This window comes from Centruroides vittatus, unplaced genomic scaffold (genome assembly GCF_030686945.1).
Source record: "Centruroides vittatus isolate TY-2023 unplaced genomic scaffold, ASM3068694v2 contig_3313, whole genome shotgun sequence".
Lineage (NCBI taxonomy): Eukaryota > Metazoa > Arthropoda > Arachnida > Scorpiones > Buthidae > Centruroides > Centruroides vittatus.
The window spans coordinates 426-144,604 of record NW_027122127.1 but is presented as its reverse complement, the minus strand read 5'-3'; the positions used below and the strand labels follow the sequence as shown (position 1 = coordinate 144,604).

At 31.1% G+C, this 144,179-nt stretch overlaps 2 protein-coding genes and 1 pseudogene across 6 annotated transcripts; all 3 read left to right on the top strand.

The window, feature by feature from the left end:
* The first annotated feature begins 9,079 nt into the window (after positions 1-9,079).
* LOC136973931 (nucleosome assembly protein 1-like 1) lies at positions 9,080-10,270 on the top strand. Its single transcript, XM_067268699.1, has one exon. The coding sequence runs from the start codon at positions 9,196-9,198 to the stop codon at positions 10,162-10,164; it is 969 nt and encodes a 322-aa protein (XP_067124800.1). The 5' UTR covers positions 9,080-9,195; the 3' UTR covers positions 10,165-10,270.
* A 42,707-nt stretch (positions 10,271-52,977) lies between these two features.
* On the top strand, positions 52,978-111,839 carry LOC136973928 (uncharacterized). 5 transcript variants are annotated; one of them, XM_067268694.1, is made up of 22 exons: positions 52,979-53,318; positions 68,842-69,223; positions 78,776-78,850; positions 81,311-81,465; positions 81,550-81,706; positions 84,845-84,935; positions 85,020-85,231; positions 85,346-85,472; positions 87,411-87,572; positions 89,892-90,416; positions 92,572-92,948; positions 94,945-95,124; positions 98,117-98,225; positions 98,386-98,598; positions 100,088-100,218; positions 100,781-100,951; positions 101,614-101,764; positions 101,845-102,027; positions 102,122-102,246; positions 105,621-106,083; positions 108,009-108,173; positions 110,807-111,839. In XM_067268694.1, exons 2-22 carry the CDS (start codon positions 68,894-68,896, stop codon positions 110,830-110,832), a joined length of 4,128 nt encoding a protein of 1,375 aa, XP_067124795.1. In that variant the 5' UTR covers positions 52,979-53,318; positions 68,842-68,893; the 3' UTR covers positions 110,833-111,839. The 5 variants fall into 5 exon arrangements, with proteins under 5 accessions (XP_067124796.1, XP_067124795.1, XP_067124794.1 ...); XM_067268693.1 differs by having other exon boundaries at positions 89,892-90,427; positions 92,577-92,948; XM_067268692.1 differs by having other exon boundaries at positions 89,892-90,433; positions 92,577-92,948.
* A 13,553-nt stretch (positions 111,840-125,392) lies between these two features.
* On the top strand, positions 125,393-126,946 carry LOC136973930 (neuronal-specific septin-3 pseudogene; annotated as a pseudogene).
* The last annotated feature ends 17,233 nt before the right edge of the window (positions 126,947-144,179 follow it).

Sequence of the window (144,179 nt, the reverse complement as noted above, 5' to 3'; positions counted from 1 at the left end):
TATTCTGTGAAGAAGTATATTCTCTTCCATAATAGATTATTAGGTAAATCCAATGCTTAGAAAAATTTGACTTTAACAATTTCATGTAATTCTTAAACTGAAATTTTGATTGCACTTCTGCAAGTTACTTGTGCAATTTATGAATTTGTTGATCATTTATCGGTACATATCTCTTTGTGACTAATAGCTTATTCACCTGTACAACGTTTTATATTATGTTTTACAGCAGTATTAGCAAATTTGATCTTATTGTAAATTATCATAATATGATTAAGTACAATAGACAAAATTTCAAATTGATGCGTCGTGATTATTTTGTTATTTCAGTGTATTTGACGAGCTCTAAAATAAATTATAAAAATATCCATAATTCTGCTTGAATCTTGGATGTTTTACATGCGTCTCCAAAACTTAAGGATGGACATTTGTGCTGTACATGAATAGAGAGAAGTGTAGATGAATGCAGACAAATGTGACAAGAATTTGATGCCAAACACAGGGTAATACACAACAACTTGTAGGATTTTAAAAATCAAAGCAATAAAAATAAGTCTTCGGTGAGAAAGATAAATACAGAAGTTGGAGAAAGATGGAGAATTGATGGAAAGATAGACCTGTTGGTATGAAATATATTCACCTCAAACTGTGGTGCAGCACACAGCATCATGGCAGGCTCGTCACTGACTGGCTAGTGACTTTTTCTATCTATTGTCACCAACAATTGTGTTTGTCCTTAAATTTTGGACATGTTTGTATTTGGATAGTAAATTTAAAAATGAAATTTATCCTAAAGAAAATGAAATAAGAGCTTCTGTTTATATTTGAATTTTTATCGTTATAATAAAAATATTTCGTTATGTATATTACCTGATATTTAAAATCTCAGAATAATATGATCTACCTTCTGAACTTTATTATTGTTGGTTTATTCGAAAATTCCATATTTATTAAGATAAATATAAAGTAGCTTCTTGTAAAATCCATCTGTTGTTTTAATTATATTGGAATGAAGGATTGAATTTTTTTGGGTGTGTTCTCATTACGAAAATGTTGTTAAGGATGGATATTTTGGAAATAATTTATTCTTTGATGATTTCTGTTTCATTTTTATATAAATAAGTAAAACTATTTATAAACAAATCAGTATTAATTTATTATATTACTATTTATTAATAGAAAAAAAATAATTTTCAATTCCTACATTTTTTTTCTTGAAGCTTTCTATCATTTATTTTTCATTAATCTATTTTCAAAGATTTTATTTATAGATATAACTTTATTTTTTTTTCTATCACTGATCACTTTATATTTGAAAACTCTTGATAATGTTATTCTTGTATAGTTTCTAATAATAAAGTGCCTTTCCAGAGAGAAATTATTAATCGAATTGGTAGTCATCCAGTATAATCTTAGTAAATTTTTCTTTACCATAATTATTAAAATATATAATTAACCTCAATAAATATAAAATAAATTATGCCCTTTGTTGGTATATTTGAAGATATATGGTGTCCCATTAGTAGTCCTGGATTTAATTGTGGAATTAAACACATCATTTATTGAACAACTGTGAATGTTTTTATTTCAATATAAAGTAAAATTACAACCCATTTCAGTGGTAAGTCATTTTTGTGTGTGGAAGATAGTGTCCGCCAAATGTTTCCACAACTCTGGTGGCACGCACTCTTTGCACAAAATTGCTTATGTGACACTGCCACATAATTGTCACCTAATTCCGCCAATAATGCATTGAATCTTCGTCTTGAGGTCAGGAATTGTTTGCGAGTTGTTAGATACTGCATAACATTTTGAAGGTTGCCATTCACACAGAATGCCAATGGCATGCAATTTACATCCAGCATTATTAATGGGGCACCATTTGTTTTGCAGATGTCCACATAACTTTGCTACAATTTATTTTGAGAAGAAACTACAATAAAGTTAAAATGTGTATTGTTTGTGAACGGACCACACTGTTTATTTGTTAATAAGATTCACGTTGTTGTGATTTATTTGGAAAACATTTGAGTAAGCCATATTGTTATCTATTAATATATATATCTTAAAATATGTTAGTGCAATTACTTTTGGATAAAAAGTGATTATTATATAACTAATAAAAATCTCAGATATGAGTACAAATGTTATTTTGTAAACTGATGTATAAAATGAGTAGATTAATTTTATAAATGTATTAAACTTTCACCATGTTATATTTGTATATTTGATGCTAGATATTTTCCAGATAATGGGAAAGAGTTATATCATTTCAAATATTCTAATTATATTCTATAATAAAAGAAATTCTTTTGATGAAGAATATTATTTTTGTGATGCATTCATCATATCTCAAATTTCAAAGATGGTTATTTAAAAATAACTTTTACATTTAAAAAGTATACAATGCAGCCAATTGTTGCATTATCGTAAACCTTAAAAGAATCCTGTTCCAGTTTATATTTTTCATTTTGTAAATTTGTAATGCTTTACATATATTTAATAGGTGTTAATAGTTATAAATACTTCCATTTGATTTTTAAAGAAAATAAATGTAAGTTGTTATTGATATTGAAACGACTGCAGTATTTTGTTTTATAAATTTACAAATAAAAATTATATACAAAATAGCATAGATATTTTATTTATTTTATGTATAATTTTTAATTTAATTTAATTTTATTCCACTAAGTGAGATACAAGGGGAAGTTAGTAAATAGGTTACAAACAGACACTTAACTGAAAAAATAGAAATCAAAAATTTCTAACATAGAACATTCATGTTTTTAGTTAAATTTCCATGAATATTTAGGCATTTGTGTCAATGCTCTGCCAGCTTCTGTAAGTGTGCTGCATGAATGTTTGTTGATTACTACCTGAGTTAATGCATTATATGTCTCTGAATCTTTTCAAGATTTAAAAAATGCGCACTGCCTGGAATTTTTTCCTTTTTAAAAGCCTTGAAATGCAGTAATCAGTTAATGCCAAATCTGATCTATATAATCTCTTTGGACTTCTAAAGGAACATTTTAGTGGTGAAATTTTAAGTGAGAGAGAGCTTTGGAAAAATATATTGCAACCATTCAGATTTGTACGGCATGATTTTAGAAGCTAGTAGAACATTGAGACAAATGCCCAAAGGTTTATAAGAGTTTAACTGAAGAATAAATGTCGTGTGTTAAAAGAAATTTTCTTGTCTGACTGTAATCTAATTAAATTTAAACCTTAAAAGTATTTGATGAATTTTGATGATTTCTAACTTATTTACACAAGTTATTTAATTTTTCATATTATATAATTACACATGAAGGTTTTTGTAACATTTATTTTATAACATAACATAATTAGAATTCAATTGTTTATTTCTATAATTATAGAAACGAATAATTAAATCCTTATTAAAATGTAAATTAACAATTTAAATTATTAGATATATAATTTTAAAAAATCATTTCAGATTAAGACAATGATTAAAAAGAAACTTTCGTACAAGAAATAAGGTGATTAATGGTGACTGTATTGCTTTGACAATTTAAAGAACTGAAATTTATTGATTTTTAGCTACAAGACATTGCATTATCAGGTATAAAAAATCTCATGATATTCAAATTTTAATTTTTTTTTAATATATAAAAATCTAAATTGAAGTTATTTTTATAACAGTATTTCGACAAGTAATCTCATGTTGGCTGAAAAAAATAGTTATGTTCTTACCATTTAAAATAATGTAAAAGTATTTCAAGTTGTTATAAACTTGCAATGCTTTTACATTATTTTATGTTGAAGGTAATATAACCTTCAATAACAAGAAATACTAAAGCACTCTATATTTGATGTCAGTATTTTTTCTACCTTTGAAATGCTAATTTCAAAAATTTTCATAATTTATTTAATGTTAAATGTTTGATCTGTTGTAAGGTGAGATTATATCATCAGTATACATTGAGATTTGCAAATAAAATAATGACAATGAAATTTGGTTTAAAATTTATATTTTTAATGGTACTCAAGGTAACTTGATGTTTTTACACTTTAAATGTACAATATAATGTAGAAGAAACATTGTTAATAGCTATTATATACACTATCAGGCTATTTATCTGGCCAACGTAAATTATCAGACTAAGCCAATCTTGAATTAATACCAAACGATCTGTTATATTATTGGACTAATTTAATAATTCCGGAAGCAAAGATCAGACAGAGGTCCAGGTAACATTATTGACAATGATCTACACCAATGGTATTCAAACATTTTAACAGTGCGACACATAGATTGAATACCACTGATCTACACAATAGCAGAAGTTGTGGGTTCTAATCCAGCTTCAGACAGATTTTCTTCTACAACATTATAAATTAATTTATATATAATTATTGAAATTATCATGAGATGGTTGCTCTTTAATATGATAGATATCTACAGATATCTATCATATTAAAGAGTCTAGTGTATTATGAATAAAGCGTTTGGCTTATCCTTACAACCTTTCCTCCCCACATTACCATGACATGATCAGTTGCCGTTGCCTCGCAGTGAAGCTTTTATTAATGAGAATCTGGAAATAGTACGAGAGCTGTTTCTGAGTATTGTGGGAAAGAGACCTTTCTTGCAGTGTCAAAAACATTTTGTGACCGACTGTGTAAACAATTCAGATCGGCGTACGTTGACAATTTTCAAAAGTGACCAGATATGAGTAAAACCCACGATTTTATTCACTCTGTTTGAAGCATTTTGTCGAAAATTTATGAAATTTTGCAGGGAGGTTTGTGTATTAGGAGGATTGGTGCTATTAAATTTTTTGGTGATTAAAGGTCGAGGGAGTGAGGAGATAAAGGGGTCCTGTCATATCTACAGTAGGGTCGGACTTAATATTTTCCTCGTTATTAGCATTTACGATTTTTTTTATAAAACCCATCCCCACCCTCAAAATTAAGCTTTTTTCCATTTTATAATAATTAAAAATATAAAAACATTTCAAAAATAAAGTATCATAACAGATGGAGCCACACGTAGTTTTAAATGATGCCAGGAAAATTAAGCAACTCGTTGCTGGATTTTTTTTTTTCGTTGGAAAACTCAAGACTCCATACGACGTTTCAAGCAGGCGATCCAGAATATATCATGGAAATCGATAATTGTCTTCACTCTACTGTGACGATTCATCTAGATCAGCTGCTATCATTCACAGATTCAAACTGCGTTATGTTTCGTTGTATGGGACCTGCTTCTCCTAACGAGATCCTTCCGTGTTGAATTCAAAGCTTTCTAATCACATATACCGTCTTTAAAGTAGATTCACACTTTAGATGAAAGCTTAAGTGTTTCATAATAATAAAAATATAAGAATTCCTAATGCAATGTTGCTTTCAATAAGCACAGGGAGCTAAAAATCTCTTATTACAGAACCTCTTGGACCCGCACAAAACATTGTAATCAGTATGACACGTCTGCAAGCTACCATCAACTAAAGAAGCCCTGAGAGGTGTTCAGATTGGCTCATGGAAGAGTTGAACTCAGCGTAAAGGAGGGAGGTCTGATGGGAAAAATACACGAAAAAGAAATATTTTTCAAGTGTAAGGTTTCAAATACACGCGTATTAAAAATAATATTTAGACTGTACTTCAAAAGGAATTTAGGGAATTAGCTTAGTCCCCCTAACCCATTCTCGATACGCCACTGATTCAGATGGCATTGTGATGGCTTTTTTCCGTGACGTCATACCTACGATGCTCGTAAAATAGCAAATCGCTCGCGGTGGGTAATCCGTTGCTAGAAAATATTTTCTGAACATATCCTTAATGAAAAGAAGAAATGAGCATTCTCCGATTGTTTTTACATCTCGGATTTAATTTTTTGTTCTTCAGATTCGATATAGATTCTGTTAGGATTCTGGTAATGTGTATAAGTAATTTCGGTAGGAGGAAGTCATTTCTTGCACTTCTCTCCTAATGTCGATTTCATATTTCGAATAAAATTCAATCCCACCAGTGGTCCAGTAGATAAAAACCACTGAACAGTGGTAGTTGGTCATGGCATCGCTCCTCGCCAGCTGGAAGTATTCCGGATTTTCTTTACATTTGTAACACGTACCGTAAACAGGGTCCAGTTTCCCATAAAAGACTTCCCGATAGTCACCCTCTCGGCAAATCGCCCACGTGTCACGTTGTCGTAACCAAATAAACCGAATCAAACCAACAAATTCAAAAAACAGTTTTCAAAATTCGTCATCGATTAAACCGCCTAGTTGACGTCAACAATATATTTTGCTAACAATAATTAGAGCAATCAACAATATCAATAATTTATTCTTAACGTCAGTTGTTAGAAGTTTCGAACAATTGACCTGGCGGTTTGTCAGCCAGGATTATATCGAAATTTCACAAAGTTGAGCTGGAAATTCGAAATCAAATTTTGGATGAAGATCAATAAAAGTCATTTTGGAGCAAGATTCAGATGGTAAAAAATATATTATTATAATATATTGATACTTATTTCTCGCGAAACGAAATTAATTTTCTCTGTATTATCTACGCACGGTGAATCAAGAAATCTTAAGATCATATACCAAAATAAGTCGTTCACCATTGACTGAGTGGATACAACTACTGAACATTGATCGTGGGTTTGCACCAACGGTTACGTAGCGTTTTCCGTGTTAACTTCACGTTTATAATATATAAATAGGGTTAGTTTCCCACGGAAAATCATCCCGGGAGACACCCCTTGGCTTATCGCCCACGTGTTGCTTTGTCTATACAAGCAAATCAAAACAATTCAAATGAACAACTGATAAATGATCTTACGCTGTAGTTGAAACTAGTATTAAAATTTTATTAATAGTATTTAAGTATATACGTAGTAAGAACCAAAGTACACTATAATTTAATACTAATATAAATGGACTTGCTCTATTTAAATTTATGATTAATGTATGTTATGAAAATCAAATTATTATTCAACTAATAAGTGCAGTTAACTATTATTCTTCATTTTAATGTAGTGCTTCCAAAAATACTGCTCCATGCCAAATCCAGTAAAAATTCACATTAATCAGGCTGGCGATTATATTTGACACATTACTTATAAATGATAGGAACAGGCCTACTTATAGTGTGTATGGAGTATATAAAATATTTGTGGCCCGCCTATCGAAAAGCTAGGACGCCACTACTTTAACCTCTAAAACAGTGTTTTTCAACCTTTTTCATTCAGTGGCACCCCTGATTGAAAAATAAAAAATCGTGGCACCCTTGACCGGCGGCGGATCTAGAATCTGAAAAGGGGGGCTAATGGGGGGATAGAAGAATTTTTTGCGAAACGAATATTATGCGCAATGCTGGGGAGGGGACTCCCTTCCCGGAAAGAAAAATTTTAAAAATTGAGTTTTAAGTAGCATTTTAATGCAAAAATAGTGTTTCTATGTGTTCAAAATCAAAATTTAAGTCATTGAATTTTGTCGAAATACTCACAATGAATTATCTTAAACTACACTTTAGGCATTTTCTTGGAAATTTACTTAAGGTCTTAAACTTTGCGCACCCCGGTTGAAAAACACTACTCTAAACAGAAACATCGGTCTTAAAGACCGTTGACGATTCGTTATGCTACAATGTGACACAACTAATAGAGTTATGTCTTTTATAGTACCTTATTATCAACCACTCGCTTACACTATGGATGTATTACAGTTCAGTTTGCGACTGTTTGTTTCAAGATATAGCTCTATAAAAACGTGAAGGTCTTACTGACCGGGTGTTTTGTATTATGTATTGAATGCGAAGGTATGAAAAATTGGATGTTTCATATTTGTACTTTATATAGTTTTTAATAGCTACGTTCGTTGCTTCACGATAAGCTTTTTCTTAATTTTTGAGCACTATTATGGATATTCCATTAACAAGTACTGGTAAATCAAGAGCTTGTTTGTGCAATTGTGAAAATTCGGTCATCAAAAAATTCCACAGAACCCACGATGGATTTGATTAAAAGGTTCTCATAGTGCCCTTAGGCGGAAAGAGTAAGAGAAAGCAGCAATACGAATTTCTTTATTTTCCCGGCTGTAACGTAGACTACACATAATAAGAGAAAGTATTGGAATCGTGTAAAATCTGACCCTCCGAGTTTTTTGCAAATTACGTTTTGAGACCCTCTGAATCCAAAAATTCAAAAAAAGGGAAAATTCCATAGATTTGTGTGTATTGGCATCTATTTCGTTTAATATCTCATGATGGGATAAACATTAAGATACAAAATTTGGCATGGTAGCTTGGGTATAAGGGGCATTGATGCTATTAAATTTTGGTTGTTAAAGGTCGTGGTGGGGAGATAGATGGATTTGTGTGTCGTATATCGAGAGGGCTCGGACTTAATGAAGATTTTACTTGTTATTAACATATACATTATTGTATAAAACTCATCTCTATCCTCAAAATTAAGCTTTTTGCCATTTTATAATAGTAATATAAAAACTTTTTCGTAACAAAATCTGATAACAGATGGCACTACACGCAAATTTATTTGTTATGATTAATAATATAAACGTCATTTTAAAATGAAATCTCACAGCAGCTGGGAAAGTTATTCAATTCGTTGCTAGAGTTTTTGTTGTGGATTTTGCGCATAATGGAAATATCGTCCAAGACACAACTGCGATTTAAGCCCTGTCTCCAAGGGCATCAATGGCCGAATAGATAACAGTATTAAAATTGGTATCTGGTCTTAGCATGACCATTCGCACCTGACCAAGAGGCTGGTCGCGTGCAGTTTTTCGGCTTTTCTTCATCTAAGGCCGTAATTATTTTTAATCATGTGACCATGATATTTGACACCGGAACATGGCGAAAAACGAAAGTAGAGCGAGTCGAGCATTGTTTAAAACGGTACCATCAACCAGTCGGAAGTCAGTTAACTTCTACGTCGTCATGGCATGATGACGTAGAAATAATTACGGCAAGGATTTTACTCTAGTGGAGTCTTGGCCTAAACCCGTTTCCCATAGAAAATCCTCCATGCGGTACCCTTTGGCAGATCGTCCAAGCGAATAAAATCCAATTCTTTTTTCTAAGAAAAAAATAAATTCCAACATTTTAATATACAGATGGCGTGATTTTAGAAAATTATAAACTGGTATTCGATTAAAAGAATTAAAATTATTCGAAAGCTTTTGTAAAGAAGTGAGAATTTCCGATTTAAAGATGGGAGATTGGGAATCTGATATAAAAATTGGAGAGACAGGCAAAGGCTCAGAACCTGTAGAAATCTACGATGAAGAAAGAGTTAAAGAGGAGGAAGCAATTGGCAATAATATTGCTGTCTTGAAAATTTTTGAAAAATTCGATCCTGACATCAGAATGAAAGTTGAAGCTCTTCGCAAATTACAGGTGGATTATCTCATCCGAGAGGCTAAATTCTACGAAGAAGCTTGTAACCTGCAAATTAAATATGCTTCTGTGTACGAAGAATTATATAAAGAAAGATTCAGAATCGTAAAGGGAGAAACAACAGAAACTGGTAAATCTAAACAAGAAAATGGAATACCCGATTTCTGGTTGGGTGCATTTTTGAATTCAAATGTTTTGTATCAATTAATCGATGATGACGACGAAGCCGTCCTTAAGCATCTGAAAGATGTCAGATTAAAATACGAGCAAGAAAATCCATTAAAATTTCGACTCGAATTTCATTTTGAACCTAACAAATATTTTTATAATTCGATCCTGACTAAGGATTACGAAATGGAATGTAAGGTTGATTGTAAAGAACCTTGCTCCTTCGCAGGACCAGAGATTGTTAGATGCAAAGGATGCAAAATCGATTGGAAAGAAGGGATGAATATTCTTCTAACCACCATTAAGAAAAGAGTAACGAATGAATTCAAATCGATTCCATTTTATATAACTAAACTCATTCGAAAAGAATCTTTCTTTAATTTTTTCAATCCTCCTCTGTCTGCAACACCGGAAACCAATGAACAGTTACTAAAGGATTTCGAGATTGGACAGTATTTTAAAGAGAAACTTATACCAAACGCAATTCTTTATTACACAGGAGAAGTTGAGGATAGCAGCGATGAGGATGAGGATGAAAATGATGATTCTTCAGAGGAAAGCCATGATGAAAATTATAGAAATCATCAACCAAGATCTCGTAATAGAAAAAACTGATGTACTTTCAAAATTATTTTTGAATGTTTATAATAATCAAATTTTTGTTTCGTGTTTAGTAATTCATAAAATTCAGTAAATAAAATTTATTTTCAACATTCCATGTGTGTCTGAGCTTATAAAATAAACAGACATAAACTTTAACGAAGGTCGGAAAACGAAGAATGTAAAGGCACCAGCCATTTTTCCGGGTGGCTTGGAGTCTAGAAATTTTCGTGGATATGTTAAATCCAGATACTATCATCTTCACCCGGCTTCCTCCATTATGAGCCAGACCACCTGTGCGGCACGTAATGGAGCTTCAGCCATTATGTGCCGAATGGATCAAGCCACTAAACGATGTTACCTGTTTGAGGGTTCATGCTCCATCACAAGCTAGCCACATGAAGTTTTTCCACGTGTCTAACACTAGGGGACAGTCAGATAGAAAATCCTTCTGGGAGGGACCCACTTGACAACTTGCCCAAGAGTTACATTGTCTTTTAACATCAGTCCATTGTGAGCTTGACCAAATTCGTAATGATCATTTGAGGACTTTTACTATTCACAGGGCGGAAAGAAAAAGATTTTTTTAAGATTGGCATACGAATTTGTTTTTATAAACCTTTTTTTTTTCTTGTAACTCTCCACCCAGTGGGCACTAAGAGGGCTTCTTATAGCAAGCCCGTTATGGGTTCGGCTAGGCTCACAATGCGGCCGGGTGGTGAAGGACGGGGACCAATATATCCGGACGGACCACCCACCCCCCGAAAAATTCCTGGAGATTTTTCGACCCGTCCGGATTCGATCCCGGATCCCCCAGCGGCGGCAGGCTGCTAACCTTGACCGCTCGGCCATCCGTCCGCTTTATAAGCCTATTTACTAATCATGTAAATAAATTGTCTAAAAACTTCGGCAAATATTTTCTAAGTTTATTTTTCAATGTCAGGTTGCATGAACTTTCGTACACTGATTAAAAGAGCGTTTATTTCGTTTAATACCTCAGAATGGGATTAGGTAGATTAAGTAACGAAGTTTGGCACGATAGCTTGTATATAAGGAGAATTGATGCTATTAAATTTCAGTGGTGAAAGGTCGAGGGGGTAGATATAGAGGGTGGTCACGCGTTATATCTCGAGTGTGATCGGACTTAATAAAAAATATTTCTTGTTGTTAGCATTTGGCTTTTTTAAATATAAAACTCATCTCTACCCCCAAAATTAAGCCTTTTGCCATTTTATAATAATTAAAAATATAAAAGCCTTTTATAACAAAACTCATAACAGATGGAGCCACACACAATTTTATTTTATATTTCATATTTTTAAAATAAAATGACATAACAGTCGGGAAAGTTACGCAGTTCGTTGCTAGATTCTTTTTATACGATTATCTTTGCGAAACTCTTAAAACAAGCGACTCGAAGTGACTGCTTACCTAAAATCTCTGATATAAAGTAGGCAAAATCCTATAACATTGATTAAATATTGCAAGAAAAGTAGTATATTATGTCAGATAATTTTCCTCACATCCTCAATTGTTCTTTGTAATCGAACATAAAACAAAAATTGCCCACTTCCGACATTTTTTCCATATTTTTCTATACTGTTAATGCGATTTCCTTCTTAGCGTTACTAGTATAGAGGAGAGAGAAACTGATCTCCTCAATAAATCATTTAAAATTGTTTTATCTCTTCGCTTATCTAATTTAAATAATATAAATTAAGAATTTTTAAAGAAATTCGCCGAAATTAAAGAGAAGAAAACACAAAAGAACGTAATTTCGCTCTCCTTTAGAAACACAGATGTATAATTTATATTTGAGGTCATCATAAATGTGAAGCCCCCAAAAACGTTGGTTACAAATTATTTATTTTGCTGTGCTTTTTGTGTATTAGGAAAACTATTTTCAATATATACTGGGGTCTTGGCTGCTCTTGACAAATTAATTGAGTTAATTCAGAAATTATTTTGTCTGTTTGTTTACAGATGGCACTACGGTAACATATGCCATATTGTTCCTGTATCTATAATAATCTGCTTTTATTGTAATGAAATTTGACTATAAATTTTTTTCTACTAAAAAAAATTTTTAATTTTTAAACTCTGGTTTTGATAAATTAAGGAGCAAAATTAATTTATTTTTATATTCTTTTAACAGTAAACTTAATTAATAGCATTAATATTTTACTTTCTAATATGTTATGTATTTTAATAAATTACTATAAACAGGCCGCATTAACGCAAGCGCATATCTGACTACGGCTTGGCCTCACTTTCTTAGACGCCTCATCTCGCGCTTACTACTAATAATTTTACGTCTTACAGATATTTGTAATGCCTGTAAAGGTATTAAGCAGGAACCTCCTGACTACACTTAGGAACGGGCCTCTGAAATATCGCCATAGGCTTCTAATTAACTTTTTGAGGCCCTCAGCTTACCAGAACAAAAGAAATATCATATTGTGTTTTATTATAAATGTTAAAATCTGACAAAAACAAAAGGTTCTTAATATAAAAGATATGCATTGAAATTACTAATTTTTTGAGGTGCCGTAAATAAAAGGCTCTATAGACTCTATCATAGAGACTGTTTACTGTTTAGGAATATTGAATAGAGCCATTTAATTAGCTAGACACAAAAAGGCCCAAAAATTTAGTATTTTACATTTAAAAAAAGAAAACGATTTTTTGAATGACTTGTGTGTGTTATTATCGCTTACGGAGAGGGTAGGCCCACTTGTAACTGGTTCGGGCCCCTTCTCATATGCCAGTACCCGAGAGAATGCGTCATAGAACGCGAAATTGAATTGTATTATGTAAATATTGTTACATTTCGATCCTTAGAGAAAAGGGCACTCTACTAAATTAATTTCTGGCTACACCATTGGACGTTTCGCTCATTTTAAACAATGTATAAAAAATTTTTCCATCAGAAATTTTCACAAAATTTGATAGTTTACATGCGAAACAAAAGGACAGACACACGTACGTACGCCTCATTAATGTCTCAGTAACGATAATGAAAGGGGAACGTGGTGAAAAAAACGTAATTAATATGTAACCAGTTTGCATCTTTTTTAAGCCACACTTATTTAAGATTTTATTGTCTTTTGTTTATATTTTTAGACACAGAAAATAAGAATAAGAGCTTTAAAAATAGGTTTTAAAACAATATTTTACAATAAAACGAGGGATTAAAATTAATCTAGAGCTTAATTTCTTTCTGTATTTTTCACAAACATTAATTTCTAAATTGAGTTTTATGAAGGAGTAATTAAATAAATGATTAAATTTTATAGTTCCCCCCGTAATTAACAGTTTTGAGCGTATTTAATGAAGAAAATGCAGTTAACTCGAATGTCTATCCGTCGAATGACTCAGTATTATGTAACTTTTGTTGTAATGTCAATTTGATTTGTGTACCGCAGTGTTTGCCAATTACAAATGGCTTTAAAAAGCACGTTTAGTTTATAAATTGTTGGAAAACTGTCGACATTTTACTGTCATTTCTTCCATGTAGGTCATACCATTACATCTGTATATACTGTAATTATCCAGTTCTATAATATGACAGTAATGTGAAGAATCTATAAACAATCGCCATTGTTTCTGAATTAAATTATATATTCTTTAATAAATACATTTTATTAAAAATCTAATAAAATCGTGGTATAATTAAGTAATTATATTTTACAGTAATTTATATTCGTGGAACGTACGTTTCATTTTATCTGGCGCCATGTTTGTTTGGACGAGATAGGCGCATAGTCGCGTCGCGTGCTTTATATAGACACAATTCTGCCTTTCTGACGATTTATTCTTTTATTTTTTCCTCATAAAAATCATCAAAATATTTTAGAAACCTGATTAAATGAAGAGAATATAAATAAATAAATAAATGCTTGTGATTAAGTAGGCTGCATTCTACACGCCGTTCGCTTGCGCTAGATAACAGGCTAATCTTGTTTCGTGAATGCTAATTATTACAGAATTTATCTAAATAAATTCGCATGTAAATTTGAAGCGTTTAAAATTTAATTTTTAAACAAAAATAAAAGAGGTAAATAATTTTTACTCCGATTTATAGGGGGATATATTATAGTTAGAGCGACGCGACGGCGCGCCAACGCATCGCTTGCGAATATCTATCTCATCACAATCGTAATTACTTAATATATATAATTTATAACATTTAAATGATAAATATAATACGATAAGTTAGCCAATTAATTAGAAAATGTGCTCAAATTTCTTCTATAGTGCTCAGGTTTCTCTCATTTCCATAATTAACATCTTTTAGGCAGCGTACGACTGGTCAAACATGGCTGAAACTTTAGAATATGATGTATATTAAGTAAAATTCCTTATTATATTTAATGAAATTTAATTAAATCTGTGTAAAATATTATTATTTATAACTTACACTAACTTTTTCCTCATTTATTTCCTCATTACTGAATTTACTCTTTCTTCAAATGAAAACTGCCATTAAGGTAATAGGAGAAAAACTATATTTTCCCTTTATCCCTTTATAAAACAGTTAATTAACCTTTTTACTTGAATAATTCAATTTATAATTATGTTTAAATGAGGTTATAAGCGTTAGAATACAAATACAGTCAAGCCTGTAAACGATGGCCACGTGGAAGATAAAAAATAGCCGTTGTTTGAAGGTATTTTGTATGAAAAGTTGGTAAAAAATTGCCGTTGTTGGGAACTTTATTGGGTCCTATAATTTCAAACTCTTGACCGCTGATTTGAATTTCAAATAAGAAACGTGACGTTGAATTTATTTTTAAAAATAAAGTTTATGATAAAAATCTAATACTATAGATATATTGTGTTCATATTCATATTAAATCACATTAATATCTACACAATATCTATTTACAACACAAGTTAGAATGTGTTTTATATTTAAATGCATTTCTGTTGCATGCAATGGTTCTATTCCGTGTGAAACGGACACGAACGATTCGACTTAGCTTGTAATTTTTTTAAATTAAAAAATAAATCGTAAAATCTGGGCATTTTAAAATGTATTTAACATTTTTTTTTATTGAAATGATTCTAAAATATTCAGGTATTTTTACTATTAGTATTCATGAGTCTAATGTGGAAGCAACGTGTAACGTAAGGATCTATCAATGGGATAAGGCAACACAACACTGCTAGGGAGAGATGCTTCTCAGGAGGACTTTCTGTCCCTATTTAAGTGTTACACACGTGAAGAAAGCTCCGAATACTCCACCTGATTACTCTGTTGGTCAGGCGCACCCCACGACTAACTATCAGTTTAGTGTTCACGGCCTACTGGAGGTCATAATACAGTATATACAAAATTTTTGGGCATTTTAAAGATAATTAGAAAAATTTTTAGTGTAAAATATTTAAAATAAATTCATAATTTTAAAAACAAAACTATGTACTGTACATTTCTGTCGCGTGCGATGGTTTATATCGTGTGAAATGACACGACACGATCTAATTTGGTTTCCATTACTAAATTTGCATTTTTGGAAGCTTAGTTTTCGGTTTTTTTCAAAAAAGTTATAAATTTTAAGCATATAAAAATTATTTAACAATAAAATTTATTTAAAAATTTTAAAAAATTGCATACTTTATTAGATATTTATCTAATAAAGTATGCAATTTAAAATTTAATTTAGTTAAATTATTTATGCAAAAATATAAAAAAATTGAATTAAATTAGTTTATTCCGTGTTTAAAAAACTATTTGATAAATTTTAATTATTTAATTATCATTTTTTTTTCAAATTAACTAAAGAAATTACCTCACTTCTCTTTAGCAATTTGATACGCCGAAGTGTCTTTTATTTATTTATTTATTTATTGTGCACTAGAAAAGAAAAATAAATTAGTAAAAATAATTCTTTAAGGTTTTCCAAGAAAACTTTTTCGGGTCGAAAAACATTCTTTTCCTTCTTGTCCCATTCACCCTCAGTTACCCAAGTCCCAAAATACCCATTCCCCGTTGGGTGCAACTGAGAACATCCATTCCAGAGTGACTGCTGGAGAGAAATACTATCACACCTTTGTCTCACTAGATGCTAGGTTAGCGTCCTCTCTTGTCCTTATCGGATGTCACGTGCAATTTATCCTCCCCTTTCATCTCCAAACGTTGCTAGACGTCGTGCCGATACTTGACCGTTTGCTCTTCTTCTATACTTAATTTTTTTTTCTTTTTTTAATATACAGATTTACTTATTCGGAATTATAATTGACAGGACCCAAAATGGATCAACGTGTAGAAAATATTGCTGCGATAAATCTGCCAGATTAAACATGAAGTCCAACGATAAACTAAATGTATTTTCCACTTTTTTTTTCTTTCTTTTCTTAACAGGAGGAGGCTCGACATTAAAACCATTTTTTTTAAAGGCCCTTTAATTAATCTATGGCACTTATTTTTTCGATAGTGGATGGAGTCTTTCGGCGAAACAAAGCATTCTTCTACACATTAACCAATTTATACACAAAACTAAAGCATTTTTCGGTAACTAAATGAATTTATAAGATATTTGCGTGGAGATATATCTTCTGAGAAACCGTGAATGAAGCCGAAAGGTAAAAATACAATAGGATCGTAAATTTGAGGTAAATGCCGAATTCTCCTCTCATCTCGGACGTTGCCAACAAATTATACAGCAAATGCAGTAATGATTGAGTAGTTTTAAACACGAGTAATTCTTCCAAACATAATATTTATCTGTTGGCAAGACCGTGAAGACTATTAATATGTCTCCCTGATCGTTCGATGTTAAACAAACAAGCCAGTTGATAGGGAACCAACGTGTCATTTTCTCTTTTCTTTCATCAAACTTACAAATTCAACAAACACTAAATATGTATCTAATCATCGATGAGTCATTACAATGCGGGGGGTCTTCCAAATCTTACCTTTGACCTACTGTTTTCTAACGAGATACTATATATATCCCGTTCGATAGTTATCTGTTAAAACAAGGGCATTGTTCAGACTTATGTGCTCTTAAAATATGCCCTTCTCCATCAAATATTAAATTTTTTTTTTTTTCGATGGTAGCGGGAGGTCTTAGCTGTAACTCGAGACCTAAACTACAGCTTCTTTAGCTTAGTCTGATAGTTAGCTGTTAAAACAGAGTCTAGTAACTTGTTACGCGTCAAAACTATAACACACAAACCTTTTTTTTCCTACAAAATAATAATTTTTAAAGGTTTCAGATTTAGCACAAGGTCCTAAACTGCTTCAAACTAGAAGTAGCTCTAGATGTGTCTATTAAAATCAAGGCCCTAATAACGCTGTTGCGCCTCATAAGCTGTAATATATAAGCTCTTCTTTTCCACAAAACAACAATTTGAAAGGCCTTAGACGTAGCTCAAGGCCCTAAACACTATATATATATATATAAATTTTTCCCCAGTTAAAACAGTATTAATTCTTAAAACTATTTTACTCAATTGTTTAGCGACAAAGATGTAGTCGCCCTATAAAAAGCTTTAAGTACGTAATAAAACTGCGCTTTAAAATCTGTTTTCCAACTAAAAATATAACGGTGAATGGAAGAATGACATTTTTATGAAAACTAACAAAGGATACGGTGACACGGTGCCAAAGTAGAGAGATGACATGCCCGATAATGGACAGGGGACGATTTATGTTCAAGTGGATCCAATACAATCAGCTACCAAGGTGTCTGAACTTTCCAGGTTCGAAAAACACTAGATAAATCCAGATAAACTTTAATTTTAGACAGTTTTATTTATTCGAAAGGCTATTTTTAGCCGGGTTAAATAGCCTACTTCTTTATTGTACCTTTTTTGTTTTCTTTCCTATCTCCATTCAGTTGTATATTATAGAGCAATTTATCTATCGACTTGTTTAGAATAATTTTGGGAATAGAAACAGAACGAAAGTCACAATGAAATTAAATAGTGCATCTTTTAATTTATTAAGAATTAAATTAAAATGTAATCTTAATTAATATTATTTATGCCCCGTTTTTAATTATTATTTCAATCGTAATGAACGTCACCATTAATAATGACGTTCATTCGAAATTTTAATAAGTACCATCGTTAATAATTATGTTCAGCTGCTTAATTGTGTTCTGCTGCTTAACCATGTTTAACTATTCACACTTAACTGAATGGCCATTCAATTAAATTTCAAATTAATGAGTAAAATAGTATTTAATTTTAATAAAATAATTTTTAAATGGTTTTTATGACGATCCCTCATACAAGCACCATTGAAATTCGCCTCTAAATCTTTACAAATAATTAATTTTTAACGTATAGTTCTATAACAAACTGTACGAAACGTCCAGAATTAGCACGTCTTAATCATTATTTTTAGTGTATTTAAGATATTCTAAACGTGTTTTTTCTTTCTTTTCAGTATCAGCAGAATGTAAGTATGAAGTAGAGATAAAGTAGGCATGTTAGGGGTTGAAGTACGAAGCATTAAATCGTCCTTGATAGTGGGTTACAAAATACAGACACCTTACATAGCTATTATCAATGTCATTATCCAACTCTCACTATCATAACGGCGTTGGCAGAGTATCAAAGTTCCATAATCGACAATTCTGACGAATTCCCCTCCACGTTTTTTAATATACAAGCACGAAATACTTAATTAAAACACTTAAAATAATCGAATTCTCTAACTCCAAACAATGGAATTTCACGCGCAAGTTGTTAATTAAGCTGTTAGTTTTTGATTTCCTACGAAAACTGTTAGAAATTCATAAATAAACAAACTAATTAGACCGTATCTAATGTTTAGGAGACTCCAATTCTTGATTGGAATTTCTGACTAATATATTCAAACTATTTTTAGTGGTGCATCTTTGTGGAGACAACTTTAAGTGGATCAGTGCTTAGCAATGTTGTGTTTGGCAGGGCGACAATACGGCCTCAGTACTTTGTTCTTTTGGGTCTTCGGACAAATAAACGCCACAACGTGTCAAGTGAGTGGCAACAAACCCGAATGCAAAAACGTTTAAACGAAAACTGTCGATCTTGGACGTGTTCAACGTCTTGTTTCTCTAATTGAAAATTTGAGGGACTAAATGGGTGTTCCCGGTGATGAATTAACACAGCTGAACAACCTGAGAGTTAACTGAGTTATAAATCCTTTATATAGAGAGAGAGCCTACAATTAGGCCTATTTCTGTTGGTGCGCCATAAGTTTGGGCATATTCTCGAGGAGGATCGAAACTCTTCAGGTTTATAAATTGATATCTCAAATTAAATGTTTACTTAGAAGTATTGTGGAGGGGTTTTGCAGTGTTTTTTCTGTATTTTTTAAAAAGATTCAAAGCAAACAAACACTCGTTTGAAGGCCATAAAGTTGGGAGGGATCCTTATACAGACTTTGCTTCGAGCATCATTTTCACGTTTCAGGTCCTTAAATTTTTATCCCAAATTAAATGTTTACTGATGAACCTTGTTTAGGGGATTCAGAATGTTATTTTCATTCCAAATGTTCTTTATTTTGTAAAAGATTTGAAGCAAACATTCACTTGAAGGCCATACAGTTGGGATCCTTATGCTTTTAAGGTCCCAACTTTACAAATAAAGGATTCAAAGCATTGTTTTTCTGTATTCTGTAAAGGATTCAAAGCATTGTTTTTTTCTAACTAAAAATGACTTCATCCCCTCTTTTAATGGTTATAATAAAATAAATAAAAATAACTTCTTGACATATCATTTGTAGATATTTAAGAATTTTTTTTTTCTGTTTAGCTGATCACGATAAGAAACAAATGGCATTCTCGAGAGATATTTTTCTAAAACTAAAGGTGTATGATCTATTGTTACAAAAGCGCGCGCACGACAATAACCGGATATTGTTTTTCTCTACTGCCAACAATGCTTTGAAGGTAAACAAATATAAATTGTTGACAAAGACAATAAGAGGTCCTTTTTTTGCTTAAATTTTTCTATGAATTTTAGAATAATATCGCTTATCGGAACTCGTTTAATTCTCTAAGATACTTCAAATGTCTTATGTACAGACAGTGCCGTAACTAGGATTTTGGACGCCTATGGCCAGGAATAAAAATGGCGCCTTTTTAAATTTTTGTTATTAAATAAAAATAAAAATGGTGGTTTATTTTTGAAATATATGTTCGCAGAAATTACAGATCATAAATACTATATAAATATAAATATAAAAGTTTTTTTGTGTTATTAATTTTAAATACATATTATTCCGAAACCTTCTCGGCGCCTATGGCGGGGCCACGTTGGCCATACCCTAGTTACGGCTCTGTGTACAGACAAACTTCTAAACAACGGCTATTGACAGGAAGATAAAAAATGGTTGTTCGGAATTTGGAGGTTATATTCGAGGTTGTATGAATTTCAAAAAGAAACGTTTCTGAAAAAAATTGCCGACGTTTAGAAGTGTCCGTTGTTAGAAGGTAGGTTCGCACCTCACCAACACGGGCTTCTACGGGAAAATTTCCGGGTTTTGTCACGTGTTTAACACCCAAATTGGGGACAGTTTCCCCACGAAAAAGGCAGACAGCCCACGTGTTGCCCATTACACCAAGTCAAACCAATTTACATACGAAGAAGAATGGACTTAGAAAATTTTACGCCCATTAACTTTTAATTTTCGAAGCTTTCAAAGGACTTCCAATACAATTTTAAGTGCCTAGAAAGCCATAATAAAAACTTATCATAACATAAATTAGATAAGATCAGTTAATGTATATCGAAAGATTACTTTTATAGGAAATTTCTTTGTATCGTTATAAAAATAATAATAATGTATTTATCAGTTGTAACTCACAAAACATTTAAGATAATTACAAGTAAATTCTTTTAATGATAATTTTGATAATGAAAGTGATATAATGAATATACTTGTACATGCAAAGCATTGTTTATTTTCGGTTACGATATTTAAGGAACTAAAACTCACGTGAAAAATTTCGAATTCTACGAGGTACACGTTGATTGAAGACACGATGTGACTCGAGAACGTGATCACAAATCCAGAAGTGAAACGTGATGACGATAATAAAAAACAAAATAAAATTGTTTCCAAAGGAATATATTTAAACAAGGCTTAAAGCAGAGGGAAGAGGACCCTGGACATTCACGAATATAGGATGGGCCCATGGCCCCTATTTTACTTCAAAACTGCTGATCCGTTTTCACTGCGTATGTCATTTCGTAAATGGATTATTTACAAATGGCACCCCTTTTATCTAGTCTTATTATTAACATATTTTTAAAAATAAATAAATAAATTTTACCATTTTTCAACACGTTTTCTGCTGATATTTTATGAAATTTAACCTTAAAAGATTGGAAAATGATGTAACATCAGGAAGAGGAAAATGGTGCTTACAGCAAAGAAATTCTTAAATGTTTTTATTATTTTAAAATAAAATTGCATATATTAATGTTTTTAAATATAAATTAGTCCTATTTAAAATCATAATTTATATTTTCCTAGATGCGTGCCATAAGATATATTTGAAAAAAATAGGTAATTCTTATGCAGATCGGCTCGTTGACCATCGAAACGTTTCAAAGGTGAAATCGTAAAAATCTTAATGTGAAGTATATAATAAATAATTTTCAGTAATGTTCTAGATTCCTACATGAAATATTTCCGCTAAATTTTATTTCGTTGACCTCCTAAAAAGGAGAAAAAAAAAGGAAAAGTCAAAATTTGTTATTCCTAATGGAGGATTTTATTCTAAATCTTTTTGTCCTTCAGTCAATAAGAGGTTCTTTAATATTCCTGTCATGGATGCCATGCCGTGTAGGAAAGCCATCACTAAAGGCCTCATTGGCAGGTCCTTCGAGAGAAAATGGGGGCTGGGGATTTTTTTCCAGTCCCCCTTCCCTCTCGACGGAGACCCCTATAAATTGATGCTATTATTACTGATAAAAAGTAAAATGTTTACGATTGACCTTATTTGTTCAAAAAGAAAAAATCTGGAAAAAGAGGCCCGCTAAGACGAAGATGGCCTGCTCTGTAGCTCTCGGTAGTCTTGCCCATTGGAAGCCTTGTTAGAACAATTTACATTAGATATAAGGCCTCATTGCAGGCTTCATTAGCACCATTGGTGCAATCTGTTTACATGGTCCTTGCCCATCATGGGTTATGCCTACAATGGGAATGACTTGGTAGTGAGGGAAGGGGCCTGAAATATCTAGATCAACCCATTCTACTCCGACTTAAATACGAATTTGGATCCTCCACAGTGATAGTTTGATGACTTTACCATCTGGTATTCGGGAATTAAAATGATTCAAATCTATCATTTTACGCTCAGTTCGCTTGGTTAAAAGTAATAATAATTCAACTGTACTAAGGGTATAAACATTTTAAAGCCAAAGAGGAGGTAAAGGGGCCTTTTCCGTGCGACCGGGCCCACAACGGGTGGCCATATAGTGTGAACAGTGCCCCACCAATCCGGGTCAAACCACCCACGAAACTTTTGTAATTCCGACCTGAACTCGAACCCGTCTTCTACATAAACATATTTACTTCGTTATTCTATTACTTTTTTTAAAGAGAGAAGTGGACTTAACTGCAATCAGGTATGAAATTCTTCAACTCTAATTGAATATAAAACAGATAAATTCGATACACCGCTCATTTTTCTTCTTAATTACTCTGGCATCAATCGTTACAATCGAAGAATCGAACTTAATTAGACGTTACAATATAATATTTGTAACTCGCTTGTGTCATTGACCTACTCTACGTTATCGCCGCTATCGTTATAACGAGGAAGATCTCATAATTGCTCATCGTCTAACAGAACTTCGTTATCAGGATCCTTTATTGCTCATTAATTTTTCATTGTCTGATTTATCTAGAATGGATACATATCAAAACGCTTATGGGCACATTTTTCTCCCCTTTTTAAAGCACAATTCTCGACTATTTTAGAAAAAAAAAAACAAACCGGCAAAACGTTTCCCGGAATACTTTGTTTTCATTCTTAATAATTGCTACCAGTACCTTTAAGTCTTCAAATTGAGGGAGATATTAACGGGGTGAGACAATATCTCCCGAATCAATAGTACGATTTTCCTGAAAATTTCTAAAAACATTTCACTCTAACACACAAACTTCCCTGTAAAAATTCAGAAACTTTCGACAAGAGGTGTAGGAGTTATTAAGCTTCAAAATCGTGCTCCTCCACACAATAACACCCATAAGTATAGAGGGAACCCTCAAAGTTTTTTTTTATATATGTATATATTTTTCGACATTTGAAGGTCCCCTAGTCCGAAAAATGTAAAAATTTTGAGCGGAGGGTCAATTTTAGACAGATAACCATACTTTCTCTCTATTATATAACAGCAAAAAGATGTAATATTCACGAGATGCCATTCTTGAAGGACCTCAGAAACCGAATATTTAAATTAAGTTTTTTAATAGGAATATTAAAAAGAAAAAGTTTCCTTAACAAGGTATAATGTGTAGAAAATTTAACAATTTGCTTGCGGCTAGTGTCTTTACAACTATTATAAATCTCAAAGAACGTTTTTTTTTAAAAAAAACTCCCCTCTTGTGCCAACAACAGGTGGCCCAAAGCGAACGTTGACTTCTACCAGATAAATTAGCATATTGTAGATAATTCTAAACATCGATTTATTTTAATATTTTTAAAGAATTTCTCTAGAATAAAATATATATATATACTCGTGACCTTTTGAGTGGGACCAAGTTAGGTTCAGGAAACGAATTCGTCTTCTAGATTTTTTCTGTGTACTTCTTTTTTTCTTATTCTCGTCGTATCTCGCTTACTCACCACCCTGTTCGGGAGCTATGCTCTAATTTACTATGGCTAAATATAGGATGGAAATTTGGCAAGTGGATAGGAGATTCGAGATATCATGCGAAAAATAGTCAAAATTCTTCAGAAATGATGCATTTATCGACTTTTTATTCAATGTTCGTGATTGCTCCTTCATACACCACCAAGACTTAGAGGAGGGCTTTCCAGTAGCTAAATTCGCAAGAATGTCGGAAAAAATTAGTAGAATTTTTAAGATTACCTTTTTAATTAGTCCTTTTACTTTTATAAAAAGTATTTTGTGTCTTGTAAGATTAATTAATTAATTTTTTTTTAAATTTTTTTGCGAGTCATGTTGCTTTGGATAATCAATCACTCGCTCTAGAAAGAAGAGGGAAATGGTGTCAAATTTTACAAATTACGTATTTTATGATTTAAATAACTTGTTAATAACTTAACTGTTTAAATATTTACGAATTTAGAAGTATTTTTATACCCTTTTCTCCGAAAATAATTTATTTTTAGTATTTTTATTAACAGATTTTTTTGCTGTTAATGTGCTAAATTCGTCGAAAGAATACATTATAATGTGTTAAAATAAACCGTTTAAATTGTTTTAACGTTTGAATTTTATATGTTTATCGTGTAAAATGTCTAATTAAATAATAATTTTTAAAAAATTAACAGTAAAATTTATGTAAATCTGTATACAGAAGTATGCACAAACAGAAACTTGTGCTTCTATAGTGTTTTTCTATAGAAATTTGAATTATTCATACAATTATAAGGACATGCCTCATATTTGAATTAGTAGTAAAATATTTTTACTATTTGTAAAGTTCCGTCTTTTACAAATAGTTCAGAAATTCACTTGTAAAGTATTTTTAATGCTAACTCCCTTTTCTTTCTTGCTTTCTCCTCCCCTCTCTTCCGGTTGGTTACTGCCCATCCGCTACAGCATCTTTCCCAATTCCTCTCCTATTTTAATAATGTTTCTGTACATAATCTATGCAAATCCACATACAAAGAGGTCATTGAGACCATTTGGCAGGGCCCTCGACACAAGAGAACCCCAAAATTCAGTCTTACATGCGAAAACATGACACCCAAATCGATATAAATTAGAGTTTCGTCTCTTGTTTCCGTAGTGTTTCTGTGTATAATTTAGGCAGACGTAGATAGAGACCGTTAAGGAACCCCGTACACAGAAAGGCCCCAAAATATAGATTTTTATGCAGAGAAACTATACCCAAGTTAATTTCTTCTGATAAACGGTAAAAAATTGGTTTTTTTTAATACATTTTAATGGCTTTCAGGGGGCCACACGTCCCTAAAAGGGCCCCGTTTTAAATCTTTTACATAAAAGAGAATGTCAGAAAGTAATTTCATCAATTTAAAATTGCCTTCTGAATTTATTATTTATAAATAATGTTCTTTCGTTTAGATTTTTATAAATTTATTAAATAACTTCGAAAGTCATAAAATTACTAAAATTGATATTAATTTTTTGAAAAAAAATCGAAAAGAAATTAGAATAGAATTAATTTATAGAATTTTGACAAATTCTGGTATAAATAAAAATTTTTTAAAGTTTCTAGAAAAATTCCAGAAACGAAAATTTGAAATTCTTTTAGAAAAATTCTAAAAAAAACTAGAAATTTTAAAGAGAAATTCTAGAAAAAAAAAATCAGTAAATTTTGTAAGAAAAGTTGTTAAAAAAGTTCTAGAAAAGATCTGAAATTTTTATAAAAATTCTAGAAATAACAATTTGTAAATTTTGAAAAAAAAAAAAAATCCTAGAAAATAATTGGAAAAATCTAGAAACTTGTTAGGAAAGTTCTAGAAAAAATCTGGAATTTTTTTCCAAAAAAACATCTATCTTTTAAGAAAAATTCTAGAAGAAATGACAGATTTTTTAGAAGAATTCTAGAATATGTATTGTTATATATATATATATATATAACAATTTTTGATAAATTCACTTAAATTAAAAATAGTTTAGAACAGTTTTTTATATTAAATCGAGCGAATTTATCAGGGAACAACTAGAAAACGAAAGGCAGAAAAACAAATAAAAAAGAAAAGAATGCGACCAACGCGAAAGTTCATCGATTTGTATCAAAAGTAAAATTTATTTTTGGTAGGAGATAAACCCGACGTCACGCTCTTAACTCGCACACCTTGGCAATACCCAAATTCATCTTTCATTTTTTTCATCATTCGATCATCCCTCAACCAATATGTTTTCTATATTTTTTTAAAATAATGAAGTAGGGTAATTAATAAAAATATTATTTTATAAAATATATTTAAAGATGCATTTGTTTTTTTAATATGAAAATCTTTCAAAATCCTATTAAATCTTAATTTTAATGAAAATTGTATAAAAATATAAATTACATTCAATTAATTTTTTAAGCTTTAAAGTAAAAAAATTCAAAAAATATTTTTGAAAATTATTAATTAAAAACACGTGAATAATTTAGGCCTAATTATATTTTACACCACGTTTCATAAAAAAATTTATAATTTCTACAAGTTTTAATCGAATTTTTAAACATTTTTACATCAAAATTTTTTAAATATTTATTTAATTTATTGTTTACTTTAATTATTTTTTTAAATATTAAATTATGAAAAAAATTCTAAGTTTTTTTTCTACTGAAATTTCCGATTTTTTCTACTGAAATTTTTGAATTTTTCTACTGAAATTTCCGATCTTTTCTACTGAAATTTCCGATCTTTTCTACTGAAATTTTTGACTTTTTTCTACTGAAATTTCCGATCTTTTCTACTGAAATTTCCGATCTTTTCTACTGAAATTTTTGACTTTTTTCTACTGAAATTTCCGATCTTTTCTACTGAAATTTCCGATCTTTTCTACTGAAATTTTTGACTTTTTTCTACTGAAATTTCCGATCTTTTCTACTGAAATTTCCGATCTTTTCTACTGAAATTTTTGACTTTTCTGCTGAAATTTCCGATTTTTTCTACTGAAATTTTTGACTTTTTTCTACTGAAATTTCCGATCTTTTCTACTAAAATTTCCGATCTTTTCTACTGAAATTTTTGACTTTTTTCTACTGAAATTTCCGATTTTATACTGGAATTTTCCTATTTTCTAAAATATTCTTAAAATGAATGAGTAAAATATTAAATATTCAGTTTTATTCATAAAATATTGAAATTATTGAATGAATAAAATAAAATTTTCAATTTAAAAAGCTGATTTTTGTGAATATTTCGTTAAAAATGCTTTAATACAAATATTTTATTCGAAAGTATTTAAGTTTAGTCATCTTTATTTCAATCAAAATCTCACACTCTGGCAGCCTATCAATTTTCCTAAAATATTTCTGACCGCATTCAAAAGAATTTGGAGAGGGTGGACGACTAATGTAATGCAATTTCAAAAAGTATTTCGACTGTAAATCTTTGAAAACAACTGACGAATGATACATCTTCCATTTGAACTGGTTTAAAGCCAAGATGGCCTTCCACGCCATCTCCTACCACCGAAAAAACACAGGCAAAAACACTACAAAAATACTTAATGAATGTCCCAAAAAAAATGATTTCTAAGGAGTAAAATTAGAGGATAATGAAATAATTTTTAAAATATCAATCAAATTTAAATGTCTTTTTATGGTAATTTATTTAATTGAAATTTACTTTTGAAAAGTGTTATTCAGGTGCAAAGTAAGACGACCAGGAACTAAATTGGATGATAAAACACAAATTTAAGATGAAAAGATGATAAATTTAAGGAAAAGTCGATGCTATATCTTGTATTTTAAGTCGTTCATACGTCTTAACATCGCAATAATGCTGATTTTAAAAAGAATCCCTACTTTTAAAAAGAGAGATTCCGGGAGCAAAGTAAGATGATTAGGGACTAAACCTGATGATGAAGCATAAATTTAAGATGATAAGATAATAAATTTAAGAAAAAATCGATGATAAACGTAGAATTTTAAGTCTTACGTACGTCTTAATATGGAAGCAACGACGAGTTTTCGAAGGAGAGGAGAAAGAGAGAGAAATGTTTAAAATGTGAGAAACGATTTGACTTCACACACAAAAAAAGCATCCATTGTTTCCTCTACACTTTCACTCTGATTAGCGGTTTATCATGTCGTGATTTACGTGGCAACAACGGAGAAATTTTAAACGTAAAACAATCACGCTAACCAAACGAGATCATTCACCCCCTGACAATAAATTACTCCCAGAATATTTTAATACCTCGCTTGACTTACGAACTACTCATTAATATATTTATTATTTATTTATCGAGAGGTTCTATTTTTAATCAAAATAAAGAAGAATTTATTAAAGAAATTCTGACGTCACGTTCGAGGGGGGAGAGTAAAAAAACCTCAGTAAAGTGTACTTTTATCAGAGGTCAACTTCTGTCTTTGCAATCTTGTTTTGATTTGTAAGAATAATAGTTGGTTCTTGTTTCATGCGGAAATATATTTCGAAGGCGGAGATTTATTTTTATTTTATTACTCTTTTTTCTTGAGGAAATTAGCGATAATTATTCGTTTCTTATAAACCTTTCTTTTTTTTTATGCGGGGTGGTCCGAAAGTTTGCTAACCGCGCGTTATTTTCTGTGTTCTTGTTAACTGCGTTTTTTCTTTCACAAAATCGGGTGGAAACTTGGCCAAAAAAAAATATTATTAAGTGCCTATGTTAACCGACTTTCGGGCCACCCTTTACCTTCGCGCCGGCTATATTTACCTTATAATTTGATACGATACTGTCAATAACGTCTAGAAATGTCCGACCACCCAAGTTTAGATTAATTATTTTAGGTGATACGAGATCAATGTATGGCTTCTGTAGTGCTTCATAAATTAAACATATTCCGCGTGTAATAAGATCTTTATTTTCGAAGATGGTTATCGCATGTTAAATATAAAAAAAAAAAATGTGATGTGTTGGATAAATCTTATCAAATTCCTCTGCTTCAACCTTCGATCAATTTACTTTGGATAAATGCGACTTCGTAGAGGTATTCCTGATAATATTCTTATCTGTGACATTGAATATCATCCTTTTATTTCGAATAAATTAATTCCCTATTTTTTTCCTTATTTTTGTCTTTTAACTCGTGTTTTCCGCCTTCCCCTATAATATTATGCCGATGAATAGTAATTGGAGACGTGTTTATGTATGGTAAATTCAATTTTAATATGGTATTTACGTGTATAAATATTCACGAGACGTTCGTATGCGTAAGAACATAGTTACGCACATAATGTACACACAACAGATTAATTATACACGCAATTATATACATAATCATAAACATAAGTCTATATAGTAGCCTATATGTGTAGGCGTAACATAGATTTTGTATAGTATACAAAGTCATGTATATTTAACGGATAAGCGTAATTTTCTGGGGCCTCCATCGACAGGGGTCCCAAACCAATCTTTACAAGAAAATATCCCAAAGCGAAATGTCTGAAGTCGACACTGTACGTGAGGCCCTAATTCAAAATTTGGACCCCACGCAGCTATAACACTCCACTGATAAAAAGGGGTTTCGACACCATCCCTTCATGAAATACGCGTAAACAAATTAACGTTTTCAAAATGGAAATTCCCAAATATTATGACATCATTTTTAATCTTGAATAATACTCTACAACGTTACGTGTAGAAACAACACTAGGCAACACCCAAAACAGATGACACACGCTAACACACGTACAATACCGATATAAACCAACCGAAACGTGTTTTTAAAGTGGGCAAATCGATATTTTAACCCTTCTCATTTAGTTATAACAAGAAACTAAAGGGTTAATAGAAAGAAAAAACAAGAAACAATTCAAGGAAATCACGTTAGAAAATATTTTGTTTTCTCATATTTTGGAAATGATCCAAAATAACCCTCTTTCATTAACTAGTTTACATATTTAAAAGCGTTAAAGAAGAAGAAGGAAACGAAGACAACACCGTTAAGTTTAACTGTAGATTTTTAAAACTAGAAACGTAAATATTATTCAAGATAGAAACAAAATCTGGAAATCGTGAAGAAGGCTTTTTGTAACACGTCACACGGAAGGTCTAGTGTTGTGTGTGTGCGCGCGTGTTTTTTTTTCTTGGCAGAGGTGTTGGCTCTTAGGGCTTTGCCTTGTGAGGAGTGAAGTTGACTCACCTTCGTCGGCGCCGAAAATCTTCGTCATAAACAAACCGAAAAACTGAATAAGTAGGTCGTTGAGGAAAGTGGATGAGTTTCCTTTCTGCTAAGATAAACAATCTTTCTTGATTTATATTTATCGATTCGTTTTATTTTTTGTTTTCGTCCATGATGATGATTTTTTTCTTGTTTGTTATCATTTCTGTTATTTATAGTAATGACGATGAGAGCGTAACAATATTTAACTTCTATACTAAGCTTTTTAAATAACTCAATTCGTATTGTGGGTGTTTATTCGATTTTAAACAAAGTATCCTGATCTACCCGACTGTGGTAGCTTGTCGGGTAGATCAGGATTACAATGCAGATATTAAGAGGGTCTTTGTTAGGCGTCGCAGGTTATTCGGGGTGGTGAAAAATGGGGCTCCATATATTCTTGTCCATCCGGTTGAAGATATCTGATCCCATCCGAATTCGAACTTTTTAAAACTCTTTCAGACCTATGAGCATCGAGGGGCCTTTTTAACGTCAGCCATGCGTTTCCCAGAGAAGAAAAGTGAAAGGGTGGGCCCTATATATCCGGATCAACTCAATCGTGAAAATTTCTGAACTGATCTAAACCCGAACCTCCCTCCAGAAAGACTAGACTTGTTTCTTTATTATCTCATTCCTCCATTAGAATCTATAATCCTATTCCTCATCTCATCCCTCCAAGCTCGTTCCTCATTTCTTCAATAGAATTTATGATTCCATTTCTTATCTCATTCCTCATTTTTCCAATAGGATCTATGATCCAATTCCTCACCTCATTACTCTGATTTCGTTTTTCATTCCTCCAATACAATCTATGATTTTGATTGGAGGAAAGAGATTTGAATTGTCCAATTACGTGAAATCACATTATAGAAAAGTGGGCGTAAAAAAAGAATTTAGAAGCGGATATATTCGTGCTGATTTTTTGTATTATGACATCATATTTAATCATGAATAATATGCAAAAATACCACGTGTTGTTGCACCGGTAGCGACGGGTCGAAAGTGACCTTTTAAATAGTTGTCAATGGCACATAACTAAAAGAAAAAAAAGAAAAGAAATACCTCGGAGAAATGAATTTCTCTTCCAAGTCTCATTGTGCCTTTCTCGATTCCGATGTGAATAGATATACATTCAAAAGATAGACACACAGACGGATAAATGACATAGAGATAAACAAGTAGACAGATATAAAAAGAAACAGAAACCCGATACGTGCAGAAACAAAATACATAGAGAGAGAAACAGAAATAACTTATCAAAAAAGGCGTACAGATAGACAGACAAATAAACAGATAAATAGACAGAATTAAATAAACAGAGGAGTTTCACGTATAAAACTAGCTGGAATAGAATTACGGAAGCAGAAATAGATGGATTATTATTTTCTATGAAAGATTTGTGTATAATTGGAGCCTAAGATGAGATGAAGTGGGGCCTCAACCTTCTCCTAATCCCGTAAAAATACGAATGAAATGCATAATTTCATTTTCGTATTATGTTTTTACATTAAAAACTATATTTTGGGACCTTCTCCGCAGTATCATTTTCTTTTTTGAGGCCTCCGGTTTATAAAAATCAAGTAAAACAGCGTTAAAAATTGTTTTGTGTTATTTATTAAGTAATAAAATTCGACAAAAATAGTGTATGAATGAATGTAACAAATGTTTATGAGGCCGTAGTAAGTGTGAAACAGGTATGAAATGATCCCCCCCCTTACACAGAGAGGCGTAGGAGGGTTTTCCGGTAATGCAGACAGGCAAGTTTGATCTCAGAGGATTTCAGGGAATCGAACGGAGCGATTTTTAAACCTGTTACAGGTATAAAAATCCCTGTATTTGAAGGTCCTGCTGACCTCTTCTACTGGACAAGTGCCTAATTAAATACCCCAATATGGAATTAGAATTAAAAAATCGATAAAATTATTAATAAAAATACAAAAATTCAAACAAGTATTACATTGTTAAAAACACAAGAATATTTGTCATTTCTCGATGAGTTCATACAGCACAATTGCATTCAGTGGTATTATTTACACGTAACAAAGGATCCATCTTAGTCTAACCAAAGGCCTTCGTTTGTCACATGGTTTGTATTTTGACACAAGGACAGTCGGTGCCTAGCACACCTTGAAATGACAAGATATTCTTTTTATCTAGCTTTTTAAATCTATAATAGCTGACCTTGAATCCGATTTATATAAACTAGTTAAAGGAAGAACACGTTGCAAAATAAATAATTAAAATGAGCTATTTTTGTGTCATTGTGTAAGGGATTTTTAAATCTATTCTATACACAATGAGATTAATATAAATTATAAGATATATTTGATAATTTGGCTAACGGTGCCTGTAATAATGTTATTGTGTAAAGAATAAAGCACGACAATATATACTGTGTAATAAAATCTGTGTACGATTTGTGGGTAGATTTTTGAGCTTTTTCCCCTACATAAATCCCCTTTTCTAGTTGTGAAAGTGGCTAAGAAATTTGTAAGGATTATGTATAGCTTACAAAGGGTCTAAGGAAGTAATTTCTTAAATTCTTTGTAGCCTTTATGCAAGTCTTTTGAACTTATTAGCCCTCTTATTACCTCAACGTAAACCTTATGAATTTCTTAGGCTCTTTGTAAGCTCAATGCAAGCCTTATGACTTTCTTAGGCTATTTAACAAACCCTATAATTTAAGCCTTTCACAAGAGTTAAAAAAAGAGTTTAAAATTTTCTTAGACTGGAGTGAGACTTAAGCCTTTTAAAAAAGGCTTAATTCTCATATAACTTAGGCTCTATAATGGTTCTGTAGTAAATTTAATATAAGGTCAACAATTAGACTTATTAATTGCTTTACATTGGATTCAGCATTGATTAGGATATATTTTAGCTTCACATTCTTCATTTTTGTACTTACTGAGTTAAAAAAAATAACAGCAACGAGTTGCGTAACTTTCCCGGCAAAAACATTTAAAATTACTCGTAGCGCCATCTGTTACGAGATTTTATTTTTAAAACTTTTAAAATTATTAATTATTATAAAATGGCAAAAGGATTAATTTTGAAGGTAGAATGAGTTTTATAAAAATCTCTAAATGCTAATAACGAGTAAAATCATTAAATCCGAACCCATTCGAGATACGACACGTGACCTCCCTCTATCTCCCCAACCTCTCAACCTTTAACCACCAAAATTTAACAGCATCAAGCTCCCTGGGATATAAACTTCCCTGCGAAATTTCAGAAATTTTCGGCGAAAGACACAGTAGTTATTAAGCTTTACAGTGTTTCCCCCACACACTAACAACCAATACAGAATTTAAAAAAAACAACCCAAATTTTTGTGCTTTTCTCGATGTTTCAAGGTGTCCAGAGCCCAAAAATGTAAAAATATGAAAGATCATACACATCAGGGAAGTAACAAAGATTTAGTTAACTTCTGTACTTTATAATTAGAAAGTTATAAGGTCTAAAAATATGTGTACTAGTTCAAATAATTTGAATCATATGGTTACGTTAACATGTCTCTGCGTAAACAAAAAATGATTCAAAAATAATAATAGTCATTATATTTTTAGTAACACTAAATACGAATGAATGATAGGTTGACCTCTTAAGTATAGGTCACCAGGACGTCCTCATAATTTCCGTTTCCTCGAATTCTAGCAACGGAAGCGCGCATGGATGAGGAATATTTTAAGAAAGAAAACGTAAACATTCTCTCGGAAAGATTTACAAATGCGATTAATAAATAATGTCTTTTAGTAAAGTCCTTCGAAATAAGAAAAAGATAATTCTTTATAAGCGGACTGGTTCTTGAAAACCGGATTTAAGGAATTTTAAGAGTTTTTATTACATCGCTTCTGTATTGTTGACAATACTATATATGCAATCATCCCAGTCGTAAACTTAAGTGAATAATTACGATGCTGTTTGTTTACTCGATTTAGTGACACCTCTGACACTAAATCGAGGCAGTGGCGCACTTGAGGGGTTGCATTTTCACCGGCTTTATGGTACGCTTGATTTCTTTTTATTGTGATTGAACTTTTTACATCATCCTTCCAGATCATCCCCCAGTTAAGATGCTAAATCGAGGTGTGACTTTGTATAGAAATACGACCCCCGAATTGCGTAAATACTCGGTAAAAATCATATCTCGGTTTAGTGCCACCTCTGAAATACGTTTTCCATAAATACTGTAAGCACTATAAACGAAATAGGCCTATTGTCATCACCGAACACGTATATTTCAAGCTCTTATATTCGAACTTACGTGCATACCTTATTACTATAAATAGCGCTAATCGTTCAAAGTCTCCACACTCAATTTAATGTCAATTCCAGACGCACTAAATCGAAGTTTGACTATGCTAACGAGGTCCATACATGAGTTTGAGTTCAAGATTGAGTCATATGATTTAGTGATAAATTCACAGTATATGGAAAAGATCCGTACACCGTGTACTGATTTAACGCTTTAAGAGAGGGTGCTATATAGGGGGTCTCTACATCGAGTTTCGAAAACCACATGGTTTAGTAATAAACTCAGATTCTGAAGGGATTTTGCAATACACGAATACTGATTAACACATTATTGGCTTCGAACTCGATGTAGAGACCAGGAGGTCTCTACATCGAGTATTTAAAATCCATTCCACTCCACTTATTTTTATTTAACTGTACTTTAAAGCCTATCATTTTACATACCGTACTATAAAATAACAGTAAAAAAAGACAATCCCATTCTACAATGGGGGTAGCGTGTTTGGACTAGATAAAAGTTGAATTGTTTTCTAACTTATCAAAGATGGGATCGGGTTTAGAATTCTCAAACAACGTCATACTACAGAAACCTACAAAACGATACACGTAAACTTAGAACTTAATTAGATACACATAGATAACAATATCTAGAGTATCGATAATGGTTATAGAGAAATGTAGGTCTATATATACACAGTATATGAAACAATAATATCATACGGCCTAAAATAATTGCCCAATATCGTCTACAGAACAATAGATCCTTATTTAAACAATTGAAGGAAGTCCTTAGACAAGGAATATTTCTATTTTAAGCCAAGTGTTTTATACTATAAGGGACTAAATTAACGTTTTCTATGCTTCTAATTGTGGGGGTGCTGTAATTGATTTACTTTTTTTTTTGTCTTTATCCTCCGCCATGTTTTAATTTCATGCTTTATAAGCTTTAGACTTAGTTAGGTTTAATTATTTCGGGTTGTAAATGGCCACGTGGTTCCCCCTTTTTTCTTGTAACGCAGGATGTGTATGAATGTAGTGTACTTGGCACACCTAGAAATCCTACCTAGAAATGGGTTTGGCCGAAATATGAGAAGATAATTAGAAAAGGAGTGAACGTGTCTTCATTAAGCAACTTTGAAGGATAACAATGCTTGGATTTTTATTATCTCTTCTGGATTTATGACGTATAATTATCTCATTTGCATATAATTTGTTTCTCTTTTCTTCTTTTAAACGTCAGAAATTGGTTAAATTTGCATATTGTTCATTGGTTTTATTTTTTTTAATCTTGTGTGATCGAGGTAGATCTTGAAGACGGCTCGAGAGGGTGACTAGAAATTTTAGTGTAAAATTACTCTAAAATGTAGTGTTATGTAGGTTACGTAATGATGAGATCAGACTTGATGCGGATTTTAGTTTGTGATAAGGATAAATTACCTGGAAAATAGTATTGTATTCTATCTCATTTGTTTCATAAAATCCTTAATAGTAGTCAGACCATTGTAAGCGGTTTTAAAGGCCCTAAGAAGGCGAGGCAATTTTTTTTAAAGGGGACACAGATATATTAGTAATGAGTGTAGAAACGATGGAAACCCCCACTCGTAGGTATGCCCTTGCGATAATGGGACTCTGTTAGTAGTTCTTAACCTTTCTGAGCTAGTGGCACACTAAGTAACGTGTGTGACACGAAAACGCTCTTATGTATAAAAGAATAGTGACGTTGAAGACACTATAAAAATATACAAATACAGTAGAGCGTCGTTTATCCGAAAGCCGGTGTCGGTTAACCGAAAGCTTTCCAGTCGGACTGTGTCGTGCTGAATCGAACGTTTTTGATACTAGATTAACTTCTAAAGTATAATTTTTTATGTTTTTATATTTTTCAATATATTTATTTTGTTTGTACAAAATAAAGAAATAATTTTTAACAATAGAATAGCCTCGATTATTATTATAAAAATTTTCGTTAGGCTTAAAATCGACGAAAATTCAACACGAAGCGACACGCAACGGAGAAAAATTTCAACATCGGATAGGTTATATTTTTTCGTGCATAATCGGTATCCGAGTCAGTTATCCGAACGACCCCAGTTTCCAATTGATTCGGATAAACGATGCTTTACTGTAATATTAAATTAGCACGCTTTAAATTAATCTTGTGGCACCTCCGTGAGTAGTTCGAGGCTCACCTGTTGAGAGCCACTGCTTTAGCTTGATACGAACATCCCTCAAAGAGAATCTTTTCAAAAATTTGTATGGGAGATCCATGGATTCACAAATAAACTTCGTAGCATAGATCTCTCACAAGTGATTTTTATTTTATTTTAATATTTTTAATTTGTGGCTTTTGTATCGTATTATATATTTAAAACACTAAATTTTGGATCTCTCTGCATGTGGGATTCAAGCTAAAGGCCATACTGGCCCCCTACTATGAGAATTTCCTTATACAGTATATAATAAGTACTGTACATATACACTGTTCTTGACATTATAAGAAATTATAAATTTTAGAGACCCTTTGTATGGGGGGCCCTAAACAAATGGACTTGTTGGCCCCCTCTGTGTCTGGAGTTATTATATATTAATACACACGTATAACACGTGCTGTTTTTAATGTTATAACTCTTAAAAACATAAGAAAATTATTTTATTAATTTATAAAAGTTAAATTTAGCAGAAAATATATTGTATACGAATTTAATTTTTATATTTTTAAAAATAAATGACCATTTGTTTTAAAAATAAATGACTACTCACCGAATCACTTCATCTCACGTGATGCGTGAATTGCTTAAGATAATAGGCAAAAATAAATAAATAAATAAATAAAATTCAGTTTTTTAAAATGAAGTAAGAAGTACAAAAAGTATATTTTAAATTATATTTATATTTCTCTTTATACACTAGAAGATGGGCATGTACTGTGATGAGGCATACCCCGCATGAAAATAGGGTATGTACTGTACAGTACTGTACTTAATAAAGACTCTAAAAATGTGTGTAAATTATATGTATATGTGAACTCAGATAAAGAGGTGCCACCAGAGGCATGTGGCATGGGTCTCAGACACAGAAGAGTTCCAAAATTTAGTTTTTTATGCAGAAAAATATGATATGAAAGTCACTTATATTATTACTTTTCCGGCTGTTATATAGTATATAACAGGGAAATAATATGGCCATCGGTCAAAAAGAAATGACTCCCTCCCCAAATTTTTACATTTTTGAACTCAGGGCACCTTGAAACGTATAGAAATGCAAAAAAATTGGGGATTTTTTTCTGTGGGAGTCACGAATTTGTTCACCCACTTTCAAGCTTAATAATCACTGTCTTTTGCCGAAATTTTCTGAAATTTTGCAGGGAAGTTTACGTATTAGGGGCATTGATGTTGTTAAATTTCGGTGGTTAAAGGTCAAGGGGATGGGGAGATGGAGGTGGAACGTGTGTCGTATCTCGAGTGAGGTCGGACTTAATGAAGATTTTACTCTTCGTTAGCATTTCTAAATTTTTATAAAACTCATCTCTACCCTCAGAATTAAACATTTTTGCCATTTTATAATAATTGATAATATAAAAAGTTTTATAAGTTATTATAATATAAAAATATGCATTAAATTTCATTTATAGCCTGTTTAAAAATACAATAAATGCGTCATTTTACTTATAAATTTGCTCTGTAACGTGCACTTCAGTACAATTCAGAACATAAATCAATGGTGTAGAATCCGAGCTCATTGAAGCCGGATTTTCTCTTTGTGAACTGTTTATTTAAATAGAACCTTTAGACAAACTAAGCTTATTATAAGAGAAGAAGCCTTTATTCGTACGTAAATAATGGCAGATAATAGTCTTTTTCTTTCTCTACTGACTGCTAGAAATCCCTGTGTCGTGTGCATTCTTAGGATTTTTTTTTTTTTTTTTTCTTATTCTAGGGATGTTAGAAATTTTCCAAATTTTTCTTAGCAAAGTGGCATTCTTTCTAGGTATGCAGTTAAATGGTAATAGTTTCCCCAAGCTCTTTTCAGAAATTTTCCGAGCCAATAACTTTCGATACTGGTCTTAGCATCGCTTCACCTTTACAGCGCCGAGAGGCTTCTCCCTCCCCCCCAGTTTTGTGGAAGAAAAATTGATTCTTGTGGAATAATCTATAACGATTTGGAAAATAATATTTATATTTTAATTTCTGTTAAAAATTATTGTAAAATTGAAGCTTTTTTTCACAGTAATTGTGTGCTCTTGATTCATCGAAACAAGATAATTTGTATTTCTTTGGTGTAAGAAATTGTATAATTTTGTGGAATAAAATAAATACTGTGGTGGTCCCTACACCCCAACCACCCCTAAAAGCCACCCCTCTTAACTTAAACCCGAGCAATTTTTTTATGTCTTGCAGTTTCATTCTTCTAAATACTTGGGTCAATAAATGTACATTTTAGTTATTGAGACTTGTTTTTAACATCCCCACTCAACCTCACCAATCTCCACATTCCCTTTAAAAACCCAAACAACGCAGGGCACACGCAGCTAGTATATATGTTAAAACATGTATATTTTTATATATAGAAATGTACATTTATATGTTTATATACGCTTATACATAATCAGTGTCCAGACGTAATTACGTCTTCGAGTCAAAGTTATGCTTATATAAGCATAATTAGGTTATGTCTGGACTCCGGTTATGTCTGGTAAGACGTGTTAAAAATAAAAGACTGATGACCTCCAAAACTTCTATTAAATTGACACAAATAAAAGACAAGAAAGGGGAGAAGATTAAGAACTTGGTGCAATATATTTATAGAAGACTCTGAAGAGAGGACCAGGAGAAAGATGAATACATTAATAGGAGAAGTGGAGGAGTAGGAAAAAGCACAATGCATTTATAGGAAAACTGGAAGAGTAGGAGAAAGCACAATGCATTTAAAGGAGAGCTGGAAGAGTAGGAGAAGCCCAAGAGAAAGTTCAATACAATTAAAGAAGACCCGAGACTCTCAATATTGATTGAAAAAAACAACATTCAATTCTCAATACTAAAAACATTGATATTTTATACCCATTCTATTTTTCCAGATAAGGTAAATATTATAATTCTTTGAAATTATTTTATAAAAACTACTATTAAGATAAAATATGAGCAAATTATTAATATTTGATTTGAATTCGTACCAAAATTGATAGCATTTAAACATAAATTCGTGACGGGAAATGGTTATCAAGTTAACAAATGTATCAAACTCAATCATACTATTACAATGCGATACGCATCTATCATGTTGTAAATTCTTTAATTATAATAGAAAACGTTGGGGGTAATAATTTCAATGAGAAAACACGTGACGGGAATTCAGGAATGTCACATTGTCAGACGTCAATTGATTAAAGCAATGTCACGTTGGTCAATTTTCTGCATGCTTGTATAACGTAACAACAATCGGAGAGGGTCAGTGCCCTTAACAAAGTGCTATACTCACTCCCCACAAATAATTCAGGAGTATTTAACAAAATATCAAATGTAAAAATTAACAATAGTTTCGGCAGACATCAAAATTGACGTCAACAAGAAAACCTGAAGGAAGAAAAGAAACTAGATCAGTTTTTATTTATTTTATTTTTTATTTATTGCTAAGCTTCTCGGTCGAAGTAACTTGAAGAGAAAAGAATTGATTGATTTTTGCCCCGTGTTGACTTTCGTTTTTACAAAAACGTTGGCGACATTCGCTCTTCAAATACCACAGACACCAACATTCCAGGGTTTGTCCTTCAAGGTCGTTTCAAGGCCGTCTTGGGTAGAGAAAACTAAAAGTATTGTCTGTAATCCACGCCTCAATTCCTGAGGTCGGTTCCGCTACCCAAATGCCAAGAATTGTCCGGCATTACTAACAGCAAAGCTATTGTTACGTAAACAGCTGTCCTTGCCATTCTACTGTCAAAATAACGCTACCGAAGATCTCTATAACACTACAGTATTATATCACCCGTTACTATCGATCATCTAACGAGATATGTCTTTTTTTTCCCCCTTTCTTCTTCTTCTTCCAGGGTCGAGTTTCGTGAACCGGAAATGAATAAATAAATAAATAAATATTATGATTATTATATTAAGTAGGTTGCTTCGAGATAATTAATCGGTCATTAGGACAAACCTGGAGTGCTTTTATTTTTACAAATACCACAGAATGAAAGAAAATATTCGTGATGGTTCTCTCTCCCTTTTACATTAGTTTATTCGTTAATTTATACTTGATACAGTGGCGTACATATTTGATGAAATCGTCTCTATATTGGGAATAAGGGGCGAATTTCTCTTTATTAACTCTTTTCTGGGGAATTCGGATAGGGTATAATTCGGCACTGATCGGACATCACTTTATCATTATTTATACTCTAATAATAAGTGCCTCGTTATAACGGCTTTCGTAATAACGAATAACGAACGTTATTACGAGAGCAAGTAGTAGTATTAATTACTTTATTCATTTTTATAACTTACTAGCTGCGTTTGCCTGACCCCACTCGAAAGGTTGAGAGAAGGTGATAAAAACAATGGTCTTAGTAACTGAAATGTACGTTTACTTTATTGATCCAAGTATTGACAATAATGAAGTTACAAAACATAAAAAATTACATAGCGAAATTGCTCTTATTTAAGTTAAGAGGGGTGAGCTTTAGGGGTGTTCGGGGTAGGTACACCCCCACAATATTTTTCTAGGGCTGTCAAAGAATATTCATGACAAATTTGGTGAGGATGTATTGAACAGTATACATTTTTTTTTTTTTTCACCTAACAAATGTACTGTATACATAAGTTAAGAGGGGTGGTCTTTAGGGGTGGTTGGGATGGGGACTTTCTACAATATTTTTCTAGGTTATCAAGGAATATTCATGACAAATTTGATGAGGATACGTTTAACAGTATAAATCCTTTTGTCTAACAAACAAACATACATACATACATATGTATACTATACATATTTTGACTTTTAAATATGTAGATAGAGATCAATCAAGTGGATCACTCAGAATTAAGAAAAATAAGATTATAAAAGTTAATATATATATATAAAACAAGACTAGACTTTCTATAAATTTAAATTTCTTTCTTTCTTTTTGTTGAGGCAAAAAGATTTTAATTTTTAATTCTTTTGAAGATCATCGGACCGTTAATCATTCACGTCTGAAATAATAAATAACAACAAAAGAGAACATTACAATAAAAAGAAAAAGCACTTTGAATACAAATGCACAAGAGAAAAAAATTAGTTTTCTTTTGTTTTTTTTGTATTTTTTTCAGGCCTCGGGGCATCAGGGATTTGGAAATGATTTTTATTTATAGAAGCGTGAAGACCGACAGAGAATAATTGCGAGTTTTAATTAAATGAGGGCTATATAACGATAGAAATCTTTATATATATAATTCAACCCCCAACGTCTAAAACGTGTAATTGGTGTTAACTGTTGCTTGACATCGTTTCAAACGAGATTTTTGCCTGGCAAAAATGAAAGAGGTTTATATACAAAATGAATGAATGACATTTAAAAATACATATTTTTATTTATTTATTTTTAATGCATATTAAATAACTGTACTAATTCTTTAAAATAAAGAATTTTAATAGAACATATCGTATTTTTAAATAGGTCTAGATAGAGTGGCGCCAAGACTTGTGTCACCCCAAGGCATAATAACATTAAGAGGCCTTTTCCTCTCCGCTAAAATGAATTTTAAAGCGTGAAGGAGGCCCTAATTTGTTACGTCTTACGTTACCAGCTTAGTTTGCCATCTTGCCCTATTGGGCATCTCACCCTCACTTGCCAAAATGTTATTATTCGCACCTTTATTACAATAAAGGCTGGGATATTATGGCAAAAATAGGGCCATTTTAAACTTTTTTATCTATTGATTTATTATATTTTGTGGCCTCGCCCAATCGAGAAATTAACAAGGCCTTGAATTCATGAAATGGTAAAAGAATTGGGGAAACTTTATTAGAAATATCAGGGGGGGATGCAAGTAAAAGCAACAAATGTAGTGTATTATCTATGTGTGTCGCTCGGGCAAGGTCAACAAAATAAAAGAAAATAAAAATTAATAATTTTTCTGATTTCTCCGCTTTTGTTTTCTTAAATGATTTTTAGTGCAAGGATTTGTTAATGGCTCATTGTCTTCAATTGTTTCATAAACTTTTAAAAATTTCTAAAATTATTATTAATTCTAGGGATTTTTTTTCTTTAATTTTTTCTTTTAATTATCCTTCCAGATAATTTAATTATCGTAATAGATAATGTATCGTTTAAATGATTAATTACAGTTAAAAACATGTTCATAATTAAATTTACATACAATTAAACACTGTAAAAAAAAGGAAAAAAAGTATATATTTTTCGTTTTCAGTTAAATATGTATTAATCTGCATAGAAAATGAGTTAAAAATTGATTTTCTGTATGAATTAATTGAAATCGTGAGAGTGAGGAAAAGATGCCAAATGGGGGCAAGATGACCTCTCACTGTAATACTGTAATACTCGAAAGTATAAGCATAAAATTGTTTATTTTTTGAAAAAATAATGGTTTTAAATTGTTATTTATAAAATATTTATAGATTAAACTCAAATATTAGGCACCTTTCCCGACGTATGCATCTCACCCAAGTATCCTGTAAATATAATAATGTAAATTAATCCTGTGAATTAACTCACCCTGACCTTTTATACTAAAAGTTAGTGTTGGACTTAGACTTGTGATCTAAAGCTATTAGATAAAATAGGTCCTTTCCCTCTACCAAATAATGACATATAAGAATATGAGGCCCTAAGCTGCAGCTTGTTTACTTTATGTACAAATCCCTTCACACAGGACAATTTTAAATTTAGAATTTTAATATTTAAGTTTATATTAATAGAGGATAAAATATTCCAATTTTTTTCATTAAATATAATTAAAATTAAAGATGTTTATCCTAAAAATAAACCCGTTTAAAGGATATATTCCACGCTTATTTGTGTATGGATCCTATTTAATATTCATACCCAAAATAATCCAAATTAAGGGATGATGGCATTAAGGACCCATAATTGAACTCTGAGACAAAAATGCATTCAAAAATTAGGCTCGATTGATATCCCGGGTCAATATTCTCCAAGGTACTGGGCATCGGAGTATATCGACCTCGTTATAACGGCGGGCATCGTTATAAAGAGGGGGGTCAACTGGATGTGTCGATTTATTTTCAAATAATCATTCAGCTCTGTAAAGATTAATCGTGTTTATAAGAGTTACGCTAAATAGTTAATTATATAATTAGGCACATCAACCATATAAATGTGGCCAACAAATTAGACCTAATAAACGCTCGCGTGGCCTAAATCGGGATTCAGATTATGCTCAAGTAGGTTAAACTGTGCAAGAAATATGAAAATGACGAGAATTATGGCATTTTAATTGGATTAATTTGCCATATAATCTACAATAAATCATTAAAATTTTATTTTAAATTATCCGCTTTTTTTAATTATGAATATTTATTTGATTTTTAAACGCGTTTTAATTTAATAAGGGGGAGGGAGAAATTATGTAAATGGGTCTTTGCTTGCTGTTGTATATTTTTTCTATAGTTCCTTTTATAGAGAATTTCCTTTTTAAACAGGTTCATGTTCTGTATTCTAAGCGGTAGTCAGACAAAACCTGACAGTTCTAGTCTCCGGGTGGTCGTGGGAGGAAACAACGCCATCTGGAAGAGGGCCTGCAATTCGGTCAAGGGTAACCTCTAACCACAGTTACAGTACACATCAATGTATTTTGTACTTTAACTGTCCATCTTTACTTCCGCTATTTTTAATGTTTGTCGTATTTAAAAATAAACTAAAAACCTGATATATATATATATATTTCTTCTCCCCTTTATTTAATTCTTATCATTTTGGAAAAGTTAATATAAGTTCAAGGAGCTTTGAGATGTTATTTATTTATTTTTTAATGTCTTCTTGTGCTTCAGTGAACATCCAGGTCTGGTCAGTTTCTTAAAAGTTGAATAAATCTTTTATGATTAATAGTCAAATATAGAAGAAGTAGAAGAAGGAGAAGAAAAAACAATGTTCTATTTTAGTAACAGAAAAAAAAGATGGCTGAAATGAAAATTGACGAGTGCTAAAAACTAGAAAAGGAGATTTTTATGTCATTTATTTAAAATTTTCTGTAAATAAAACATTGTAACTAGGTTTTTTAAAAGTTTATTTGTAATTTTGACATGCCAGAATGTATATTTTGCTACGTAAATGTTGCTGTATACTTGGTATCTAGATACTGTACAGTACGTCATTGAAGCTAATTGGATACATTATTATGCTATATTATGATATTTATAATATCTCACTAATATATGCTATATTTATGATACGTAAATTCGTCACCGAATCCATACTTGATACCTAGTTACGTCACAATGCATCTATACACACCAGCTTCACGGTATATCTAGGTTTTATAGTATGAGTCGTGGACGAAATCTGTTTTTATGTATAGGGCTGAAAGACATTTGTATATTTTTTAATTTTAAAGTGAAGGAGAAACATATTCTCTTCTGCCCCTCCCAGAATACGCCTCCGAGTAGCCTGGTATTCTAAAATTCTTCTACGTAATTTATTTGAGACTATGAATAGGAAAGGAATTCTCATAAGTAGTTTCATTCCAAATGAAATTAGTTTCGAGAATTCCATTCTGATTCACTACTTAAGTCTTCACTCTGCTAAAACACGACTAAATTACCACTTAAACGTTATATTATTCGTTAATTAATTGTCTTAAGTACTTTTTATCAAGAAAAAAATTATATAATTTTTTAATCTCCGTTCGTTTGTTGGTCTGTACGGAAGTTATCTCATTGAGAATTTCATTGAATTTGAAATGATGCCAATATTACATATTGTTATGACCTTTCACACAAAATGATCTCTAGTACATTCAGGGCCTCAGAAACATAGTATAGGGCCCATTTCTCTTCTGAAAAACAATAAATAAAATAAAACAGTGTCTTATCATACTTTACATCACTTTGTAATTGTATTTTTTAATATAAAAGACTAAGTTATGGGGCCTTCTGTGCTTAAGGCCTTACTCAAATGATTCTGCAGACCTCTCACCATCTGAGCCTGCTTGATTTTATTAATTTCATAAAGTAATATGGAAATACAAATATTAAACATATCTTTTATTAATAAATAATTTTTTTAAAATGGTAAAATATAAAATGAAAAAAGGCCTTACTTATCTTAACAGAGATTAATTATATCTTTAAGAAGATAGAATATATTTTAATATATTCTTAAAGAAATAATTATTTTCTTTAGTCTATTCCATGAAATAATTATTCTATTATTTATTTTGATAGTACAATACTGTACAGGCCATTAAGCAGTTTTTCTATACAAATATAATACAATATTTTCTACAGAAAAAGTTTTATGTGAAATTAATTGCATTCTTTTTCTAGAAAATTCAATTTTTTCTCTAATTGTACCTGTACAATTCATGCATAAGAACAAAACTCATCAGTCATTGTAAAGCTTGTTCTGCCTTAAATATGTAATACTTTATTTTTAAAAAAATTATTCTAGATAATGTATAGTTTATTATAAGATTAATAGTCTATTTTCTTTTTTAAAAAGACTTAAGAAATGAATTCTAAAGTAATTCTGCATTTAAAAGACTACAGAACTCAAGCCAAAAACATCATTTAATTATATTGTTTGAAAGGTTCTTAGTACTAATTATTATTGTATTATTTATTTAAATTTATATTATTATTATTCTGTAATAAAAAATATAATTTAATTGTGTTAGAAGGTATTTAATAATAATAAAAATGATTTAATTGACAATAAATTATGCTTTTGTCTTCATTTTTTTTTTAAATCTGTAACTTTGATTTGTTACAAAAGCATAAATTGACTCCTCTATGAAGTATTGACTCCCCCAAAATATAAATGACTCTTTAATAAAGTAATGTATTGGCTCTCTCTCTCTCTCTCTCTCTCTCTCTCTTTAATATTTGTCTCATGTCTCAGTATATTAGAGAGTCTCTGGGATAAAGTCTCCCTCTCTTTGGGAGTCTTTTATATACATGAGACATGAGACTGAGATAATGTATGAGAGAGTGAGTCAATATATAGGGAAGTCAATATATAAAAGAGAGAGTCAATATATGAGGGAGGCAGTATATAGGGGAGTCAGTATATCATTTTTGTTTTACTTATTTCTTTTTTAATTAAAAAAATGTATAGTTGATATTATCTTTATTTTTTCTAAAGTTAATTTTTGTAATTAAACGCTATTCGTTTCCGTGAAGTGTTGATAATTTGATATTATTTTCTCGACCAGTAAATATCAATTAAAGGGGAATAAATGGAGCAAACGAATAAACATCTTGAAACAAAAAAAGTCAGTTTCTAATTGCTTAGTTGCACGTGTTAACGGATAAATTTGCTCCTTAAATAAAATGTTGGCTAGGCCCAGGCGATATTAGGCAATTGGGAGATGGACCATAGGCAAATATAGGCTTACGAGGTCCCTTGATATTGTACAAGGTCTCGGATCCTAGTTAATACTGGATTCCAAGTACTGGACCCCTAAAGCGAGAGGCCCTAGGCAAAAACCTAGATTCCCTGTACCTAAAATCGCTACTGTTTATAAAATTAACTTTTTATTAGTTTTTATTCTGTTTAAATTAATTTATTGTTCGATTTTATACTAGATATTTAATATGGTTTTAATCTATAAATTAGCCTTATGTCGACTATGGTCTAGGCCCTAGTCAAACCATAGATAATCTTTTTATATTTGACTAGGGCCTCTCCACCATACTCAATATTGTATAGGATGAAAACTACGGTATTGGGGCCTCAAACAAGTACAAATGTATGTGTTTTTTGCATTTTAAGGCCCTGAAAACTGCTTAACTTTTAAAAATTATCTACTTCGTATAAAGTTAACTTAATGACATTTAAATTGAATAAATATAATGTTTTAAAGGAATAATTTATTGTTCTCTCTAATATTGTATCCACTATTAAAAACTTGCTTTTATTCATAATTATAAGCTTTAAAACTATAATAATGGCTTGTATTATAGTAGCTGCAGTTATGTTTTTTAAAAATTTATTATACCTTATTTGCTATTTATAATTGCAGAATTGTCTGAAGTATTTGCTGTTAATTTAAACGTGTCTTATAAACTTGTCTTGTTTACCTTGAATGAAGTGCAAAATATAATCTATACTACAGAAGGAGATGATGAAGATATTCATTTAGACATGAATATAAGATTAACTATAGAACAAGTTTATTAAAATATTTAGACATAACCTTTTATAGAATCGATGATGTTAGTACGCGCTTAACTGGATTTAAATTTATGATAATTAAGTGAAATTTCGAAATTCAAATTAAGGAATTTATAAAATTAATCGAATACATTTTATTTTACACGTTTTATGCTAAATAATTTGAATTTTTATTCATTTTATTTTTTTATTTTTTTTTTTGGCAGCTGGGTGCTGTAAAAGGGGTAAAGGTGTCCAGATCTTCGGATTAGTAATGTGATCTAACTTAGGGAACTTGAGGAAATTTTTAGGGTAACTAACACTCCTGAAACCTTCTCACCTTGATATGATAGAGGTTTCATATGTTGACCTTGTCCTCACGTCTGGTCTTTCCGTTATGAAGCTGGTTGAAACTTGTAAAAAGACCTTCAATCCAATATGGTACTGGCTGAAGCTTGTAAAAAGCCTTTAACCCATTATGATGCTGACTGAAAGCTCATAAAAGGACTTCTTTAATCCCACTCAAGAAAGAGCGTTAAAAAAATTAATTAAAAAAATGAAGCATTTAAATCTACTTTTTTATACGAGTTCCTCCCCCATTGTGGGTTAAACAAACTTAAGATGGGCTTGCAAAAAACTTCCTTTAATGCCTACAAGGAGTTAAGAGGGAAAAGAAATTAATTTTAAAAAGTGAAGCGAGTAAATCCACTTTTGTATATGATAAGATTTTTTAAAAAATGATGTAGTTTGACTATTTTATTATTCAATACTTTTTAAGTAGGTGATAAGTGTCATTTCTCTCTTTATCGCTTAAAAACTTGCATTTAAAATTTTAAATTTCAAGGAAGCAAATTGATTTTTATGTATTATAAAATTAAAAAAATATATTTAAATATGATTCAATAGATTGTCAAATTAATTATTAATTATTGCAAGGTTATTCGATCGCAATTAGGAACTTAAGAGAAATGAAAGCAGCCCGAATCATTCGCAAATTTGGGTCCTACTGCCCTCCGAAAGTCATTAAATATGTGTAAGATCAACGAAACAATTCTAGTTCAGTTTTTTTTTTTTTTATATATATAAAATAATCTAAACTTTGAAGGCCCTCTGTGTCCAAAGACCGAATCAAGTAGGCCTACTCGCTCCTATCATGTGATTACTTAGCTTCTACCCTTCACTTTTGAAAGATGTGAAGATAAAATTTATTGATTATTTATTTATATAAATTAAACAAATCCTTCAAAAGTTAATGACGTTTTTAATTAGGTTAAATACAAATTAATTATATTTAACACGTTTAAGACAATCAAGATGGATGTGTGTTTTTCCCCCCTCAGTAACTCAACTTTAAATGGGTTCGACATCAAGGTAAACAGGAGAAATGAATAAATAATTTATGAGAGAATGAAGTAAATAATGTTTTTGGATAACATTTACAAGTATTAAACAATAATGAGAATTATAATGATTCGTACACGAATATGTTGCACGGTGATTTATAATAGATCTAACAAGAAGGACGTACGACCCACAGTTTAATTTTCCTCCCTTTTTTTATGCCTTTAAATGACATTTTAAAATATTATAAAATAATTTCTCAGAAAATAAAGGTTAAAAGCTTAAAATTTAAATATTTTTACGGTAATTGACTTAAAAATTCTTGACCGATTGGCCTTTGAAATCGTTAATGTATTGAGCCAGAGGTGTTTTGATATTATAAGCTCGATGCAGAATTAGGGTCAGTGGTACAAGTTTAGAGAATCTGACACCCCCTTTAAGGCAGTAACATAACTAGAAACGATATTAGGAGAGGGGGGTCCGGGTCAGAACGTGCAAATCTATATTTACCCCCGTACCAATGTGGATGCAAGATAGTAGCAAATAAACTCTTAGGTATTGTATATACAAGTGTATAAGCGTGCTTCTCACGTTCAGATTTTGTTTCCTGTACTTATTAAGTGGGGCCCGGGCCCTCTTTCCTCCCTGATTAAGCTACAGACTTGTGATTTAGATGCTTAATTAAAATCAATTAAGGAAGGGTACAATCTCTTGTTAAGAACCGGAAGTGGAGGATTATGAATTGTCCAGTGTGAAAGAGATTTCGTAATCTGACGTCATAATAGATAAAGAATGACCCGTAGTTTATTGTGTTTACTATTATGTCGCAATATAAAAATGTAATAGGTGACGAAACAAAACAGATGCCAGTAGTGTAGAGAGGGTAGGGGAGTTATTTTCTGTATTTGGAATGCTGACAAAATATTTCTTCCTTTATGTCGACCTAATTTAGGTAAAATATAAGAGCGAATGGTCGACCCTTCGTCGATGTCCTCTTGCTTACATTTGTGATTTATCATGTAACATAGACGTGTTTTGTCACGGGTGACGTTTCCTGTTACGTAAAAAAATTTACTTTTTTTTCTTGTTTCTTGAAATTTATTGAAACTGGATTCTCTTTCTTGAATCTATAATAGCCTACGAGTAAATCGCAACCCACATTTGAATTAATGCATCAAAATAACACGGAATTTGAATTAATTTAATCATCGATCCTCGATCGCGCCGCATCGCGCGCGCGACTTTCTTGACGCGATGCGATTGATATAACTCCTTCAAGTATTTATATTATGTCTTAAAAGGTGCTTTAGATTATCGTGAAAATTACGAACATAATTACAAGAAAAAAATAGCATATTTTTTTAAAAGTAATTTCAGTTAGATGATGACGTTTAGGGATGTATTTTTACCTTTTTGTTTAAGATGTATTTAACATAATTTTATGTTACATTACTTCATTAAGTAGGTTTACATAATCTATAACATAGGAAAAATATTTACGACTTGTTTAAATAGCGTTAAGGTGAGAAACAAGGATGAAAGACAAGCAAGACTATTCAATTAGCGAGATTTGTTGGCTTGATGTTGTCCAATTTCTTTTTAATTTTTGGATTAGATTTCTAAATTCAGAATTGGCAGTTCCGTTTCAAATGTAAAATACAATAAACTTATTCTAATTAATTAAGTAGGAATCTTTACTAAGAAAACAATGTGGCAATCGATGCGACTTTAGAGTAAATATTCTTCTATTAAATGTCACAAAATAAAATCTTCTAAGTTTATGATTAATAAATTAAATTATTTTTTTTTAGCGTAAAATTCTATTAAATATAAATTATTAGTGCGATTTCTGTGTGAAAACAGCGCTGTTATGCTTTATATATTTCTTGCGCGCATCGCGGTTGGTTGCGACGCGAACAACCGCGATGCGCGCAAGAAATATAGAAAAACACCACTTAAAATAAAAAAAAACTCCAATTAAAGGTGATAAATATTGAAAATTTTAAAGTATATTTCATGATTTTATGTAATGTTAATAATTTGTATCTTTTCAATTAAAAAAAAAATTGTTATTAATACAGCGTTATAATGTTGGCGCGCGTAATACGACGCGACGCGAAACTATAAAAATTTCAAAGATTTATATTACATAACGTATAAAAGTAACCACGACTATTAAATATAGGCCTATTTATGCAGAATATCATTTATTTTTTCTTGATATTATAAACTAGAAATTAAACAAGGAAAATAATTTAACCTATGTCATATTCATATAAACTACGTCGCGACGCGTTGACGCGCGCCGACATTATAAAAAAAAAAACAATTACACTTACGCAATATATATATATATATATTAAAATATCGATAATAAAATCGAACGAGATATTTAATTTTGAGGAATTGCATTTAAAAGTAAGGTTGTTAAATATAGTGGACAACCTTGACCTAATTATTATGGAAATAATAATCAGAAATTCATCGAACTGGATTCGAAAATGATAAATAATATTTCGTGATATAACAGATCAAATTATAGTTAGATAATTCGTTGCTAAACGAGTAATTGTTCTAACAATTAATCTTTCAATCCGGTTATCCGTTTAATTAATTTTATGCGCGCTTTCTCTCAAATTAACTAGAAACAATCGAGCTCCAAAAAGTTGTTAACACTTGTTCCACGCGACGCGGCGCCAATGATCGCGTCGCGTCGCGTCGAATGATTCTTCTTTGTTTTTTCACATCCGCGCGCTTTATTAAATTAATAAATCGCTTTAATCTATCCAAATTAGTATTTTATTTTGACAACAATACGCATTTTCGTGAAAGTTACGAGTTGTTAAAAGTTTGTTGGGATGTATAAACGACGCGGCGCGACGACCCGCGACGCGATCGACGAGGGATGGATGCCAAAGTTTCTGTTCAGATCTTAAGAAAGTGCGGCGTTATATATTTATATAAATGCTAAATAATCGATATTTGAAGCTGTGTTCAATTGGGCACGTTTCAAGTTCGTGAGGGATGCAGACGGCGAATTTGTTCGGCGCCACTGCCACCTGGCGACGATTCATGTATCCCTCTTGACTCTCTTGTCTTTATATGGATAGAGGGCTTAGCATTCGAATTAAAAATACCACACGACGATTAACACAATGCTATTAGTATTAAGGAACCAGAAAAAGAATGGCTGTGACGTAACACTAAATGTCAATACAACCACACACACGCGCGCACGCACTAGAAAATTTCGTTTACAACTTCCCTATCCTTCACTTTCTTAATTTTTGTACAGATACAGCCACAGATTTTTACACTTAAATTGTAAGTGTAATTGCCTTTAACAGTGTAAATTTTACATTTTTTAGTACCGTTATCGGTCCATAAACCAGAGATGAGTCAACTTCCTATATATATGAAAAAAGTAGTGTTGCCTTCGTTTCCAAGCGGTTTAAAACGAGCTATTATTGAAAAAAACAGAATAAAGTACTTTTTCACAGTCAAACAAACAGAAGAATTAAGAAAAATGAACAATGAAATTTAAAAAAGTGAAGTTAGATTGACTTAAAAAGTTTGTTTGCTCGTTAAGTCAATGAAGAGCCAAACGAGTTTAAAGTTGCGCGTGTTTACAAGAAAAGCCCCCCCCCTTTTGTTTCCAGATAACACTAAAAAATATCACATATCAAGGACGACAATTCGTTCAGCAAGCCAAGACTATCGCTGCTCTATAAATCCAGCAAACACCTATTAAATCCTCCAAAGATCAATTAAAACAGTGGTAAAAAAAACATTTATATTTATTTAACTGTGTGAGAATTATCTTATTTATTTAAAAATAATAATAGAGAAAGTGCCATATCGAAGCGCAAAATGCCACTAAATGAGATCATGGTGAATGAGTCGAAAGTGGCGCCCCTCCTGTTAGAAATCGGCAACGTCAGCTGAACTGTAGTTGGTTGTTTGGCTGCACTCTGGTTGGTCGCTCAGGTGAACTCGTGGCGTTAAGTGGCGTCCGTGCAGCGCTCGTTTACTCGTGCTTCGTTCTGTTGTTCCCGTTCGACCCTTCCTGACAATAACACGAATGCCAAAGAAGAAACCGAATGTGATCGTACCTCACCCGTCTATATTCCATACATTTGATTGTTGTTATCGGCTAAATTCCGTTTTAAATAATATACTCGGGAGATAAACTGTGAAATCGATATATATTTTTCTTGTGTTTTTCTCGTGTGATTCTTCTGTTACCGGCTCCGTCCTTGCAAGGAAAGGAAACTTGCCGCCAAGGTAAGTATGCATAATGACTTTTAAAGTATATTGCTTACGTCCGATAACCGTTTCTAGTTTTATTTTATTACTTTTTATGCTTCTTCCCTTTGTAAATTTAGCTTTTGGTTGCCTTTTTTTAAATAAAAAAAACAAGACCTTGAAGAAAGATAAATGCGATTGTTAAATGCCTCGATACGGTAGTCTGTCACTAGTGGAAGTTAATTTTAGGTCATTCATTATATTTCTATACATATACGATTTACCTAAAAGTAACTCCTACTAATTATTATTGAAATGGAAACTTGGTGATGGTACGATAACGTGAGCGATTAACAACGCCCATTTGATAAATTATTTTATTACAAAATAATTACATACGGTTTCGTAAATCGTAGAATATTTATGAAAATTGTATATTTTTCCTGTTTTATTTGCGCTCTCATGATTTGTGGCATATCGCTTATCGGTCTTTCGTGACGTTTAAAGTGAGTCACATGCGTATTTTTCTTCTTATTTCTGTGTCGTGATATGTTATAAACTCGTTGCTACGACTGGAAATTCCTTTTATGATCCATCTGAGTGCGAAATTCTGTCACAGTCAGGAGCTATAACGTGACTGAATAATTGTGCGTGTCAAGGCGTCCAAACTAATAAGTGCAGAAATTAGGGAACAATATAGATAGTTGCAAAATTAGTTTCATTGAGTGTCTGGGAAAGAAACCATTCAACTCTTCTTTTTTTAAACTAGATATTGTACTTTTCCTGTTTTCTCTCTTTCGGAACCGCAACAGAGCATAGAAGGGAAGCCAGGAAGTGTATACAATACGACACCTGCTTCCTGCATGCATATGCGTTTGCTATTCTTCTAACCTCCCAAAAGTCTAGATAAATCCTCATTAAATAGATAAAAAAAATGGTATATTTAAGTAATTCTATAACCAATTTTCGCTTATAATCCAGTATCAGTTGTAGTGTCATGCGATATCAGAAACGTACAGTTGTTTAATGGTAAATGATTAATTGGGTTTTTCTACGTAGGATACGATCAAAGATTTTCATCAGATTTAGTTTATAAAGCAATAATGAAAAAAAAATAAATAAATATCTCGTTGAAACCAGTTTCGATATGCTCGAAAGAATATTTAATTAAACGGTTCAATGTTAGGTCTGGCTTTGATTGCAGGAGATCTAATTTCTGTATGAGAATTAAATAGATCTGAATAAAGAAATTGAAAGATCTGTTCACTCGAATGAAATCAAAACCTCGGATTTTTTTCAATTTTTATGCAAATTATGCATTCAGACTTTCACCAGTTACGTCCCATGACGTGCTCGATGAGATAAAAATGAAACGTTTTACGCCAGACAATTGAAGACTTTTTTAATTGTGCACATAGAACGTGTTCTCGTCTTTTAAATGGGATTAATTTTATCAAGGTGTACCTAATCTTTAAAATGGAGTATTAGAAACAAACATGACTTCGTCACCCGACATCTGCTAACGAGTTAAATATGACGTAAATCGCCCCGTTCATTATATCAGTCATCTTTCAAACCTGTTTTACTTGTTTCCGGTCTTTATACGTTTACTTTCGTCTCTGAATCGAGTGGGACTTTATTGCTACGGCTCGAAGGGTGTTTTGTTTTCTAAGAGCTGAGAAAATTAAACCTCAATTGTGTAACACAGCCGATAGCCTAGATCCGTTCACACGATTTGCAAAGGATCCTTCTCGCGCCGTAACCATGCACAAGTATTCTTAACTTAAACACGACCTTTGACTCCCTCCACATTTATTAATCACGTAAATTATTTAAATAGGTATAATTCTAAACAAATATTTTCATTTCATAATAGGAAAGGATCGAATATAAATCGTATGAAGTTTAATATAAACATGGTAGTGTCTAGACGCGTGTTCCTCTATTGCAATATCTATTCTTACTTTATAATGATAAATGAATGGAATTTTAGTATTATAAATTAAATCGAACGTACTGACACGCTTATAATTTGTACGGAAGCGTTTGGTGAAGTTGAAAGTCAGCACGTCCAGCGCCAACTGTGCCACTCGGCTCACTATATATAGCGAAGGATAAAACTGTAGCGTCATTCGGCACTCAAGGCTAAAAAAGAAGTATATATAAAACACCCTCAGAATTGCTGGTTCATGATCAAGATCATGAGAAATAATTTTTTTCCTTCGTGTCTTCGGGTGGAAGGATCTTTAAGAATATACCACGACTAAACAATAACCAAGATAGAACCGGGCCAAAATATATTATTTATACAGGGAGAATAAATTGTTTACGCGTTACGATTCCGTTATAAGACGAGAAGTATTGTCATAAAAGGAGCATTTTGTAGTTTTAAAAGTCGAAAAAAGTGCCGAATAATCATTAACCAAGCTCGCAGAGAATTCTCTGTTGAGTTGTTCCTTTAAAAATAACATCAGACCAGATTTAGTTCAGTACACCACGTGTTCCGGAGAGTTTCCCTTTGTTGCTGACCGGTTACCATGGCGAGTCGAGGAAATGACGTCTATTTGTGGATAGTATTTTTTTCCATTATTATTTCTGCTTCGTTTCTGCACGCAATGTAAGTACAGATACCCTAGTTACTTCGCATTGACGAAATTTTAGTCGAGTAACGCCCCTCTGTTTTTATCGTTACTATCCATTAAAGGTGATCTAAATGGAATTGGAGAAATATCGAGTGACGTTACTTTTTAAAACAGTATTATTATTATTATTTCTTTCTTATCTGAGTTTTAATCAATTTGACCTTGGTGACGACGATTGCCAAGACGATGATCTATGTTACACCCTAGAGCAAGCCTATTTCCCACGTGGAGCGTGTGAAAGGAAATGCTACGAGGGTGCAGGTAGTTTGATTTCTCTCTTTTTTTAATATTCGAAGAGTGAAAGTGATTAAAAATCTGTGTGGAATATTCCTATAAGGTATTCATTTCTACCACCCTCTTATAAGCTTACGTGCGCATTCGTCTATAATTCTAATAGCTCCATATTGAATATATCGTAAGAAATGTTGAAAGCTTACAGCTTTTTACTGAATATTTCCGTATTCTTGCAGATGAGATTGAAGGAAACGTTACTGCACGCGTTAATGAAGCATTTCTGTAGAGAACACCCATTATAATGATATTTAAGCACCATAAACGAGGATTTTATTAAAAATATTCACAATTTTTCAAGAATTTTTGCTTTTCCTGTAAATAACTTTCGTAGTAACTAAATCACTCATGAAATATTCGTGAAAATTCCCCCAATACAATTGATTAGAGTGGAAAATTTCCCAGAAATTATTTATTAACGTTTTAATGGACGGAATATTTGTTATATTACGTAAATCTGCTGCAACATTTCTATTTTTAACAGTTTTGCAAGAATATTTAGCGATATAGTCATAAATATTTTCGCTTGTCTCGCTTAAAACTTCTGGTTTATAAGCTTACAAGCGTAAAAAATTACATAAAAGTATTCAAAGAATCTTGTGTAGAACATAAATTTCAGTTTAAACGCGTATCAAATCAAGATAAAAGTTGATTTTTATCGTTTAAACCAGAACTAATAATGTAATTTAAGTTACGGATGAAGGTACCAGAATCGTTGTTCTGGAGTTACCTTTTTCTTGTTTTTTTGCCCTTTAACAGAAAAAGAAATTTTGTATATTTTTATGAAGTGTTAGTTAACAACCCCGTTAAAACGGTTGACGACTTCGCATCGATGTTGCCAAAAGTTGGAGAATGATTAGCGAAGTGTAACAGGCGGAAACAAATGGAATAAGACTGGTTCGTTACACGCATTGTGCAGCCAAACATGAGGTTATAAAATGAATCGAATGAGAAATCATTCGGTTTTTTAAACATAAAAAAATTTTAAAAAATACAAACACAATTTCACGTTTGTTATTGAAATACAATAAACAATTTCGGCCATTTTTATTTTCTTTAAATTGACGTAATCGTGTCTACAGTGCTGCCAGATTCAGTAATTAGAGGGCGAATCAGTGATATCGATGTCACTCATTCGTCATTGATATTGATAGAGAATTAATTTGAATAAATTAATTCTAATATCTAGTGTATCTGGGTAAAAAAAAATTTTAGTGGAAAGGATACCCTAATTTCCACAGTTTCGACCATAAAACATGTTCCCAAAAGGCCTCGGGAATTAATTGTGAAGCCTTCAGGGTTGAGATCTCGGTTTCCTGTCTCTTATCAGAGGTCATATGGTTGCTTTGCCCGTGACCGATTATATATTCTGTGCACGTCTCATTGACAAGTGCCTTATCTTCATCGTGTAAGAGTGTAGAGTTGTGAGAATCTCGTCAGATTATTAAGAAAATTAAGTTGAGTTCAATGAGATTCGAATTCGGACTCATTTGACTTACAGAGATCACGGGGGGTGTATCCGCGGCTCGATACATATTGTCTAAGACCTAAATAGATATTAAGGTTCACTGGAGGAAGTAAAATGTCAATAGAAACATCCACTGTCCCAATTCGCTTCATTTAAGAATAGGTCAGATATGTAAGAAAGATGTAGCCCATTATGAACACATGCAGATTAAATGTCGCCAGATATCCAGGTTATATAGGCTCTACAAAAGATATCTATCGTTAGGGTCGGTGTCATGCGATGGTCTAACGATTTTGTCGGTCATACAGGAGTGACACGAACTTCTACTCAAATGAATTTTTCAGGAGGAATTACTCCCAAAGAATCGAATGGGGTAACGGCACGATCTTCGTTAATGATATCTAAGTCAGCAGTTAGGTAAAAGAAGAAATTCCGAATCCAGATGAAATGATTTCGTGAGGAGAGGTCATTTGTGACGTCATTTCGTCACGCAATCCTCTCAATTTGGAGGGAGGAGGGCCCCTTGGCCACCATTTGGTCGTGACCCTAAACGTCTTGCAATACGATTTTTCCATACTGTTGTTTGAAAGGGAAGTAGAAACAATGTTAACCTAAGTAGAGAGAGCCTTTGCAATGAAAAATAAAAAAGAAATTTCACATAATTGCATTCCATTCGTGAAAACAGTCGTTTTTATTCCTCATTCTGCACCTGTTTATAATATAAACTGGTGCAGAATTTTATTACCCTAATAATCATTTATTTAATTAAGTGAAATTAATGTTAATTTTAAAAAATTTTATAAATACAAATAATACTTTATTAATATAATTATTTATGATATGCCATTTTTACATCATTAAATTATCGTATATTTTTTATAAATTTAAGAATTATGGTAATTTAATGGCACAAAATATTAATAAATCCAGTATTAAGTTGTAAAACGTAGTAGAAAGTAGATCTTATTTTGTACATGATGCATGATTTAACATTTCCAATTTATTTTATTTTTTTCCTCTGAAAGTTTGAACAGAATCCAACTAGTCGAATGGTTGGACAAACAATTTGGCTACAATTTAATTGTAGTGTTATTTACAAATACATCATTTTTCTTTTGGACAAAGCTCTAGTGATCTACAAATAATTTTAAATTACTTTAATAGGTTCTACATGTCTTGTGTCATTTTAATAATAGAAATGCTCCACAACAGTTTAAGAGTATTTATTACATGTATTGTTAGCTTTATATATTCAAATATTCTATGTTTTCAAGCTGTAGACTAGATGTGATGAATATCTAGAGCTTACATATCGTAAAGGTAACAGTTTAAGGTCTGAATATTCATCAACTTTGTCTTTCTAGCTCTAAATATTCAAGCTGAAGCTAGATACAATGAATATCTGTCCTGGTTTTAATCACATTTTGATAAAAGTTAATTTGTCCTGTCTAAAATGTAAGATTTTCTTGTAAATATCAGAACTTTAGTGGTTATCAGATAACAAATTTAATATAAGATAAATTTTTTTTTAACACTGCAATGTTCCGAGCTTTACATTATGCCAATGCGATTGTTTATATTTGTGTCAATAGTAATGGCGCCTGCCAGTAATGTTACAAACTCGCACCTATCGATAAAAAACGTCCCTATTTTCCCCTATCACAAGGAGCAAAAAATTCCCCGTTTCCTGACAAATAGAATTGACATATACTTTGATCATTCAATTCTGAGTTTAATTAATGTACACAATACACAATAACATAGAAAACGTTTAGTCAAAATTAAAATACCCATACATTAAAATTGCCTTTGAGAGGTGGGGGCTCTACGGGGGTCTGGGGCAAACGCACACCCAACAAACTAGCTCCAGATTGCCCTACAGGGATGCAGGTTTCTCTTACGAGGGTGCTACACCCCCACACAATGCCGCACATGGTGATAATATTACCAATTGGTCCCGGTTTCAATTCTAAAAATTATGGTAAATCTGATTTCAGTATCTGGCGGCTATGGAGTACGTTGGCAATCAACAGGGTTAAAGCCCGCAACTCAGAAAAAAATCTATGAGGCCCGCATACAGCTTATAACGCCTACAAAGTTCCTTTGAGGCCCGTACCAGAAAAGGTTGCTCATCACTGCTCTAGATATTCACTACATATATTCTTTCTTATCTCTAGATATTCAAATTAGATACATTCTTTATGGTTAAGAAAGAATATGTCTAATTATTTAAGATAATCTTGACATATTCAAGAAGATTAATTGTAACATTGTTTCTTGTATAACCTACATTTGAGAAATAACTGTAATTTACACATTATAACATTTAAGTTTATTAATTTTAATAAAATTTCTATTAAAAAAAGTAACTTTCAAATTTACATGGAAAGGTAAAATGCACATTAAACTTGTTTACAAAATATAATTTTTTTTTTCTAGTGTTACCACTAAAATTACTTGAACCGAAACATAATGTTAATGGGAAATAAAAATGCAGTGAAACAAAATTTATTACTTGAATCTCCATGTTAACTTTAAAAAATAAATCACTAAAATGCTTTGTTTAAAATAATGTTATTTTGAATACTGTGTTTTCTATAGGTGTGTATGAAGTATCATCACACAATAGAGCATACAATAACCATTGTAGTCAATAGACCTACAGGCTATTGGGCCTATTTGTAAGACCTAGATTACTGTACATATGTATACTGTATTTACAATACATCGAATGTTTTTAGGTTCTAAAATGACAATACAGAACATGACTACCGGGAATTAACGTGTAGATCTTGGCTGACTTCGCAGAATTATTCTTTTAGGATCTTTAAAGTAGATTTAAAATGTTTAATTTGAAGATTATCTTCTTTAGAATCCACTGAACTGTAAATAAATTAATTATTTTTAATGATAATAAGCTTGAAACACCTCCTTATTAATTAAGATGATGAAATCTGATGCGGATTACCTGCAAAGTTAAATTGATGGTTTTTTTTTTTGCTCTTATACTCGACTTATTCCATGATCAATTTAATTTGTGGTCAAAAGATTATTAACAAAGGATTAATTTATCTTTTTCGTTTTTCATTTCATAAACTATCTAAAACTGTTTTAATTACAATAGACCCCTCATTGATTTCCTTATACTGTGGCTTCTAAGTTGAAATACTGAGGAGGCCCCTTCAAAAGTTATTGTCGACCCCCCAAAAAAGAAGAGAAAACCCGTTTAAGTGAGGCCCTTACAGTTACGGAGGCCTCGAAAATATTTATTACAAATTATTTATTCTGTCGTATCTCTTGTGTATTAAGAAAAATCTTTATTTATTTTTTTGTCAAATTTTATTATTTAAAAAATAATTTTTAACGTTTGCTTTTTAAATTAGTATTCTGGAGGCCTTCTTGAGGCCTCCAGCATACTAATTTCTCGACACTTGAAAGACCCTAATTACAACTTACAAATTTCTCTTTGATTTGGCAGTGAAATCGAATGTGAATTCTTTAATGTTTACTGTAATATAAACTATGAAATTTAAAATTGAATTAAAATTACTCCATTAAAAATCATTATAAACAGAAACCTCGTTTTAGCGAGGTTTCTGTTTAAAATAGCACGATGTTTTTTCTTATTTAATTTAAACTTACAAATAGAAACCTCGTTTTAAAGGATCTTCTAATGTACGTTTGTAAACTGTAATAAACAAATTACGTAATTAAAAACAGAAAACATCATTAAAGCGAGGTTCCTGTTTATAACGAGAAACGTAGCGGGGAATGTTTCACTTTTAAAAATATTTTATTTTTATTTAAGGTCATGCCTAAATTCGAAACATTGACATTCGTTCCTTACAGCAGATTGTATACACGAGAAATATTTACATTGCTATAATACTGTATAGTGGTGCGACCTGTTTTTTATTTTTTATTTTTTCTTTTTTCCCCCTGTTGCTGCTGCTGCTGCTGCTCTTTTATTGCATGGAGTACATTGACACGGCCACCGGGCTTCCTCTTTTGAACAATCTCTCTTACCTGAATAATTGCCTGTAACAGATTACTATTTGTTGATAGATTGTAATCTTGTTTTCCTCTATCGAATTACAGTTCTCTATCGATTACCCGAATTAACGTTACACACATAAATGAAAGCCTTTTAATATATTTTACATACACCTACACTCGCAATTTACAGCACAACTAGGGACAATACTGTAAACAAAACCTATAATTAAAAGCTTGTATAATGTAGCAAAACAGCCAAAAAAAAGAAAAAGAAAAAAGGAACAATATTTTTTAATGTAAAATTATGCAAATGTAAAGTTTTAAAGGATGTGAATGCTGCTTTTTGTTTATTAAAACATATCATTCTAGTTTTTGAACTAAATATTATAGTTTATAATTAGAATGAATTAATCATGGAGGGTTTAAAAAAAGATTTTTCTTTTTAAGGTTGTGATTCGAGTAAAGAAATACTTAAAATAATAATAAAATTTTGGTGAGTCAGACTAGGGAGAGAGAAAAAGGGAAACTCAAGGTCAACTGGTGCTTCTTTCACAAGTTGCTGATTCTACACAAAATTATTGATTATTAAGCACATTTTCAAGGGGTGTCTGTAAATATTTACTAAACTAAACTCCCTTTCAACGTGTACAAAATATCAAAGAAACATTCTTTATTCATTGTATAAGAGATTCTAGAATAGAACAATTATTTCTAGAATTTTTAATTCACTCTGTAAGATTTTAACAAATCTTCATTTAGTCTATAAAAATTCTTTGAAATATTTGTTATTGCTTCTAATTTACATGTTTTAATGTGATATCTTATTTATTTTATTTGTAATTTATATTATATTTATTATAATGCTAATCCCTGAAAGTTCATGATTACATTTGAGATTGATTCTCTTATATTAAAGTAAGAGAATCTGTCAGGGATCTTCAAGCAAAATCTCATAACAAAACCAAAATACTGTGGCATATTGCTAGTAACAGATAAAATATAAGTAATAACAATAACAATTTGATAATTCAGGGATTAAAAGATCTTAAAATAAAATCTTCAAGGATTGGCATTACAATGAGTATAATTCTAACTATGTACATTTTTTTCTGTACAGATAAGAATTATTGAAATATATGGAAAGTTTAATATAAATTTTGTAATAAATAAATTACAGTTTACAATAGATACAAACTGAGCTGCATGATTGTATTGTAATAAAGGAATTCTTCAGTTACCATTGCTTTACATTTTTCATTGTACTGAAATGTGAAATGAGTAATTTCTATTCTAGAATGAAATTTCATTTATTTATAGTGTAAAGCAGTGTTTTCCAAAGTGGGAACTACCTCCCCTTAAGGGTGATATAACACTCGAGGGAAAACTGGAAGGAAAAGGTTGGAAGGGGTGTTAGAAGACAAGGGAAATAAAAGGAAACGTTGACCTAAAGTAGGATTTTAAAAATTTCTCTTATCATACATGGAATTTTGAAAATATAATATACAACACAGAATTTTGATAAGATATACAAGCCTTTTTAATGATAATGATGTCGAAAGTAAACTCACTTCAACATTATTTTTTATTTTTTTATCTTTCGAATCATTTACTAAATTTATCTGTCGTTTAGTCATTAATTTTTTAAAGTTTGATTTCAGTTATAAATCTGTCTCGCTTAAATTAGTGGAATTTTCGTTTATCATCCTCTGTTTTCTTATTTTTCCTTTCATTTTTAGCCTTGGGATATGGGAAATTGGAGATTCCCATGTGATAGGAATTGGCAAATCGAAGTTAACAAGCTATTTTCCGGTGATTTACTATTGCTCTTCCATTAAAAAAATCCATATAAAGCAATTAAAGAAACGAATTTATGTGTAGATGCTGTAGTGCAAATAATGTTTTTATATTTAAACTTATCTCGTCTGCTAGTACTTTATCAATTAACAGGACTTATTACATTGGATTTATGGATGCAACAATTAGATCTTATAGATCAGAAATAATATTGTTTATTTAAATCACCTGAATACATACACTTTAACATTGTGTTTCGGACCTGTTTGACTCACATCAGCAGTATAATAAGTCCTGTTAATTGATAAAGTACTAGTAGACGAGATAAGTTTAAATTAAGTTAAGGACACAAAGGCATATTAATTAATGTTTTTATATATTTAATATAAATTCCTTTAATTATATATTTAATTTTATGCGCTTAATTTTTAGTGTTCCGTGAATTAAAAATAATTTTTTAAATGATTTTTATTAGCTAGAGGTGCGTGGATCAATTAAACATCGTGACTTTCTCACCAAGGCGTTACTGGTAACTCGCAATTACAGGGCCTCTTTTCCCCGAAAGCCAACGAAAAAATAAAAATTTTCACCACTTATCAAGAGATTTAGATCATTTTCATATAAAATATTAAATTTTAGAGCTTAAATGATCCTTCTGGCATTTTTTTTAAAATCTGGATTTGTATGTCATTAAACTTGTTTTTGCAGAATTTAATAGTAAAATTGACTTTTTTTTTATAAGTAAATTATTTAATTTTGTGATATTTGAAGTACTTTATAGAATGATGGACGTCTTAGAAACGAAACCACGACTCGATCGCATGTGACATGTGACACTTCGTAGGGTCATAATAGGGCTATCTTAGGTTACAGAACTCTCTTAAGTGAGTTATTCTGATAACAATGTGTATGTATTTTTAGTACCGAAAATGAGGATTAGCTTCAGAATTGATCTTTTAGAAAAGGTTAGAAAAATCTAGTAAAAGGGAAATAAAAACGCGAATAATAGATTTTTGTTTTCAAATAAATTGATGAAATTAAGTGATAACGGTGTGAATGATTCCAGTTTAATGTTTATCGTAGAGTACAATGACTTTATTGAAGTAGATAATCCCGTATATAACGCACTATCGAATGTTACTTTAAGTACTACGCCATTTATTTTTAATTACGCGAACTAGTTGCGGAGGCGCCACTGTTTTCTCATTACGTACGATGACGTAGAAGTAATTTGATTGGCTCTCATTTTCAATTTAAATTTATTTCATCTATATAAAGACCGTGTTAAAAGTTATAACTAATTCATTAGCATGCAGACTCTCATTCTGAATATTAAATTCTGGAATTTGATTATTAAATTATTTTCATTTGGCCTACTTACGAAGGTCTTTATAGGATCACCTTTAATTTTTATATTCAATAAAAGTAGAGAATTATAAAAAAAAAACAAAATTTATTATTGCCCTTAATATACGTGACATGTTTGCGCTTAAAATGAGCTGGAATTCATATTAAAAAATGAAGAAATAATATTTTATATACCAGTACTTGATTATAATTTGTGTGTCTAATTAGCATATTATCTATATTAATTATCAATAAATATAATTTACACATTTTTAAAGTCGAACCTTAAATAACGACCATCTCTAAATGGCAGGAAGGTTCTTTTTTAAAATGCATACAAAATAATCTGCAAACAACGGCCATTTTCTGTTCCCGTCAGTGTCCGTTGTTTAGAGGTTTGGCTGTATATATGTATATAGTTTAAAATTAGGGCGCTATACTATGAATCATATAAATTAAATCTAAATAAAACTTTTAAAAATGCGGCTGTTTTTTTAATTTTTATTGCATTTACTCATAAATACATAAAATAAAAGTTTCTTTATTTATCTATATAAAGTAACAGGAGAAAATTAGTATTTACAGTTCGTTCACCTTGTATTACGAATGAACGTTTATACAATCGATCATTGATACGAGAAAAATCATACGTAGACAAGAATTTTTCTTGGAAAAATTATTTCCTGATAACGTTTTATAGTCCTACAGAATAAATTGCTTTCAAAAATGGAGGTCTACTCGAGTGGTTCTTAATTAAAATTGGATAGATTTGAAATTTTGGATGAAGCTCAACATTGCTCACAAGTTGAACCTATAAATTATTTCTAAGAATGTTTATAGCCCAGTAGAATAGATTAATTGCTAGCAAGATGCTTTGCTGGGGTCTATTTCCTTTAAAATATTTGGATGAAACTGAACTTTGCTCACGAATCTAACTCGTGATAAATCTTTTCTTCATTAAAGTTTTATAAATTAATAATAAAATAATTGGCGATATCCCCACGCAAAAGAATGGAAACTAACTTTGCAAGTTCTTTCCACGCTAAAGAATGGAAATCGAGAACAATAAAATAAAAGTTTATAACTTCTGTGGCTTAATATTTTATTCAATAATAATTTTACACGCAATAAACTTTTCTAGCTCACGCTAGAAGCTCTATAAGAGCAATGTAATCCGCTCTTTTATCGTTTATCTCGCAATTGAAGACATTTTTATGTCTTCATTTCCGGGATAGAAGGATCAATCGATATGAAATTTTCTACATAATGCAATAAAAAGAATCACTAGAAACAGAAATAAGCTTTAATGACTTTACCTTTTAAATGTCATTAAAACTTATTTAAAATGCAAATTTATTTTTAATAGATTGCAATATGCGATTTAGAAATAGCGTGGTTGTAAACGAATCGATCAATTCCGGGTTATGTGGGCGAAATAGTTAAAAAAAAGTGGTGTTTATATGTACCAGTCTGTGTTGAACGATAACATAAACAGGGAGGAAAAATAAATGAAATTCACCTCAAAAGCATATTGTTTAATTTTATCATCAATCATACCCCATAAAAGTAGAATTACTTTAGCCATAATTCAAAAATTTTTCAAGTTTTGCAGACTTTTCTATGGATATATTTAGTAAGTATTTATTAAAAACACTTATATAAATTTTTCTATTGAGCTAACTTGATTGTTGATGATCCAAAATCTTTTGAAAATTATAGAGAGAAAATGTAAACAATGACATAAATTTTAAATTTATATCTGAACAATTTCGTTTTAAAATGTGTTTTGTTAAATATTTTAATATTTATGTTAAGAAAATGGAAAGCATCCACATTGGTTCTAAAATTATTCTAGAACAGTTCTGGAAAGTTGAAAAACCATCAATTAAATTACACAAAATTTTATAAAATTTTCATGTCAATTTAAAATTATATTAGTAAATTAATTTTTTAATTTACTTTTAACATTTACATTTAAATTTTATAGAATTCTGTCACTTAATTGATGCTTTTACAACTTTCTAGAACTGTTCTAGAATAATTTTAGAACCAATGTGGATGCTTTCCATTTTGTTAAATTTAAATATAAATATTAAAGTATTGAAGAAAACACATCTTACAACAAAATTAATGAAATTACTCAGATTCTTTTTACATTTCTTTTTATAACTTTCAAATTTAGCCGTCATTATTTGAAATTTGAATTTAGTTTATGTGCCTTTGTCGGCAGTTGAAAAGTTTTATGAAATTTTTGGACTGTTTTTAACTTGTGAGATCTTATTTTTCTGCAATTTAGTACTGTTTAATGTAAACACGAGCATGATTTTGATGCGCATCTCGTACTTAGTAAATGATATTTTAAAGCGGTCGTTACTCGGTTTATTTTATTTATTTCTAATTTTGTAATGGTAATTATCATTTCAATGCAAGGTAAAATTAAGTTAAATTGAAAAAGGAGTTTGGGTTTTTATATTATACTATTTAGATGATGAATATCCAACTATTTAATTCATATGTTGTAAATAACCTGATGCAAGCTTTGAAAATTTGGCAAATTATTTATAATAGAAATACATTCCAAAAAGTATGGTGCCCACCAGTTGTGGAGTAAATAAAACTGCAGAATACTGCTAGCTGGTTGCGGGTTCGTGCCTTACTAACGGGCTGGCTATATGGAATTGTATGTTTTTCATATATTTAATATCTAACAGGGGTCTGTTTCTCGGAGAATGTTCTTCCAGGAGGCATCCCCCCTGGAAAAATGCCCGTATGTTGCATTGCGTTATCCCACTAATTTAGTCCAAAAAGTATTTTTGCAGAGTATGATGTTATGTATTGAAAAATAAGTTGTAAATCAACTATTAATATTTGGCACAAAATTAACTTTATTTAAAAAAATTTATTAAACAGGTTTGATTTTCAACTTTTAGGGCAACTTTTAGTATAAAAATTTTGATTATAAATTGACTTGTATTCATGGAAATAAATTATATAAATACTTACAAAAGTAAGCCCATGAAAATGTTTATATTTTCAAAGTTGTTGTTAATTTGTTAATAATTAAGTTCATATTTATTAGAATGCTAAATGAGGTTTATTTTCTTATAAATTTCTCTATTATGGTTCAAGTTATGTTTTGTATGTAAATTTGTTTTTGTTTATATGAGAAATATTGTTATGGCTATTGTTGAAAGTAGAGTTTATTATTATTATTATTATTATTATTTTGTAATAATAATAATAAATAATGTATAAATGATAATTTAGCTTGGTATTTTAGGAACGATTACTTGTTTACACTTACATATTAAGCACCATGCTTTGAATGCTGTTTGTATTATTTCTTCTAATGACCTGTTTTTCTTTTATTTTCATTTAAATTGTTTTAAATATTCATGTAAAATTATAATGAAAATAAATAAAAAAAATAAATTATTGGTAGTGCAAGTCATGCAGTTTTTGAATTAACTAATAAGAGAAGAAAATAAATATGTAATATAATATTAAGTATTTATATATTATATTATTGTATAAGATGAAGAAAGGCAGTTATTAAATAGTGGTTTTCACTGTCTAACATCATAATAGCAATATATTACTCTTTCAAATGAACTAATATGATTGTCTAGTTATTGATGATTTAAGTTATCATCAGAAAATTATCTTTCTCCATCTTAGATGGCCGAATCTTGTTGAAATTTTATGCACTGTTTAAAAAGAATATTTTCATTAATTTAATTTGAATTAAAGATAAAGATGGCCGTATTTATTTTTTGTTTCGATGAATTATATTACAAAATGTTTCTGATTTGCATAAATTATTGTTAAAATATAATTAATGATAAAGATCACTAGATGTTGGCAAATTATATTAATTCAGATAAAGCAAAAACTAACAGTATTGCACCATAAACCATAAATTATAATTTCATTTTAAAATTTGACTTAAACTGTAGTAAATAATACTTTTTATTTTAGTTTATTAGAACAAGCATCTTACTTTAATATTGTTTTTGCTTTTCAGATTTTCTTCCCAAATTTTCAAAATAAATAAATCTGAAATGTAAAAAGTAAAAATGCCTGGAACATATAGATATTCTGCAACGTTTGACAGAACGTATGAAGAAGAGACTCCTCCCTCGTCGGATTCTCGATCGCGACCAAAGACGAGGCAACCGTCCTACGGACGTTCGCTGAGCGATTATGGCTGTCATCGCCGTTCGACGTCTACCGACAGTCTCGACAGCATGTGCGGAAGCAGCAGTAGTAGTACCAGTCATTCGAGACAAGTGTCGGGAGATAGCACCGAATATATTCCAACAAGAAGGCTAAGCAAAGCGAGTGCAAAACCAGCTCATAATCCTTTACAGTTTGTTAAAATAAGTCAAATTCCATTATATAGGCAGGTAAATATAATATAATATATTTTAGTTTTAGGTAAACATTTACTTAGTTTTAAAAAGCATAAAAAAATAATCACACAAAATAGTTACCTTATATGTGTATAAAAAAACAGTTATTAATATTTTAATTTTATTAGATATTATCATAATTTAATAGAAGAAGTTATTATTTTTCCTTGTGCTGTAATAATAATACTCACAATGTTGATTTGAGTAATAAGGTCCTATAGTATATACTTTTATGAATATTAACCAAAATTAATAATCTCTTAAACAAATGAAATTTTGTAAGTGATTTAAATGTTTTACAAAATCTTCGGTTCTTAGATCAAGAGAGAAAAAGTTTTTCGCCGTAAATTTATCGTCCAAAAATTAGAAAATCAAAATGAATTTATTAAATATCCAATAAAATTCAATTTATAATTAAATTATCTAATTAATCCAAGAATGTGTAAAATATTTTCAATTCACATTTCTAGAAAGTGTAAGGTTATTTATTCAGTGGTGGATTAAGCACTCACAGGGCTCCAAGTACTGTACAACCCAGTTTTGAAACACCTTGTACTAAATACTAAGTAATGCTATCAAATTAATTTATTACTTAATTAAAAAAAAATGCTGATCAGTGAATTGTTTTCTTAAAAATAAATCTCTAAATGTGTAGATGAAGTTGGTATCTGTGCCTGAGGTTTGTATAATGTATCTGTTTTTAAACTGCTAACTTTTAGAGGCCCCAACCGTTTGTTTCTTGTGCCTGTACGATGATCCACCAGCAGATTTGTTCTGTTTAGTTACAAAAAAATTTGTATATTTGTTTGATGGCATAATTTTTATAACTTTATTTTGAAAAATAAAGTTGTAAGATTTGTTTCAGAGTAATCAGCATATTTTTCTGAAACATCTATTGATCTTTCTCAATAATTTTATTTAACTAGCAATGGCTTTTCAAAATATGTTTTTGTTTGCATGCTACATGCAATTATTGTAGTATTAATAGTATTAAATAAGTATGCTTACATGTATTTAATAATGTCATATTTGATTATATGATGTTTAATAACATTTAATAAATATATTAAAAATAGTTTATATAATTTTATGATTTAGTTTATTATTTTACTAAAATAAAATTAATCATACAAATTAAATAAATTACTGATATGTTTAATACATTATAAATTAACCAATAATTTATATAAATTCTATTGAAATTATATTTCTACTAATATAAATGGCAGTTATTTTCTAAAATAAAAATTAAGTGCAACTTTGCCATTAAATTAATAAAAATAATTTTAATAGCATCAGATCCCTTTCTTTTAATTATATTTATTTATTGTGTACATAAAACTGTTAAAAATAGTTGTGTTCCAGTGGTGCACCTAGGGGGTGGGCCAAGGGACCCTGGCACCCTCAAAGTAAAAGAAACACTAGTAAATTTTTCAAAAATATTTTCCTTATTAAAATTCATTTTTTATTTACATTATGTCGTGTTCAATTTCTATGTTACTTATGAATTAGCAGTCACATAAGGTGTGAATTCTACCGAATTCGCATTAAAATTTTTTTTTTATCTGTTCGACTCGGCTTCCGGAAGATTAAATCCTAAGTGTGCCACTATTGTGTTCGTTCATAATAACCTAATATCAGAATTAAGGTGTGCATTTAATTATAAATTTGCGCTTGTATACAGTGCTCTTTTTCTAAAAAATTACTGCCAGTATGAATACATGATGACTGAATATATAGAATGTGGAACAACTGCCAGTACTCCACATAAAAAGTATCAATAGCCAGTATGACTACATACTGGCTATTGATACTTTTTATGCTATCTGTTGGTACAGCATATAGTAGACACTACATTAATGTCATTTAAAAAATTAAATTGAAAAAATTAGATGATTTCATAACAATTAAAAAATTTGGTTTTAGTAGTTTAGTTGCCTCATTGTGTACAATAATGTATTTTTTTGTGTCTCTTTCCTTTCTTAAACCGGAAGCATAATTAATGGTTGGTTTCTAATATAAAAATTTTAAAAACGTACAGGAAGTAAAATTTTAAAGATGATTCAGTCCATCTTGCATTAATAAATTATAAATGAAATTGGCTATTTTATAACATTTATAAAGCTTTCATTTTCATTATTAAGTTAATTAATGGAAATGTTATTGGTTATACCGTATTTTACGGACTATAAGAATCTATGGACTATAAGACGCACCTTAGTTTTTAAACAATTTTAAAAAAAAAATACCTATAAGACGCTACGGACTATAAGACGCACCTGAATTTTGGAGGCAATTTTTCGAAGAAAAAAGTGCGTCTTATAGTCCGTAAAATACGGTAATCACAATTTATTTTGATATTTGTCATTATTTAATTATCAGTAAGTCTTCTAAACAAAGTACCAGTACACAAAATAAATAATATTATCTACTTTATTAAGATGATTTAATTTATTAATTAATGACTTTATTAATTGATTTAAGTATGGTAAGTACTTTAATTGTGACTGTTACCAATATGCCATTTTTTTGTATTATGTATAAAAATTTATCCCATTTTCAACTGTGTTGTCTTTTGTTATATTCCCAACCTAAGATCAAATTTTTATTTGTGTGTGACAATTAAAGCTTAAAAACTAAAAAAGAACATTAATTGCTAGATTGAAATACTGTAAAAATAATTTTTAAGTGTTTTTTGATTAAAAAAGTATTTTTACTGATGTTTTAAGGTCAGTTTTTATTGAAAAATTAATTTTAAATTTAATTCCCAACAATTTTTGTTTATAACACAATAACGACTTTTAGCTTGGAGAAATGCCAATATATCCGATCCCATAGGAAACATCTGTAAAATTCAGATTGGCAATTTTATTTATTTATTTTTATCTTGCATTCCAGTCCTTGAAAGTTTTCTCTGCTCATCATTGTACATAAGAAATTAAATTGGAAAATCTATAAAAAGAAATATTATAAAAGTACGAGTTAAAAAATAGATAATTCTTTCAGTTAAATCAATGAGATTCTACAGCAGATTCAAGCTTTTTTTGTTAGAGTTTGATTTAAAAAAAAATCAATCAGTATGCATTATATTATACATATTTAATTTCAAAAATAAAATTTTTTTGAATTCAACTACTCAAAACTGGGAATGCATTAATAAACACTGCTCATATGACCCAAAATCCAGCAAGAAGAAAGTACACAAAAGTAAACATTTTTAACTATGTTTAATGGATTTGAAACTTTACGACCAATCGAATGAGTTATTCCACGTTGTTTTAATCTATAATATAATTTTATTGGAAAACCGCTAAATCTACTTCTGAATCCAAGCATAACGTGTGCTTATGTGAGTTGAGTTTAGTTTATTCATTAATTCCATATACTTTTGGTGAAATTTATATCTTATATGTTATTCATCATATTTTATATTATTAAGAAGTCTGTTTTAATCTGAATCAATACCAAGTAAGTCGAGCGTTTCCAGATTAAAAGCCTTTCAATCTGAAGATGAGACATTACTAGTCTCAATAAACATATAATTGGCATTGAAACACGAATTTCTTAACAATATAGTGAATGAAATATAAAATATGGTGTCAAATATCAGTAGATTTATATCTTCTGTAAGTATATAAGTGTTTTAGTATCAAACTTTTTATGCAATTTTTACAATAAATTGTCAATGTGTTTAGAAAAAAATAGAAACTAAAGAATGAATCTCTTCTTGAATTTAAGATTTGTAGATGGTAAATAATATAAATGCATATTATATATATTTTTTTAAATTTATTTTAATTAGTTGAAGGTCCAGATACTGTGTTTTTTCTGGATTCTTCTTGTATATAATGTAAAAACATTTATAAAATGTTTGAAAATTATAATGTTTTTTCTTCAAAAACTGCAAAGAAAGATATTGAATCGACTCATTTGTCAATTTTGGGCTAGAATTAAATTAATTATTTAATTAATGTAAGAACTTTTTGCTTAAAGGATAGCATTTAAGCTGCCATGTTGTGTAAAGGTTAATAATTAGAAATTAAATTTAAAAATTAATTAAATAATTTAGAAAAATTGTGGAAGAGAAGAATGACAAAATCAGTCTAATTCCAGTCACAAAATAATCTGACTTGTTTGACAATCAAATTAGGTTATATGTACTTATTAATATTTGATAGTCCAATAACTTTTATGCTTATTTAAGATCTAAAATAAATATTTTTGATGATAAACTAATTTGAATATTATGTTTGATAACATGTACTTTAGTTTGTTTGAATTATGTGAATTATAAATAATAATTGTAAGAAATGTGTCTGCTGTTGTGTCTTCTACTAAAAATTCAAAGAAATAAATAAAAATAAAGATTAAATTGCTTTAATTATCTTAATTCTGACAAAATATATGAATTTAATTGTTACTATATAATGGATAAAGTAAAATAATTTCAGAAAAAGGACAATTATTTAAAAGAGATTTTTAAAAATTTAATAGCAGTTGTAATATTTAAGTCATAATGCATTATGCTCAAAATAAATAAATAAATAAATATGCTTCTATAATTGATTTATAATGAATTACGTTTCCTCTTTATAAATTTTGTTGTCTCACAAATCTCCATATTAAATTAGTATTATATTTGTTTTTATTTTATTTCTCTGCTTATCAGAAAGCAAATATGAGAATGGGATAATGAGAACAATCATACCCAATTTAACCCCAAGTTGTTTATAATATTTCTATTCATAAAAACATTCATAATTCATTTCTTATTGTATTGGGTCTATAGATCAATTAACTTCAGGAGTAAACACAAAAGGTCAATTGTTTAAATGAGTTTTAGACTCACAGTTTCTCAGGGAATACTATTTTGATTACAGTTTCTAATCAACCATTATCTAAAACTGTGGTTAGATAGCTTAGGGGTTGATATAAATCATCATTTCAGATTACAGTTATGACTTACAACTAAAAAAAAAGATAATATTGAAACTAATACTATAATGATGAATAATTAATCTCATTTGCTGAAGTTTGAAGTTTAAGTGCAGAAGTTCAAGGTTTAAGTGCCTTTTGAAACATCTGTTATTTGTTATTATACAAATTTATTTCATTACACTCATTTATTTTGTTTAATTTAGAATTTGTTTACAAAGATGGAATAATGGGAGTTAATTTATTATTATTAGGAATTGTAATTACAATTCATTTTACTGTTTTTATAAATGATATTGTTAAGATCCATCAAGTTGACTGGTGACTCTGTGAATAAAGGTTTGCTGAGGGATTCTGTTTTGTGTTGTCTTGCACAACTTCTGTAAGCTCACATCTGCACCTTCCAACATCACATTCATTATCAGTTCTTTTATCTTTCTTCTTCCACCTTTCAAGCATTATCATCTCTTCCATAGATGTGTCACATCTCATTTTATTAACACGAGTTATTAATTATATTAATAAATAAATTAATTAATTGAATACATTGCTCTTCCATCATTATTTTTGCATTATTCTGTGCAAAAATAATATAAATTTATTTTTTTTTAAATAATAAAAGACATTTATAATCTAGTATTAAATTAAGGCTTTATAATTTATATTAAGCTAATAGGTTTTACATGTAATTTGAATTTTTTGTGGATTTTTTATAAAACAAAAGTTACAAATTGTAAATTTATGTAATATTTGCATTGATATACTATGATATTACTCTCTTCTGGTGTAGTCTGCCCTTTTTACAATAGAATTTAAATGTAAAATCCAATTATACTTAAAGAATTTATGTTGAAATACAGAAAAAGGTAAATCACAAAGGATGAATAATGTATGAAATGTTTTTATGATTAAATTACCAGTAAATAATTTTAAAAAGTGAAATTAATTCTCAATGAATTTCAGTTTTTATATAGTAAAGTTGATTGTTGTTATTGAAGTGTATATTTTATTATAAAATTTATAGGCCTATAAAGTTTCTTAATTATAGAAAAATTATTAATTATAATCAACATTATTTTTATATTAAACTGATATGGGAAAAATATATGCCTTTTAAAACCTTTAAATATGAAAAACTTCCAGAATTCATTTGTGAAAATTAATTAAGTAAAAAAGACAAGATAATATTTATTATTTTAGTGTATTATTTTAACTTTATTATAGAAATGATTTGTTTAATGATTCATGAGAAGATAAATAAACTGAAATAAAAGTTTACATCATAAAGTTACTGTATATATTAACATAATTTTAAGATTTAAAATATCCAATGATAATGAAATATGAAGAATTTGAAAAATATATTTAATTTATGATAATTTCAATTAAAATTTAATAGTTTGCTGTTACATTTTGAGTAGTTATATTTGGTTAGAACATGTGCTTGAAGTGTCAGTCTATTTTTGGAATGATGTATCTATGAGCAAGAACACAGCCATTCGGTTGCATTACTGTATTATTGCAATTGTTCCAATTCGTGTGTTTACTATTTGTCTCTACTTACGGTATGCATAATTTTAAATCAGATTTATTTTCTTACTGACTGTACAAAAATATGTGATATTTTTTCTTAAAGTTTATATGTTTTCTAACACAATGTAAATAATAGAATTGTAAATTAAGACATTTCTCAAGCATCATCTCAATTTTTGAAAATTTTAAATAGATGATTTATTATCTTAATGCTTTCAGGTTCTTATAGTTCATCTTTAAGGATATTAAGAAATTAAAAAGACATTTTTATTAAAAATGAAAGTGTTAGGATAATAAAGCTGTAAACACTAGAAAAACAGTGTCAGATGAGTAACAGAATTTGACTAAAATAAAAGTTGAAGAGATTAGAGAAAGCTTGGGCTTTAGAAAGTTTGTTAGAGGAAATCAGTAGAATAAGATTATGATAGTTCAACCATGCAAAAGAATAAAGGAAAAAGACTTCCAACACAGACATATGAGAGGAAAGTAATAGGAAAATGTCTGAGAGAAAGATCAAGAAAAGGTTGGAGAAAGGTGATTGGGCAAGGTATACACAAAAGAAGTGTTAAATTTAAGAAACTATTGGGAGAAAAAGAGAAGGAAAAAAGATTAGCAATTGCCAGATCTATCTGATCATCCATACTCTTTCATCCTGAGGCTTGGGAAGAAAAAACAGCAGCATTTGACTAACATAAATATTATATTTTAACTTCTATTTTTAGTGTTAGAAATTAGGCTTTTATAAAACATTCAATTGCCTCCTATTTCTACAGTCTAAAAAGTCTGTATATTATATTATTTTTAATTAATAATTTCTTATCATTATATCAATATTTTATACTTTTAATGAAGATGCTATTTTTAATTGTCTTACATGTAATATTTATTATCTATTGTTACTTTTGTTATAAAGCTATTTTGAAAGTTCCAATTAAAACACTTTTTCTGTCATAAATAATCTTACAATGGACGGAATATAAATATAATTGTTTTAATATATTAAACATCAATTCTGTTTATATTAAGCAAGTTAATGAATTTATGCTTTAATAAAATGCAAAAATAATCTATTGTATATATGAAATATTCCTATATAAATATGTATGAAAATTTTTGCATGCTACTGTATGAATAGGCCCTTTAAAAATTATATATTATCACTCAGTAATTATACGACTGGATATATGATTGAACTTTAGAAAGTTAATAATCTACTTTTGTTGTTGTAAATTTACTTGAATTAATGATAATTGATCTAAATTATTTTGGGGTGGCTTATTTTGCTCATTGGGCATTACTGTGTATCTTTTGTATAAAGAATATTTATGCAGTTTTTGTTTGTAAAATCAGAAAGACTGTAGAATAATTAGAGACAAACGTAGTGTCAAATATTAAGAAAATTGATCAAAATAACACTTATATAACTGCGTTTTTTGTGTCAAAGTATAATAAACACAAGTAAAATATTCCAGGTTTGATCTTTTCATTAGTCTGTTCTTGATAAATTGTAAATTTTTCCAATAAATTACTATATAGTATTATTGTAAACACATTCTTTTAAAACTGAATCAGTGTATATCTTTAAATATGAATTATATAATATAAAATATATTTGTACAATAGACATTATCGATTCTAGTTTAATAAAATTCAACTATGTTACTCATTTTTATATATAGCAAATGTGTAATAACAGGCTATTGCCTAATATGACTAATAAATGATTATTATTATTATTATTATTATTATTATTATATAGCAAATGTTAAAATATACAATGCAATATTTAAAAATGATGTTTTTAAGCTATAAACAATGTAGATGTATACAAAGATCACTATAACTTGTTATAAGATAGGTAAATAGATATAAAGTCATTATCTGTCAAAACAAATTAGTATAAAAGTCCTGCTGGCATATATACAATATATTATATATAAATTTCTATATTAAAATTTAATAAAATTTCAAAAATAAAATTTGAACTAAATTGTAAAAGGAACAATTAATGTATTTTTGATTTTTAATTCTAGTTTAATAGATCTGTATTTGGAAGTCTATTAAATTGAAATAAACCTGTGAACATGAAAATTAAGAACAATTAGTGACATTGACAAAGTGGTTACTATTAATAAATTTATAGGTCTTACTTGAAATTCCTAAAGCATCCAGGAATATTTAACACTGTATATCTGAAAGTAGATTTGAACTTTTTTGGTTTCTCTAATTTTAGTTTAACAGATAAATTTATATTAATGTATTAAAATGAAACAAATGTATTTTTAAATTCCAAATCTTGTTCTTTAACTATTTTGATTTTTAAGCTCTAAAACAAACCTTTCTTTTGAGTTTTAATATACAAATTTGATGCTGAAGTTTACATTAATAATGCTTATGTGCAGTAGCACATTATCCTATGGGCAAAAAAGGCAATAGCCTGGGGTCCCACCAATAGGGGCATCAAACCAATGTTTTATAAGAAAATATTTCTCTGAAAAATTTCCCAAAAGAAAAATGTCTGAAGTTGACACTGTATGTGGGGGGCCCCCTAATTCAAATTTGCCTGGACCCCACAAAACTATAATGCACTGCTGCCTACATGCAATAAATATCATAATGCAGAAATACTATCTTAGATTTATCTGTTTCTAATAGAAATCTTTAAATATTAAATGCTAAAGTTTAAATAAATAAATCAGATAAGAAAAACATTGTATAATTGTTGTATGCACTGTTCTATAAACAGTTTAAAATTTAAAATAAAGTGTTTTTTATATGTTGTATTATTTGGAATATAATTAGAATCATGATATAAAAGTACAACTAATATTTAATTTATGTAAAAAATAATTCAGAAAGTAATCTTATTTACAGTGACAAAGCATATTTATTAATCTGCATTGTATTGTGTTAAATAAATTAATATTCATCAAACCTGTTAATTTTATCTATTCAAATAGTCATATTAAAAATACAATGATGCATATGGATAACCTAGAAAAGTTTAAATAAAAATTAAGTGTTAAATTATTATAATGAAAATGTGTAGTTGATTGTCAATTTATTTAATTTTTTTAGCAACAAGAACAGAAGAAAACAGAAACAAAAGTAGTAAAAGAAAAAGTAAAAGAAGAAGAAGAAGAATGGCAGTCGGTAAGTAAAATAAAAAAATATTTATTCCATTTAATATATTGGAACATGAAACTGTTTTCTATACAAAACTTAAAACTTCTTTTTTAATTACATATTTAAACCATTAAAGTACTGGTAAATTAAGTTTTAAGTTTTGCTGATTATTTGAAATTGTTAAAAGAAAGTTATATTTAGACAATGTTTAGCTCTTTAACTGACATGCTGTAAAGTTAAAAAAAATAGTTAAAACAAGCCAAAACCAGATATTGGTATTAAATAATTCAAACCTTTACTAATGAGCATAAATTTTTAGTGTATTATTGGATTTTTAAATAACTATTGTTGAGTTCTTTCTTATATGTTAATCTACAGCAAACAAATTTATTTATCCAACTTGGCATATACTTTCAGTCTTTCCAGTCCAACCTAAGTGGTACCAAACTTGTTTTCCAGTTTTGGTACCACTTAGAATGGGCCGGAATGAAAGCCTGAATAACAGAGTTTAGTAGAATTTTTCATCTTATATTCCAAAAGGTGTAGAGATTTGCATGTGTTAGTCTGTGGCAAACGGTCTGCTGTATTATTGGGCTATAATAAGACTAATTTAATAATTAGATATAAAGCAATTTGAATAGATGGAGGTCCGTGTAGTATAACTGCAAAGTAAGCAGGAATTATGAATTTAAGTCCTGCTCTGGACTTGAATCCAGAACATTTTAAATTAAACATTAAAATTAATTTATTACAGTTATTAAGATTATCATGAAATGGCAGCTTAACTGCCTCCTCCAGTCAAATTACTTTATATCTAATTATTAAATTAGTCTTGTTATAGTCTGATAATATAGACCATTTGTCATTAATTGAAAAATTAGGTTTGTGGATTTATTGGTTATACATTATTCTGTACCAAAAAATTTAAGATATTAAATATTTAAACATAATCTGGCTAGTATAATTAGTAGAATTTAGTTTTAACTATATTATTATATTCTATTAGAACATTTTGAATTGGTTTATGGTAAAGAGAACCTAATGATAGCCTTTTAAAAAATGTTAGAAGTAATTATTACATTAAAAATTTGTGATGATAAATTGTGTAAAAAATAGTTATTAGAGAAATCAAAAATATTTTAATTAATTAATATTTTTGAAGCAACTGTCTTCATTTTCGGAAGATAATTAGGTTGCTTGAAAAACATTAACTAATTAAAACACTTTTTATCTTCTGTTTGTAAAGGCTTCTTTAAATTTTATGTGAAGCTCATATACTCATAACAAATAACATAAAAGAATCATATACTAAAATGTGAATTTATAAATAAATTGTATTTTATTGTCTTATTTTTATATTATTTATATCCATTCAAATACAGCTAGAGTCTCAAACTCAAATGTAGCAAAGGATGTATATCAGTCAAAAAGATGTATATCAGACATGGGCTGTATTCATTATTATTTGGTAAACTAAAACATAAACTAAAAAAAGGCTTTAACAAAGGCCCTATGGCTTCCAGGCCTTACGACTTATGTAAACAGTTAGAAGTTTGAATTTTTTCTGTTTTAATCCCCGCAAGATATTAGAAACATTGATTTTTAGAAAAGAAATCATCAAGACAGCAGGCCAGATATGAAGCCTTAATGGGCTATATCCGGCCTGCAGGCTGCCAGTTTGTGATCCTTGATATATAGTATCACTCATTTAAAACTTAAACTTTCAGATATAAATGATATTTTATTCCAACTTTAGTAAAAGAAAAAATACAAATTTATATAATTTGAAACTTGAAATGACAAGAAATTTAATGACAACATTTTTGAAGAATGTAAAGGATATTTAATTTTTTTTCTTAGTTTTATTTAAAATGTATTTCCGTTCTTTTTAAGTATTAAAAACACAATTTCTCTTTTATTTTTATTTTGTTTTTTGTAACCGTTAAGAATGAAACTGACCCCAATTAAAATTTTTTAAAATCTGAGAATGATTTTAATGATTATTATTATTATTATAAAGTTGCTCTTAACTAAAACAGTTTGAATTGAGGTCAGTTTTATTCTTAACGCATGAAAAAAAGATTTGTATGTCTGCTCTTAATACACAATTAAATTTTCATTCAGTAATTTTTAAGTTTAATAGAATATAGTAATTTGAAAAATATTTGATAATAACGTCAGAGCTGAAAAAATCAGATGAACTGTTTATAAATATGAAGTCAGGAAATTACCTTCATTCAGTTCAGTAATACAGAGATATGCTTAGGGAGGCATAAACCTTTTTGAATATCTTCTATGAAAAGTTTTATGCGCATTATTTCCACTGCTTTCTAATATAATGAAAGCTGCATACGATAGTTCATTTTCAATAGACATTTTGCAGGTTGATCTGAGATATTATCAAATTAAAACTTTGAATTTTAGTTATGTAGAAGAAGTCAGAAACTATAAGAGATTTACTAAATTAAATTTTAATATTTATTAAAGAATTTAGATAGTTGGAAATCCAGGAGAAGGAAACAATCAGAAGGATCTTTACAAAGGCTGGAAGAGATAAGGAGGATCGAGTTAGAGGAACAACAAAGACAATTAGAACAAAAGAAAGTGCGAACGAAAACGTTTTCAGAAATGATGGAAGAAAGGTATCTATGTTAGATATTTAAAATTTATATAAATATTTACTGAATGAATGGAAATATTTATGACTTTTTTTTAATTATTTTCAGGGCCCATAGACCAAAACAGTATAATCTACTTATACTTGGAAGGCCTACAAGTGAAGATGAAATGAAATCTGATGAAGATATTTCTAGTATGAAATCTGATACAAATGAAGATAATGAAAAAACAAACAATGAAGAAGTTATTTCAAACAACACAATGGTTAGTTATTTTTATTGTTGTTATAAGTAGATTTATTTTTATAAGTTTATGTTAAATAGATCTGTAAATTACATCGTTTCCACTAAATATTCTAATATTTAACACAAACAGATATTTTAATTACAAAGCTGTAAAGTCAAAAATAAAATGTATTGTGTCATCTATAATACAAAATTGGGATATTATTTATAGTTAGGTATTTTATATCGATAGATTATGGATTTATATTTTAACTAGTAATTTGATAACAGTATTAGAGGTTTTTAAGATTCATTATGAATCTTAAAATCCCTGAAATTACATTGGATATATGATGTTTCATATAACTGAAATAAAATCTACATCTATAAATAAATGATACTTATGCTTAGTTTAGGAAGCTAAAAACTTTCAAAAATGAAGCTCTGTATTCAACATGTAAATATATTTAACAGAATAGAATCATGCATCAATAAAAAATAATTAATTTACAACAGAATTTTTTTGTTTTCTTTTCTATTTAATATGTTTTCTGTACTTAAAACAGTCATATAATTGACTGATGATTAATGTTTCTTGCTTCCTGAACTAAACTTATAGCTTATTTATTTATTTATATGTCAACAGAGTACTCAATTCTATCATAAGAATCTATATCTGATTTAAATTATTTTAAAACATAAAAATAAAATAATTTTATAGATTTTAAAAGGTTTATTTGATCCACTACTTGAGAAGAATTAAAATATGAAAGTTAGCATAAACATTCTTCATTAAATAAATTTAATGGCTTTCAACTAATAAGATATTTTAACTAATTATTATTGTTATATTTGATATATTAAAGTTTCACTTTCCAATCTGATATTATAGAAATCCTAAAATGAAACTTGAGAATTTAAAATACTTACTTGTTAGTATGATTAAAGTTTGCAATTTCACATTACAGATTATTGCACAACTACAGTAGTGGATTACCCAATAGGTGCACTAGATACACACCCATGCCTCATTGTCTCAAGGGGCTTCAAAAATTAAATGATAATATGCCTTTAAAATTTATTGAATGTTTAAAAAGCTCTAAAAACTTGTTATTATTTAAGGATTTTATTGTCTTTTTAATATATAAAGAATAGTTTTACATAAAGGCTTTTTTAACAAAATTGTGCCTAGGGCCTCGAAGGAACATAATTGACTACTGTGCAACTGCATGAGGCGATGAAGGGGCCTCAAAATCAATTTCTGTGTTTCTAGTGTCTTAACCCATTTGGTGAAATATTATTAAAACATTATATTATATTATTTATTATAATACGAGTACAATATAATATACTGTAATATAAATGTAATTTAGACATATATTTTATTTAAAATTTCATTACTGTTTATTAAAAAAATTAATTATATCCAAGTTTAACGTTACGTATTATACTTGAAGAATTATTTTATAAATTTAATTGTTAATAATCGTAAATGTTAATGAATAAAATTATGTAAACTAATTTTGTTGACATTTCTTAAATATTTTAAGAATGATTGTAGTAAAAGTATTGATATATTTACATCATTTTTATCTATAAAAATATAAACTACTGAAGCATAAAATAGATTATAAATGTAATTTCTTCCTGTTTTGATGATAAAATGTTTTTATTTAAACAATATAATTCTATATATATATATATATATATATTATATTTATCAATATAAGTTGTATGACAAAAATTTTATATATTTAAAAGAGTAAAATTTAATATTCTAAAATTATTCGAAAACTTTTTAATCCAATGCAAAATACTTTCCAGAATAAAAATTTATAGAAAGTAATTGTATGCTTTTGGATTATAAATTCATCTGCAGGAGTTAGTCAGAGGCAGTTCTTTAGAAAATGGATGAATAATAACCCAGAAATACTCAAGTATTTTTAAAATTATTGTTACAAGAAAAATATGTTCATAGAAATTTGTGTTTGAGGAGCTACTTTAACAAATTTTTGAAATTTATTGAATAAAAACTATATACAGTATTTAATGATCTTTTTTTGGAGTTACACAACATAGAATCAAGCCCTGATTCCTAACAGCCAATTTTCATATCTAACCAAAGCCATTTTCATATAAATAAACAACAACTAACCCGTTATATATAAAGACCAACAACTGCCGAATTATCGGGCTAGCAAATGGCTATAGTAATATTAATAATTTAAGTTAATTTGATACTAGAGTTAGTTGAAGACTGTTGTGTACTAGTTAGTTGTGTACTAGAGTTAGTACTAGAAGTTGCGGGTTCGAATCCCGCTTCGGGCCGATTCTTTTCTTCCAGTTAAGCCTAAATTTATTTAAATTATTTAATTAAAATTCTAATTATTAAATTTAGCAAGAGATGGCGCCTAATGCCTAACTCTAGTACCAAATTAACTTAAATTATTAATATTACTATAGCCATTTGCTAGCCCGATAATTCGGCAGTTGTTGGTCTTTATAAAGCCATTTTCTTTTAGATCTATCTATATTTTATTTTCCTACAGTCAGATAATCACATTCCCATATTAAGGAGTTTTTTGGCTGTTTATTTTTTTTTATTCAAACAATTTATCTTTTTATACCTATATTGAAGATGATATTTTGCTCTTTCCATCAATTTCTAAATTCTAATGTTAATTATGCATTTGTTAATAGGATGATGTCAATGTCAACACAAGAAAAATCTTTTCTTGTTGACTCCTGATGATGGACATAACTCTAAAGCACTTAAATTTTCTAAATAAATAGTTTTCACTTCAGTTTGGATTAGATTTACATTTTTAAAAGCTTCCTTGAAGTATTAAATCAATAAAGTTTATAATTATAAATTCCAGTTTATAAATAACATACAAATAAATTGGTTGTTGTTTATCACCAAATGTTCTGCTGGATCACCCATTGGGCTATTTTATAGCTAGTAAATAAATTAAAATAAAATTTATTTATATCTAATTATTAAATCCAACTTGAAATGGCAGTGTAACCATCTATCTCTAGCCAAGTTGATTTGTATTTAATTTATTTACCAGCCTTAAAACAACCTGATGGATAATCCTACAGATCTATATGGCAATTCAATTAACAAGTGATAAATAAATTTTAAAAAGTAATTAACTTTTTAATATCTTTACAGAAAAATAGCATACCTAATGGAAGTCATACGACAGAAAATGAAATAAACAATAATACTGAACGAGATAAAAGTGAAGTAGAGAGAAGTAATGGTAATAACATTAATTAATGTTTTGATTTTATTATTTGTATTATGTTAATTATATAATAAATATGTAATTAAAATAAATTTGTAGCAAATGGTGGTTATACCAATATCGATTCTGGATTGGACAGTTTGAGTAGTAGTCACAAAGCTGGTGATATTGCAGATAGCGCTTCAGACTTTAGTCAAGATAGTGGCAGCAGTTTAGATTCTGATTTTCAACATACAACAGGATCTCTAACTACTGGCGTTGAACTACTTGAAGAATTTAGTTCCAATCCATTATCACATTATGAGAAAAAAGTTAGTGTTTCCTCATTTTTCTCTTTTTTAAAATCTGTATTTTATTATTATATTTTTGCATAAAATATATTTATGAATTCTGCATTATTTTTTAAAAAATGTTTGCATTTTTAGAGTGATGATGGAGTGGAATTATTTTTGAGGATCTGGTTAAAACAAGGAAGTGAAAGTAAAGATTTCGGTTTTGTCGTAAAGGAAGGAAAAGATCAAAGTACACCAGTTGTTAGCATGGTTTATTCGGGTAAGTTCTAAAATATGATTTTAAGTACTAAAATTTTTAAGTTTAAAATTATAAATAGTATTATTAGTACTTATTAGTGACGGTCAGAAGGTAAAAGTAGCAACCCGCTGCTCTGAGGAATCTGTATTTGAGTTTGGGTTTTCTTCAGGAATTTCACAAGTGGTTTGAACCTGATAGATATATATGGCCACTCCATTATGGACCTGGCTGAAGTCATAATGGGATTAAAATAGTTCTTAGTGTTTGCAAGGTTTGTACAAATGATAAAAAGTATCTAGAAATATAGAAAACAAAAATCTAGAGATGTAAATTATTTTAAAATTTCTAAAACAAAATAACTACTTTTTTAAAAATATTGTTAAAACAGGCACACTTGCAATTAACATAGTTAACTTCTATTTGTAGGTTACCCTTCTCAGGTAGTCTGCTATTCTTTAAATGTCCATATGCTTTAAAAAGTTCTGTAAAAATGTACAAAGTGTGTTCTTGCTACCTCTCAATACAAAAAAGAACAAAAATCCATTGTGTGTGTTTGTTAAATTCTTTTGTACATCCTTTACTAGATTCACTAAGCAAATAACACAAGTTGATTCTCTTGTGATAATTGGATTTTAAAACAAAAATCCAATTAAAGAAAACAAATATTTAAGATATAAATTGTTTTGAAATTTCTAACAGGAAATAATTTTATTTAAATATCATTATGGCAGGTGCACTTGAAACAAAGAACACTGACATTATTTAATATTATATTTATACACAAACTACTTAATGCCATTTTATTAAATTTCCATATAATTTAAAATTTAACATTAAATATTTAAAGAACATTTAAAGGACAACAGCATAGTAAACAAATAAAGGATAGCACTCTTAGTTTTAACTACTACTGCTTTAATGATATTTCTAAAAGGACACTTTTTAAATTTTGGAAACATATGTAACATTATATGTTACATATGTTTGTTATATTAATATAATGTTATGTAACATATAAATACTTATCAGCATTTATATGTTACATAACTTTCTACAAACATATGTAAAACAATGGTATAAAATCTTTTTTGATTGCTTTTTATTTTAACGGATGATAAATATGTGTTACTATAAATGTGGTTTTTCACTAAATTAAAACTTTAATATTTAAATAATTAATATAATTTTATTCTGTTTGTTCTGAATAATCAGGTCTTACCATTTGCAAAGCATCTCAGTGATACACATGGCATCAATGCCCTGTTGTTCCAAATGATAACTGTCATATTTACAGAGCCTATACTACGTTAGAGTGGCATGAGAAACATAAAACAATGATTAGTCACATCTACTGGCCAAACAGATAAGGAGATTTAAATCCCGTTGAGAATTAGTGGGATCACCTTGAGAGGCAGGTAAAATCTACAGGTCAACAGCCCAGGAATCTTGAAGAATTATGTGAATGCAAGCAGAATGGCTTAAAAATGACGTATAGTACATTATTTACAATATCTTATAGAGTTCATGAACCAATGAATTATGGCTGTTATTAAGACTAGGGGAGATGTGACTAAATATCAAAAGATATGTGTTGTATGTGACTAATTTTTTCTCCAATGTATGTATTTATTTACACATGATTATAAAAAATTAACAAAAACACTTTTTGTTTTTTAATAATGCAAAAAATAAATACAAAATATTTCTTAACTATTCAGAAAACTTTGAATTTGTATTCTAGAAACTGTTTTTCGGTAATCTGTTCCTCTGAAGATGAATTGTATTAGATTGAAAGTATTTGGAAAGTTGTTATTTTAACTGCAATACACTAAAATTTTCTATGGATTTGTGAAACGTTTCTTGAATTTCACTGATACAAAAATTTTAATTCAACTCTTTTAATTTTAATTAATTGTATCAAAATATTTAAAAAATTCTATATTATTATAATTATTTTAGGAGGAGTTGGTGACTTAGCTGGACTCAGGAAAGGTGACCAAGTGTTAGCAATTAATGGTGAATATACCCAAGGACATGATAATGAAGTGATACAGTTTGCTTTACAACAAGCTATATATGTTGGTCATTTGGATTTGTTAATATGGAGATCTAATAGCAAAGGTAATTTGTTTTTAAAACTAAGTAAATTTTATTAGTTATTAGTTTTTATATTATTACAGTATATTAATTAATTAAAACTAATTGAAATAATTAAATGAAGAATAACTATGCTATAGAAATATGTCTCAACACATTAAAGATTATTTGATATCACAAAGTACAAAATACTAACTTGTAGACTGAGTGTTTAGTCCAGAGTTATTTATCAAATAGTATTAAGTTAATTACTAAATAATTATATTAAGAATTTGGGGTAACTTAACTGCCTGTCTTGACATTTATATTTTTAGAAAGAATGACAACAAAAACAACAACACCAATTAGGCTTCTTTTGCTTATAGTTTTGAGGCAAAAAATTTTTCTTTGAAGTTTTCAAAATAGAAGCATGTGAACTTTGTGAGGGTACTCAAATTTCTTTACAGTAAAAGACATCTGTAGCAATTACAGAAAGCCCTATCATAAGGTTATACAAAGCCTCTAATCATCTATCCATAGTACTGAATTTTATTGTGTTTTAATTAGCAATTAATTTGTATAACTGATTGCTAATAAGTTTAATATTTGTCCATAAATAAATGTAACACACAGTCATACAGGAGTTAGAAAAAGGAGCAGATTTTAATACAATTAATGTTTTCATAATATACAGTAGAACATCGATTATCTGACTTAATTGGGGACTGGGGTTGGTCGGATAACCGAAAAGTATGAAAAAATACATTATTAGTATAGTGTATTAGGCCTGGTTTAAATACTAGCCTCCCTTTCACGGTCAAGCCAGTGCTGCTAGCTAAAACATGCAAAAATTTAACAAAAATAATATTAAAGTAGCCAAGACATGACCAACTATTGTAGCGCCGCATCACTAGCGGACATTTGAATTTGCCGACTAGATCGATAATCGATCTAGTCGGCGGATCGGATAATCGATGCTCTCTGTATTTATTCCAGCTTATGTTAGTTTTAAGAACAATATTATTACAATATTTTCTTATACAATTTTTAAACATAAGAAAGACAAATAAGACTGCATTAGTCTTGTACAATAAATTTTCAAAAATAAGTACACAAGTTGAATATTGTCTTTACATCAAATCTGTGAAAAAATGTGTAGAGAAACTTTTCATATTTAATAATTTCCTTTTTTACGGAGATTCTATTGGCATCGTAATTTATGAGCTCTGTCACATAAAGAAAAAAAATATGATGTATGTTGTATATACATATATAAACAACAAAATAAAATAAAAAATTTAAAATGTACATTAATAGCAAGGACGCAGTTCATTACACAGGTATCTATTTTGTTTGATGTTATATAAATTTAAAAAATTCTCTGTTAAATTTATGAATGCTTAGAAAGTGTTTGATGGTTAATTTTTGAACTTATAACAATTGGAGACTAGGATAAGTATATCCTGAAGCATTAATTGTATTAAAGTATGCTTTCTTCTGAATTTTATATGGCGGTTTTGCATTTATGTATGAAATAAAAAAAATGGCATCAAAAGATTTACAGACAAAGTTTAATATTATAGTTAAGTTGGCATAGTATTGTGCTGATTTTTGCTAATGTCAATAGTTCAAATCCATAACAGTAAAACACTTTAATAATTCAACAATATTTTTTAACAGATAAATGAGGGAAACGAGTTGCATTTTCTTCAGGAAGGTTTCAGTTCATAGTTGGATTTTTTCTGATGCCCCTTTTTAGGTACTGTATAGAAATAGGATTAATCTCCTCCTCCTCCTTCAGCATTATTAGTCTCACTTTCTGTGGGATCATTGCTTCTTCCTAATTTTGCTTCATTTTACAATCAGATACCCTTCCTGTCACCACCCTCTTTCTTTTAATCTGTACTTGGGACCAGCTGGAACCACATGTTCTAGATAGAGTTAAACAATAGCACTTGACAATTTTATGGCATCTTTGTCTGGAGTATTGTTTGGGCCCCTTGCTACTTAACTTTGATGATCTTACTAGAACCAGTGTGTCCTGAGAAGACTAGCTGTTGCAGAAATAGGATTAATACTAATGAACCAATTATTTTTGATTGTGTAAATAGTTATCTTTTATCATTTTGATAATTTTATGATGACTATTTAAGCATCAGAAACGTTTATTTATTAACAAACATAACTGAAATTTAATGTGCTTTAATTATATTGAAATATCTTAGTAGCATTTTAAAAAAGGTTGTTTAATTCTAATAATTATCCCTTTATATCTTTTAATTATTAAACTTTATTTATAGAAATATAAAATATTATTTATTACACTTTTTTATTTATATTTAATTAATTGTTTTAAATAAATAGATACCAAAGATTCTGATTCAAATGGCATTGAACGTGAAAGATCCAACTCTTTAATTTCTCAAAGAAAATCTGCATTTGAAAATGGTATCCACGACAAGAAAGGAATTCAGAAAAGCACTAAGGATATTAGATCAGCTGTTGATTTCAAAGAAAAAGTATCTTCGTTTGAAAGAAGGAGCTCAATGGAACACAGTTCTAGTCTAACAAAATCGCTTTCTTCCAGAAAACCACCTCCAATACCTAATAAACCTCGATTACGTTCTAAAAGTGTTCCTGATGCAAACTTTTTTCATGAATCAAATGGTGATTCTAAAGCATTTGATGACTCTGATGATAAAGAAGTTAATAATAGTGACTCAAACTTTGAATGTACAAATGATTCTCAATGCTCAAATGATCTAGATCAATCTTCAGTAAGCAATCAGGAAAATTTGGATTCTGGATCAGAATCAAAGAATACTTCTGCTGAAATAATTGAAAAAAATATTGAAAAAATTAGTAAAAATAAGGATGATGATGATGATGATGATGATGATGTAAAGGTAAAATAAAAAAAAATTTATCTTACAGCATAATTAATTATTAAGTCTGAATTATTTATAATAATTAATACAAAATTATAGATTTTAATTTTTTTTAAAATTATTTAAAATCAAATACAGATATATTTATAACTTAACTGTAAAAAATTATTTATTTTTTATTTATTTTAAAAATTGTAAAAAATTTTAAAAATATAATTTTTATTAAAGATTAAAACAAAAAATAAGATGATGGTGGCATTTAGATTGAGGCCTTAAGCAAGCAGAACTTTTGTATGATGTATATATATAATTAAATCTATAATGCATAATTCATATGAGATATTGTACCTTGTACAATAGCTTGTACAATGTATCAATAATCAATATTTGTCCAGATGAAAACAGTATTGACAAAAATATATTTGTGTGTACCTGAGATTCCTAAAATGCAAGGTTTAGATTGTCTGTATCTAAAAACCACCACTAAAAAAGTATTTTTATTTGATTGAATTTTTGAATAATTCAATTTTTTCAAAATAATTCATATAAGTCACTTGCAATATTAAACAGATCTAATAAAAACACTGATCTAAACTAATTATACTGTTTCATTTAACATATTAAAGTAGTTAATTTTAATCATTTTCTTTCAATAAAATATAGTAAAGACATTTCCACAGATTCTAACATTATATTTCAAAAGAGTTTTCAGTAAAATGCACTGAAATATAGCTTATTATTTTTTTTTTAATAAATATTTATTTTGAATTATTTTAAAGTTATAGATAATTTTTATAGTTATCATAGTAAACACTCTTTTGAACAATGAAAGGTTTACAAAAGCTATAGATGATCTGAATTTACAAAATCTAAAATTATATGAAGTCAGGATCTTTAATTACATAAAGCAAACAATACATCTTTAACAGTTTGGGGAAATGTAAATGTTTTTATTCAGTTAATGTATCAGCAGATGGTTAAGGTGATTAAGATATCAGCCTACTGTTGGGAACCCAGAACGAATTTGAGTAATTGATAAACTCCAGGAAATTTTTGGGAATGTTATGTCCTAGATGTAATATGTTGTTTCTTATCACATGACCACTCCAGGCCCACAGTGATCCGTATGGTCGTTTTGTGGGTCTAGAGTGATCGTGTGGAAAATTCTCTTAGCCCATTCCACCCTGTGAGCGCTATCTTCAGGTGTAAAAAGATATAAGAGGAATGCTCATTATGTCTTCTACACATGAAGATGGCAATTAACCAGGTTGAAAATGTTTGCATTTATCCAAACTGTTGCCCACTGCTAGGGTGGATGCACAGCTGCGGTGTGGCAACAAAAAGCGGCAGAATGATGTCACTTTGTTTTGCCACAGAAGTTGATTTTGTGCCACTTTTCTCATGCTGTGAAAGTTGGTTGAATTCTACCTTTTGCAACAATTGTCACCAAGATGCATTTCTATTGGCCAATAATGATTTGTTTCATGGTCACGTGAGAACAGAATCATGCGTTGTTTTAATGGAAAAGTGGAAAGTTCAACAATGTTAACCAAGATAACTGACATTACAATAGAAAGAGGAGAAGAAAATAAATTTAACAAATTCTAAACAAAAATCATATATAATATAATTCAAAGGACAAAACAAATGAATCTTACACAAAATAGTACTGTATTCTTTATTGAGAGATGTTAATCAAGGAAGAAGTGTACTTTACACACCAGTTCTTTCTTGTTCTAAGAAAATATCTCAAATCCAAAATTTTGGTCAAACCTTCAACAATGTCTTCTAGCTAAATAAAGCGAGCTGTACAAAATTAAATTTGTAAACACAAGGATAATGGTAGTGTTGGTGTCATTTGCCATCTTGAATTTTGCACGCATGTGCCAAAATCTAAGCGGATTGCCACTTGTGTGGTTATGCTGCTGTGCAGCAAAGATGTATCTTTGACACCACTTTTTGCTGCCATGCTGCGTGTGTGCATCCACCCTTAAAGGTGTATAAGTTAACTACAATGTCTAGACTTAATGTATATTATAAAATATATAATTAATAATTATAATAAATATAATAAGGAATTATATACACCAACATATTAATATATGACAGAAATTCAAATAATAATTGTAAATGTTTATGATACTTTGTTTATTCTTTAAAGACTTACCCAACCACAACAAACTGTGATGATAAAGAAGAAAGTCAACCTCATCGTTTAGTTAATTTAAATCCAATTTATCAAGATTCTGGTTTAAACATAATTTATGATTCACATCCTATGCAAGAAACTGAAAATGCTACAGAGAAACATGAATTATCATTAAAAATTGAGCAACCGGTTGCAACGCTTTTGGAATCGAAGGAAGATAGCAAAAGTGAAGGTGAAACGAAGGAAGATAGTAAAAATGGAGAAGAAGGAAAACATTTAGATAAAAATTTAGAAAACAGCAATGATTCGACCAAAACTCTCACAGAAAATGTATCGCAGTCTATTGAAGAGAAAAATAATGTACAGGAAGTAAAGAACGAGGAGGTAAAATTGTAATTATTCTACATAAAAAGTATTTTAAATTTATATATAAATATTTGTATTTTATAATTAATACATAATATGTTAATATTTTAAAATTAATCTAAAACTCAAATAAGTTGAAACCTGTTTCAAAATTCTAATTCTAAATAGGAGAAAAATTCCAAAACTACTGCCATCTGCCATCCTCAGTTCTTTTCAAGTCTTTAAAATTAAATTACATAAATTAGTGATATGAAGTTAAAACCTGCTTTATTAAATCACACTAACTTTACATTAAGTATCAGTTTTCCAACTACTTTTTGACAGCCATGATCAACATCAAGATACAAAAGTCTATATCTGTATTTGAGAAACTATTTGACTTAACTTAGTGAGCTCAAATCAGATTTTTAAGTTAATGAATAAAACTCCAATTTCTTCAATTAATAATATATGTAATAGATTTTATAATTTTAAAGTTTTAATAGTTTTATACATACACCATTATTGTAAATCATAGTCAGTTAGCATAAAATCATTGTAGATATACTTTATAACATGATGATGATAATATGTGTGAATTTAAAATTTCAATTGGAAATAGATTTGTTATGTATTAAGGTTGTTACTGGTTTTATTTCGAGGTTGGCTAACATTTTCAGCTGGTTAAAGAATCGTTTTAAATTCAGCATTAAATGGGTGAAGCAGTAAAGGATTTGCACGTTGCTTTGGGGTTTTGGTTTGAATAGCTTGAAGCTTCAGAAATTTTCATAGGTGATATTGACTTGGATTTTACATCTCCTTTCTTATTATCCAGCTGTCTCCATTATTTGTCTGAGCCTGGTTGAAACCATAATAGGCACAAGAAAAACTCCTCTTAGTGCCATGACAGGAAGTGTAAAAAAAATACATATACTGAAGAGTCCCATACTGTTTCCTTAATGTTAAGTGATCATCTCTAATTTACCCTAAGTAACTGAAAAATTTTATTCTAAAATAAATTTTAACTGATTCTATTTAAATTCTAGATGTATGTACAGATATCCCTCGCATAACATGGTACTTAGATTCCGAAAAAGTGCGGTGCTATGCGAATCGGTGTTATACAAAACAAAGAACTAATGCAAAACATAGGATTAGATTCCAAAAGTTAGCAAAAGTATACTGTTCTTTTCCATCACTAAGAGAAATAAATTATTAATTGCTTTAATAAACATATTTCTAATCAATAATTAACTAACAATCACAATTAAAAGTACTGTATTATGTGCTAATATTAATTGTAGTTAAACAAGGATGTTTTCTTTTTACAAAGTATCATCGTCATGTGAGCTTTTTGTTGATCTTGGTCAGAAATATCGGCAGTGTCTTCATTTTTCTTACTTTTATAATAAAAATTTTTTATGGATGTGAAAATAAAAATGAACATATGTTATTAATTGAAAATTTGTTCAAGTACTGAGCAATTTTTCTCCAGAATTTCTCTTCGAATACTGGATTGTCTGAGTTGGGAAAAGTTCAAGTACTGAGATACCAATGTGTTTCGTTTGCCATTTTTACGAATGATTACTTACCTACAGTTAAAAAAAAGTTTAATCACACTTACCTAAAAATGGTTAAATAAACTTTACTAAATATGAAAATTTATCTATAAAACCTAAACACTGTGACAATCTTAAATTCTAATGTCTGAAAGCAATGTCAACAGTATATGGCTGATAGGAAAGCTAGGAGCAGGAAGAAAAAAATTGCCTTATCAGGTTTCATTTATCAGGAAAGCATTTTAATTCAGACTTTTGGAAAATGTAAAGTCATGTATTTTCTATGTAGATACAATGACAGAGCCATTAAAGTTAGTAATATCTGGTGTTTTTAAATTGTATTTAATTTTATAAGATCAGAAATGTCTTAAAAAATAATAGTTATTTTAATTTGTTGTTTAGCTTAGTTTTTTGAAATATTGATTTTGAATATATTTTGATTACTATAAATAAAATTAATAATTATATTAAAATAGGATGTCTTGAAACTTCAATATGACAACTTATTGAATGCAGACATTTATCAAATTCCACTCAATCTAAATCAGGATGATATACTTCTCGCTGATCTGGATGTTTCACCTAGACAATTGGAACCGCCGAAAGAAAAACCTCCACCTCCTCCCCTCGATGTGTCAGATGTTGAAAGTTCTGAGGTAAATCGACCAAGTATTTCTCTTATAGAGTTTCAATAAATTAAATTGAATACAATTACCCAAAAATGCCCAAACAAAATAAACCTAATGGAATGCATATCATTACACAAACTTTCAAGAACTTTCAAGCTTGAAGTCATTTTCAGGCAAGTCAATTCAAACACTAAAATTATAGCTATTAGTTAATTCATTAATATGATAACAATTTCTGTAGGTTTAGGGTTTAAATTGATTTGCCAGAGGATGAGCTTACGTGCAAAAGTGCTTGCAAGTTTGTGAGATGATATAAAGTGCTTTAATGGAGCAAATGTTTTTTGTGCATGACCATTGTGTATTATAAAAATTTGAGTTTTTCTTATAATATTTAGTTTGTTGTCTTAGAAGATCAAAACTTTAATGATGTTGTTAAATTAATTATATTTAAAATAAGTTAAGGAAGTAAATTTCTACTAACTTTTAATATTAATCTTAAAAATAAGATCTATACATTTAATACCTAAAATGGATTATCATCATTAGCAAGCTCCACTATAGTGGTGAAGTGCTTATGTTAGGACTTTTGTCTGTCTGTCAGATGGCCACGTGCATATGCAATGACTTCACTTTTGTTACCTAAGTGTTATGTTTTGTTCAATTCATTTATTGCACATGTCCACGTGCATGCACAACTACTTGATTCCAAGAATTTTTAAATTTTATTTTAGACAAAATTAATATTTGATTCGCTTTTATGAAGCGTGCTATCAGATCGGCTTGACCAATCTTGTTTTAATTGTGATAACAACTTATAAAAGGATATGAAACTTTCTATTGAAATAAATTTTTAGAGAAGAGAGTATTGCAGTTTTGCCAATTTGTAAAGTACTATTTTTAGTATCTTAGGAAATCGACACTAACTGCAGCCGGTAAAACTTCCGTTAACCTAACGAATACTTTACGCGGATTCGAGATTAGTTTGCCAGGCCTGGGCTTTTACGCGTGCACCGAAAAAATTAGTAACAATAACAACAAATATCAAGTCAAAGCAAAAGTTTCAAATATATTTAATTAGTAAATCGAATTTAACTATGTACAATTGTCTATAATCCAAAACAAAATTTATTAACGAAAATCAACAAGTCAATTCGACAATAAAACTCAGCTACTTAGCTTAACTTAATCTTAATTCCCCTTTGAAAATTCGACAAATCAAATACTTAAGAACTATGAACAAAATCTCTTACAAACTAAACATCTATCAGTCACCTCACTATACTAGGAACCTGTTTCCTCAATCCTTTTGCTATCATCAAATCGAATTCCTCTTTAAACACCTTGGATCACCTAATTCTCAATCAGGACTTTGCCTCGAATTTTTCACTCAGTAGCACACCTCGATCGTCTTCGGTTAGCGTGCTGGTTTTATGCTGTGAAGTGACGTCACAGTTCAGCTAGGTTACTCCCCTTATTTACATACTTAATTCTCTAGCATCAAATTTCTTTCTGGCAGCTTCAATTCTCCGATAAAATCTTATAAACCGTTTACAAAGCATTTAGCACAATTTTCTGGGATGTTTTGTGATGGTTTAGTAAGTATTTCTTTTCTAGTGAGTGTGGGGATTCCACCTCCATTTTTTTTTCTGCAGACTGTTCATTTCTGCTGGGCAGCGCAAGTGCGCATGATTTTTCCTACGGCGCTCGTTCTTTCGTGAGTTGGTTTATTATCTTTTTTGGTTACTAAGAGAGTGGTGGAGAACCTTCGTCCTAACTAAACATAAGCCCCAAACAAATATAATAAAACAAAAAATAATAATAAAATAAAAATAACGCTCGGACTCAGTTCCTTACAAATTTAAATTGGGAAGAACTGGCAAAATGGCTAGCACCATTCAATACAACTACTCACTTACACTCTATCCCTTGTTAATTTTTGATATTGTACAATTGGGAATTTTTAAACAGTTCACTTCTTGTTTAACATTGAATAACAAGCCATATAAAGAATGCAACATTTACACGAAAGTAAAAATGTAATTCGTTGCTACTAGAAACTTCACGGAGAAAGGAGAGGCAAGTCCAAATAAAATTCGAAAATTTAGTTGTAAAGAGAAAAAATTAGTCAATGTTTTTATTAAAAGTAAAGTAATAAAAATATACTGTTAAACCTAAAACTTTCTTTCGTTTTCTTGTAGATTGAAGAGTGGAAAATTTATTATAATTTTATTTTTTCTATTACATACATTCTTCAATTAGTTAACACAGTTCAGAAAAGTAATGCAGTAAACTATGATATTGTAAAATGCTAGTTTTTTTATTAATTACTCCTTATAAATAAAATGGTCTGTTATAATTTTAAATGATAAAAAGTAATTGTTTTTATTTCAGAAATCAGGAGAGAGATTTATAGTTTTTAACTTTAGAAATCTAATTCTAATATGTAAACAATGTAAGCACAGGAAATGATTTTTGTGTGTATGTGTGTGTGTGTGGGATTGTATGTATATAGATAAGTACACACACACTCACACATTGGCCCAAAAGCTAGTTAACCAAAATATAATTTTAATAATGGTTAAAACCAGTTTCGAACAGCTGCTTGATGATGGTCATGATTCAGTCATTTCCTATGCAGCGACTGAATCATGAATAATAACTTGCAGCTGTTCCACGGTTTTAACCATTCTTAAAATAATCTTAAGCAAGAAACTTAAAAAAAAACTGACTTTTGGTTCACCCTCTATGTATGTATGAATGTATATATGTAATCCTTCCCATAACTGTACTAGCATTAGCAACAAAAGCATTATAACCATGTATTATGCAGTAAATATTTACAGCATAGTACATGGCTATATAATAGCATGATGTACAAAGCATAATATGTATGCTTTTATATGTATATTAATAAGTAAAACATTAATTACATATTTTGTATTTATAAATTAGGTTTACATACAGTATATGAAATTAAAATAAATTTAAACTGTAATTAATAATATTAATATTAATATAGAATGTACCAACAACTCGTCACAACAGTACAAAAGAAATAAAACGGGAACTTTGGAAAAGAAGATCTGATTTCTTGGGAATTGAATTTGAAGATGGTGCTATAGAAGTTGGTATGTGTGAATTATAATTTAAACAATAAGTTAAAATAAGTATAAAAAAAATTAAATATTCAGAATAAAATTTTACTAAATTTTTTTATGTTTTAAGTGAGAATTTATTTCTCTTGAGTAATATTCATGCTTTATTATAAAATTATAATTGTAATTTTAGATGAAAATCAAATTCCACCACCATCAGCAATGGAAGATTTCTTGAAATCTGAAAGGGAGCTCGAAAGAGAAAAGAGACAATTATTAGAAGAACAGACGTCAATCAGACTTCGAAGGCTAGCTGAAGAGGAAGAAATTGCACGTAAAGAAAGAGAGATTATAGAAAGTATCGAAAGAGAAGAAAGAGAACGACAACAACAAGAGTTGGAAGCAGGTAGGAGAAGTTGTATTTATGTTACTTTATTAAAAAATAGTGAAAAAGGCCACTAGAATATGTAAAATTTCAATCACACATTTCATAAAATTGGAAAAGTACAGAGAAGGTTAGAATATCTAGATAGTCTAAACTTTTATTTTTATATAAATTTACAATATGTAGAAAGATTACAAAACAAAGCACTTTAAAAGGACATTGAGTTAAGAAACAATGAATGATAATTGTATACAGAAACAGCTACAAATCTGATAAGCTGTAATCAGACAAAAATAATATCAATATGATAAAAATCTAGATCTTTTTCAACAACATGAAAGTTAGTTAATGTCGAAACATCTAGAAAACTTTTAATTGAGAAAAACAACAATATAGTATGTTGATACATGCTTCTTGTCCTTAATTACTTATATTATGCTTGTGTCTACTTCGGATGTTCTTGTGAACTAGGACTGAAGTTATACAGAGGGAAGAGAAACATCATTTCCAGTTAAATATATTTATTGTAACATAATCTTCTTTATAACATCAAGATTATGTTACAATAAATATATTTTAATTGGAAATGATGTGTTTCTCTTCCCTCAGTATAACAAGTTCTTGTTTACAAGAATGTCCAAAGTCGACACAAGCATAATGTAAAACAATATAGTATTTTTATACTGACAAAAAAATAATTTTAAAATAGTACAAATATATTTTAACTTCTACTCCAAACTGGATATGTATAAATGATAATTACACACCTTAAAAGGATTGCCAGGGTGGGATTCATGATGGCCCATGATCAGCTCTGACATAATTTGCTGCCTTTAATTGACAGCCATTATTTATTGAGACTATTCATGTATAATATGTACTATGTATAATTTTATATGTAATTAAGTTTGGAAATTCTTTTCCATTTTGTAATATGTCATTTTATTACCCACACTTGACATTGACATAACAATATCATTAATTGGATGGATGTCACTTATTGATGTTATTCAACATACACTACTTTTCTTGTACTTTAAACATATATAAAATTATTGCAATATGCTTACAATTTAAAATTATCAATGTAAATTTCAAATTTTTGCTCTTCTTTTTGTAATACATCATTGTTCTTTATTACATTCCAAAATTGGAATGTTAAAGAGACCCAAAGATGATCTTAGTTAGTAGATTGTTGAAAACATTTGTTTATTAAAGTTGTTTACTGGAATTTAAGATTTTTAAATTATGTAATTATCCTAAATATCCCTTCACATATCCTTCACAACCACAGCAATATAATTAACATGAGCATAAAAAATATTAATCAAAATAATTCATAAAGCCAATACAAATCTCTAAAAATTATAATTAAAAAACCTCTACTTCAATGGAAAACTCACAAATATAATTCAAAACTTTGTATTAAAATTAAATTTTTTTCTAATAAGAATAAATTTTAGCAAGTTTAAAGATTTTTTAAAATAATCTATTTGTAATGCTTTATTAGGAAATTGTAATTTAAATGAAGAAAGCACATTATATGAAAAATCTGAAACAAACCAGCAATGTAAAGAGCAAGATAGGCTACAAGAACAACAAATCTTACAAGAAAGAGAAGAATATGTTAAACAGCAAGAGGTAAACATAACTACAAAGTTATTTTTTAAATATAAAATTATTCATTAAGTTGTTTATAATTGTTAAAAAGTTTCACAATATATTAAAATTAAGGACAATATTGTATGTACACTTCTATGCTTTCTTGGAGATCAAAAAATGAAAATCTCTGCTGGATTCCTATAATTTTCAGCCTCTCAGAGGTACAAAAACCATTATAACAGAACCAAAACACAGATTCTATGTTTTAGTCTTCAAGAAAACAGAATAGTGTACATGTTAAGAGATATTAGAGATATAATTTGTTTTAGAAACATATCTGAAAGTATGAAAATAATTCATGTACAAAATTTCTTCTAAATGTTGTTATTCTTCTATAACTAACTATCAATTGAAAGAAAGATGGCTTTCACAGACTTACAATTTCTATCAGATGACTTTCTACTAACAAGATTTCATAAATTTTGAAAAATTATAACTGGATATTGTCTAAGATTATATTTATTGTATTTACTTGTACACCCATACCTCGCTATACGGCCGCTCTTTATAGGCTTTGTTAAGTCTTTTTAAACTTTTCTAGGGTATGGAAACACTTAAAAAAACAAATCAACACAACACTAGTGGATCTAAACAATCAAATGTAAATTCTGTTGATACTCTTTCTTCTCTTTCTTCAAATTCTTCTGCAAAAATTAAATCTGAAGAAGCAAAAACTGATTCTGTTCTTCCAAATCGAACTCCTTCTAAAAAGGTGAATGTAATTGCAAGTTTAAAATCGCTATTCTCTGATACAAATAATTCAATGTTTATTTATATTTAAATTACTGATTTTATGTAATATTTGAGCTTAAGTTTAAGGGTATAAAACTTAATTAATTCAACTGTAATACTGAATTTAATAAACAAACTTGTTTGGCTGCATTCATCAAGCATCTTCAGGTTTGAATATAGAACAAAATGAGATATATGATAAAATGTCACAGTTAAGTTCATTTTAAAGTGATTACAAGGATTAATTGTCAGGGTTAACAGATGATAATAAATGATATAACTATTTAGTCCTGGAAACCAAAAACTTAATTCCAAACATTTTATTTATTAATGTGGCCATCCTTAGTACACATTTTAAAATATATTGATGATGGTAATATGAAGCAGTATGTTGTTTTATATATTAATTTACATTTAGAATAAGAAATATGTGATTTTGTGGGAAGCCATAAGATATTGCTTTTAAATGGTATGAAACTGAAAGCTTTAAATTTCAAAATTTTATCATAGACTTAAAGTTTTTGGCCTGATACTTCTTAAATAATGCATGGTTTGAGACAAAGTATATAAACATTTTTATCTTAAGATTACATTGCACATTTATATGATACAAAATACAAACATAAATAAATTTAATAACAGATGTTGCTAAGACAAGAAAGAGAGCGTTTACGAAGAGAACAAGAAGCTTTACAAAAGCAAAGAGAAGAATATGAACGGCAAGTCAAACTTCAACAACAGAAATGGTTACAGCAACAGCAACAGCAGACCACATCAAAACAGAAGCAAAACAGTTAGTATATTTTATTTGACCAGATTTAATCCAATTTAATTGCATATAAATTAATTTTGGTATCCTAAAAATATATATAGATGTTTCTTTGCTGTCACAAAATAAAGTGCCAAATAAAACGTCTTCGTCTCATGAAACAGCAACATCTAATCAAGTCAAAGACGAATTATGGGAAAGAGAAGACATCATTTATGCTAGTCGTCAACCACAGGCTGCTCCACCTACACAATCTGATGATATGAAATTAAAAAATGAAGGAAACGGTAAATAAATTATATATATATACATATACATACTTTATAATAAGGAAAGTATATAAAGTTACTAAAATTTAATACCTTTTAAATATTTTTTTAGAACTTTCCAATGGTAAAATGGCATTACAACCTCAAGCATTAAGCAAAAGGAGTCTTCACAACCTTGGAGCAGCACCTAAAGCAAAAATTGTAAATAATGAAAAATGGATTAAACCAGCTGAAAAGGTAATCTGATAGTTTTGTTAAATAACGTCATTGAAATTTATAAAAATGGAAACTGGTTGTAATCTTTCTGAAATTCATCTGTTAGTTTCCATAATGTAACCATTATGATAATTCAACTTTGTATGTTCAATTTACATGTGTATAGAACAGCAGTTTAGCTGAAATTTAAAATATAACATGATTAAGTAATAGAAAAAGTACACAAGGTGTTTCTTAATGTCAAATTTGTGTAGCTTAGATAAACCTTCTTCATAACATGTAGATCATTTCCTGAGAATTTAAATGACCCTCTGCATGACAGGATCAAATGAACTGCCACAATGAAGAAAAATGTTTGACTGTTCAAATGTGGTGGATCACACATTTATTGTCAGACATTTTGAAGTGTGAAGAACGTCTGAACAAGAACTGGCATCTTGCATGTGCATATACAGGGTGGGCCAGCGAAAACGAAACGGCAGAGTGTTCGTGTTTGTCCAAGCAAAGCGCTCGGACAGGTCGATTTTACTCTCGAGGGGACATCTTTTGCAATAAAGTTTTTCGATTCTGAATAAAATTTTTTGTTGTCTGTTGTATTCAGAATCGCAAAAACTTTCGAGGGGACATCTTTGCAATAAAGTTTTTGCGATTCTGAATACAACAGACAACAAAAAATTTTATTCAGAATCGAAAAACTTTATTGCAAAAGATGTCCCCTCGAGAGTAAAATCGACCTGTCCGAGCGCTTTGCTTGGACGAACACGAACACTCTGCCGTTTCGTTTTCGCTGGCGCACCCTGTATGATGGAGATGTGAGAAAACCTCACACAACATTGGCAAGGAGATAATTAAGTAATTACATGTGAATTTAATGCAGAGCAGGTCAGACAGGTACTTTTCATATGCCTGATAAAAAGTCCACATTGCCACCAGCTCTCAAAATGACTGTAATATGAGCCTGATCAGATGTTTTCTCTTATTGTGACACTTCATATGATCTTGACATGCAACACATCATTCAAATTCTCTCAAAATGGTCTATGGTCTATGGTCAGGAACAATGCTTTTGTAGTTATACAAATTTGACAAGTAACAAGGGGACATTATTGTGTCCCTTTGTTACTTAACCTTTCAACAGTGGAACAGTCAGGTGTGGGGCTCCCACTTAGTTGTGGAGAAGAAATGTGGGAAATTTTTAAAGTATATTTTCAAGCGTTTTTTCTCATTACCATTTCGGAAAAAGATTTTGTAAACAGTTCTGTCTAGTAAAGAAAAGTCTTTTTTTATTGTTACATAATTCATTTTTTATGTGAATTTCTTTTTCGCAGTAGTTTTTGGCTAGTTTTTGGTGATACCCCCAAAAGAATTTAGCGAGTATAGTCGTCCCTCACCACTGCCACACGATCGCCTTGGACGATTATAATTGTCCCTCACTGTTAAGAGGTTAACTTGTACATATAAATTTATTTAAGTAGCCTGTTAATTAAAATAAACACTATAGACTCAATGTTTTTACTTACCAATATAGTACTGGACTACTGTGTATAGTAACAAGTTGATTTAATAACCCTGTAATAGACAGGTACTTACATAGTGCTGCAGAGTTGATAGTGATAGTGTAATTCTACTATGTTTAGTAACTTTTAGCTATTTTAATCAGCATAATGGTGATAGCAAAAAATGGATGAATTTTGCACTATCAAATACTGGCAAAAATCACAGATTTATAACAATCAGTGAAGTTATTCCATTTTATACAAATAATTAAAATGTCTGCACGTTATGTTGTTATTTTTTGAACCTGAATAAAACCTATGAAGTAGCTTGAAAATGTTAGTTAAATATAAGTATTCATTGCTGCTTAGTTTTGTAGAGCACAATATTCTAGTTAGGTATTAATATTTTTTAGATAACAAGTCAGACTATAGTGTTAATCCAAATATTTAAAATTAATCTTAACACAGAATCTAAGATTTGACTATTTAGGCCAGGGATGGGCAACTTTTTCTATGTAAGGGCCGCATTTTAAAACTTTTGAACTGACGCAGGCCGCATACAAGAGAAAAGAGAAAAAAATGACGGTAAATCACAATTATTTATTCATATATAATTATAAATTAGCATATGTATACTTAATTTAGCTTCTGGAACTGATGTAAACATAATATATCTGAAATATTTAATTAAATATTTGTCGCTGCAGTTTTAAATTAGTTTTGATGTGTCTGTTAGCTGGTTTCTTGTTTTAATTTTTACTAAATTCATTGCGGAAAAACTATTCACATACATAAGTTGTAGAAAATAACATTTGAATTTTTGCTGCGTACTTCCTTAAGCTGGGAAATTGATATATTTATTCATTGATGTTGTTGAAACCGTGTTGTATTTGCTTATTGTATACAGGCACAATGAAGTGACATTTTTCTCAACACTAGGCTAGTTGAATCTTTTATTTAGTTAGAACGTTTTTATTTGATTATTACCATTTATAATAATAGAGTGGTAAAAAACAAATTATTTAATGAATAATGTTCTGTATTGCTGTCATATGTAAATTAGATAAAAAGAAAATACGCAGAGTAAATTTTAAGATAAATGGTGATCTATTGTAATTTTAAAAAAATTTTTGTGATTTCCTTAATGTTTTTCAAATGGTTGCCGATTGGTTTGTCAATAGTGTAACTTACAGAACACAGCGCTATATGAGAATTGTCAGATTGGTAGATGAGGTGGTAAAACATCCTTTTGGAATTCGTAGGTTTTTTTGGTTTTTAAAGTTTACAGAGTTTATTTTATTTAAGTAAGTAAATGTAGAAAAAGTTCTGTTTTAGACCTGTAAGGTTAAAATTATGATAAAAAACTGATATCGAGAATGTTAAAAGCCTAAGCGTCGTCTAATTTTTGCTGTGTGTGTAATATCCATGCTGAGGTGAGGTATAGTTTACAAGGAATTTATGTGAGTTTTCTGATTTTTATTTGTGTCCTGTAAAATATTTTGTATATTTAGTTAGCTGAAGAGGGGCTGGTGCCCGAAACGTTGATGTATGGAAAAAACGTTCTAACTAAATAAAAGATTCAACTAGCCTAGTGTTGAGAAAAATGTCACTTCATTGTGCCTGTATACAATATTTATTCATATTTTATGCCACGTGGGCTGCAAAAAACATTAATGGGGGCTGCTGGTTGCCCATCCCTGATTTAGGCTACAATAAGTTGTTTGATTTTCAGAGTACTCTTTGTATGTGCATAATAAAAATATATTGAGATCTTTGATATAAAATTATATATAAATTAAGTTTATATTGTAATAAAATAATACTTCAGATGTCATTTATTATAACTGGTTTCCACTGTATAATATCGGCAATTTTCAATATTAAGTGTTTTGTGAATAGGTTTTAAAGCGTCGTACAGAAACTACATTAGAAAGTGGATATAACCAATACCACTGGTTAGTGCAAGAAGCCGAAATGAGGAGGATCACTGAACAAAAGGAACGTCAGTGCCAGTTTGCTTCTGAACACAGATCTGTTCATAGCAGAAACTCTGGCATTACTCTAAATCACCAGTCACAAACTAATATGTTACATCATAATCAAAAACAACCGTTAAATCACATAACTCCTTCTGCTCACCCTTGTGGCTATTCTGTGGATCACCAATGGAACAGAAGCAATAACACTACGAACGGAAGGCATAGTGGACAGTTAAAGGATGGTAAACAATGTTTTGGCTACACAAAGCCACACAGAGACATTTCCCCGACCAAGCCTCCCCGGAGTAGGAATTCTAACACCCAAGAACATTTGTTATCTGTTAGTGGGAGGAAGAGGTGTTCCCATTGTGGGGAAGAACTTGGTATGAGCAAAAGTATAATTAACTTCATTTGCACTCATCTGTCTTGAGCAAACTGTCAGCTTTCATTCTTTAAATTGGTGTTGGATAATTATCTGGGATTTATAACTGACTCTAATTCTTTTCTTCTCAATTTTATGAAATGAAAATCTAAAACACTACGAAATTAAGTTAGATTAATTTGATTATGAAAATACTTGAATTTTATTTTGTCTTTATATTATTTTAAGGTAAAAATTTCATTTTCTAAAAATATGCTCATAATACTGAATGTTTTTATTCATTTAAATTTTAAATTCAATGTATAGATGGCTGATGCAGTAAAGCACCAGACTACTACATGGATCCTGACCTGACCTGGTCAGATCAGGCAGAAAAGTGTTTCTTCATCTTTTTTGCAATGAGGAACGATTATGTTATGAGGAACAGAACCTGATGATCATCAGGTTCTGTTCCTCATCACATAATCGTCACACAGACAATGATGGGTAAGAGAGAAGGTGTCTATAGAGTTGTTAAAAAGATTAAGAAACACTTTTCTGTACAACAAATATCTGTTTTATTATGTTGGATATCTAAAATTTAGTAAAATAGTGATAAAATTGAGAAGGAAGAAACTACTCTCTTCTATTTTTTTTATTCATTAATTTGTAGTAAAAATTTTGTCCTATTCTGTTTCAATACAGTGACATACATGAAAATATTAATTTACATAGTTTTACAAATAATGAAATTTCACTTCATTTGATAACGATAAAGTGGAAAATGTTAGTACAATGTCGATAGCATAAATTAAAATTTTTTATTTAATATTTATTTGGAAATTAAGTCATTGAATCATATATAGGATGGATGGAAAATAACTAGGCATTGAGAAATTGCTATAATTTTTGTAATAATAATGCAGTCGTAATAAAATGTATGTGTGCATGTGCAGTAGTACATTGGTGGTGTGGGCAGTGGCAAAATAGATGGCCAACTGCTTGTCTGTTAAGGAGAGTGCAGATTGCCGTATGCTGTGAGGTGTGGAAATCTGTAGTTGTAGTGATGGAATGTCATGCCACAATCCATCCTGAAACAATAAAGAATTGTTATTCAAAGCTAATAACCACAGGTTTGGTTATAGACAAGGAGAAAAGGCCATCGTAATCTAAGAAAAATGTGTCATTGGTGCAGCAATTGTTCACCTGCAATTCGCATAAATTTAATTATTATAATTAAATATATGGGAGCTGCAGTAAGGATCTGTAAGAGCCACAGTTTAAATACCATGGTTATATACAATGAATTTTTACACCAAATTTTGGCATGTCATTGAGATTCAATATATCAAAAATAAATACAAAGCTGTGTTCAAAGCAATATTTAGTGAAGAGTTAAAACTGAGCTACTGTAAGAATCTTTTATCATATTAAATAATAGGAATAAACTTGTATATAATATATCCAGTCAGACAGTTGGAACTTGATAGATACTGGAGTACGCTTTGACATCTGCATCCTCTCAACTTGCATACAGATTTCACGCTTTTTCAAATAAATATTTGGAGACAATGAGATTGATGATATCAACATCCTAATTCTCTTTATATGTGAGTAGGAGCATACATTCGTGGCAATGTGTAGGATACCTTTATCTATTCAATAAAATACACAATTAATAATTTGTATTAATATGCATTGGGGAAATCAAGAATAAATTATTTGGATTTTAAAATTATTTTTCAAACATTTGGGTTGTGTCACTGATACTTTATTAAAAAAACAAATTATTTTTCTGTTTTTCTTCTCTATACTTTAATTTCTTTGTGTTTATTTTCTACAATTTTCATTTTCAGCTCTTCACTATTTGATTTATTTCATTATTTTTTCTTAATTCATGTTTGCTTTTTATTAAATTTTGTCATTTTTGTTTTTTTGTATTTTTAGGACACGGGGCTGCTATGATTATCGAATCTTTGCAATTGTTTTATCATATCCAGTGTTTCTGTTGTTGTGTATGTCAAACACAGTTAGGTAATGGTTCTTGTGGTACAGATGTTCGTGTAAGAAATAATAAATTACATTGCCAACATTGCTATAGCAATGATGAAGGTAATGATTTTATCTATTTTTATTTGAATACTTATTGATAATTTAATATTTATAAACTATCGAAATAATTACCGTATATCTCAGCAGATAAGACGATAGTCGAATCATAAAAAAAGGCCCCGAAAATCCGGGGTCGTCTTATAGGACAGATACAAAAAAATTAGATTGAAATTTATATAAATTAAAACCATAATAGTAAAATGGACAAACTGTAATTATTTACTAATAGAGAGTAGAGTATGACCACAAAATAGAATAGGCCATACAATGTTTTTGTGAATAGTCAAGGTCATTCATTACTCAAATGCCTGAATCAGTGTGAATGTTTGCAACAATCGCAAGGCAGTGCCACCAGATGCAAGAAAATAAAATTTGGTGTTCTTTCAAACAATTACGGATAGGACATAATTGCATATACACTATACACTGTTATTATCCAGATGACGATCGCTGATCTAAATGAAATTCATAGGCCATTGATAGTTTGGGGGTCATCTTATAGGACAGATATATGCTAAAAACTATAAAACTTTGACAAAAATTTATACCTCGTCTTATCTGCCAAGGTATATGGTATTTAAATGAACAACTGGATTCTTATTGGGCTACGTTAAAAATTAATTAATTAAGGAAGCGAGGATTAGACAGAGGATTGAAGGTAAATTAACTGATAACATGGTAACCTGAAATTTAAGTGAGAGTTGCAGGTTCAAGTCCTGCAACTCTCACTTAAATTTCAGGTTAAATTTTTCAACTTAATTCCTTAAGTTTCATGAAATGGCAACTGAGTCATCTGGTTAGAGATAGGTTGTTATGAGTAATTAATTAAGGAATTTATGTAGCCTGATAAGAATCCATCTGTTCATTTGAATAATTAAATTAATTAATATTTAATAACATATACCTACAACCTGATAATTAAGTTGTTTAATTCATAAATATTAGAGAATTTGTCAGTATCTGAATACACATTACTAATAAAGTTTCATACTCAAAATTATAATATTGAAGTCTATACATAATTCTTATTGTTTGAGTTATTTCAGTTTAATAATGAATAAATGGTAACTTTAAGTAATGTAGTTTAGAGTCATTAAGCAGCCTTCAGGAATACTTTTCCATTCACTCCTTGGGTTATTTATGTATGAATAATGGAAATAAGTGCCATTATTCAATACATAAATAAAATTAAAAACATACAAATAAATGAAGCAAGTAAAGTAATTGTTCAAATAAAGAAGATAGTCTCCCAAATAATGCAAGAATTTAAGCATACTAAAAATCAATCCTATATAAAAGAGAGGGTTTTTATCATGCCTGCCTTATAAGTTAAGTTCTAGTTTGCAATGAAATGATGATAGAGTGGAACACATGTCTGATACAGATCATACACGAAAACTATGTGAATCCAATATATATTCAAACTCAAGGGTAGGCTGAAAAGTAATGCACACATGCCTGTAGAACACGAACAAAAACAAATAGCAAGATTGGGCAAAAAGTACATTAAAGTACAATTTTTAAGCTTCAAAATCATATATTTATTTTTCAACATGTTACACGTTAGCCTTAACGGTGACTAAGTTTTTTCATTCAGTCACCGAAAAATTCTTCCGACTTTTCTTGAATCCAGGACTTGACAGTTGCCTTCACCTCATCGTCCGAGGTGTAATGATTACCCTCGAGGCCTCTCTTGAGTAGAAGAAAAAAAAATAAAAATCTCAAGGCACAAGATTGGGGTAATAAGGAGGGTGTGGAATTGGTTTAAACTTCAGGTTTTGCGGATCCTCTCCAGTTGCATGCGAGGTTGTGAACGAGCATCATCATGTTGCAAGATTATTGGCGCCAGTCTGCCTCTAACACAACAAATAATCCCCTGGCACCAATAATCTTGCAACATGACAACGCTCGTCCACAACCTCGCATGCAACTGGAGAGGATCCGCAAAACCTGAAGTTTAAACCAATTCCACACCCTCCTTATTACCCCAATCTTGTGCCTTGAGATTTTTATTTTTTTTTCTTCTACTCAAGAGAGGCCTCGAGGGTAATCATTACACCTCGGACGATGAGGTGAAGGCAACTGTCAAGTCCTGGATTCAAGAAAAGTCGGAAGAATTTTTTGGTGACCGAATGAAAAAACTTAGTTACACGTTAGCCTTAACGGTGACTATGTTGAAAAATAAATATATGATTTTGAAGCTTAAAAATTGTACTTTAATGTACTTTTTGCCCGATCTTGCTATTTGTTTTTGTTCGTGTTCTACAAGCATGTGTGCATTACTTTTCAGCCTACCCTTGTAGTTCCAGAATAGCGGACACATGCTTTAGTTGCTTTGCTTCTCTTAATTTTACAAATTAGTATTTGAATCATTCCCAGTTTGAGAGAAGATAAAGGTTGGCATTAATAACCATAGTTTGGATGATACCTTATCCCAGATAAAAAGATTCATTAATCATCCCCAGAAAAGATTTCCACAAGATGTATTGTTTTCATGGATAAATTTTCCATTCAACACAACCAAAATATGAGGCCCTTTTAATCTTGACACTTCTTTTGTGTGACATTTTAAATATTAAACTTATTTAGATTACAAAATAACGATGATTTAAAATAATTTTTTCTATTTTCAGCTGGACTCAAATTCAGTCAAGTATGAGCAGCCTCTTAGTTCTTGGTTTAGTTTCATACAAAATTCAAAATAAAAGAAAAGAAAAAAAACATTGTTTCATATAAAGCGAAAAGACAGATTTTTTTAGTTGTCGTCCAAAAAATGTCAACGACGGTTCTGTGATTTTATATATAGTGAGATGATGTTTCTTGGAATGTAAATATTTCACACTTACTGAAGCTTGACCTTTTGATTGTTGGAATTTATTAAATGGAATGTTTATCTCAAATGATTATTTGTAAGACCGTAAGAATGTCGACGTCCGAACGAATATGTCACTGTTCGAACCGTCTCGCCTGCGACGGGAACGTTCGGCGAGACGTCGATAGCCACTCCCGACACTCTTAGGCGTTAGTTTTAAACGTTTGCTCTCGACTAAAGGACGTATTTAGCCAAAACATTCGTTTGACGGCTGTGATCTCAGACCAAGTGCCTTCCTCCGAAAGAAAAAATTCTTCAAAAAAATGCTTCATTTGTCGGAATTACAAAAAAATTAAATTATTTGACACAGTTTAGTTATAAATGATACAGAGTTTTTAAAATAGTAAGTAAAAAAATCTCTATTATTTAATTAAAAAAATTAGATTCTTAAAAATAAATTATTTACAGTATTTTGTAGGTCAACAAAAGAATAGAATTTTTAAAGACAATAATAAATTGTTATATTTTTTATGTTTAAAAGTGAGCAGTATATAGTTGAATCATTGTAAAATTTTAACTTCATTTTTTTTTTCTTATCCCATTTGTTTATTGTTTTTTTTTTAATGTTTTACCATTCAAATTTGAAGGCTGATTAAGCATAATTTTGAAAAAATACAGAATCTATTTGTTATTACAATATAGATATGTTGTTAATGTACAATGTTTTACATATGTGTAGATAACAAATATTATATGAAAACACATATTATGTTAACAAAATCAACAATTTTTTGTTGTGTAGAAAAATAAATAAAAAACACTTCTGATATTGTTTTTAAAGTTATTAAAAATAATTTTTTGTTTACATTTTTTTTATTGGTTTGCATTTGATCCACCATAAAAGACAGAGAAATGGATGATCTGTTAAACATTAAGACCAAAGTATAAGGTTTACTCCTCAAAACAATAACCAGCCAGAAGCAAAAGTTCGACTGGTTTACCTGGCTGATTATTTGTTGATTCGTCCCTATACGAACCAGTGGTTCTCAAGTGGTTTGCCATGAAGATATTTTTTTTAAAACTCTTTCCACCCTGTGGGCATAAAGAGAGCCTTTGTTTTAGCTAGCCCATTAAGGGTTTGCTGAGTCCACAGTGAGGTGGTCAGTGTGAGGGATTGGATCCAAGCAGTGGCGTGCTGTCATTGGAAGCGGTGGAAGCGCCGCTTCCACCTTCTGATGACCTTCCCTTGTATTTTCTAAAATATAAATTCTCATATTTTAACGTACTTTGAATTAATTAAAATTTATTTTTTGTTATAACTGCATTATGTATCGTATTCGAAATTTCTATACTACGTGTGAAAGAAACAATAAGATTGCTATTGTATATTCGAATATCAGTGGCGAAAGGAATGTCTAAACCGGGTAAGCTTCCAAGCAGCCAGATTATAGGCATTGGCGCATGCACTTTACAGAGCACCAACCTCACGGTTTAGCTGGTGGAAGCTACACACGTATAACGCTTCTAATTTTATATCCCAGATCGGTTCTGGGCTGTTAGCCGCCTGCCTGCTAGATATTCGGCCGCCCTCGCCCGATTATGTGAATCATGATTAGACTAGATTTATAACTTAACCCAACCGATAGACGTTTACTGGCATGTTTTTATGATAGTTCTGTATAGTTGACAGGAGTTTAAAAAAATCCGTTAAAATATTTGATATATTAATATTTATTCTGTGTTTATTCTGCTCTCCCATCTTATATTACTTACGGATTTCGATGTTAAACCGGTGATATTACGATTTAGTACGTCCCATCTGTAAGGGGATGCAGAAAAAAACGTGTACAATTCTGTAAGTGTTAAAAAATTAACTGTTACTTTGGCAGCATCATTTACAACCAAATTTAATGAATGAGACGTACAAGATACAAAAAAGCTCTAGAATTTATTTTCCTTAAATTTACGATTTATATATCGGTTGTCATAAAAATTTGTCTTTCCACCGTTTTCCCAAGACTACAGATATTCGAGTACAAAGTAACCGGTTTCGACTTATTTCTACTTAAGAAGTAATTAAATAATTAAGAAGTTAGGGAATTGGGGAAATAAATAAAACACTGGCGAAAGAGTCAGAATTTTACTTAAACAAAAGCTTAACGGAACCAATCTCTAGCCGAGTACAGTGGGGACTGATTTCTTCGTAATATTAGATAATAAAGACAGAAATTTTTCCAGTTCAATGAAAAGTTGAAAATTTTCGTGGACACTGGTCCTAAAACGAATTAGTTAGAAAACAAATGACAGACAATCCACGTAGTATTAAGTTTGACATATTTAGATTTTTACAGCTATGGTGAGAAACGTTTAAAATCTACAACAACCCTGTCGCGTCCTTTGAGATATACTAGCGATGCGACAAAAGAGGCATTTGACATTGACCGGTATCGGCACCCTCGGGATTTGGCACTCACACACACACACTGCACACCTACCTGGACCGTCTCTGATTCCATCCATTAGCCACTCGTATCGAGCTATTTGACTAAGTGGATTGTTTTATGACTTGAAACCGTGTCGCGCTTGATTCTTGTTGACTACGAACACAATATAGTGCTTTCCACGATCACTTGGCTTTTTTTCTCCCTGTTATTTAGTTGAGACAAGCATTACGTGCGTATGCTTCTAAATAACAGGGAGAAGAAAAGCCAAGTTATAGTCGAAAGCACTATATTGTGTTCGTAGTCAATAAGTGGATTGTTTTAAAATTTAAAAAGTAAATAATATTTTATGTTATTTTTATATACGTTTCTTCGCAAAACTATATTTAATTATAATTTTCTTTAAAAGTATATTAATACAATTGAACAATATATTGTACCAGGTATGTATATCCACTGCACATTTTATTTCACCGAGTAAGTTTTTATAATTTATTTTTAATTTTAGCCCTTATATCGTGGCTAGCGATTCATAATGTAATTGTGATATTAAAAATACATTTAGAGAAGTCTACGATTTTTACTGGCTTATCGAACAAATGAATAAGAATGGACCCTAGACCATCACTGACGCGCAATTAACTGATTGCCCCTGGAAGTCGGCTTTTACAGAAACACAGCTTCCCTGTCAACAAATGTCAAGGCACGCCACTGGATCCAAGATGTCTGGATGGATAATTTCTTGAAAAATACAGCCATTCAAAGTGTGCCACTAGATTAATAAAAAAAAAATTGAAGGAACAGATTTTAAAAGTACTTTCTGTTGTTTCTTTGTTTCTACAAATTTTGTGTGTTATCAACTATATGTGTGTAACAGTAAGGTCAGGGCCGGATTTACATAAGGGCATTTGGGGCCTGTGCCCAGGGCCCCACAAAATATGGGCTCCCACAAAACTAAAAAAAATTATGTTTAAACATAATTTTTTTTCTATTACCGCGACAGCCTAGTGTGGCCTAATCTTGAGGGCAACAGGCAGAGAAAACCAAACCCGGGAACAAACCTATGAAACATCGGAAAATTTCGGGAAAAACTTTCACATGGGTATTTTTCAGTTAAATTAAAATAATTAGTTTTACACAATAAAATATATGTATGTTTACAATAACCTTATTTTTAAATGAAATTTACAACTTCCTAGTTCAAATCTAATTGAAAGTACAGTATTTTGTGTAAATTTTCTAAATCATCAAATTTGCCTACTCTTAAAGGGGGGACCCCCACCGAATTTGTGCCCAGGGCCCATGGATTGGTAAATCCGGCCCTGAGTAAGGTGGCATAGCAAGCTATGTGATAAACCTGTTGGCCAGTCTGCAAATATTTAATATAATTAATGCAAAAGTTGTGGCACACTTTGAGTGTGCCTTAGGTCCAAAAAGGTTGGAAATTACTGGTATAAACTTTCAGACAAATCTGCTAGGCAGGTTTACGGTTAAAACTAATTGGTAAATGTATTCGTGTTCTTAACAAAGATCAGTATTCTCATTTTGGGCCATTCTATTTAAAATGTTTCCATTGGAAAACATTTTATATATAGAATGGCCCAGAAATCATTTAACCGAGAAAATTTTAACTTTAGTTAAAACTAATTTGAACCGCTACACGTTATTTACGATTTAATCGGTTCGTTGAAAACAGCTGAATCACTAACACGAGACTGGCGATTCTGGTTTATCGCTATATAACTGATAACTTGATATTCAGCGATTTCCTACATGCACGATAAATTTTATTTATTGTGCCTACTCCATTATGAAAGCTGTATAGATGTTTTTTCAGTGATCCAATCAATTCATATCAGGTGTACTCAGCAGAGAGATACAATAATCCTATTGTAACACCTGAGGTTTGCTGAGAGAATATTCTTTAAACGTTTTCATCGGCCATTTTCAGGTGTTGAACTAAATTTAAATTATTTACAAAAGTAAAATAGTAAGTTGTAAATATTAGGTGCTACTTTGTACACTACCTTCGAGTTTTTGTAAATTGACAGCCATTTATAATGCATCCCAAACGTAAATTTATTTATTGTACAGGGTGTTTTTTTTAAACTGACGGTACTCAGAGACATCTGTAGAGCAATCTAACAGCCAGACTGTTGCCAAATTTGGGAGAGTGACTAAGGACGAAATGGGAAAGAGATTCCGCGAAGAAAAAAGTAGTACCCAAATTTGCCGGTATGGGTGGATTTGGCGTTGTTGTTGTAGCGAAACAGCTAAGAATCTGCATAAAATCCAGCTGCAATTAACAAACACACGAATGAATAATCAGACAGAGGTTTCAGTGTAATAACGAAAGTTTAATTAATCGGCAAATAACCTTCTCCCTTATTCAATGTGATCACCGTTCTGCTGGACAACACATTGCATCCCGAACACCGTGTTCTCTATGGCCGAACGTAACATGTCCGCAGGAATGTTCATCACAGTTCGAGAAATGTTGTCCTTCAAGGTCATCAAGTTTGGGACCAGTGGCGTGCCGTGACATTTGACGATAGGGAAGCTGTGTTTCTGTAAGAAGCCGACTTACAGGGCCAATCAATTAATTGCGCGTCAGGGCCCGTTCGTATTCGTTTGTTCGATAAGCCAGTAAAAACCGTATACTTCTTTAAATGTATTTTTAATAGATTATCCGACGTACTTAATAAATAAGAAAGTTCAATATAATTACCTCCGTTATTAGATTCAATAAATTCCCTACGCCCTCTAAATGCCAATTCTCGCTTCGAGAAAAAACATATAACATCTATTAATTTAGATATATCTATTAATCGTAATTATCTCGTTATAATTTTCAATATTTATTTTATATTGTCTACCAATGTTAAATTCTATTTCGCTTTGATTTCCAAATAGCTTCAATTTTACGAAAGAATCGTCATTCGTCATAAATTTTATCGTCAAATGTCGAAATTTTTTGTCGACGTATTTATATTTAATTTAGGCATTGGTCTTTCTGTTTTAATAATGTTTTCTTTTTCATTATACGGTCTCGAACCAAAACTTTTTTAAAATAAATTTTTGAATCACTGACCACGATATAAGGGCTAAAATTAAAATTATCAGAAAAACTTACTCGGTAAAACAAAATGTGTGACGAATATACATGCCTAGTAAAAAAAATTCTCCAATTGTACGAATATACTTTTAAAGAAACTTATAATTAAATATAACTTTGTGAAGAACGTACATAAAAATAAAATATTCTTTACTTTTTAAATCTTAAAACAATCCACGTAGTGAAATACTGTAGCTCCCTACGAGTGGCTAATGAATGGATCGGAGACGGTCCAGGTAGGTGTGTCCGTGCCAAATCCCGAGGGTGCCGATACCGGTCGATGTCGAATGCCTCTTTTGTCGCGTCACTAGTTCAAAGGACTCGACAGGGCTGTTGTAGATTTTAAACGTTTCTCACCGTAGCCGTAAAAATCTAAATATGTTAAACTTAACAGATTGTCCGTCGTTCGTTTTCTAACTAATTCGTTTTAGGACCGAGTGTTCACGGAAATTTCCAAAATTTACAACTTCTCGGTCACTCTCGTCGAACTGGAAAAATTTCTGTCTTTATTACATCTAATATTACGAAGAGAACAGACCCCACTGTACTCGGCAAGAGATTGGATCGGTTAAGCTTCTGTTTAAGTAAAATTTCGGCTCTTTCATCGGGGTTTTATTTATGTTTCTAATTCCCTAATCGCTTAATTATTTAACTACTTCTTAAGTAGAAATAAGTCGAAACCGGTTACTTTGTACTCGAATATCTGTAGTCTCGGGAAAGAAGTGGAAAGAAATTTTTACGACAACCGATACATAAATCGTAAATTTAAAGAAAATAAATTCTAGAGCTTTTTTTGTACCATTGTACGTCTCGTTCATTAAATTTGGTTGTAAACGATGCTGCCAAAGTAACAGTTAATTTTTTAACACTACTAGAATTGTACACGATTTTTCTGCATCCCCTTACAGATGGGACGTACTAAATCGTAATATCACCGGCTTAACATCGAAATCCGTAAGTAATATAAGATGGGAGAGCGGAATAAACGCGGAATAAATATATCAAATATTTTAATGGAGTTTTTTTTAACTCCCGTCAACTATACAGAACTATCATAAAAACGTGCCAGTAAATTCCTATCGGTTGGGTTAAGTTATAAATCTAGTCTAGGGTGGGCAACCTTTTTTATAACATAGGCCAGAATAAATTTTACGTTTTTCCGCGGGCCGTAGTAGTTAATTGACGCTTTCTTGTGACTCGTAATTTTTTTAGTCTGCAAATATGAAATAAATAAATAAAAAGTTAATTACTACATTTATTTTTCTTATCGTTTTCGAAAATTACAAAGAATTGGAAAAATAACTATTAATTATTTTTCCAATTTAATAATCTATTAAAGATCTCGCGGGCCGGATAGAAACTTTTCGCCAGCCGTAGCTGGCCCGCGGGCCGGGGGTTGTCCGCCGTTGATCTAGTCTACTCGTGATTCGCATAATCGGGCGAGGGTGGCCGAATATCTAGCAGGCGGCTAACAACCCACAACCGCTCCGGGATATAAAGTCGGACTCTTTACGCGTGTGTCATTGGAAGGTCATTGGAAGGTGGAAGCGGCGCTTCCATCGCTTCCAATGACGGCACGCCACTGTTTGAGACACTACCAAGAGAGACCTTGGACTTCAAGTAACCCCACAGGAAAAACTAACATGGGGTTAGATCCGGGGAGCGAGGCGGCCATGCAAGTGAAAAAAAGCGACTGATGACCCTTTCTTCAGTGAAGTGCTGGTAGCTGTTTCGCTACAACAGCGCCAAATCCACCCCTACCGGCGAGTTTAGGTACTACTTTTTTCCGCGGAATCTCTCTACCGTGTCGTCCTTAGTCACTATCCCAAATTTGGCGACAGCCCAGCTGTTAGATTGTTCTACAGATGTCACTGAGTACTGTCAGTTTAAAAAAACTCCCTGTATGTCTATTCAACTGGATTAAGATTTATCAAAAACACAAAATTTGATTTGAGAATGAAATTAAGAAATCCATACTTTTACACACTGATGATTTACGAAAGGAATGGCTTAATAGGAATATCACAGTACTCGACAATTTAATTATAATTGCAATCGTTCTTGTATGCCAAACTTTCTTTTCATTATTTCCGTATCATGATTTAGAAAGAAATCAGAAATTTATTGGAGCATTGTTACTGTTTATTTGTCATAAATTCGAGCAGCTTTCTATTGAACTTTCTGCAATAAAGAGAAACGACACGCATTTAATAAGAAAAATAAATGCATTCGTGTCGCATCATCAACTTTGAATTTTCATGGACCAGATTAATATCAAATACAATTTCATTTTTGGAGTAATCTATTGCATTATTCTTTGGGGAACGAGCATTTGTTATTATCTTTTTCTGTTTGTAGAAATAAACGAATTTTCAACATATTGTTCACTAGCATTGACGATAGTAATGGCGTTTATTTGCATTATATGCGTGCCCACAGAGCGGAGAGTCAAATATAAAGAAAATGCATTTAATTTTAATTTTTGCCTTTGCAGATTCTTCATTTTATGAAACGATTCGGGTAAGTGAGTTTAAGTCTCTCGATAGGAGGATCATCGATAAGGAGATCCCTTTCAGGGTTTGTTAATTTGTGGTTTACATGAATGCTATTCGTTGCTTAAATGTTATCAAAAGTATGGGATAATTGACTAAATTTTCATTTTAGATGGCAAAAACATTCCGGTTTTTCCGGTCTCTTAAAATTGAGAAACGCTTCGAATCAAAACCAGAAATGTTACCACAAAATGTAATTTACGACAGAAATTCCACACAATTGATTTAAAACGTTTTATGTCAAATTGCTGCAAAATGATTTCAAACGTTTTTATTTTCTCGTGTTTTATACAATTGCCACTAGAAAACAATTTTTTCTGCTGAAATACGTTATTGTCTTAATTCTGGATTACTGTGTAAGGATATGATTGACTTTTTTCTAAAAATAATTATAAATTAGCAGGAACCCGAAGAAATCGATGGTTTTATTAAATTAAAATACAATCAATGAGGTCTTAAAATTTGGCTTTCTACCCAAAAATCACCAGTGCAGCCAGCGTTTCCGGATCCGTCCGCGGATGATTCGCAATTATCCTTCTTCCGGTACCACGTAACTTTCAACTTTGCTTCCGGGTCTCAGGATGACAATTAAATTTTCTTAAGGCTGACCAATTTCGACTGGCAGGGCTAAGAATTACATTGTGATAAGATTGATACATTATGCCCTTTTGCAAACTTCCAAGAAACGTTTAAAAAATGTACAAACTGCCATATCGAAAGGTAAGGTTCGGAGAAGTGTACAATGTTTTCGAAAATTTTTGGTTGCCTTTGGTCAGTCCGGATTTTGGAGAGACGGATTGGACGAGGGGAATTTTGACATTTTTTTTAAAAAAAGAATTATAGACCATTAACGCAACAATGTTATAGTTCGGTCTTGTAGGTAATCATCATTACTATCAATCACACGCCATCTTTGATGCAAGCTTTGACCCGTGAGCATAGAATTTCTAAGGATTTTTTTCAGGAGTTTCGGGCATCGGCTATTGTCATTAAATTCTATATTGGCAATTAGGTTATACAGGGCGCGAAATAATTATTAGTCAGTTGGCACCAAGTCAGGGCTGTAAGATGGACGAGGTAGAACCTCCCAGCTTCTCTAAAGTCGTCTTTGGTCTGTGTGATGGCGCATTGTCGTGGTGGTCTAAATTTCAACTCTATAACCTGATTTTAATACCCGCGCGGGCAGTTACAAATGATTTCACGTCTAGAATTTGCATTCAAACAAGATTTAAATTTCATTTAATAATGTAAATCAGCAAGATATTTATTTTATTAATTCGGGCTGTCACTGCTACTGTCGAGAGTTTCGAGAAAAATAAACTCCGAATTACATTGTAACAACGTATTACCATCATTATTAATTCTATTATTATTTATTCATTATTTCTTAACAAAATATAATTTAACTAGCAGGTACGCCCGGCGTTGCTCGGGCAAAAGTAACGATAGCGAAGATTGAGATTATTACGTTATAGTCACACAAGAAAAAGAGTAATTTCATCAACGAACTAAGTTTTTCTAAAGAAAGGTCGAATTTGAAAATCGAATGTTCTAATATTGTTCGATTTTCACGACGTGTTCTGATTATATCCTTCGATTTTCATCGAATGTTCTAAAGAAGAAAAGTCGAGAAAAACCGAACTAATCTGTTTAAATTTGAAAATCGAATGTGTTCTAACATATTACTCTTTTTCTTTTTTCTTTTTCCAGAGCCCGTAAATCTTGCACGTCGCTTTCTCTTGTTTTCTATTGTTACTTAACACTTCCATTGTTGACACTTCCGTTGTTACTTCATACTAACATTGTTACTTAACACTTTGGTACTTAAATTTGGTACCCTAACTGTGTACCAAATTTCAACTTTCAACTCCTAATCGTTTTAGCGAATATTAAGATTATTACGTTACAGTCAACCTTACCCGTTTTCACAGAATGCAAGAATTGGGTCCCCCGTTTCCAGACTAATTAGAAAATTTTTAGATGGGTCTAAAAATATGTTGATTTCTCGCAAAAACGAAAAAACTGCATCTTCGTCTTGCACGTAGCTTTCTCTTAACAATTCCATTGTTACTTAACACTTCCATTGTTACTTGACACTTCCGTTGTTACTTGACACTTCCATTGTTGATGGAAGTGTTAAGCCTTAATCCTGTCCCTCTCTCCAGTGGGGAGGAATTTCGAAAAATCCCTTCTTAGTGTGCGTTCTCGTGACGTACCCTAACTGTATACCAAATTTCAACTTTCAACTCCTAACCGTTTGGGCTCTGCACTGATTATGTTGGGTTAAGTGAGATACACTCGGTTAACACCGGTGGCTGTGTACTATGCCGGACCAAAGTCAAGGCATAGTAACCAAAACAGAAATTAAAGAAGTGTATCAGTGTGTGTGTCTGTATTCAGGAATTTTCTCACAATATGACATGTATTCAATATAGTGGCCTTCTGTAGTGTGATGTATGTGTCTATTCAATTGTAATGTGCCCAGGCTTTTGTGTAGTGTGTGTGGTATGACACATGTAGAGGAGAGAACAACAGGTACAATAAGCACCCTATCCATCCTCCACAGATGCCTTATTTCCTGGGCGAGTTCTGTGTACTTGCTAATTTTTTCAGTGCATGCGTTTTGTATATTGTGGGTGTTTGGAATGGATATGTCTATAATGTATGTGATTTTATTGTGTTTGTCAATGAGTGTGATGTCTGGTCTGTGTGGTAAATTGTTTTATCTGTGATTATGGCTCTGTCGTAGTACATTTTGTGCGTGTTGTTTTCCAATACTGTCTGTGGAATGTATTTGTAGTATGGTTCGTGGATGTCTACTAATTTGTGTTTCTTTGCAAGCTCTTAGTGTATTATATTTGCTACTTGATTATATCTGTGTAAATAATCTGTCTGCGCCAAGAGCTTGCAACCAGAGGTGATGTGTTGTATAGTTTCTGGCATGACGTGACATTTTCTGCATGTGTCATTTGTGAGTGTTGCATCTTTGAGTATGTGTTTTCTTGTAGTTTTTAGTATTTATGACCTGATCCTGTATGGCGATCATGAATCCTTCCGTCTCCTCAAAGAGATATTCCCGAGCTAACCAGCTGTTTGATGCAGTTTTGTCAACAAAATCCTAGGCCAGATCATAAGGATGCCTGCCATGGAGTGCCTTTCGAGCCCACGATTGCTTAATGGTGTCTATGCTTTTTATATATTGTGTTGTGTCCATACAATGTGGGTGTAAGTTTAATGGCGTGTTATTTGAGTCTGCTAGAGTTACCGATTTATGTAATTGTGATGTTTCTTGTTTTTTGTAGAAAAACTCTCGCAGTGACTGTATTTGTTTGTAGTGAAGGTTAACTATGTCAATCAGGCCAGTCCGCCATCTTTACGTGGAAGGGTTAATCTTTCTGTGGCAGATTTAGGATGATGTTGTTTATGCTTAATAAGTGTTGTTCTTGTTTTCCTTTGGAGTTGCTCGAGATCTCTGTGAGTCCAATGTATAACTCCAAAAGAATATGTAAGTACTGGAATGACATATGTGTTTATTGCTTTAACTGTATGTTTTGCATTTAACTGTGTTCTGAGAATAGCATTTAACCTACTTTGGTATTCTTTAATTAATCTTTGCTTTATTTGTGCATGTTCTGTTAGTTTGGCCTGTTGGAATCCTAAATACTTGTAGAACTCGCCCTCTTCCATGGATTCAATAACATTTCCATTTCCAAGTGCAAAATCTTCTTTCTTCAGGATTCCTTTTTCTATGTGAAGTGTTTTGCATTTATCTAGGCCAAATTCCATTTGTATGTCCTTGGTGTATGAATGTGTGATTTGTAGGAGTTGATGAAATTGATTTTGTGTGGATGCATAAAGTTTTATGTCATCCATGTACATGAGATGTGACAGTGTATACTGTGTTGTTTCTTCATGCCTGATATTGTAGCCATATTGTGTGTTGTTTAACATGTTGGATAATGGGTTCAGGGCTAAGCAGAACCAGAGAGGACTCAAGGAATCTTCTTGAAAAATTCCTCGCCTAATAAAAATTTGGTTGGTTTGTATGGAAGTGTTATGAACCCTGAGATGTAGTGTTGTTCTCCAGTGCTGCATAGTGTTTTGGAAGAATGTAATGAGTGATGGATGTATTTTATACATGTGTAGGATATGTAGCAGCCAACTGTGTGGAACACTGTCGAATGCTTTTCTATAGTCTATGTATGCCATGTGTATGTTTCTGTGTTGTTTGTGTGCTTGCCGTAGAATGACTGAATCTATGAGTAACTGTTCTTTGCATCCCCTGTGATTTCTACGGCAACCTTTTTGTTGTTCCGTTAGAATGTCGTGTTCTTCAACATGTTTGTATATTTGTTTGCATACAGGATGTCAATAATTTGTAGAGTGTTGGAAGACATGTAATTGGTCTGTATTGTGTGGGGTCTGTGGTATTGTTGTTTTTAAGTTTCATGTAGGTGATGCCCTGAGTAAGAAAATTTGGCATGTCTTGTGGATTGATGATGATGTGTGTTAGGTGTTTAGCTAGTTCCTGGTGCAGTGATGTAAACTTTTTGTACCAGAAATTGTGAATGTTGTCTACACCAGGTGTCTTCCAGTTGTGTGTTCTGTTAACAGTGTATTGGAAATCATGTATGTTTATTTCAGCACAGGGCATAGTTGGTATGTTGTGCAAATTTCTGTTCTCCTCCTCGATCCAGCCTGCATCAGCATTATGTGTGACAGCACTGGACCAAAGAGAAGACCAATATGTTGTGAGTTCTTCTTCTGTTGGTGTGCCACTGTGCTGTGTATCAGTATTTGCTTTGTTATTAATTTGTCTGTAAAAGAGTTTTTCATTGTTTGTAAATAATTTATTTTGTTGTTTTCGTAGTGTACATGTTTTGTATCGTTTGAGTCTACGTGCTTTGGCAGCAAGTTTTTGTTTTAGTGTATCAATGTATTCTGTAATGCGTGTGTTGTGATATTCATGTTTTGTGTGTGTTTTTATTTTCTTGAAAATGTTTTTGAGCTGTTTCCTTAATTTGGGTGTTATGTTGTTTTTAGTGTATTGTGTCAGCCTGCCTAATTGCTGTCTAATGTCATTTATTTGTGTTTCTATTCTTCTCTGCCAGACAGGCTTGTGATAAAATTGTGTTTTCTGTGTATCTGTCTGTGAATGTACTTTCAGACCATGGTGTGTCACTACTGTGACTGCCCCAGCATAAACTAATGTATGAATGTCTGCGAGTGTAGAAATTGAATGAATGTAGTGTGGTATTAAGTGAGTGTTTACATAATTTAGTGTTTTTCCTACTTCCTTTGACGTGTTGATTTTTGGTATTCGTGGTCGTTGTGTGGGATCTGTACCTGTATATTTAGTGAGTGTTTCCTGAAATATAAGTGAGAGCGTATTAACTAAATCCATGTCTATGTTATCAGTGATGGACGAGGAAGTGTCTGTAGTATCATTAGTGGTAATTGTTGTATGTGTGTTATTATCAATGCTTGTTACTGGATTATCCTGACAGGTTACATGATCTTCGTTAATGTTAGATGTTTCTGTCTGTTGATGTAGTTGATCAGCAACCTGTTGTTCGATAAGTTCAAGTGTTGTTTGTGGAATAAGGTTGTTGTGTATAATTGTTCTTTTTTGATCAACAACCCTTTGTTCGGTGACAGTGAGGTGAGGATACTGTTGTGTGAATCTATGGTGTAGTTGTTGTCTGTATGCTGTCATGTTTGTTTCAAGTTTTGTGATGGAGTAGTAAGTACGAATGATAAACTCGTTCATTTCTACTGTCCATTTCATCCGTTGGCGTGGTTTTCCAGCCTTTGTGGTCTGTGGATGCATTGCCACAGAAACACCAAGGCTGGGTTGGTTCCTCACATCTGTTGAAGGCATTGCAGTAGCCATGCTTGGGCCGGTGCTGCTTTCGCCACCGGTAACCAAGGGAGACTGTGACCTATTTTTCGAACGTGAGCCTCTGCCTAACCCACGAACGCGGACCTTGTTAACCCGGGCGACGTCCGAGCCGGTATCACACTTTGATCTAATTATTACCATAATAAATATCACCACAGAATGTGGGTGTGGTCACTCTTAGATTCATTTCTCCCCATAGACCTTACTGGCATGGGTGTCCTACCAGGAGCTTGTGCTCCAGCCTGCATTGCCCTATGGATCAGTAAAATTTACTGGGCTCTCCCACCACGACCAGGTGGTGACCACAGGAGAGTTGTTGTTATTATCATCATCATCATCATCATCAACTCGTCTCGATTATATATATAGATAGATTATTGACAAATAATTTATTGAAAATTGACATCGTTCGAAAAAACGAAATTCGAACAAATTCAAAATTCTTCTCCTCGAATTCAAATAAAGTTCAGAAAATCGTTATTTTGGGGTGAAGCAACGACGTTTTCTAGCAATGATGTCAGAAACATTGCCCGAGATTACCCAGTGGGGTTATTTAAAAACAGAAAACTGGTGTTACGTCGGTATAGACACTCTTCAGGAACAAACTCTGAAGAAATCCCTGAAGAGAGGATACGAATTCAACATTCTCGTCGTTGGAAGGTCGGGTTTGGGTAAGTCTACGTTGCTTAACACACTTTTTAAAGCATTTGTTAGCCGTAAAAGCTGTTCGAAAGACGAGAGAGATAAAGGAGTCGATGGGTATCGCAAAACTACGGAAATTAAATCGGTCACCCATCTTCTGGAAGAGAAAGGTGTAAAGTTACACCTGACCATTACCGATACACCGGGTTTCGGTGATAATATAAATAACGAAAACTGCTGGCTTCCTATAGAAGAATACATATACGAACAATACGAGAAGTATTTGGAAGAAGAGGAATGCGTAGATCGTAAAAAGTTCATAAAAGATACCAGAGTTCATTGCTGCGTGTACTTCATTTCTCCGTCTGGTCGCTGGTTGACCCCTCTGGATATAGAATTTATGAAGAGACTGGGAAAAATCGTCAACCTCGTCCCCGTCATAGCGAAGAGCGACACCATGACAATAAACGAAAGATTAGCCTTCAAGCAAGTTATCAGAAATTGTTTAGAAGAAAACGGAATTGCCGTTTACCCCATGAAACAGATGGAAGAAAATCCAGACGATCAGATGCCGAACGATAAAGTAAGATCTAAAATACCCTTTGCCGTAGTGGGAAGCGAGAAGCTGCACGAAGTCGGTAGTAAGAAACTCTACGGTCGGATGACTCGTTAGGGCTTCGTGGACCTCGAAAATAAAGAACATTGTGAATATTCGGACTTCAGAGACACGCTGATAAAGACTCATATGATCGATATGATCGAAGTTACGAGATCATACTTTTACGAACGATTTCGTCGCGACACCCTTAACGCCAGAAAAATGAAAGAAGTGGACGGACAACAGGCGGAAGAAAAGAAAACTTTGGATCGGAATCTTAGCGAAAAACCGAGTTATTTTAGTAAGAGATTGATTCGAACGAGCACCGATAAGAGCATCGAACTTAATCGAACGAGATCACGCCGTGGAAGCGATTTTGTTGCAAATATTAACAAAGAAGAAAGCATCGCTAAACAACCAGAAGCCACGGAATCTTTAATTAAAGAATCGACCGTCGACACTACTGCTTCGGAAATTGCAAGAAAAGTTTCTGAAAATGTGATCGATGCAGCCAAAAACACTGCTGAAGAGGGAACTTCTGAACAATTTGAATTCTGAACATTTCAAAATTTCCAATAATCTCTTCAGCAATAAAAACTATACAATTTGAAGATTTATATAAAGTTTATTTTCTAAGTATTCAACGACAATATTTAACTTCTCAAAATTGCTAGTTGTCTTAAGTTTCGCTATTTATATCCGAATAAAATTACTTTCATTTTGAATTTATTAGAAATATTAAATATTGCAGTTTATTGTTAAGTGAATAAATTTAAAAATATAATCTGTAAAACAAATTTTTTTAATAAGTTGAATCAATGAATTTATTGATTCAGTTAATTAAAAGAATCTTATACAAAGAAGGTATTTACGTTAGTGTACAAACTTTAGCATTTTATTGGTGGTAGAAGGCAATGCAAAACATTGGCAATCAACCGAGAGGGATGCCTTACCAGAAAACTTGAGTGGAAAACTAGGCCCGGATTTACAAACACCTTGTATCGTAAGTTACGACGAAATTCATCGTGAGTTGCCAGATGCTAAAAGTCTCGTATTCACAAAGTACAGTACATCATAAGTTACGATATTGCAAAAGGTCTCGTTACTACCACGATATCTAAGAGCTGTCGTAAGTCTATGTACTAGAATTTGGTTCTATCCATAGATAGTCGGGTCGATGGTTTTTTCTGATTGTTTCTTCTAAACTTTTCTGATTCGAAATTTCTAAGATGTTATCAAATGACGAAAAAATTAATAGAATTTTTCACGGTGGAATTGAAACTGTTTACAGAATGTTGTCCGACAAAATCTCTTTTATTATAATTTAATGTTATCTGTTTTATTTACCCAAAAAAACTATTAGTTTGTCAATTTCTTTCAAACTTCTTCAATATTTCTATTAATATAACTACCAGTATCAATGCTGATTAGCAGACGGTCGAATGGCCGAGCGGTCAACTACCGCTCTGGGGGACCCGGGATCGAATCCGAGCGGGTCGAATAATCCCCAGGAATTTTTCGGGGGGTGGTCCGTTCGGATATGTTGGGCCCCGTCCCTCACCACCCGGTCGCCCCATTGTGGGCGTGGCCGAACCCATAATGGCTTGCAAAAAGAGGCCCTCTTAGTGCCCACAGAGCGGAAAGAGTAAAAAAAAAATGCTGATTAGCAAGTCGATATTTCCCTTATTTCTCTATCTAGGCCCTTATGTTCTATTTTACATTCTAAAATTTACTCAATTTTTAAAGGAAATTTTTAATTACATAAAATTTTCCCCTAAATATCTTTCTCGCACATAACTTAAAGACCATTGATTTAAAATAATTTTATATTACTTCTGGTTTGTTATAACATAACACGAGGAAGTATTGAATGGTGTTATATTTGACCATCCGCACTTTTTGCAAATCTCGATGTTATAAGACCCCCTGGATGCAAAACTGTACACTAACATCCATACATACAGAATATATAAAACTATTATAAGACCAGTAATCATGTATGGTTCCGAAACTTGGACACTGACAAGAACACATGGACCAGTACAGGATAGAGATGAGTGGAGAATTAGAAGTAATAAAGAACTTGAAAATCTATATGAAAATCCTGATGTTGTAACAGAAATCAAAAGAGGGAGATTTCGATGGATTGGACATTTAGAAAGATGGAACCTGAGAGAAAAATGTATCGAGTGTACAGAGAAATACCAGAGAGGAGAAGACCGAGACGGAGACCAAGAAAGAGATAGGAAGAGGACGTGAAGGATGATTTGAGAAAGATGGGTGCGAGCTGTCGGAAAGGGAAAGCCCAAGATAGAGAGGAATGGAAGAAAATCTTGGATAAGGTCAAGATCCTTCAGGGACTATGAGGGGCGAAGAGAGAGAGAGGTTAAAGGTTTAGTGTATGGAACGGCTGTATCAGATAGAAAACAAAAGAGGGGAACATACATTCGGCTGATACGTGTCACCCTCCAAATGTTAAGAAATCTATGGTTATTGCCTTAATGTTACACATGACACAAGAGGCGTACATGCTGAAGTTCTTATGCATGGATGAAAAATTTAAATATAGAAAGTGTATCAATAACGATACGAATTATTTAGTAAATTATAATTAGAATGATCACTTATAAACGTCGTTTATATGCAGTAATTGCGAAGAATGCGTGTCAAGTATGAGTTCGAATAAGTATACTTAATATAAATGCTTGGCATTTAAGATGAAAACTATATTAATATTTACAAGAAAGCACTGCAGGAATTCGTTTGACTTATTGACTTATCGATACATTAAGCGTATGTAAACAACTTAGGGAGTAGTTTAATCGCTATCAATCGATTTAAATGAATCGAGCCATCAATTTCCTATTACAATAGTCCAGTATCAAATTTACCGATAATGGCTTTATGTAATTAGAATCTCTTAGTTATCATTTCTTTATTCATAGGACTGATACAGAAGAAACATGAGCTGGAATTTACAAGAGGAAATTTGTCTAAGCTGTCTCCTTAGTCCTTGTTGGAGGATGGCTCTCGTCTTTGGTTTGAATCCGTTTGAAATTTGCAAATTTCAAAACAGAAAATTTAAAAATACGAAAATAATGAATATATTTATATATTTGATCGAATTATTTGCATGGGAATTTACTATTCTTCTAATCTGGCAAACGATTCCGTGGCTGAATGATTACGCAATTTGCACGGGATGGTATAACATATTCGAAATTGATCTGACGTTGTTTAAAATAATATTTATCGTTTTATGTCTACTTTATTCAACTGGATTAAGATTCGTCAAAAACACAAAATTTGATTTGAGAATGAAATTAAGAAATCCATACTTTTACACGAAGATGATTTACGAAAAGAATGGTTTAATCAGAAATGTCACCCTACTCGCTAGTTTAATTACAATGGCAATCGTTCTCGTATGTCAAATTTTCTTTTTACTATTTCCGTATGACGGTTTAGAAAGAAATCAGAAATTTATTGGCGAAACTCTTCTATGCAGCATCCAAGATTGCATCGAAACGTGTCTTCTCGTAGGAGGAATCGGACTTGTTTTACTTTTGGGAGCATTGTTACTGTTTATTTGTCATAAAGAATTCGAGCACCTCTCTACTGAACTTTCTGCAATAAAGAGAAACGACACGCATTTAGTAAGAAAAATAAATGCATTCGTGTCGCATCATCAACAACTTTGGATTTTCGTGGACCAGATTAATATCAAATACAGTTTCGTTTTTGGAGAAATCTATTTCACAATTCTTTGGGGAACGAGCATTTGTTATTACGCATTTTTGTTTGTAGAAATAAATGAATTTTTAACATATTCTTCACTAGCATTAACGATAGTAATGGCGTTTAATTGCATTATATGCGGCTGTCTGCTATGCTCTTTAGGATTCACGGTAATTATAACATACTTTTTCTTATTTTTCCCTTCGTACGTCTTATTCAGGTTCTTCTTTCAGATGCAGAACACATTTCAAGACATCAGGCAATTTGCTGGATGTGGCATTCGTCTGAAAGAAAAATTAAAAGTGCGTAATTTTCATAAACATGCTTAAATTTTTTTTCAGTTTGTCCTCCTTCATCTCGGGATATCTTAAAACAGTCTTCTTAATCACATTTGTCGCGGATTCGTCGAGGCCCACGGTACGGTGGTGAGAAACGAACTCGACGTTTCGTTAAATTGCCCTAGAGAAGTACCAACCTGACAACCCATATTAGGCCTAGATAAAATGCTGTAATCGTGGCCATGAACGAAGAGTCAAATATAAAGAAAATGCATTTAATTTTAATTCTCATCTTTGCAGATTCTTAATTTTATGAAAAGATTCGGGAAAGTGAGTTTAAGTCTCTCGGTAGGAGGATTCTTGATCGTCGATAAGAAGATCCCTTTCAGGGTTTGTTTATTTGTGCTTTGCACGAATACTATTCGTTGCTTAAATTTTATCAAAAGTATGGGATAATTGACTAAATTTTCATTTCAGATGGCAAAAACATTACATTTCGTTTTTTCCAGTCTCTTGAAACTAAAAAATGCGTCGAATCGAATCCAGAAATGTCACCGGATTTTCGATGGAAATTCCACAGAATTCATTTAAAGCTTTTTCTATGTCAAATTGCTGCACAATTACCTCAAACACTATTTCGTTTCTCGTGTTTTGTACAATTGCCTGTAGGAACTGAATTTTTTATTCTGTAGTCTATTAAAAAATTTTCAGAATAATTTAACTCCGTCACAAAATGCCAACCTTTGAATGACAATAGCCAAGTGAAATAAATACTTATGAAGAGATTAAATAAGAAAACATTTAGCGTGGACTTTTAACTAAATTTTCGTGTAAAAATATCCAGAAACGAGTTCCTTAACTTTCTAGGCAACATTTAAAACTTTTACGATATTTTATTTTAATAAGTAATTAGCGCATAAATTTCCTTACCTTAAAACTTTTGTAAATTATTTCATTTGATGCAACTTGACTCACACAGAATGGAGTAATTACGCGGGCGCTTTAATTAATATGGCGGCGGAACTCGATTTTATTAATTAAATTCTGAAATGAAAAAGTAAAGTGTTATTTTAATGTAATTTTAGACATAATGTATGTTTATTATAGTTAATAAATCTATATAGGAATAATATTTATGACTGATTTTATTTAAAATATAAAAAACAGAATAAAACGGTATGTTTATACAATATTAAAATGTTCTAATTCTGTTCTACTCTCAATACAAGATTTATACAAGTAATACAGCATAAATTGGTAATAGAAATAAATGTACACGTTGTACTTTCTACATTATACAAGGGCACAACTTTATGTACTGTACATCTTGCGTTGCAAGAATTATAAGTGAGAAAGTGCCACGCAATAATAAACAAATCCACAAAAAATCAAAGTTGCGTTTAGAATTGATTATTTTTTCAGCCTCATTTTTACCTACTGTTATAGTCAGTTTCATTCTAAATACGAACTATATTCCTATCAAAAACTGCCTTCGATCATTGATGTTAGATACAAAATTAAAAAAATAATAATTTTTACAGATATGACGTGTAAAATAAATTCAATAACAGTTTTTCTGCGTTTTTCTAACAATTGTTTAGAGTGGACTTGTTTGCTTTCGGATGCAGTATCCAACAAATGACGGCAGGATGGCCGAGCAATCGAGATAGCAGCCTACCGCTCCGGGGAACCGGGTTCGAATTCGGTCGGGTCGATAAATCCTCAAGAATATTTCGGGGGTGGCTTGTCCATATATGTCGGGCCTCGTCCTTCACCACTCGGCCGCCCCATTATACGCCTAGCCGAACCCATAATAGGCTCGCTAAAAGAGGCCCCTTAGTGCCCACAGAGTGGAAAGTGTTGGGAAAAAGTTTCCAACAAATGAATAAATATTATTAATTTCTCAGACAATTTTTATTGTTGCAATCAAAAAAGAAGTCAGATACCAAGACCGATAGAATTCTTGATTGGTTGACACAATTTTTACTGTCGTGATCGTCAAGGAACCGATATCCTCCGGGAAGACAACGCTCAAATCTCTCATTCTCACCCATTATGTTTCCTCGCATCTCGATCGTTTGTAAGTGATATTTTATGATTTTAATCTGTCCCGGGTTGCACTCGACCAATGGGCCGGCCACGTGACGTTTCTGGATTTTTGTCAAAAGTAAAACTAATAGATGCTCTCAGTTCACATAAAAAGAAGGAACTCCCAAGAGGAAACACCCTCTTGACAGATCGTTTTCGTGTCGCGTTGTCTTTTCCTATCAGAAAAATGTATTGTGCAATAACAAATAAAAGTCATTAATGAAATAGATGAACTTAAGTTTATTTATTGATATTTAATTGTAATTTTGTATGTTTTTGTGTGTAGTTTTATAAGAGAAATCTCCGGCTCACATCTCTCGACAAGGCCATAGATACAGATGTTCCGGTTTCGTAGTAACCAAAATTACCCGACATACAGTATCGCCAAAAAAAATAAATGCAATGTGACAAAGTGCAAACAACTGCTGTTCCAAGTGTGAAATCGTTACGAGAGCAGATTGCCCGTAGAGTTGAATGTATCACGCCAGAGATGTCAGGAAATCTATACAGAAATTGAAATTGAATTACTGCCTTAATATTGTACAGTACGGAGGATGCAAATATTCCGTATACGAATAGAAAAACTTTTAGAAGTAAAGTACAGTTAATCTACAAATAAGAATGCAAATTTCGTAACAAACTTTGACTTTTCCAAAAACGAATGGACCAGTACATACATATATCACCTATGACCTATGCAGACTTTTCGAATTATTTTTGCCGCGAAAAGTTTTTTATGACGATTTATTAATTAGCTAATTAATTGCCCTATTGTTTTTTATGGGAATTTTTTAAATCAAATTAATTAAATCGTTTGAAACTTCTATTTGACAGATTTTACGTCGGTAAAATTTTTTTAAAACACTATCGTATGTTTTCTATCATATCAGCAGGCTTTTTTGTTTTTTATTCAGTAGAATTATTTTTCTGTACCTTTTTTAGCTCCTCCCAATATTTTAATAGCATAAAATTCGGGAAATTTGTGTTATATTTGAATAGATGCGGTAAATTAGGTCCCCTCTTGCCAGTAAACCAGTAAACCAGTATTCCCCCGAGACATATATGTAAATGACCCGGGAAAGCTGATATCAGCTGTTCTCAACTTCATCCAGATTGTAAACAATGTAGACTGCACGAGTAAAATTTTGCGGCTTGTAAGGGGCTGTTTATAAATTACGTAAGGGCGATTTCGGCCATTCTAGACCCCCACCCACCCTGTGTAAGAAACCGTAATATTTTCTTTGATCCCCCTCCCCTTTCCTATCTTACGTAATATTTAGGCATGAAAAAAAAATTTTAACAAAAATTTTTTTATGAAACCCTAAAAATCTTAGGTCCAAAATATATAATTATTAATTAGTTAATTAATATGTACTATTATTTATTAAATACTTTATGTGAACAAATTTAAAAATATAAAAATTTAATGAATTCGAATGAACAATTTATTTTAAGAACTTTATTTTTTAATTATTAACAATCTTTTTATTACTATTATCATTAATCGACGTCATAATATTCATTTTTATATTAATTTTTACAAAAAACTTTGACAGATCGACTAGCTATTACACGTGTAAACAGAAACGTCATACAAAACAAAACAAGAGAGAAACCACCACTGCCTTTCTCCCATTATAAAAAATGTGTAGAGCATGAGTCTGCTAGCGTTATTATTCTATCACGTCTCACGAGATGGCATTGGTACAACGAGCGTTCTTAATAGAAACCGCCAAATTCAAAACTCCACCGCTCAACGAGATCGAAAAATAAAAATAAGAATATTACCTAAGACGAGATCTATTACCCCCTACCCCTGAGTAAGAAATCGTAAAAAATCTTTGACCCCCACCCACCCCAAAATACCTTACGTAATTTATGGACGGCCGCTAAAATGATAAATATAGCTGCAGGGAGTGTTTTCCTCCCAAAAAGTACTTTGTTTTTTTTTAACTTTTTATATTTAAAAAAAATTAAATTAATTGCGATAGATAAAGCACAGATTTAATTTGAATAGCTTTGTAGGTGAAGTGATAATTAAAGTAATCATTTATGGACACCCTATATATGGTGTGGATATACAGTGATTGAGTAAGCAGGGTTAGCGTGATTATCTCAAAAATGCGTGGCTTTTAAAAGAAATTAGAAAATGACAATAATATTGACAAGAACCCATTGCAGGAATCCTTGATTTGTCCATAAATTAAACATATCAATTATATCACTATCTTTCATTTCAATCAATCGATTGATCAATTTTTTATTACAATAATCCTATACCTAAATTCTAGAAATAATGGCTTTATGTAATTAGCATCTCTTAGTTACAATTTCTTTATTCATAGACTGATACAAAAGAAACATGAGCTCAAATACACAAGAGGAAATTTGCCTTAGCTGTCTCCTTAGCCCTTGTTGGAGAACGTCCCTCGTCTTTGGTTTGAATTCATTTGAAATTTGCAAATACCAAAGCAGAATATTCAAAAATACAAAATTAATTAATATATTTATTTATTTAATCGAATTATTTTTATGGGAATTCACGATTCTTCTTATATGGCAAACGATCCCGTGGCTGAATGATTACGCAGTTTGCATGGGATGGTAGGATACATTTGAAATTGATCTGACGTTGTTTAAAATAATACTTGCCGACGTATTTCTATTTTATTCAATTATATTTACATTCATCAAAAACACAAAATTCGATTTGAGAATGAAATTAAGAAATTCATACTTTTACACGAAGATGATTTACGAAAGGAATGGATTAATCAGAAATGTTACGTTACTCACTCATCTAATTATATTGGTATGCATGGGACAAACAAGTCCGAAACACAAGCTTAAAGTGTATGTGTTCAGGTGAACTAAATAAAAAATATTATTTCTGATCTGTAAGACTAAATATCTGCATCCATAATTTTCCGGTATAATAAGTCCTGTTAATTGATAAATGTACTAGTGTACAAAGATAAATTTAAGACCTATCTCCCTGCTGCCCGTTCTTAACAAGATCCTAGAACGGCTGGTAACTAACAGACTCATGTGGTATATTAAAAGCAATAGTTGTCTAAGCGAGGCACAATTTGGCTTTCGCCCTCAGCGATCTGCTGAAAGTGCTCTCCGGTCTGTAGTCACTAACATACAACATCTACTGGAAGATAACAAGTTTGTTCTCGGGGTCAGTCTGGATGTTTCAAAGGCTTTTGATAGTACCTGGTGGCCTCACATCCTTTACCGATTTTGACAAAGACTCCGTCAACACCTCTCGGAACTCTCCCGACCCAGATCGGTCTCCAGTTTCGCATAGAAACAAAAGAAATGACCAATCAGGGTAAGGGAGAGGAAGAATAGAACCAATCAAAAGGGTGAAATTCAGGGGGGAAACTCCTATAAAACTCCCGAGTCGCAAGGTCAAGGGATGGACCCTCCTTCCGTCGTTCTTGGAAGAAGTGCGGCAGTTCTCCTCTGGACCAGTGTTACCTCATAGACGCCAGAACGTACGTCTGCCAGCTGATGACACCCGTCCAAGCCACACGTCCAGTGCAATAGACAGTTCGCCATCCCAGCCCCGGGCACGCATCTTCGGAAGACGGACCGCATCCGACTACAGACAACTGGAGATCTCTATCACCACAAGAGTCAATCTAGATCGCAATTTGTACCAATAATATGTAAGTTAACTTAGTAGTTAGAATAAACGGTTTTGTGTAAGACACTTGTCATCTTTGTCTCCTACCGCCACCACCCACATACGTTTTCGACCCTAGGTTTTCCTGACGCGTGATTAACTGTTTTCCCCTGGAAGTCGGCGGCCTTACAGTTCGCATGGAGTCCACTCTTGTATATACCTACTCCTTTTCTTTATTGTATATTGCAGGGGTGGCCAACAAGTCGATCCCGATCGACCGGTCGATCGCCAAGCCAATTTTGGTCGATCACTAGCGATGTCTTGACTTAATGTATTATATTTGTAACCTAACGCAACTGTACGCATGCAGTTATGACTCGACTCATAAGCAGTGAGTGCACTTCGTACTGAAACGGCGTATAAACATAGTATGTATTTCACACTTCTCCCTCCCCACTTAGACTATGCCTATGACAACAAGTAGATCGCGACACATTTTTCCGATAAAAAGTAGATCTTATGTGCACAAAAGTTGGCCACTCCTGGTATATTGTTTGTATATACTATTCATGTATTCTTTTCCCGGTAATGCTTGTTGCGGGGCCGGTAAAATGTACAATTTTGTACGAAATAAAATTAAAAATATGACTGGAAAATGACTGGTCAATGGACAAATATCGTTCATTCGTTTCTTTTATACCAGTATTTGCAGAATAGACTAGAAGTCACAAAATTTCTGTTGTTTGGGACCCTCTTGGAGATTAGGAAAAGGGGAACACGTGCCCCAGTGTATGAGCGCCCCTGACTGTATTAATCAAGATTGTGCTTTGGTTTGTATTGATTGGGCAAGAATCCAATTAATACAGACCAATAATAAATGCTAGGAATTATGTTTCATACAATTTACAAAAACTTATTAACAAATCATGCAAAAAATGCAAAATATACGGCGCACGGTGAAATACATCTAATTAATATTCCTTAAATCTAATAATAATTACTTAAATCGGTAAACGGGAAAGGGTTAAAGACGAACAATTATTTGTTACAGACTGGAAGTTGGAATATATAATCGATAACCCGGCCCCGTGCATTCTGTGAAGTCCCGGGCAAGTCCCAACCGTCACGAAATTTCCCGAGAATTTAGTTGATTAGGAGAAAAAATTTATTTGTTTATAAAGGCAAGAAAAAATGTTTGTAATCCGATAACCTTTTGTTTATGTTAAAGTGTCGATCATAAGACGAATTCCTTCCAAGATTTACGACTGAGTCGCACACTCAGAGTCGTAAATCTTGGAAGGAATTCGTTTTATGATCAACAATCTCCGATTGGGCGATCGAATTCAGCTTCGGATCTGACCTCTATTGCGCTCCAAGTCGGGATTCCGTTACGATTAGTAACAAAGAAACGACCACTCGGAAAGCCTGGATGAAAGAAATCCACCAATCGGAATGGCCGATCGAAAGACAGAGATTAATATAATCTCCGACATTCGAGGACACATCGCACTCAGTCAACACACCGTTTGTCAACGCGAACAAAATAGACAGTTTCTCTCTCTCTTGGATAGCCTGTGTGACGTCAATGCTTCCAACTGTTCTCGCTTTGCGCCGTCCTCTGCGTGGGTACACGGCAACTCTGTTATCTACCGGTCTGTGTTCCCGATCGGAGAACTGTTTGGTCCCGGGGCTATAACCCATCGAGGGAAACTTTTAGAAGACTGAAGCCACATCGCCCTTCTAGGCCATTAGAAATCTCTGATGCGGGATTAAAGTTATTCCCTCTTTTTGTCGAGCCTACATTTCCACATCTAATTCCGTTCTCGACATTAATTAAGGAAAGACAGACAAACAGGCATATGGACGGCAGTGGAAATGAATACGTCTGTAATTCGAAACTTACAGCTCAAAAAATTATAATTATAAATTCAGAATATACCAGTAGTATTAACAATACAGATGAATTTTAAGAAAACTTAAAAATTGAGCTTATTGTCTATGGTAATGCAACAAGAGAGGTATCTGCTATAAGGAAATGCCTGCCGGGAGGAGTTTCTATAGAAAACTGGTCTCTATGTATATGTTATAAATATGAAAAATACTCGGAAAACTCCACGTAGCCAGTCCGATAGAAAGCGCGAACCCACGACCAACTACCAGTGTCCACTGTTGGGCGTGGGTTCGCGCCTTCCATCGGACCAGTGCCGAGTGATTTTTACCACTCGGCAACTGGTAGGCCTTACGGATCAAGTAATAACCAGAAATGTAAAACTGGTGAATTAGCTATTAAAAATATGTACCGTATATAAAATTAGCGTTACAAGAACAGAATTGTCCATTGTGAATAATAGGTTTAGTCAAATTTGCGATGAAAAATAATCATTTCGAGTTTAAAGGAAATCGGTTTACAGAAACAAGAATGGAAAGCTGTGGAATAGTTTATTATTATTATTATTATTATTATTATTATTTTTAAACCAACCGATCGTACAAGGTCGTGGTTGCTGAAATGGATACTGTTGTTTTAATTGTGAAATTTAAATTATTGTATATAATTTCAATTTCCGGTGAGACGATTTGAAATTTTTAATGTTTTATAATTCAAATTGGTTCAGTTACGTATGTGAAGTCTCCGAATTGGAGATTACCAAATGTCAGGATTATCGTATGTGGAGTGAAGAAAAGTGAGGCAAATAGCCGTAGTGACAAACAAACCCGTTTGTTTATACTGTCTTACAATCTAGTGTGGCTTGTCTTCCGATTGACTATGAAAATATTATACCTTTAATCTTTGTTTCAGTCCAATGGCACATCCAGAAAATTGATTGATGTCTCGAAATGTGTTCCGTATCCGAAAGAAAAAAAATATTAATAAATAAGACGGCGCAGGAAACGATACGAACAAATTCGGTATAATTACCGTGAATGCTAAAGAGCATAGCAGACAGCCGAATATAATGCAAATAAACGTCATTTCTATCGTTAATGCTAGCGAAGAATATGTTGAAAATTCGTTTATTTCTACAAACAGAAAAAGATGATAACAAATGCTCGTTCCCCAAAGAATAATGCAATAGATTACTCTAGAAATGAAATTGTTTTTGATATTAATCTGGTCCATGAAAATGCAGTTGTTGATGATGCAACACGAATGCATTTATTTTTCTTAGTAAATGCGTGTCGTTTCTCTTTATTGCAGAAAGTTCAATAGAAAGCTGCTCGAATTCTTTATGAGAAAAATTAACAATAACAATGCTCATAAAAGTAAGACAAATCCGATTCCTCCTACGAAAAGACACGTTTCTAAGCATTGTTGAATTCTGCACAAAACAGCTTCCCCGGGAAATTTCTGTTTTGTTTCTAAACCGTGATACAAAAACAGGAACAAGAAAATTTTAGATACGAGAACGATTGCCATTGTTATTAAATTAGTGAGTAGGGTCAGTGGCGTGCCGTGACATTTGACGATAGGGAAGCTGCGTTTCTGTAAGAAGCCGACTTTCAAGGGCAATCAATTAATCGCGCGTCAGGGCCCGTTCGTATTCGTTTGTTCGATAAGCCAGTAAAAACCGTATACTTCTTTAAATGTATTTTTAATAGATTATCTGACGTACTTAATAAATAAAAAGTTCAATATAATTACCTCCGTTATTAGATTCAATAAATTCCCTACGCCCTCTAAATGCCAATTCTCGCTTCGAGAAAAAACATATAACATCTATTAATTTAGATATATCTATTAATCGTAGTTATCTCGTTATAATTTTCAATATTTATTTTATATTGTCTACCAATGTTAAATTCTATTCTATTTTGATTTCCAAATCGCTTCAATTTTACGAAAGAATCGTCATTCGTCATAAACTTTATCGTCAAAATGTCGAAATTTTTTGTCGACGTATTTATATTTAATTTAGGCATTTGTCTTTCTGTTTTAATAATGTTTTCTTTTTCATTATACGGTCTCGAGACCAAAACTTTTTTAAAATAAATTTTTGAATCACTGAGCCACGATATAAGGACTAAAATTAAAATTATCAGAAAAACTTACTCGGTAAAACAAAATGTGTGACGAATATACATGCCTAGTAAAGAAAATTCTCCAATTGTACGAATATACTTTTAAAGAAACTTATAATTAAATATAACTTTGTGAAGAAACGTACATAAAAATAACAAAATATTCTTTACTTTTTAAATCTTAAAACAATCCACTTAGTGAAATACTGTAGCTCCCTACGAGTGGCTAATGAATGGAATCGGAGACGGTCCAGGTAGGTGTGTGCGTGCCAAATCCCGACGGTGCCGATACCGGTCGATGTCGAATGCCTCTTTTGTCGCGTCACTAGTATATCAAAGGACTCCACAGGGCTGTTGTAGATTTTAAACGTTTCTCACCGTAGCTGTAAAAATCTAAATATGTTAAACTTAACAGATTGTCCGTCGTTCGTTTTCTAACTAATTCGTTTTAGGATCGAGTGTTCACGGAAATTTCCAAAATTTACAACTTTTCGGTCACTCTCGTCGAACTGGAAAAATTTCTGTCTTTATTACATCTAATATTACGAAGAGATCAGACCCCACTGTACTCGGCAAGAGATTGGATCGGTTAAGCTTCTGTTTAAGTAAAATTTCGGCTCTTTCATCGGGGTTTTATTTATGTTTCTAATTCCCTAATCGCTTAATTATTTAACTACTACTTAAGTAGAAATAAGTCGAAACCGGTTACTTTGTACTCGAATATCTGTAGTCTCGGGAAAGAAGTGGAAAGAAACTTTTATGACAACCGATACATAAATCGTAAATTTAAAGAAAATAAATTCTAGAGCTTTTTTTGTACCATTGTACGTCTCGTTCATTAAATTTGGTTGTAAACGATGCTGCCAAAGTAACAGTTAATTTTTTAACACTACTAGAATTGTACACGATTTTTCTGCATCCCCTTACAGATGGGACGTACTAAATCGTAATATCACCGGTTTAACATCGAAATCCGTAAGTAATATAAGATGGGAGAGCGGAATAAACGCGGAATAAATATATCAAATATTTTAATGGATTTTTTTTAAAACTCCTGTCAACTATACAGAACTATCATAAAAACATGCCAGTAAACTCCTATCGGTTGGGTTAAGTTATAAATCTAGTGTAGGGTGGGCAACCTTTTTTATAACACAGGCCAGAATAAATTTTACGTTATTTCCGCGAACCGTAGTAGTTAATTGACGCCTTCTTGTGACTCGTAATTTTTTTAGTCTGCAAATACGAAATAAATAAATAAAAAGTTAATTACTACATTTATTTTTCTTATCGTTTTCGAAAATTACAAAGAATCGGAAAAATAACTATTAATTAGTTATTTTCCTAATGTAATAATCTATTAAAGATCTCGCGGGCCGGATAGAAACTTTTTGCGAGCCGTAGCTGGCCCGCGGGCCGGGGGTTGCCCGCCGTCGATCTAGTCTACTCGTGATTCGCATAATCGGGCGAGGGCGGCCGAATATCTAGCAGGCAGGAGGCTAACAGCGCACAACCGCTCCGGTATATAAAACTAGAAGCTTTATGTGTGAAGCATCCACCAGCTACACCGGGTGACCTTGGTGCTCTGTAAAGCGCATGTGCCAATGCCTATATAATCTGGCTGATTTGAAACTGACCCGGTTTCGACATTCCTTCCGCCACCGAATTATTTTAATATACAATAGCAATCTTATCGTTTTTTTCACACGTAGTATAGAATTTTTTAATAAGATACATAATGCAGTTATAATAAAATATTAATTTTAATTAATGCGAAGTACGTTAAAATATGACAATTTATATTTTATAAAATACAAGGGAAGGTCATTGGAAGGTGAAATCGGCGCTTCCATCGCTTACAATAACGGCACGCCACTGAGTAGCGTGACATTTGTGATTAAGCCATTCTTTTCGTAAATCACCTTCGTGTAAAAGTATGGATTTCTTAATTTCATCTTCGGAGTAACCATTTACAAACTCCCATTGTACGGTGTATATAGGCAGTGATTACGCAAAAAAAGTACTATGTAAAAGTTCCAATAAATATTTTAAATATAAAGTTTCTAATTTATCTGAACATTAACGTGAAACCAAAACAAGAATTTTAATTGAAAATGTTGGACTGATCGACTTATCGATAAAGTAAACATATGCACATGAATTAAGATTTAATTCTGAACGTTATCTAGCTATTCAAATAAATTAATCGATCAATTTTCTATTATAAGAATCCATTATATAAACCACTTGTCTGTAGACTGTAGGAAATTAGAATCTCTTAGTTATCATTTCTTTATTCATAGGACTGATACAGAAGAAACATGAGCTGGAATTTACAAGAGGAAATTTGTCTAAGCTGTCTCCTTAGTCCTTGTTGGAGGATGGCTCTCGTCTTTGGTTTGAATCCGTTTGAAATTTGCAAATACCAAAGCAGAATATTCAAAATTACGAAAATAATTAATATATTTATTCATTTAATCGAATTATTTTTATGGGAATTCACGATTCTTCTTATATGGCAAACGATCCCGTGGCTGAATGATTACGCAATTTGCACGGGATGGTATGACATATTCGAAATTGATCTAACATTGTTTAAAATAATATATGCCATTATATTTCTACTTTATTCGATTGCATTTACATTCGTCAAAAACACAAAATTTGATTTGAAAATGAAATTAAGAAATCCATACTTTTACACGAAGATGATTTACGAAAAGAATGGTTTAACCAGAAATGTCACCCTACTCGTTAATTTAATTACAATGACAATCGTTCTCGTAAGTCAAATTTTCATTTTCCTATTTTCGTATGACGGTTTAGAAAGAAATCAGAAATTTATTGGCGAAACTCTTTTATGCAGCATCCAAGCTTGCATTGTAACATCTCTTCTCGTAGGAGGAATCGGATTTGTTTTACTTGTAGCAGCATTGATACTGTTTATTTGTCATAAAGAATTCGAGCACCTCTCTATTGAACTTTCTGCAATAAAGAGAAACGACACGCATTTAGTAAGAAAAATAAATGCATTCGTGTCGCATCATCAACAACTTTGGATTTTCATGGACCAGATTAATATCAAATACAATTTCGTTTTTGGAGTAATCTATTGCACTATTCTTTGGGGAACGAGCATTTGTTATTATCTTTTTCTGTTTGTAGAAATAAACGAATTTTCAACATATTGTTTACTAGCATTAACGATATTGACGACGTTTATTTGCATTATGTGCGGTTGTCTGCTCTGCTCTCTGGCATTCACGGTAATTATACCGAATTTGTTCGTATCGTTTCCTGCACCGTCTTATTTATCAATATATACATATTTTCAGATGCAGAACACATTTCAAGACATCAGGCAATTTTCTGGATGTGCCATTGGACTGAAACAAAAATTAAAGGTATATTTTCATAGTCAACCTTAAATTTTTTCTCGCATTTGCCCTCATCTATTCTGTGGATACCTTAAGACAATCTTTTAATCGTTTTTGTCGTGGATTCATTCGGGCCCACAGAGGTCGCGTGGTAAAATCCGAACCTGATATATCCGAACAATCCTCTATTAAATGTTTGAACCAAGCCTTAAAGACCAACCAATCCTGAAAACTCGTGTGAGACCTATATAAAATTCTGTGATAATGCCCACAAAGGGGATTCATCGAGGCCCACGGGGTGGCCGGGTGGTAAAAAATAAACCCGGTATATCCAATCAAGTTGTCCATTAAATTGTCGAACGAAACCAGACGTGTTGCCATAAAGACCAACGAACCCTGACGACCCACGTTAGGCCTAGATAAAATGCTGTGATAATGCCCACAGAGTGGAAAGTCAAAAACAGAGAAAATGCATTTAATTTTAATTCTTATCTTTGCAGATTCTTAATTTTATGAAAAGATTCGGGAAAGTGAGTTTAAGTTTTTCACTAGGAGGATTCTTTATCATCGATAAGAAGATCCCTTTTAGGGTTTGTTTATTTGTGTTGTTATGTGATCATAATTTCTATAATTCTTCTCAAAAATGTGTGATAATTAAGTAAATGTTTTATTTCAGATGGCAAGTACATTATATTCCATTTTTTCCGGTTTATTAAAACTGAAAAATGTTTCAAATTAGAAGCAAAAATGCTACCAGATTTACGATGGAAATTCCACAGATTTCATTTAAAACATTTTCTACAACAAAT

Excerpts from the sequence above, each read along its gene's own strand:
- LOC136973931 (XM_067268699.1), top strand. The coding sequence starts at position 9,196 with ATGGGAGATTGGGAATCTGATATAAAAATTGGAGAGACAGGCAAAGGC.
- LOC136973928 (XM_067268692.1), top strand. The coding sequence starts at position 68,894 with ATGCCTGGAACATATAGATATTCTGCAACGTTTGACAGAACGTATGAA. Across the intron at positions 85,232-85,345 it reads TATCACATTATGAGAAAAAA|AGTGATGATGGAGTGGAATT; the intron begins GTTAGTGTTTCC and ends TTGCATTTTTAG. Across the intron at positions 87,573-89,891 it reads ATGGAGATCTAATAGCAAAG|ATACCAAAGATTCTGATTCA; the intron begins GTAATTTGTTTT and ends TTAAATAAATAG.